This window comes from Canis lupus, chromosome 17 (genome assembly GCF_011100685.1).
Source record: "Canis lupus familiaris isolate Mischka breed German Shepherd chromosome 17, alternate assembly UU_Cfam_GSD_1.0, whole genome shotgun sequence".
Classification (NCBI taxonomy): Eukaryota; Metazoa; Chordata; class Mammalia; order Carnivora; family Canidae; genus Canis; species Canis lupus.
Window position 1 is genome coordinate 61099486 of NC_049238.1, and position 109899 is coordinate 61209384.

General features: G+C 41.4%; 2 protein-coding genes across 6 annotated transcripts; one reads left to right on the top strand and one right to left on the bottom strand.

The window, feature by feature from the left end:
- Positions 1 to 20150: 20150 nt before the first annotated feature.
- On the top strand, positions 20151 to 22544 carry PSMB4 (proteasome 20S subunit beta 4). The gene is made up of 7 exons (XM_038562251.1): positions 20151 to 20322; positions 20554 to 20760; positions 21042 to 21188; positions 21365 to 21446; positions 21811 to 21927; positions 22134 to 22222; positions 22424 to 22544. The coding sequence occupies exons 1-7, from the start codon at positions 20183 to 20185 to the stop codon at positions 22434 to 22436; spliced, it is 795 nt and encodes a 264-aa protein (XP_038418179.1). The 5' UTR covers positions 20151 to 20182; the 3' UTR covers positions 22437 to 22544.
- Positions 22545 to 25017: 2473 nt separating this feature from the next.
- POGZ (pogo transposable element derived with ZNF domain) lies at positions 25018 to 71170 on the bottom strand. Of its 5 annotated transcripts, XM_038562246.1 has the most exons (20): positions 70990 to 71170; positions 68579 to 68689; positions 54335 to 54459; positions 53195 to 53353; positions 46340 to 46515; positions 45263 to 45371; positions 42720 to 43010; positions 42421 to 42639; positions 39802 to 39908; positions 38577 to 38914; positions 38066 to 38220; positions 32279 to 32379; positions 31590 to 31736; positions 29056 to 29190; positions 28775 to 28947; positions 28478 to 28618; positions 27979 to 28035; positions 27668 to 27780; positions 27421 to 27445; positions 25018 to 27286 (listed from the first exon to the last, which is right to left on the bottom strand). In XM_038562246.1, the coding sequence occupies exons 3-20, from the start codon at positions 54456 to 54458 to the stop codon at positions 25615 to 25617; spliced, it is 4242 nt and encodes a 1413-aa protein (XP_038418174.1). In that variant the 5' UTR covers position 54459; positions 68579 to 68689; positions 70990 to 71170; the 3' UTR covers positions 25018 to 25614. The 5 variants fall into 5 exon arrangements, with proteins under 5 accessions (XP_038418174.1, XP_038418175.1, XP_038418173.1 ...); XM_038562247.1 differs by lacking the exon at positions 68579 to 68689 and having other exon boundaries at positions 42421 to 42612; XM_038562245.1 differs by lacking the exon at positions 68579 to 68689 and having other exon boundaries at positions 70990 to 71169.
- Between the last annotated feature and the right edge of the window lie 38729 nt (positions 71171 to 109899).

Below are 109899 nucleotides of genomic sequence, written 5' to 3' on the forward strand. Positions count from 1 at the left end.
CAGGGTGTGATCCTGGAGACCCTCGATCGAGTCCCACGTCAGGCTCCCTGCATGAAGCCTGCTTCTCCCTCTGCTTGTGTCTCTGCCTCTCTCTCCTCTCTGTGTATTCTCATGAATAAATAAATAAAATCTTAAAAAAAAATGAAATGGTTTTATGTTACGTGTATTTTTAAATTATTATTATTAATTTTTATTTATTTATGACAGTCACACACAGAGAGAGGGAGAGAGAGAGAGGCAGAGACACAGGCAGAGGGAGAAGCAGGCTCCATGCACCAGAAGCCCAACGTGGGATTCGATCCCGGGTCTCCAGGATCGTGCCCTGGGCCAAAGGCAGGCGCTAAACCGCTGCACCACCCAGGGATCCCACGTGTATTTTATTATAACAGGTATTTTATCATAATAAAATTTAAATATGGACTCCAATTTATACAATGAATACCACACAGAGAAAAAAAACCCTACTCTTACACACAACAGCACAGATGAATCTCAAAGGCACATGGCTGAACAAAAACCAAGCATAAGAGAGGACTGCATCATTTGTTTACTTGAAGTTCAAGAAGAGAGAGACAAATCTATGTTAATAGACATCAAGAGAGTGCTTTCCTCGTGGGGGAGGATTATTGACTTGGAAAGGGTATAAGGGAGGTTTATGGGAAAAGATTTATAATTTGATCTGAATAGTGGTTACATGGATATATACATATATACTTAAATTTTTTTATTTATTTTTTGACAGAGAGAGAGAGAGAGCACAAGCTGGGTGTAGCAGCAGAGGGGGAAGGAGAAGCAGACTCCCCACGAAGCAGGGAGACCTATACTGGGTTTGATCCCAGGACTCTAGGATCATGACCCCAGCCGAAGGCAGACGCTTAACCAAGCTGAGCCACCCAGGCACCCCTACATATATGAATTGAGTCCTGCATCTAGGATTATGTACTATATGTATGACATCCATACAGAAGTAATAAAGCTAGGCATCTTTTGATGCAGTCTATAGAAACAAAAACTTCACTATGTAACAATAAAAGTTTAAGAATTCATTGCAGCAGGAGCCTGGGTCCTGGGACTGAGTCCTGCATCCAGCTCCCTGCTCTGCCTGCTTCCCCCTCTCCTTCTGCCTGTCAGTCCCCCTGCTTGTGCAGTCTCTCTCTTTCTGTTAAGTACATAAATTAAATCTTTAAAAAAATTTATTGCAGCAATTTACAGGGTGCCTGGGTAGCTCAGTTGGTTAAGCGCCTGACTCTTGATTTCAGCTCAGGTCATGATCTCAGGGTTGTGGGATGGAAGCCTGCAGAAGGTTCCATGCTCAGCTCAGAGTTGGCTTGGGATTCTCTCTATCCTTCTCTCTCTGCCCCTCCCTCCTTGACCTTTACAGAAGGGCATACATTAAGGCTTGAGTGTGTGGGGAGTGAGGGTGGAGAAGAGTGCAGGTCCCGGCAAGAATAGAAGCTGGAAAAGGAGCAAATGAAAAAAATGGCTTTTTTCATGGGATCCTTTTGAGACAGGAAAACTAAAGGGATCCCATAAAAAAAAAAAAAAAAAAAAAAAAAAGCTGTTTTTTTCCCCCTTTGCTCCTTTTCCAGCTTCTATTCTCACTAGGACCCTTACCTCACTATACATGTGCCTTATAATGCAGATATCATATGTCCACCTGGTAAGGGACAAAGAGATAATATTATCTTCGGAGTCTTCCAGTACAATAGATAACATCTAAGGAATGACAGGGCGGGGTCATCATGAACATTCTCCAAGACTAATGACTCTAAACACCTTGACACCAAATCCCTGGCTTCAGGGATTGAGCGACTTATGAAGGACACCCGGCCTCTGACCACCCTGTTCTGACCAGTTACCAGATGCCTAAGAGGACACATACACCAAACTACAATAGCCAATATAAATTTCAGACCCCAAATAAGATGATAACCCTTCTCTTTTTTTTTTTTTCTGAGTCTTCTGGGTGCTCTGTCTGTATCTCTATTATATATATATATTTTATAAACTGCTTCCACTTCCTGCTGGTTCATGTTTGATTTCCGTTCTGCATGAAGCCAAGGATCCTCCTGGCTGGTTCTGTGGTACCTCTTCTGTGGGTCCTTGGACTCAGCCTGTCTGCATCACCTTCAGTTCCCCTGTCTCATAACCACCGCTGGCTCAAAGACCTGCGAGGTGTTACTTATTTGTGTGGGAGGGAGCAGAGGAAAACAACAGGGCATCAGACACACCTGAGAACAGACGATCCCAAAAGAGCCAGCAAGCATTAAATGGAAAACACAACAGGCTAATTTGAAAACAGGAGTTGAAACAGAGAAGGGCTATGCCCAACCCAATGGTGGAGAAGGCAAGGTCCCAGGTCTCAAGGGGCTGAAGTAGACTAGATTTCAGGAACTCTCCAACTGATCAGCAAAACTCCCTTCTAGGGCAGTGCTACACTTTGAGGAAAAACAGCTGGAAGCAGAGAAAAAATCAATCAGAACAGGGATAATAGAGGCAAAGAAGGAGAAGATCTAGATAAAAGTGAAGAGGAACCAAGCTAGGAAATCTTAGCATGCCGCCACGGTTTTTGAAGCATTCCACAAAAACAACAGCAGAGGGAGCTTGATGCAGTTAGAAAAGCTGTCCTGAACTGAGACTCCTAAAAGTTCAAGAAAATCAATGTTTCCGAAAGAAATGAGCAACAGAAAAGGCTCCAAGGCAAAACCCACACAGAGTTATTTCAAGAAAAAAGAGAATAGGGAGAATAACATCCCTACAGGAAAGGAAAGTATGCCAGACAGACATGCTCACAAACAGATAAACTCATTCACTATTTCAAAATGAGCTGAAAGATACTGAGGAAATGATAACAAGAAATAAAAGGACAACATAAGCCAGAATTTGAAGAAATGAAACTATGAGGTGATTAAACTCAGGAAAGAATTGGAAATAAAAGAAAAAAATCTCAGAGATGAAGGCTAGGAAGAATATAAGACTGAATAAATACAACAGATGATGTCTGAAGAGAAATAGGATGCCAAAAAAATTTTAGGTTGAAAATAAACGAAAAGATACTAAGGACTCAAGAGACAGTGACAAATGCTAAAGATAGGTAAAGAAGATAAGGAGCTCTAACACACAGATCATAGACCTAAAGAAGAAAATCAGAGCAGGGGAAGAAAATAAATACTAAAAGCTGTAAATCAAGAGAAGAAATATTTTAAAAACCCTACATATTGAAACAACACACTACATATAAAAGAACATTGACTCAGAATGACATAGGTATGGGGCGACTGGGTGGCTTAGTTGGTTAGGCATCTGCCTTCAGCTGGGGTTGTGATCCCAGGGTCCTGGGACGGAGCCCCCACTTTGGGGTCCCGGCTCTACGGGGAACCTGCTTCTCCCTCTCCCTCTGCCCCTCCTCACCCCACTTGCGCTCTCTTAAATACATAAATAAGATCTTTACTCTTTTTTAAGAGTTGGCTCCTTGCTCAGTGTGGACTCTTGCTCTGCTTGAGGACTCTTTCTCCCTCTTCCTCTGTTCCTTCCTTGGCTTGCATGCTCTCTTGCTTTCTTTCTAAAATAAAGAAATCTTCAAAAAAAAAAAATTACAAACCCTACATCACTATATATATATATTTTCCCCCCTCTTCCCAAATCCCTTCCTTTTGTAAACAATTTGGTCCAAAAGCCATTAGGTGGAGCCAAGCAAGGTAGGCATCTGTGTGAGGCAGAGATGGATGCACTGTAGCCCAGCATGAGATGTGAGGAAGATATCTAAGCAGAGAGGTGGCAGTGGCAGTGACCTGAGGTGGGCCATTGGAGCCACCATAGGCTAAAGAGAATATCATCATGAGGGGATGGTCTGATATAGGTTGTGGGAGCTAATGCAGGCTGAGGAGTGCATTGGCACAGGGTGGGACAGTGCAGCAGTAGCACATCGAGGAGTACTAAATTCTGGGCAGGAGGAGGAGAAGGATGCTGTGCACGAATGGAGATGGTGGCAGTGACAGGAGACTGGTCACACATAAGAGAACTGATTTTTAAAAATCATATAGTGAAGCTAATGGAAGCCAGGTTTCTCACTTTCAGAAAAGGGAGTTATAAATACAGAAAGAGAGAAAAATAGAATATACCTAGTGATGTTGGACTGGAATTGGAGATTTTGGTGTAAACTTGTAGTTTACAAAGATTTATTCATTCATTCATTCATTCATGAGAGACACACAGAGAGAGGCAGGCAGAGACATAGGCAGATGGAGAAGCAGGCTTCTCACAGGAAGACGGATGTGGGACTCGATCCCCAGGCCCTGGGATCACGCCCTGAGCCGAAGACAGATGCTCAACCACTGAGCCACCCAGGTGTCCCAACTTATAGTTTTTAATACGTATAGATAAGTAGAGGAATAAATGCTGATGTTAAGTGTATGTGCACAGCTCACTCCACTGAGGAGTTTTGTGAACAGCAACATCTCCATAGTAATGAGCTCATCTAGGGACCAAATCTTGGTTCCTAAATACAGCCTCCACCAAAAGAAATCAAGCCTCCTCAGAGAAATGACTGATTCCAGGGCTGGTGCAGAGAAACTGTAAGATGAACCTGGAACATCCTACTGTGCCAGAAAGGATGTGCTCAAATAATTATGAGGATATGTTAAAAGGACTAAGGAGTTGGCTTGGGAGGATTCTCATGGGCCAAATCTGGAATAATCTGAGCATCAAAATGAATAATGTTTAAATCCATGAGTTCAGGGGTGGCTGGATGGCTCAGTTGGTTGAGCGTTTGACTCTTGATTTCAGCCCAGGGCATGACCTCAGGGTGGTGAGATCAAGCCAGGGTCAGTGGGGAATCTGCTTGAGGTACTCTCCTTCTCTCTTTGCCCCTCCCCCTCTCAAATAAATACATCTTGTAAAAGAATACAAAAAAATACAAAAAATGTCACATTTAGATAATGATGGGGCAAAATCATCCTAAAAGTCATTAAAGAGAAAGAATCAAGCATGTATCCTTTCTTCCTTTCTTCTTTTAAAAAACCTCTTTTGGGGAACCCTGGGTGGCGCAGCGGTTTGGCGCCTGCCTTTGGCCCAGGGCGCGATCCTGGAGACCCAGGATCGAATCCCACGTCGGGCTCCCGGTGCATGGAGCCTGCTTCTCCCTCTGCCTCTCTCTCTCTCTCTCTCTCTGTGACTATCATAAAAAAAAAACAAAAAAACAAAAAAACAAAACAAAACCAAAAACAAACTCTTTTGTTTTGAACTCAATGTGGGGCTTGAACTCACCCAGTGTGGGGCTTGAATTCACGACCCTGATATTAGGAGTCATGTGCTCTACCAACTGAGCCAACCAGGCACCCCTTATCCTGCCTCTCTTATATATGCTTAACACTGAGTAACCGAAAAATAGATGAGGGGAAGTATCTCTTTATGGAAATATTCAAGCTAAGGAATGAAAATGAATCACAGATTTAGAATATTATTGTTTTGCAACACCAAGAGAATTTACTGAACAGAAGCAACTGCTAACATCACAATAAAGAGAGACAATCAGGCACAATGGGCCTTCAATGAAAGAACACACTAGCACCTATGGTCTCCCCAAAGACATCAAACCTGAGTCTGATCAGACCTCTGGACTGAGCTGCCAACATGCAGGAAATGCAGCAGGAGGAACTACACTATTAATATACAATCAGCAAAATCTAGACTGCAGGCTGAAGGGAGGGTACACAGTCAAACACCTGAGGTCTTCAACAAACTGTTAGGAAAAGAAAGGGATAGAAGAGGAAATCTATCGACTCAGTAATTCAAAATAGAAGATTGCTTCATCTCCTCCACAAGAGAAAGCAGTTCTCATTAGCTCAAGATGAGAGGGATTAAGGGAAAGGTTAGAAAACATTTTTTTTTAATGACTTACTTACTTACTTACTTACTTTATTTATTTATTTATTTACATTTGGCTCTACATCCAACAGGGGGCTTGAACTCATGACCTTGGGATCAAGAGTTGCATGCTCTAACCAACTGAGCCAGCCAGGTACCCTAGACAACAATTTGAGATGAACTGGGGTGGGGGGAGGGAGTCAGAGTGTTGACAGGACTGGGATATTCCAACTATGCTTGGGGAAAATTATTCACCTGTAATTAACAAAATCTTCTGCAAACTAATTCTAATCACCGTGTGAAATATGAATGCTCCTCCAACAACTAAATTTTTCTATTTGAAGAGCTTTATTTTCTATTGTCAGTGTAGGGAATTATCTTTAAGCCATTTTAATTCAGTTTGAAACTCAGCAGCTAAAAAAAAAAAAGAAAAAAAGAAACTCAGCAGCTGTTTTTTTTTTTAAGTAGACTCCACCCACAGAACTGCAAAACTGCTGTACAAGGAGAAAATAGCACATAGAATTCAAGGTTTTTTTCTCATGATTCTTTTATCTTTCAGTTTAAAATTTTCCTTTTCTTTTTTCTTTTCCTTTTCAACTAGTTTCTTATTTTATCAACTCTTTGTTTTTTTTTTATAATTTTTTTTTAATTTTTATTTATTTATTTATGATAGTCACAGAGAGAGAGAGAGGCGCAGAGACACAGGCAGAGGGAGAAGCAGGCTCCATGCACCGGGAGCCCGATGTGGGATTCGATCCCAGGTCTCCAGGATCGCGCCCTGGGCCAAAGGCAGGCGCCAAACCGCTGCGCCACCCAGGGATCCCCTCAACTCTTTGTTTTTAAGTCTATTTTTAACTCTCATTTTTACATTTACATTTTATAGATATAATTCTTCATTTCTGGCTTCCTATCAGTGTATTCAATTTTATCTTGATACAAATAAAATCGGTGTATATATATATAAATATATATTTTTTGCTTTCTTTACAATTTTAGGATTTTGGTGTATTCTTTTTTTTTTTTTTTAAAGATTTTATTTATTTATTCATGAGAGACACAGAGAGAGAGGCAGAGACACAGACAGAAAGAAAAGTAGGCTCCATGCAGGAAGCCAGATACAGGACTCTATCCTGGGACTCTGGGATCACGCCCTGAACCAAAGGCAGATGCTCAACCACTGAGCCACCCAGGCGTCCCAGATTTAGTATATTCTAACAAACAGACCAAAACAGACCCAGGACCAAGTGGATCACCCTGTTTTGTTCACTTGGAGATTATATTCTCTCCCTTCCACCCCTTTTTCTTTTCTCTTTTTCTTCTTTTTTTTGGTTTCTGAACTCTTTGGATTGTCTACTGTGTATTTCTCTTGTATCATGGTTGATATTTTTTATTTTGTTCTCTCATTCATCCAGTCTTTTTTGGGCAAAATGACTAGAAGGAGGAAATCACAACAAAAGAAAAAAACAGAGGTAGTACCATAGATCTAATTAATATGGATATAAATAAAAGGTCTGAGCTGGAATTCAGGGTTATGATTATGAAGTTACTAGCTGGAAAAAAAAGACAAATGGAAAAAAAAAACACCATAAAAACAAACCAAAAAAAGACAAATGGAAAAACAAACAAACAAACAAACACCATGAAGTTACTAGCTGGGCATTAAAGATACCAGAGAATCTTTTTGTGCAGAAATAAAATCTAATCAGGCCAAAATTAAAAATGCTTTAACTGAGAGGCAGTCTAGAACGGATGCTCTAACAGCCAGAGTGAATAAGGCAGAAGAGAGAATAAGTGACACAGAAGATAAGATGATGGAAAGGAAGGAAGCGGAGGAAAACATAGAAAAACAACTAATGGACCATGAGGGGAGGCTTTGAGAAATCAGTGCTACCATAAAGCAAAGCACTATTAGAATGATTGGGGTCCTCAAGGAAGAATAAAGAGAGAGAGAGAGAGAGAGAGGGAGAGAGAGAGAGGGAGAGAGAGGGAGAGAAGGTATCTTTGACCAAATCATAGCTGAGAATTTCCCTAATCTGGGGAAGGAAACAGGCATTCAAGTCCAAGAGGTAGAGAGAACCCCCCCCAAGTCAGTAAAAATAGATCAACATCCTGACGTATAAGAGTGAAGCTTGCAAATTTCAGAGATAAAGAAAATTCTAAAAGCAGCTCAAGGGCAGCCCCGGTGGCTCAGCGGTTTAGCGCCGCCTGCAGCCCAGCGTGTGATCCTGGAGACCCTGGATCGAGTCCCACGTCAGGCTCCCTGCATGAAGCCTGCTTCTCCCTCTGCCTGTGTCTCTGCCTCTCTCCTCTCTGTGTATTCTCATGAATAAATAAATAAAATCTTAAAAAATAAAATAAAAGCAGCTCAAGACAAGAGATTCTTAATCTACAGGTGTAGGAATGTTAGACTGGCAAAAGACCTATTCACGAGACCTGGCAGGCCAGAAAGGGCTGGCATGATATATTCAGGGTGCTAAATGAGAAAAACATGCAGCCAAGAATATTTTATCCAGCAAGGGTGTCATTCAGAATGGAAGAAGAGATAAAGAGCTTCCAAGATAAACAGAAACTAAAAGAATTTGTGATCATTAAATCAGTCCTGCAAGAAATATTAAAGAAGATCCTTTAAGCAAAGAGAGAGCCTAAAAGTAACAGAGACCAGAAACAGAGACAATCTACAGAAACAGAGACCTTATAGATAATACAACAGCACTAAATTCTTATCTTTCAAAGTAAATGGCCTAAATACTCCAATCAAAAGACACAGGGTATCAGATTGGATTAAAAAAAAACAAAACAACAACAACAACAAAAAACAAGACCTAACCAAATGCTATCTACAAGAGACTCATTTTAGACCTAAAGACACCTCCAGATTGAAAGTGAGGGGGTGGAGAACCATTTATCATGCCAATGGACATCAAAAGAAAGCTGAGATAGCAATCATCATATCAGACCAATTAGATTTTAAACCAAAGACTGTAGTATGGGATGAAGAGGAACACTGTATCATACTTAAAGTGTCTATCCAACAAGAAGATCTAACAATTATAAATATTTATGCTCCTAACTTGCAAGCAGCCAATTATATAAATCAAATTAATAACAAAATTAAAGAAACATATTGATAAGAATACAATAATAGTAGGGTACTTCAACACCCCACTCACAGCAATGGACAGATCATCTAAGCAGAAGATCAACAAGGAAATTTGGGCTTTGAATGACACAATGCACCAAAAGTACTTTGCAGAGATATACAGAGTATTCCATCCTAAAGTAACAGAATACACATTCTTCTCAAGTGCACATGGAACATTCTCAAGAATAGATCACATAACAAAAACGAGAGAGAGAGAGAGAATAGATCACATACTGGGTCACAAATCAGGTCTCAACCAGTATCAAAGATTGAAATTATTCAGACCACAATTTGAAATTTGAACTCAATCACAAGAGGAGATTTGGAAGGAAATCAAACACTTGTAGGTGAAAGAGCATCCTACTAAAGAATGAAAGAGTCAACCAAGAAATTAAAGAAGAATTTTTTTTTAAATTAATGGAAACAAATGAAAATGAAAACACAACTGTTGAAAACCTGTGTGAGGGATCCTTGGGTGGCGCAGCGGTTTGGCACCTGCCTTTGGCCCAGGGCGTGATCCTAGAGATCTGGGATCGAATCCCATGTCGGGCTCCCGGTGCATGGAGCCTGTTTCTCCCTCTGCTATGTCTCTGCCTCTCTCCCTCTCTCTCTCTCTGTGTGTGTGACTATCATAAATAAATAAAAATTAAAAAAAAAACCTGTGTGATACAGCAGAAGTGGTCCTAAGAAGGAAGCACATAGCAATACAAGTCTTTCAAAAAAAAAAGAGATAGAAGTCTCAAATACACAAACTAACCTTACACCTAAAGGACATGGAAAAAGAACATCAAATAAAGCCTAAACCAAGCAAGAACAGAGAAATAACAAAGATTAGAGAAGAAATCAATGAACTAGAAACCTAAAGAACAATAGAATAGATCAATGAAACTAAAAGCTGGTTCTTTGAAAGAATTAGTAAGCTTGATAAACCCCTAGCCAGACTTATCAAAAACAAAAGAGAAAGGTCCCAAATTAATAAAATCATGAATGAAAAAGGAGAGATCATGACCAATACCAAGGAAATACAAACAATTTTACAAACATATTGTGAGCAACTATATATCAACAAATTAGGCAATCTGGAAGAAAATGGATGCATTCCTGGAAACTACGAAAACTGAAACAGAAAGAAACAGAAAACCTGAACAGACCCATAACCAGCAAGGAAATTGAAGCAGTAATCAAAAATCTCCCAACAAACAAGAGTCCAGGGCCAGATGGCTTCCCAGGAGAATTCTACAAAACATTTAATGAACTAGTACCTATTCCTCTGAAGCTGTTTCAAAAAATAGGAAAGGAAGGGAAACTTCCAAACTCGTTCTATGAGGCCAGCATTACCTTGATCCCCAAAGCACACAATGACCCCATCAAAAAGGAGAATTACAGACCAATGTCCCTGATGAACATGGATGCCAAAATTCTCACCAAGATACTAGCTAATAAGATCTAACAGTACATTAAAAGGATTATTCACCATGACCAAGTTGGATTTATTTCTGGGCTGCAAGAGTAGATCAACATTTACAAATCAATCAATGTGATATATCACATTAATAAAAGAAAGGACAAGAACCATTATAATCCTCTGAATTGATGCAGAAAAAGCATTTCATATTTCACAGCATCCTTTCTTGATTAGAACTCTCCACAGTGTAGGGATGGAGGGAACATACCTCAGTATCATAAAAGCCATATACAAAAAGCCCACAGTGAATATCATTCTCAATGGGGAAAAACTGAGAGCTCTTCCCCTAAGGTCAGGAACACGACAGGGATGTCCACTCTCATCACTGTTGTTCAACATAGTACTAGAAGTCCTAGCCTCAGCAATCACACAACAAAAAGAAATAAAAGGCATTCAAATTGCAAAGAAATCAAACTCTCACTTCTCACAGATGACATGATATTTATGTGGAAAACCCAAAAGACTCCACCCCAAAACTGCTAGAATTCATAGAGCAATTTAGCAATGTGACAGGATATAAAATCAATGCACAGAAATCTGTTGCATTTCTATACATTAATGACAAGACAGAAGAAAAAGAAATTAAGGAATCGATCCCATTTACAGTAGCATCAAAAAACATAAGATCTAGAAATAAACCTAATTAAAGAGGTATAAGATCTGTACTCTAAAAATTCCAGAACACTTGTGAAAGAAATTGAGGAAGATACAAAGAAATGGAAAAACAGTCCATGCTCATGGATTGGAAGAATAAATATTGTTAAAATGTCTATGCTACCCAGAGCAATCTACACTTTCAATGTAATCCCTATCAAAATACCCCCAATATTTCTCCTAAAATTTGTATGGAACCAGAAAAGACCCAAAATAGTCAAAGGAATATTGAAAAAGAAAACCAGAGCCGGGGGCATCACAATGCCAGACTTCAAGCTCTATTACAAAGCTGTGATCATCAAGACAGTATGGTACTGGCACAAAAACAGACACATAGATCAGTGCAACAGAGTAGAGAACCCAGAAACAGACCCTCAACTCTATGGCCAACTAATCTTCAACAAAGCAGGAAAGAATATTCAATGGAAAAAGGACAATCTCTTCAATAAATTGTGCTAGGAAATTTGGACAGCCACATGTAGAAGAATCAAACTGGACCATTTTCTTACACCATACACAAAGATAAACTCAAAATAGAAGAAAGACCTAAATGTGAGACAGGAATCCATCATAATCCTAGAGGAGAACACAGACAACAACTTCTTTGGCCTCAGCTGCAGCAACTTCTGCTAGACTTGTCTCCAAAGGCAAGGGAAACAAAGGCAAAAATGAACCCCTGGGACTTCATCAAGAAAAAATCTTCTGCACAGCAAAAGAAACAGTTGACAAAACCAAAAGACAGCCTACAGAATGGGAGAGGATACTTGCAAATGACATTTCAGATAAAGGGCTAGTATCCAAGATCTATAAAGAACTTACCAAACTCAATACTCAAAAAACAAACAATTCAATCAAGAAATGGGCCAACACATGAACAGACATTTCTCCAAAGAAGATATACAAATAGCCAAGAGACGCAAAAAATGCTCCACACCATCTGGCATCAATACAAATCAAAACCACAATGCGGAGAAAAAAAAACAAACACAATGAGATACACCTCTCACCAGTCAGAATGGCTAAAATTCACAAGACAGGAAACAGCAAACGGAACTGAGGGTTTGGAGAAAGGGGAATCCTTTTACACCGTTGGTGGGAATGCAAACTGGTGCTGCAAGTCTGGAAAACAATATGGAGTTTCCTCAAAAAGTTGAAAATAGAGCTAACCCAGCAACTGCACTACTGGGTATTTACCCCAAAGATAAAAATGTAGTGATCTGAAGGGGCACTTGCACCCCAATGTTTATAGCAGCAATGTCCACAATAGCCAAACTGTGGAAAGAGCCCAGATGTCCATCAACAGATGAACACATGAAGATGTGGTATATATACAATGGAATATTACTCAGCTATCAGAAGAGATCAATACCCACCATTTACATTGATGTGAATAGAATTAGAGGGTATTATGCTGAGTGAAACACATCAACCAGAGAAGACAATTATATGGCTTCACTCATATGTGGAATATAAGAAACAGCACAGAGGTTCATAGGGGAAAGGAGGGGAAACTGAATGAGGAGAAAAACCATGCGAGACTCTTAACTCTAGGAAACAAACTGAGGGTTCTGGTGGGGATGTGGGTGGGGGATAGGGTAATTGGGTGATGGGCATTAAGGAGGGCACGTGACATGATAAATACTGATAAATAAAAATAGTTATTTTTTTAAAAGAGTTTATGTATGTATGTATGTATGTGAGACACAGAGAGGCAGAGACACAGGCAGAGGAAGAAGCAGGCTCCCTGCAGGGAGCCTGATGTGGGACTCGATCCCAGAACCCTGGATGACAATCTGAGCCAAAGGCAGACGCTCAATCACTGAGCCACTCAGGTTCCCCAACACTGGGTGTTATAAACAACCAGTGAATTATTGAACACTACATCTGAAGCTAATTATGTACTATATGTTAGCTAATTGAATTTAAAGAAAAGAAAATAAAGATAAATGTACACCCTAATCCCTGCAACCTGTAAGTGTTACCTTATTTGGAAAAGGGGTGTTTGCAAATGTCATTAAATGAAGGATCTTTTTTTTTAAGATTATTTATTTATTTATTCATGAGAGACACACACACAGAGAAAAGCAGAGACACAGGCTGAGGGAAAAAGCAGGCTCCATGCAGGAAGCCCAATGTGGGACTTGATCCCAGGACTCCAGGACCATGCTCTGAACCAAAGGCAGATGCTCAACAGCTGAGCCACTCAGGTGTCCCAAATGAAAGATTTTTAAATGAAGAGATTATAATGGATTATCTGGGTGGGTCCTAAATGCAATTATAAGTGTCCTTATAAGAGAAAGGCAAAGGGGGACGCAGCTGCAATAAAAAGCACCAAAGGTCTATGGAAGGAATGAGGGCTAGGTGAAGTAAAATTTGAGGCTAAAGCTTAACCAAGCAGAATGCCTCTACTTGTGGAAGATAAATCATCAGTATTTGGTGGTCGTTCAAAGCTGGAGTGACAAGCTGAAAACTTAGGTGGCAGGTTTATTCATGGAACATCTGCTGAACTCTTGGAATGTACAGGAGGCTAGAGAGCCTGACTACAAGCTACTAAAAAGGCAGACTGGGCAGCCCCGGTGGCACAGCGGTTTGGCGCCGCCTGCAGCCCAGGGTGTGATCCTGGAGACCTGGGATCGAGTCCCACATCGGGCTCCCTGCATGGAGCCTGCTTCTCCCTCTGCCTGTGTCTCTGCCTCTCTCTTTCTGTGTCTCTATGAGTACATAAAATAAAATAAATCTTAAAAAAAAATAAAAAAAATAAAAAGGCAGACTAAACCTCCCAGTCTAGTATCATTGGTTAGAAAACAAAGACCTGCTGAGGCAGAGGAAGGACAAGAACCTCAACTGGTCTCCTCCTCAAGATATCTGCCAGATTCTGAGCTGCATGGAGCAGAAGCCTGGAGAAATAGCTCAACCTTCTTCAGTATTTCAGGACTAAGTAGATGCATACCTGCCCAGTTTTCAATGCAAAGATTGTGAAGAACATGCCTGAATAATATAAGCAAACCAGACTGAAACAGCAACCCAACCCTGACACAGCCTAATCCCTGACTGGATTAAGGTGATCAGCCCTTCACTCTAACTGCCTGAAGGGAAAAAGGGAGAACTTTCTCTGGTAGAAAAGAACATGCTGTGGAGCCTCTAGAATTATTCATAATTTCTGAGAGACAATAAAAAAATATTCTATTTGCATAGAGAAAAGAAAATTACAAAATGAAATGAAAAAGATAACAGAAGAAAACCCACAGATGATCCAGATATTAGAGTCAGCACATAGGAATCTTGTAAAAATAAGTATGATTAACATGTTAAGAAAAAAGTGAAAATGATGGACATATAGATGAAAATATGGAGAATGTAGAGAATTGGCATCTATAAAAAAGTCAGAAGGACATTTTATTTTTTTAAAATATTTTATTTATTTATTCATGAGAGAGAGAGAGAGAGAGAGAGAGAGGCAAAGACACAGGCAGAGGGAGAAGCAGGCTCCATGCAGGGAGCCCAATGTGGGACTTGATCCTGGGACTCCAGGATCACGCCCTGAGCTGAAGGCAGCGCTAAACCACTGACCCACCCAGGCTGCCCATAGAAGGACGTTTTAGAACTGAATAAAAAGACAAAGTCTGAAATGAAGAATTCAATGTAAGAGTTTAACAGCACACAGGACACAGTAGAACATAGGATTAGAGAGTTGAGGGATCCCTGGGTGGCGCAGTGGTTTAGTGCCTGCCTTTGGCCCAGGGCGCGATCCTGGAGACCCGGGATCGAATCCCACGTCGGGCTCCTGGTGCATGGAGCCTGCTTCTCCCTCTGCCTATGTCTCTGCCTGTCTCTCTCTCTCTCTGTGACTATCATAAAAAAAAAAAAAAAGGATTAGAGAATTGGAAGACAGATCAATAGAAAATACCCAAGCTGAAGTGCAAATATCAAAAAGAATGGAAAACAAAAATTATGAAGCACGAGGACATGCTTAAGTATATACCATATTTGGAATCTAAGGAGAGAAAAGAGAATGTTGGGCAAAAGCAATATTCAAAGAGATAATGGCTTAAAATTTTCAAAAACTAATGAAAGATGTCAACCCACAGATTCAAGCTCAGCACACCCAGGAAGGATACAAATAAGTCATGCCTGAGGGGTGCCTGAGTGGCTCAATCTGTTGAGCATCTGCCTTCAGCTCAGGTCATGATCTTAGGGTCCTGGGATCAAACCCCGCACTGGACTCCCAGCTCAGTGGGAAGTCTGATTCTCCCTTTCCCACTTCCCTTTCCTGATGCTTCTGCTCACTGTCTCTCATGCTCTCTCTTTCTCAACTAAATAAATAAATACAATATTAAAAAAAATTAGAAAAAAAACATGCCTAGGTATATCCTCCTAAAACTGATGAAATCAAAGACACTTCTGAACATCTTAAAATGAGCCAGAAGGAAAAAAAAAAATACATTATCTTCAAAGAAACAACAGTATGACATACAGGTGACTTTCTAACACAAACAATAGAAGTCAGGTGACAATGAAATAACATCTTTTTTTTTTAAGATTTTATTTATTTATTCATGAGAGACAGAAAAAGAGAGAGAGAGACGCAGAAACAGGCAGAGGGAGAAGCAGGGTCCGTGCAGGGAGCCCAATGTGGGACTCGATCCTGGGACTCCAGGATCATGCCCTGAGCCAGTGGCAGATGCTTAACCACTGAGCCACCCAGAGGTCCCATGAAATAACATCTTTAAAATTACAAAAAGCCCACAAAAATCAATTAACCTAGATTTCTATATGAAAGAAAAAAATACCAACACAATAAAAATTTCAAAAATATACTTTTATCAAAACATTTTAGAAAGAATAAAGTTGGGAGTCTTACACTTCCTGATTTCAAATCTTACTATAAATCTACAGTAAACAAAACAGTGTGGTATTGTCATAAAGACAGACATATAGACTAATGGGATACAGCAGAGAACCCACTGATAAACCCTCACACATACGATCAGTGAATTCCATGAAGTATCAAGGCCATGACTGAGGAAAAGACAGTCTTTCCAACAAATGACGTTGGGAAAACTGGATATCCACATGCAAAAGAATGAAGTGGGACCCTTACATTATACCATATGCAAAATTTAACTCAAAATGAATAAAAGATCTATTGGGGCACTAGGCTGGCTCAGCTGATTGAGCATGTGACTCTTGATTTTGGGGGGTGTGAGTTTGAGCCCCACATTAGTTGTAGAGATTATTAAAAATAAACTCTTTAGGGACACCTGGGTGGCTCAGCAGTTGAGTGCCTCCCTTCAGCCCAGGGCATGATCCTGGAGTCCTGGGATCGAGTTGCCCATCAGACTCCCTGCATGGAGTCTGCTTCTCCCTCTGTCTGTGTCTCTGCCTCTCTATGTCTCTATGTCTCTCATGAATAAATAAATAAAATCTTAAAAAAAAAATAAAAATAATATAAAAATAAAATCTTTAAAAAATAGATAAGAAATCTCAATATGAATTAAAACTATGGGCACTTGGGTGGCTCAGTCAGTTAAGCATCCAACTCTTGATTTCGGCTCAGGTTATGATCTCAGGGTTGTGGGATGGAGTCCTGTGTCAGGCTCCGTACTCAGCAGGGAGTCTGCTTGAAATTCTCTCCCTCTCCTTGTTCCCCTTTCCCTGCTGTCTCTCTCTCCATCTCCTAAAATAAATAAATAAACATTTTAAGAAAAATATTAAAAAAAAAAAACAGTAGAAAGCTTCATGACATTGTATTTTTTTTTTAAGATTTTATTTATTTATTCATAGAGACACAGCTAGAGAGAGAGGCAGAGACACAGGCAGAGGGAGAAGCAGGCACCATGCAGAGAGCCCTACGTGGGACTCCCAGGTCTCCAGGATCATGCTCTGGGCTGCAGGCGGCGCTAAACCGCTGCGCCACCGGGGCTGCCCATGACATTGTATTTGGTAATATTTCCTGGATATGACATCAAAAGTATGGGCAACAAAAGATGAAATTGATAAATAGGGCTACATCAAAATTAAAAATTTCTGTGCATCAGAGGACACTTGTTGAAGGACAATCTCAGTTATTGCCTTTGTGAGACTTTTAGTTTGGTGGAAGAGAGTCTTTGGACAAATGTAACACATGCTGTAAGAGAGACACTGTAGAAATGAACTATTGAAGATGGAAAATCACAAAAATCCTCAGAGAAGACTCACAGAGTACTGCAGCCACAGACAAGCTGGATATGCTTTCTTTCTCTTCTTTCTGTTATACTCCCTGGGGCCAGGCCCTGAACAGGTCAGGAAATGATCCTTAACTCTTGGATTTGAAGGTTCAAATTCCATTGTCCTAAAAAGTAATGAAAATGTTGGTGGGGTGATGGTGGTTATTATTTTCCAATTTAGTCTAGTTTTATTTCTTTTCTGAGAATTTCAGGATATCCCCTATACCCAAGGATATCCCGACATGTTTCAAAACCATCCTGGGGATTGCTGACCTAAAAACTTTAACTTTGGGGATGCCTGGGTGGCTCAGCGGTTGAGCATCTGCCTTCGGCTCAGGGCATGATCCTGGATTCCTGAGATCAAGTCCCACATCGGTCTTCCTGCATGGAGCCTGCTTCTTCCTCAGCCTGTGTCTCTGCCTCTCTGTGTGTGTGTCTCTCATGAATAAATAAGTAAAATCTTTAAAAAAACAACAACTTTAACTTTGGTGGGAGCACAATGTTAATTAAATTCAAAGTAACAGCCAACCATAGAAAATTAGGCACATTTAAAAAAGATTTTCTGGGCAGCCCAGGTGGTCCAGTGGTTTAGCGCCACCTTCCACCCAGGGCATGATCCTGGAGTCCCAGGATTGAGTCCTAGCGCAGGCTCCCTGCATGGAGCCTGCTTCTCCCTCTGCTTGTGTCCCTGCCTCTCTCTCTGTGTCTCTCATGAATAAATAAATAAAATCTTTAAAAAAATAATAAAATAAAAAAGATTTTCCAAAGGGGAACACCTGATTCTTGATTTAGCCTTGGGTCATGATCTCAGGGTTGTGAGATCAAGTCCCGTGTCTTGGCTCCATGCTGGGCATGGAACTTGCTTAAAATTTTCTCCCTCTCTCTTCTCCTCTTCCTCCCTCTCTTAAAGGATTCCCTCCCCCCAAAATTATACCAGACTGCTTTAAAAAGAGAAGAAGGAAATTTCCTAATTTCACTTGTTTCAGTTTAATTTATGCCTTATTTATACCTCAAAGCAGAAGACATGCTGGCCACCTGTTGTTGAGTATTGCATCATCAATTGTTGGTTTCAGAGCCATTCTTCACTCAGGCTGGATGATTTTAGGTCCTTTCATTTTTTCTTCATTTAGACCTGCCTGACTTCTGGAACTGGTACAGGCCCTACAAGATCCTTATTCCGGGGACCTACAAATGAGTGAGACCAAGAACCAGCAAGCCAGGTGGTCACTTCTAAACAGGGACATAGTCAGTTAATTGCTGATTAATTGATCTGATCAAATTATGAGGGCTCTGGCAGCTACAAATGATAAGGTATTTCATGTAGTTTTCAAGGAATCCCAGTAAACCACCATCCCATTAAGTGCCTACTATTTGTCCAAGTAAAACTGAGTGGCCCAAGAGTCACCTGGAATAATGGGTTTGGGGAGAGGAGGTGGCTATTTATTAGAGAGGAAAGTATATTTGTCAAGATCAAAAGGTGATACAGGGGGATCCCTGGGTGGCTCAGCGGTTTAGTACCTGCCTTTGGCCCAGGGCACGATCCTGTAGTCCCGGGATCGAGTCCCGCGTCCCGCGTGGGGCTCCAGGCATGGAGCCTGCCTCGCCCTCTGCCTGTGACTCTGCCTCTCTCTCTCTCTCTATCATAAATAAAATCTTAAAAAAAAAAAAAAGGTGATACAAAGGGTGTCAGTTGGGTGCCTCTAACACAAGATCTTGAACCTTCCTTTTTCCAGGGTTTCATGACCTAGTAAAATATTTTTTTTACATAATTAAACCTTCATGCATTGCTTTGGTTCAAATTAACTCAGAATTTTATTTCATTTTTAAGGATTTATTTATTTGAAAGAAAGAGAGAGAGAGATCACAAGCAGGGGGAAGGGTAGAGGGAGGGAGAGCAGCAGACTCCCCCTGAGAAGAGAGCTCAGAGCCCAAGCGGGACTGGGTCTCAGCACGGTGAGATGAGCCAAAATCTAGAGTCCCAGACTCAACAGACTGAGCCCCACTTAAGGAATTTTAAAAACAAAATTTGATTTGGTTTCCCACTGAGTAAAAAATTTGAATTCAAGTTGTGCGGGGAGACGTGGCAAAGTAGTGGTTTCGGATTCACCAGTCTGATTGTAGACACTGCTTCCACCTCCGGATACAGAACCACACTGGGAAGGGACTCCTGGAATTTCGTTTCAAGCCCATGGTCCATGGAGTTTTTCCGCTGCTTAGGGGGGGTGGGGGCGGGGGCAAAAGCATTTGACTGTACGGAAACTTTCAGACATCTGTCCAATCCCATAGAGTGAGTGCTCCCCCAGGGTATGCACACCTGGATGAATCCTTTTCTTATTCTGCGCTTGAGGACTCAGATCTACCTTTACTTGCTGTGTGGCCAGGCAAGTCACTACGCCACAAGACTTACTTATAAAATGGGTCGGATAATGCCTTTTACAAGGCTGTTTTGGGGAGTACAGACGTAAGAGATCACAGCTGACTGCTAGTTTCTTGGGTGGGGGTGGGTGGGGGCTTTTGACCAAGATCCAAAGCAGAACACGAGAATTTCTGCCTCCTCAGTGTCTCGCCATACCTACCTCCCAACCAATCTCCCCTTCATTGAATTTGTGCGTTCAGAGCACTCTGATCTAGTTCAGGCTCCGATGCGACGAGGCGGTATGCCGCGACGTCAGGCAATTCCAGCTGTCTGGGGCTCTGCGGCTGCGGCGGACTTCGAGGATCGCACCGCCAGCCGTAACCTCATCAACATGGCTGCTGGGAACAGCTGGCCGGAAGAAGTTGTGGACCCCAAGGCTCACTTCCGCTTCCGTTGGCGCAAGCGCCGTCATTTCTTCAGCCACCGTGACTAAGATGGAAGCCTTTCTGGAGTCGCGGTCCAGAGTTTGGGCCGGTGGTCCCGCCCCGGGGCAGTTTTACCACATCCCGCCTAGTTCCGTCGCCTCCGTGGAGCCGGCGTTTTCTCCTTACGGGGGTCCGGTTACGCGCACGCAGTAAGTTCTTGGCGTCCGAGCTGCGCAGGAGGCGGGACGCTGAGGCCTGGTCGAGCCGGACGGTTCGGAGGCAGCCGGGGAAGGCGCCCCAAGGCCCGCGAACGGCGGGGACCACGGCGCGGAGTCCCGGAGAATGGAAGGGGAGATGGAAAATCAGACGCGGAACCACTGCGCGGAAGAGGGCTCAGGCCCTTCTCCCGTGCCTCCCCTCATCTCCCTCCCTCTGTCTAGGAACCCCATGGTGACCGGGACCTCGGTCTTGGGTGTCAAATTCGAGGGTGGAGTGGTGATTGCAGCAGACATGCTGGGCTCCTATGGCTCCTTGGCTCGTTTCCGCAACATCTCTCGCATTATGCGAGTCAACGACAGCACCATGCTGGGTGCTTCCGGAGACTATGCAGATTTCCAGTATTTGAAGCAAGTTCTCGGCCAGATGGTGTAAGTTATCTGGAGATTAGGGAGTAGATCCCAAGTGGGGAGAGGAATTCACTGTATTGTTTTTAAATATCCCCTTAGAAGTTCTGGGGTGGGGGAATTTGAGGCTGTAGCGGAGGACAGGAGAATTGCTGAGGGTGGAAGATGATAGTGTGTGCAGCACATAGTTTTTGGCGTTAGGCAGTGTAAAATGAGGAAGATTGTGGTAACTTCTTTGGGGTGAGGGTGGATGGAATTCCCGACTTCCATTCTCTCCTTTTTTCTCATGACTTACTCCTTTTAAGGATTGATGAGGAGCTGTTGGGAGATGGACACAGCTATAGCCCTAGAGCTATTCATTCATGGCTGACCAGAGCCATGTACAGCCGTCGCTCCAAGATGAACCCCCTGTGGAACACCATGGTCATTGGAGGCTACGCTGATGGAGAGAGGTTGACTTGAAATAACTTAATTTCCCCGACTATCTAACCTCTAGTGTCTATGTAGTGTCTTGTCTCTTCTCCCTAAGAGAATGTCACTTCTCAGACCCCATGGCCCCATCCTTCTGCTAAGATACCCAAGAAAACCTAAGATGAAATTAGTTCTTTGACCTGTTGTGTCCTGTTAGCTTCCTCGGTTATGTGGACATGCTTGGTGTAGCTTATGAAGCCCCTTCGCTGGCCACTGGTTATGGTGCATACTTGGCTCAGGTACGTGCGGGAGAGGTGTGGGGGAGGCAGTGGGGGCTCGTCTCCTTGGTTCTTCTCTTAAAATTCCAATGTGAAGATAGACTAAGATCCCTCCTGCTGGCAGATAGTTTTCTTTGTAGTCTGAAAGCTGTATGTGTTGGCACTTACATTCTGTTGATAAAGTGGTGTGTCAGATTCAGTAGACATGTGCAGAGAGAAATGCCCTACAATTTACCCTTCAGGTTGGTGTTAGCACAAGTAAGCAGAATTCATTCTGGTGAGGCAGTAGGCAGAATGTCATTTTATGCTGCTTTTTACTTTGTGAATTTGGGACAGATGGGTATTCAACCCCTGGTAATCTCCCGTGTTCTTCCCATTTCCCTAGCCTCTGCTGCGAGAAGTTCTGGAGAAGCAGCCAGTCCTGAGCCAGACTGAGGCCCGAGAGCTAGTGGAACGCTGCATGCGAGTGCTTTATTATCGAGATGCCCGCTCCTATAACCGGGTGAGGAAGGACATGAATAATAGAGGATAGGACTCTTAACTAGCGAGCTGTCCATAGTTTCAGTACCTGGGTCTTTGCTTTTGAAGAACAGATTGCAGAATTTCCTATTTTCAGATTAGGGGAAGATCCTCTCCTTGACCTTTGAGCAGGCCTCAGGGACTTTATGTGGGGTGGGCATGTTCATTGGGAGTTCTGCTTTCTTTCAGTTTCAAATTGCCACAGTCACCGAAAAAGGTGTTGAAATAGAGGGACCACTCTCTGCAGAGACCAACTGGGAGATTGCTCACATGATCAGGTGACTGAAATTAAAGTTACAGAAGGAAAAATAAGTGGTAGAACAGTTGGGAGGCCCCTTGGCTTGCACTAAGCTGCATTTTTCTGGAGGTCTTAAAAGGATTCTTTGGACGGAGAGGGTTTTGGTTGGAGGATAGAGTTGCTTTTGGGAATTAATTCCTCCCCCTCTGCTTCACAGTTTTTAAATGCTCTTTCTTTTTAGTGGTTTTGAATGAAATTCAGATGCATTATCCAGAATTGAAGTTGTGCCCTTCTTCTAACTTTGAACTTGGCTGGTTCAAAGGTCTACTTTTCTACTGTAAAATAAATTCTTTGAAATGCTTGCTGAGTGGTTTTATTGTCTGACTAGGTCATACCAAGAGTGCAGGTGTGAAGTACTGCCATGTGCCATCTCCCTCCCTGGTCAGATAACCCTGCTTTGGCTCTCGATTCTTCGAGCAAATACAGGATTCTCTGAATGACAGTACAGGAGGATCCACTACCATCTTCATTTGGGCCTATACTAAAATAACAGCTTTGTATAGATGCCAGGCCTAATCTTTGTGGGATAACAAAAGTACTTAACGTTTTTCTTAAACATTGCCACCCATGTGCTAGATTCTTACTGATTTTCTGGTATGTTGGCTGCAAATATTTTAGTTAAAACACCATTTCAAAGAGAGAAATGTAGCATCTAGTAAAGCTGCTCTGGGTAAAGTTATTCCCAAGCAGGACTGGCCTGACAGCTTTAATACCTCACCCATGTTACCTCCTCACCTTCAATAGAGGAAATACAAAGTAATTTCATTTAATTTAAATGTTTATTGTCCAAATCTATCAGAAGACCTCTTTAAAGTATTATGTGTTCATTTAAAAGTCCTTTTAGCCATAAATCAAATCATTTGGAGTGTTAGCCAAATTCTCCCAAAATGGTGTTAAACCTGAATTTAAAAAATGAACACCCAGGGCACTTGGGTGGCTCACTGGTTGAGCGTCTGCCTCCGGCTCAGGTTGTGATCCCTGGGTCCTGGAATCTGGTCCCATATCGAGCTCCTCGCAGGGAGCCTACTTCTCCCTCTACCTAGGTCTCTGCCTCTCTCTGTCTCCTGAATAAATCTTTTAAATAAATAAATGAACCCCCTAGGTGATTCTGATGCATATCCTCTCTCGAATGCTTTGAGAAACTAGCATAGGTAGCAAACTCAAACTTGCAGAAGTTCAATGAGGTGAGAGAGTGGAGGGGGAGACTGAAATATCCCTGCATTTTATCATCCCATGTTATAACAAACTAGTAAGTCAAAGGAAACTTAGTTTTCTATTTGTCTTCCACATACTCAGTCTCAACACAGAAAGTAGTCAATAAATACTTTATTGATTAAACTGAATTATAAAAAAAACAAAACAAAAAAAATTTCCTTCTACTACTAAGCCATGCAGGCAGAATCCACAAATGTAACTTCCTGGCCAAAACCCAGCTGATCCACTGTTGGTGTTATATAGTCTTAAAAAAACTACCCATCAAGAAAGTCACAGTATGCAGAGGCCAGGAACCCAGCTCTGCTGAGGCTGGGGCTGCTGTGGAGACTACCAAAGAGAAGGTTAGGTCATTGTAGATAGTTGACCATAGTTCTTGAACTTTCTCAAAGGCAAAGGGTTGACTTCGAAGTCCATTTTAATGTCAAAATGGCATCAGGCAAAAAGCTGGGGAAGAGAAGCCCAAGAGAAGATAGATCCTCAGTTCACTTTTCAGATGCCATGGGTTCACGAAGCTGGCCAAGCTGTTTATGGGCAGGATCACTCCAGTTCACTATATTATAGTGTGCTGGGAGTTAAAAAACCAAAAAATGGAGGTGAGGAGAAACAGGCGTAACAAGTGTCACACCTGTACCACCAGGCCCATCACATCTTGAGCATGTCCCAGTCTGTGAAAGCCTACTAAAATAGGATTACCTAGAAAAAAAAAAAAACCACATTGTTTATAAATCCATTTCCCCTCATTTTATTAAATGTCCCACTTATATACATTTTAAAGATGAACCATTTACAAGCCTGTGCAGGCTGCCTCCTTGGCTCCCAGGAGGGACATGTTGCTGAAAGCCTTGGGATGGAAGGTGTAGCTGTGGGAAAGCTGGCCTTGGGTTTTTGTTCCTTTTCTCTGTATGATACAGTACATTTCAGTTTATAACTGTGAGTACATACAGTTAAAAAAAATCCCTCATGCAAATTGTAGAAACATTTTCTTTCCTTGAAGCTGGCAGTGAAAAATAAAGATTCGTGTCTTTCTTTGTGCACACCCCTGTGTGTTTCTTCTTCAGGTCACATTCTTCTCTAAGCATTAAGAGGAATAAGGAAAGCCACAGAGTAAGCAGGATTTCAACAAGTGGTCTTATTTTTAAAGTTCAACACTTAACTTCTTGCACAATTAGCTCCTGGATGTAGGACATGTGATCTCTTGAACAGGCATGCTGTCCACTTAACATGATGAAGACCCATACACTGGCTTCCACCCTAACACTGTGTGATCACCTCAGTACCTCTTGCTTGCTAATGACACATGTATGATCCTTTGTCCAGAGTAATGGTGTGAGCATGGGAAAAGGGGCCAAAGATCCCAAGTGCAAAGAATACTCATTTTGTCATGTTTTTGTTGGAGGGAGGGTGGTGAGGAAAAACAAATCTAATTCATCATTCTGGATGAGAGGTGGTTTCATGCATTTTTTTAAAGCCACAATTTTATATCTCTAAGAGTTGCTGTAGAAACCAACATCTCTGGAGAGGGAAGGAAAGAAAGGAGAAGGAAGAGAGAGTTCAGTGGGATTTTTTTCCATTTTCGTTTTTATATAAAAGTGTTAAGACCACAATGAAAAAAGTTTTATCCATATATATAATAAACCAGTTTGTGAGCTACATATTTTTTTGTCTTTCCCATCTTCAGAAATGTTCTCACATTGACAATGGTTGAATAACATGCCCAAAGACACTGCCACACAGTAAAACAAAGAGAAAAACCCAGATGTACTATGATACAATTGAGGTAAAAGGGGAAACAAAAAAATTAACATTCGCCCACAAAGAATTTTTTTTCTTTTTCTTGATTTTGTCAGAAAAATACCAAACAGTGATTTAAATTAAAAAAAAAAAAAAAAAAAGTCACTAAAACCTGTTTTTAGCAGAAGTGAACGACCAATGGGCCAGCTCCTTGGCTCAGATGGGATCACTACTGGTATTCCTAATAATCCACAAATCCACAGGGAAACAGAAGTCAACATGGGGGGTGGGGTGGGGAGTGGTGGCATAAAATTAAAAAATATAAACGAAATACCCCACCTGGCATAACCCCTTTTCCCTAAATTCCTCTACCCCCCCCTTCACACTTTCCCACCCCCACTCTGCACCCACTCATGACCCCAACACTCAAATTTCCATCAGATCTAGGTCGGCTTCTTCAAAGCCATAAAAAGACTCGGTCTCACTTTCGCCCTCAAAGAGCTGATGAAGGCTTTCAGGCTCAATTGTCTCTTCAGGAGATGACCTGGGTCGGGGAGTGGAAGCTGAGGGTTCCTCAGACTGTTCCCCACTCAGCTTCAGTTGCTCCTCTAGGGATGCAATGAGCTCCTCCTGCATGTCAGCATTTCTTGTAGGCGAGTTAATGTTGCCATCAGGGCCAGGCAGAACGCTAGCCACGAGGAAGGACCGCTGTACCAGCTCTGGACAGTCCCCAATGACGCCCAGCACCTCAGCCAGCCAGACCAGCACCAGTTGAAGCAGGACATCGGAATCGCATGCAGTATCTGCCATTTCCCGGGCCTGCTCCTTCCACTTTTTGTGTAAGAAGTTCTTGACAGTTCGTTTGATGCATACATCTAACGGCTGGATTTTGGAGCTACAGCCTGCTGGGACCACTGCGGGCAAGGTGCTAGAGGCACTAAGCATAGCCAGCACCTCTTCCGACAAGTGAGTGCGGTGACAGTCCATCACAAGCATGCCTTTGCTACGCTGGCAAGCAGTGTGCTTCTGCCACACCCGAGCTGACCACAGCTCCATGATCTCATCATCACTGTAGCCACTCTCCTTTGCCTCTAGCAATATCGAGTCTGGCACATTAGCAGGTTGATCCATTTGTCCTCGGTAGAAAACCAGGGTGGGGAGGACAGCGCCGTCTGCCAGAATGGCCAGCACCACATCACACCAAGGTTCCCCTGTGCCCACTGTCTGCAGGGCATTCTCCTTCCGGTCATCACTGCTCAGCACCTCTGTATCTAGGAACAAGGAGATCTCATCAATGGCCACAATCATGGACAAGGGTAAGTCCTGGTTGTGAATCTGTCGTTGTACGAATTCAATGAAGAGTCCTGCATTCTCTGCCACATCCTTCGGTAGGGTATGGGCCACAGCTCGCCGGGCATGGGGAGTCAGGTGGTGCCGGAGCATGAAACGCACAGCCCACTCATATGAGATTTTAAACCCCCCCTCCAAAGAACGTCCTATTTTGGTGGCCTTCTGGAACAAGGTCTCCTCATTCACAGGTAGCTGCTGCTCTCGCTGAGTTAGCACCCACTCAGCCAGCTTCTCTTCTGCTTCTAAGCTCAGATATTTGCCCTCCAGATTCTCCCCCTGGGAGGCCTGGAAGCGCCGAAGCCAACGCCGGATCCGTCGTTGGGGATTTCGGAAGTGTTCGGCGGCCTGTTCTGTATTGCAGCACAGGGCAAACAGTACCACACGAAGCTTCTTCACAGACAGCTGCTCCTTCTTGCCAACCCCACTGCCATTACCGCCCCCTGTTGCCTGCTCAGGCTCCTGGATGACTGGGCTCCCTTCATCCTGGTCATCAACATTCAGACATTCAGCCCCCTCTGCAGCCAAGGGCAGAAGGGCTAAAGGCTGGGAGTGGGTTGGGGTTGGTGGCGGGGTTGCGGTTGACGCTGGTGACGGGAGTGCTTGGGTCATAGGAGTCAGAAGCTCTTCAGGCTCAGCTGAGGTGGCCCCCCCAGATTTCACAGTGGCAGTTTTATTAGAGGAGAAGGCAGGAGGAGGATATATATTCTTCAAGCTCCGGTCATGTACTCGGTCACGAGTATGGCCATGTCTAAAGGATTTAGCAAAGAGGAAAAGAAAGCTCAGTTAAACTAGGGAAATGAAATACTAATAGTAGCAGTGATAGTAATAAAAAGGATGAAACACATTGAAAATAGAAATTAAACCATGAAGTAAGTTTGTTACCTTGAGTGAGACATCCAAGTGAATCCTATGGGAAATGAGACAATAAAGAAATGTTAACTCAGAGAAGAAACAAGCCCCCCAGTCCTATATAAATGTCCAGTTGGAATGGTTAATCCCTTCCAATGTAGTGATGTCTATCTCAACAGTGAAGGAACTAGCGCAGGCAGAGATGCTCCTGACTCCTATGGTAAGACTTGTATCCTTATTTTTTTCTCTTGTCCCACTAACTCCCATCTCTACTACTTACCTCGTGGTAGGATGCTGCTGGATCTGTGAGAGGGGTTGAATACCAGATGCTTGGCCATGGCATCTCCCACAGAGGTAACAAAGGTACATGAAGTGCAAGCCAGCTTGATTCCACTAAGAAAAAGAATCCAAGAGTATATAAAACAAATACAACAGTCACAAGAGGGATAAGATCTGAAGCTTAACAACTTAAGAAAAAAGACTGTCCTTTCTCCTCTCTAATTAATTCACATATCCCCTGAAAGTTAATTAAAAGGATTTAATATAAGAACATTAAAAAAATCAAGAGACCATCAGTAAATTTTTCCTTACCTCACAGAATTTTTAAACAAAGCCAAATACTTAGGGCTCTTGCGTGGAACATGATTGCTGAGAAAGACAAAGAAAAAGTAGCATGAGTCAGGGGGTTCTGATCATTAAATGAGATCACCAGTCTTTGACAATATCCCAACAAAAGAGATGGCTCTTCAATCCATCCTCACCTCAACTCAAATCACTTTTCCTATCATATTAATATTCCCTTTTAGTATGCATATGAATCACCAGGAGAGTCATTAAGACACATTCAGCCTGAGTAGCCTGGGGGTGGAGAGCAGAGGCTGAAGTTCTAAGCTGGTCTTTAGGCCACACTCTAAGTAGCAAGGTCCTACAAAATTAGAACACAGGCCATCAGAGCCAAATGAACACGGGTTTGACTCTTACCCGGCTAGAAGAGATGGACAAACAGCTCTTAAGAGTTGAAGGAGGGAATGAAATGAGTTCTGGAGAATCTGTACTCTCAGACAGGATCACTGGTTTAACCATGACTTACTTGATCATGTGGTTGGCATAGGCTCGAGAGCAGCAGGTGCTATAGCGACACAGAGAGCAGTGAACATAGGTAGGGAAATGATTAGGGAAATCTGGGATTTCAAAGCTGCACTCCAGACACGTCTGCCGGCCCATGACACTCCTGTCAAGAAACAACAAAAAATTCTTGTTATTGCCCTGGGAGTGTTCAAATTGTGGGGGCTTCAGACAACAGATCCTGCTAAAGGCTACTAGATTACACTGGCTATAGGAACAGTTGTGTCCACCCAGCCCCCAACCTCCAAAAGGTGGCACTGACATTTTCCTAACAGCTCTCTTCTGAATGTTGCGCCGGACAGGGGGATAAAGGAAGACAGGCAGGGGGTCTGTTGAGGAGGTCAGTGGTGCTGCCTCCTGCAAGGTGCTGGGAGATGCATCATTGGAGGAAACAGGAACAGTTCGTGGCTGCCCTCGGGAAGCCCGGATTGTCACCTGCGAGCCAAGGGAAGGAACAATTTAGACACTACCCATTGTAAATCTCAGAGTACTGATATTCCTCCCCTCTTGGATTTATGAAAGAAATGTTGACAAGCCCTTCACCTTAGTGCCTGGTTTCAAACCTTCCAGCTGCTTGGGTTTACGGAAGGTTTTGTGGTGCTGAAGCTTGTGTTCAATTTTGTCCTTGGCAAAGAGAAACTGCAGCCGGCATTTGTTGCAGTGATAAACATTCCTCTTCTGAGGAGGGAAAAAGAAAGAGAATCCCTTAAAGGTTCCCAATGTATTTTTGTCCCTGATGAGATGGTAGATTAATGCTAACAATCACTCTTCCCCACCTTTCTATGGATAACTGAACAAGGAAGAAAAAAATACACAACACGACACCAAAACCTACCATTGAGAATCATCACCTCCCATGGTCCCAAAGAAAGGCAGACTCAGCCAGAATGACTAGGTCCTCCAACCATCTCTTCCTGACTTGGTTTAACAATGTGGATTAGTGGCTTCAACTTTATTTAGCCCTACTTTGTCTTTACAATGCAGACAGTGCTACCTACTTCTGGAGATTCTTTTCTCTTATTTTCTTTTTGAACACAGTAAAATGTATTATGTGATTTTTAAAAAATCATACTTTTTATTCCATACTCCTTCATGTTTTAAGTTTGCCTTCAATTCCAACCCTCCATCCCTTTGCACAGAAACAACTTGTTACCAGTTTCTTGGGTATTTTTTCATGGACAATCTATGCGCATAACCATATAACACACACACACACACACATCTCAAATCACCACCTCCTTGTTTGCCCTTTCTTTTTTTTCTCAACACGAATGACGGTATTTTTCTATCCCTTGCTATCTTTCCATTTAACACATCAATATATATGTAGATATGCACTTGTCCTTGTGAGACACATCTGAAGATTCCGACTGCCTACTACTGAAGTCCTTCAGAAACAGGAACCAGGCCTATGGTTTTCTTCCCAGGATATCAAGGCCCCATTACCTGAGTACAAGGGACAATTTCCATGCTGCTCTTTGGAAATACACATGTGGGGGATTATAGGCAGTCACCTCTGTGCAAATGAGTGTGTGAGCCCAAAGAGGGAGCTCACATATGAGAGTGCAGACATGGGCAAGTATCAAACACAGGTGTACCCAGCTGGTTCTCCATTTTGTGCCTTCCCTAAGTACCTTCACTCTCCACCTCTAGTGGCTCCTTTCTTGAAGGAATTTAAAACAAGACTCTATTTATTCCACTTTAAAAACAAAACACAAAAGCAACAACAAATTCTCTGATACCTCTTCCTCTGGATCTGCTATCCTCAGTCTTCCCCTTCTGAAACTTTTAAAAATAAGTTGTCCCCATTTTCTCACCTCTTCATTCATCCTGCTGAAATCTGACACTCACTCTGCTAACCAACCACATGGTTCCATCAATGCTGCTAAAGGCTGGCCTCTAAGTTTCTATGTTGCTGACATCTTCCTGCAACATTCTGATCACACCCTTTTCTTCAAAACTTTCCTCCCCTCAGCTTCCTTGACATCAAGTCTCTTCTGCTTTTCCTCCTAGGTCTACTATGGCTTTGTAGAGAGAGTCTTCAGAGGTTCATCTTATTCTCAATTGGGGGTGAGGGAACATGGCAACTTCTATGTTTAAAATCACCTGATTCATTTAATAATGATTCCTAAGTATGTATTCCACAACCCAGGCTTTTCTCCTAGGTTTCAGACCTATATATCCAACTATTTGTTTAGTAGACAACTACAGCTGCTGTCCACAGACATTGCTAACTCAGAATATCCAAACGCATAATCCCTACTTCCGCTGTCAACCTTAGCTTCTACAGTGTTTCTATCAGTACATAGTCTTACCATTCATTTTTTCCCAGAACAGAATTTTAAGCACTATTCCTAATTCCTTCCTCACTACCTTCACTGAATCCTTCACTAAATCATAAATACCACTTACTTTCTCAATATCTCTCAACTCTATCTTCTTCATTTCAAAGCCAATAGCTACTACTGTCCCTCACCTAAACCAAAAGAGCCTTTGGCGTGTCCCCCTAACTCTGGTCTTAATCTCTCCTTTCAATTCATTCTCCTAGTGCAGCCAGAGTACTCATAACTTAAACAAATTTGAACCTATCACTCAAGAACTTAAAAAAATTCCCTTTAATGCTTCCCGAATGACCTCCCTTTTCATGCCTTGCAAGATTCTCCACCACCTATTTCCTAACTTCCAACCTCCTCCTATACCCCACACTCCAAACACACTGAACTTCCTTTAATTCTTTGAACCTCCATACTTTCATTCTGTGCTTGGAGGACACTGTTCTTCCACTCCACTTCACTTCCTCATACTTCAGGTGGCTCCCAAAATAGGTACATGCTTTTCTATATCTTATACTTCCCCTAACACAATACTCTCCACGTTCTACTTTACCATTTGTCTTGTATTAACACTAAATTCCTGGCACCTAGCTTAGTGCACGGCACGTAACTGAAATTTGGGAAATTTTTGCAAATACACTTACTGTATCTTCCTACCAAAATTATCTGACTAGCTCAGCCCTGGCCCCAGCATCCACTAAATTAAAAAAAATGAGAATATGGGAATTGCTTGGTGCCTGGTACCTGGTGCCTCATGTAATGCTGCTGGAATGCATTGCCATTTTTGAAGACCTTCAGGCAATAAGGGCAGAGCAGATGCCGAGTATCCTCATGGATCATCCGAAAATGGACATCTACCTCAGAGTAGAGTGAGGAGCGATACTGACAAACCTGAGTCACATAAGAGGGAAAATAAGCTAAGAGTGAACAACTAAGGCCTTAAAAAAAAGAGGTAGTAACAGAAAATGTCAAAATAAGAGGAAAAAAATAAGTTTTCCTAAATGTATAGAAATCAAATTATTATTCTGACTCTGTAATGAAGGGCTGTTTGTGATACATTCAGCTGTGGGTTAAGATTAAAATGGCGGAAGGTCAAGAAAGTCTGAGAACAATCCACTTTGTGACTAAGAGGAGCAAAGCTTTCTTTGTCCATCTCTAGAGGGCAGTTCAGGAGACACACTCCTGTAGTACATGTGTATGTTCTCTGACTAGGTTCCCTGGCTGGGTACATGCACATGTTCCTTTAATGGTTTTCTCTGGCATAGAAAATCCTGAGAATGGACCCTATGTCTATTATTTCTTCTGGATCTCTGCAGTATTCCTAAAATTGAGTGAGAGTATACAGTAGGTATTCAGCAATGTGCATTAGTGGATTTTCTGTATTCAGCCTAAGAGCAAAATGGCTGAAGCTCCCTAGAGGAAAAAGGCAATACCTGGCAGACATAAGGCATCTCTCCAGGCTTATGAGTATCCTTCATATGCTGGAGAAATAGTGGCTCACTCTCAAACGCCCACTCACAGATCTTGCACTTGGCTGTAAGAAGAAAAATAATCAATAAATCCAACTGAAAATAAGACCAAAGTCCTGCTGACTCAATCTTGATTTTCCCTGACTTCTCTATTTTTACTTTCAATAGTCAGTACATCATTAAGTCTCTTCTTTCTTTAAAATGGATCTGTCGGGATCCCTGGGTGGCGCAGCGGTTTGGCGCCTGCCTTTGGCCCAGGGCGCGATCCTGGAGACCCGGGATCGAATCCCACGTCGGGCTCCCGGTGCATGGAGCCTGCTTCTCCCTCTGCCTGTGTCTCTGCACCTCTCTCTCTCTGTGACTATCATAAATAAATAAAAAAAAAAATTAAAAAAAAAAAAAAAAAAAAAAAAAATAAAATGGATCTGTCTTGGGGCACCTAGGTGGCTCAGTGGTTGAGCGTCTGCCTTTGGCTTAGGGCGTGGTCCCGGGGTCCTGGGATTGAGTCCCACATCGGGCTCCCTGCAGGGAGACTGCTTCTCCCCCCTTCTGTGTCTCATGAATAAATAAAATCTTTAAAAAATATATAAAGAAATAAAATAAAATGGATCTGTCTTAACATCTGTATTGCTGCTAACAGCAAACCTTACGCCTTGAGCTCAGCCTTCTTACTAAAGCTCCATTTCAGGTTTGAACCGTCTACAAGACATTTTAATTGGATATTCTACCACCAACTCTAACTTAATTTAGCCTCCTCCTGATTCCATTGTTTCCCTTCTCACTTCCCCACCCCCTCCTGCACTCAGGCACTATCTCCGAGTCTACACCCCTGTGTTCTGTCACTATTATTTCATAATGTATCTAGCAATGGTCATTTTGCCATTCTCACAGACAAAAACTTAGTAAAAGCCCACATGATTTCCTACTACTAATCAGCTGGCTTCCAATAATACCTCATGTCTCTACAATAAATAAACAGTGTCTATGCTTTACATACGATTGCCAAGTGAATTATTTTAAATTACTACACTGCTTCATTCCTCTGCTCAAGGATAAATAATGATCTTCTATGAATAATTCCACAAACATCTACTAAATGAGTACAAGAATTTGTCCTCAAAGGACTGACAATGGTGACAGAAGTTCTTGCCTTGTTATGAGTTGTTGAGGTAATTAAACTTTGAAACTGGTCATTTTGTCAAGCTTATAAAAGCTGTAATTCTGAGTAATAAAAATTTGAATTGCTAAATATATTTTGAATTAAACAGGCACAGTAAAAAAATAAATAAACAGGCACAGTAATTGTTTTTCTGTCACTGGGATTATTTTCAGGTTTTTGCAAGTATGGAAATTGTAAATTTAAAGCTTTGAGCATTTACTGGACCATGTCCAACCCGTTTCCCCACAAGAGTAAAGTTGAAATGATCCTTTAAAGTGTTAAACAAAAACCAGGGATTCTTGATCTGGGGTCCATGTTCGATGCCTCAGGGAACCTCAGTATCCCCTGAAATTATTTGCAAAAGAATAAAATCTTTATTTTCTGGGAAGAAGTTTCACAAGTTCTGTGTTTATCTCAAAGGGTTATGGGAACCCATTTAGAAGCACTGGCCAGAGATTCATTAGATGCTACAAAGATACAAGTAAATAAAAAATTTTGTCTCAAAGAATGAACAGAAGCTATAAGATATATAAGCTAAATGTTGAAAGAATAGGAGTTTCTCAGACAGAGGGACCAAGAGAACAGTAACAAAGGCACAGAGGTGTGGAAGTACATGACATGTTTGGGAAATAGTGTCAACTAAATGACAATATTTTCTTCTTCTGCCCCTTTGCCTCTTAATTCAATTTGTTTGTCATTTATTGTTTTCTTCTTTTTCTAGAACACCTTTTAAATATAGGTGCTTTCCAACCTTCTGTCCTAAACTTTCTTATTCTGAGTTCTTCCTGGCCAATCTCATTCAACCCTGAAGCTCTTCCTACAACCTATATATCAGCTCTCTTGGTACAGCTGTCATACAACATCAATAATGACAACACTTATTAAAGTAACTTCTAACACATAAACACCATGCTAAGATTTATATATATTATCTCATACCAAGAAAACCAGTGAGCTAGAAACCTAAGCCATCAGTGGATTTAAAACGTATCTAGTAACTATCCCCATCTATTCTAATTCCACACTGCAGCTGGTGTGGAAAAAAATTCAAGAGACGGGATTAACCGATTTTGCAAAGTGGCCACCATAACATGGTCCTTCCTAGCACGATTACCCTCATGTCTTTAACACCTAACACAGTCTTACTTTGAGAATAGGAGTGAACTACTACCGCTTCTGCTTTCTGTTCTCCAAATTATCAAAGAAAGGATAGGGGCACCTGACTGGCTCAGTCAGTTAAGCGTCCAACTCCTGATTTCATCTCAGCTCCAAGAATTGAGCTCTGAGTCAGGTGTCCCATTCAGTGGGGAGTCCGCTTGTCTCATCTCCCTCTGCCTCTCCCCCTGCTCATGCTTGCACCCTCTCTAAAATAAATCTGAAAGAAATGAAAGAAATGAAAGAAATGAAAGAAAGAAAGAAAGAAAGAAAGAAAGAAAGAAAGAAAGAAAGAAAGAAAGAAAGAAAAAGAGAGAGAAAGAGAAAGAAAGAAAATAGAAAAGAAAGAAAAGAAAAGAAGAAAGGAAGAAAATATACACCTTTCTAAGGCTCAGCCAACCTCATCACTCCATATATTCCAAGACTTTACCAAGCAATTAGTTCGCCCCTTTGATGAGTCATTTTCCACACAGGATCCTCCCCTGACATCTGACCATGGGTAAGAATCCTTCCCTCAAATCTACCCCTTCTTCAGCCTACTGCCCTTAAACAAGTGTGAAGAAAAACATAATGCTATTAAGAGTACACTATTACTGTAATCAAGTGTAATGATCCATTGATGTTTCAGGAAATTTGAAAATGGACTAGGTATTGGATGATATTAAGGATTTATGATTGCTGCTATTAGGTCTTGACAAAGATACTATGGATGTATACAGATAAAGGTCTTGATTTTTAAGAGATACATAATCATTTGAGGGTAAAATGTCATTATGTCTAATTTTAAAACACTTCAGAAAATAAAAGGAAACTTTTTTTCCCTTCAAAATTAAAAGGAAAGTAACGGGTCCAAAATATTAACATTAAAAAACAAGCTACTTTCATGAAGGATCTGCCATGGGTGCAGGAAAGAGGACTTATACAAAAATCTAAGAATAAAACTGATACATACTAAAGTATAGAAAAGTTATTTACCTTTGAGTTAGCATTTTCTCAGGTTTTTGATCAATATAAATTTTAAAAGTCATGATACTCAAAAATTAAAAGTCAGACATAACAGAGTGGTTAAGTGAAGAGAAAAAGATTGATTAGGTTCTGATTAGGTTTTTTTCCCTCATATGGAAAAACTTATCTTTTCTATGTACAGTCCGTATTTAAATGGAATTAACAAAAGCCTACACACCAGATTCTGCATAAAAAATGAGATGTAGGGATCCCTGGGTGGCGCAGCGGTTTAGCGCCTGCCTTTGGCCCAGGGCGCGATCCTGGAGACCCGGGATCGAATCCCATATCGGGCTCCCGGTGCATGGAGCCTGCTTCTCCCTCTGCCTATGTCTCCGCCTCTCTCTCTCTCTCTCTCTCTGTGTGACTATCATAAATAAATAAAAGTTAAAAAAAAAAAAAAGTTTTAAAAAAAATGAGATGTATTCACTGGGAGGTGTAGACTCTTCATCACTGACAGTGAAGACTTTGGGGCCCTAACAAAGACCAAGTTGGGTACTCTGCCATTAACTGCATAGTGGTTGATTCCAGTATCTATTCTCTTCTATTGCCAAATTAGTAGTCCAAAGTTGTACCATCTCATCAATTTTTAAATCTTGATTACAATAAATAAAATAAATAAATAAATAAATCTTGATTACGTGCTGAAATGATATTTTGGGTTTACTGAGTTAAATTAAATACACTATTAAAATTAATTTCACAGGGGCCTGGCTGGCTCAGTCGGTAAAGCATGCGACTCTTGATTGCAGAATTTTGAGTTCAAGCCCCACACTGGGTATAGAGCTTACTTAAAAACAAAATAACCCCCCAAACCCCAAATTAAATAAAGTTAAAAGAAAAAAAAGGAGGTTGTAAAAAAAAAAGTTAAAAAAATTAATTTCTTTAACTTTTTAAAAATGGCTATTAAAAAATAAAAATTGCATATGTAGCTTACTTACATTATATTTCTATTGACCAACATTAGCCTAAGCCACGAATGGCAGTTCCATTGTCCTTGCCAATATGACCAAGGCCAAGGAAATATAAAGGGAAAGCAATTCTGCTTTCCTGAAACAAATTCAGGAAAAGACATGGGAAGATGAGGTCTATTCCTTGTCTGCACTATTTAATGCCTGAATGTAAGGCCCAAGATTAACACAGCCACCTCACTACAAGCCAGAGACAAGAGAATTGCAGCAGAACACTCAAGTTTTGGGGTTGAAGTTTACTCCACCTCAAGTAGTCTCATTTAAATGATATAATGGATATCCTTACTGTTTAATTCATTTTTAGTCAAAGTTTTTAAAATGCAGCTTCCCATCACCTAAAAAGCTTTTCTTATTACTTTCATCTGTCTAAATCCTTCTTGTATTTAAAGACTCTAAAAGTTTACGACTTTTGGGGAAACCTAGCCTCAAAGATCTTTTCTCTTCTTTAAACTATTTCACCTATCATTGGTATTATACAATGCATAGGCTTATACTTATGTAATTTTTGTCTCTAAAACAACACCAGAAATCCCCTGAAGAACACAAGAGATATTCTAGGAAGACCAGGCTTAAATCCTCACAATGGCACCTCACTACCGTTATATGCTCTGAAGTAAATGATTTAATTTTTGTGAGCCTGTGTTCAGCCTACATTTCCTCAGCTGTTAGATGTACAGTCAAGGCAACACTCCATATCTCAGTTTACAGTTCAGTGAAAGCACTTTTTTTTTTTTTTAAAGATTTTATTTATTTATTCATGAGAGACACAGAGAGAATAGCAGGCTCCATGCAGGGAGCCTGATGTGGGACTCGATCCCAGGACTCCAGGATCATACCCTGGGCCGAAGGCAGACGCTCAACCACTGAGCCACCCAGGCATCCCTGAAAGCACTATCTTAATGGTAAAGTACTTTATGATGTTTATACTGTCATCTTTTGTCCTATGTAAAACCTATCAGGATACTAACTAAAGCAGAGGTCCAAATATAGATGGATCTTGGTTAAGGAATCCATTATATTACACTATATACATTACAACACGTTACAGTGGTCCTGAACCAAAGTTCCTAACAATTCTAGCCCTGAATTCAATTCAGGCTTGAAGAGAAGTCTAACTTATAAGAATAAAGGGTGAGTGAACTAAAGAATTGACCAGAAATGTGCAAAGAGGGGTGCCTGGGTGGCTCAGTGGTTGAGCGTTTGCCTTTGGCTCAGGTCATGATCCCAAGGTCCTGGGATCGAGTCCTGCATCGGGCTTCCCATGGGGAGCCTGCTTCTCCCTCTGCCTGTGTCTCTGCCTCTCTGTGTCTCTCATGAATAAATAAATAAGATCTTAAAAAAAAAATGTACAAAGAGCTTCCTCTATACTGATACCCATATATAAATGATGGATGGGCTCCTCCCCATGCCATTCAATGAACGAAGAGCAAAGTAAACCCCTAGAGTTTAAGTTCCCAAACTTACTCGTTGATTCATAAGGACTATGAACATTTTCCAAGTGGCACTGGAGCTGGAAGGGCGTGGAAAACTGGCGATAACAGTGTTGGCAGATAGTATGACCATCTACCTCACCGTTCTGCTGATCGAGTTCTACATGGTGCTTCATATGGTTCATGAATCTGTAGTACAGCACAAGGAGAAAGTACAGAATCAAAAAAACCAGTAGCCCTAGAATCCCAGAACATACATTGTGTGTCCCACCCCCTTGTTTGGGACAGTCCTTTTCTGAGCTCAGAAAAGGGTTTCTTAAAAGTAGGAGTTCTATGAAGGGATATACTACTTTCCCTTACTCCCCCCAAAGTTATCTCTTCTTATTAACCACAATACCTTCCTCCTTCTATAGTACTACTTATTGATTTAATGATAATCCTTAGCTAGACTAGATAAACAGGACTACTGCCCAAATAGAAAAACATATAAAAAATTTTTAGTTTTCTCTTGTCTAGGGTAACCTCTAAGGCTCTTCAACACTTACCGAATGTTGTTTTTTAGCCTTTTGGTACAATGTGGGCATCGGAAAGATGTGGCAACCTTAGGGAAGTTTGTGAGTTGGGCCACTTTGCCACCATCCCGTCCATAGTAGAAGTCATCTACTAGCATGATGAGTTTGGTCTGGACAGCATCACCCACATTTTCATTTGGCTCTGGTACTTTGGTAGGTGGTGACAGAGCAGGAATAGGTGTAGAAGACGGTGTGGAAGCAACAGGAACTGTTTTCTCAGGGGATGGGGGCTTTGCAGCTGATGGGATACTGGGTTCTGAATCCAGAGACTTTCCTTTCTTCTGGTATTCCACCATTTCTGGGCAACAGTACTATAAAGGAAGATCATTCTGGTTATCTGGGGGCTGGGATGTACCAACTCCCCAACCTCATGAACATCTCTCAGGTATGGTTTGGTCCTATGTATTCTCATCCAGGTTTCACCCTTTGGTTTTCTATAGTGTTTCCAGAATTCTGGCTTTTTCTATGGATATATATTTATAGCCATATGCCACTCCAAATCCCATACCTTATATTTCTTCCTCCTGCCTTAGATCCTTCAACCACTTAACTAGCATAACTTGCCTCTGAACTCCCTGGCAGGAAGAAATCCCAACTTTTGCGTCTGAACTAATAAAAAATGAAAAGGCTAGAAATGGGAAATGGTTAATGACTCTTGATTCACACAATGACACAATAAATAGAAAATAAATTGAGGAGTACCTAGGTGGCTCAGTCAGTTAAGCATCTGACTTCCACTCAGGTCATGATTTCAGGGTCCTAGGATCAAGCCCCATGTTGGACTCCCCACTCAGCGAGGAGTCTACTTGTCTCTCTCTCCCTCTGCCCCTACCCTACTCGTGCCCTATCTTACCCTCTCAAATAAATAAAATCTTAAAAAAAAGGAAAAAGAAAATAAACAGAGGTTACCTTCACTTGAGTTCTGATTATCTAGCAAACCTGTCCTGTGTAGTTTTAAAATCAACCACAACCAAGGAATTAAGGTCACATATGTTCCAATCTACTTGAGAGTCTCTAAATGTATCTTTCTACATTCCAAAGTATGAAACTCTTCTAAAACAGGCCAAAAGAGAGCATAACCCTTTAAGAAGCTTCTAAGTCATTTTAGAGCCCCTCCTTCACAACCTCCTAATTCTACAGGAGATATACAAGTAGTAGCCACTGAAGCTGGATCCCCATCACAACTGCTATCACTTACACACATGTGACCTCTCAAAGCTTCAGTAACACGGAACTGAGCATTACACCGAGGACATATTTTCCGTCCACCATCCTGGAGGTCAAACACTGGGATGGAAGACGTCACTGAAAGAAGTTAAGAAGCACTGATAAGACTAATGAGACGATACTGGAAACAGATTACTGGCCCTTTGAAGACAAGTTAAACACTCCCTGAAAGGCATATTAAGGTTGATACGCAAGTATGAGTGATCACTATGAGGACCACTCTTTTTACCATTCTTCTAACTCTAGGACAGGGGTCAGCTAATCACAGCTCATAGACAAAATCTAGCCAGATGCCAACTTTGGTTTGGCCCATGAGCTAGGAATGGATTTTACCTTTTGGTCATTATACAACTTTTTGTTTAATTGCAGGAACACATACATAAAATTTACCTCTTAACTATTTTCATATGTACAGTTAGGTACATTTGCATTATTGTACAAGCATTCTCCAGAACTCTTTTTATCTTATAAAACTGAAACTCTGTACCCATTAAACAATTCCCCCATTCCCTCCTCCTCTTAGTCCTGGCAACCCCCATTCTACTTTCCATTTCTGTAAATTTGATTCCTTTAAGTACCGCATATAAGTGTCAACACAGTATTTGTCCTCCTGTGACTGGCTTAGTTCAATACCTAGCAGAATGTTCTCAAAGTTCATGAATGTAGCAGCATGTCTCAGAATTTCCTTTCTTGAACAATAAGCTACTAATATATGAATCATATTTTGTTCATTTACTCATCAGTTGACACTCACTTGGACTGCTTCCACCTTTTGGCTATGGTGAATACTGCTGCTATGAACATGGGTGTACGAATATCTGCTTGAGTACCTGCTTTCAGTTCTTTTGGGCCATACTCCAGAAGTGGAATTCCTGAGTCAGATGGTAATTTTATATTTCACTTTTTGAGAGACCATAATACCAATTTACATTTCCACCAGCAACACACAAGAGTTCCAATATCTATACATCCTCACCAACACTTGCTATTTTGTTTTTTGGGTAAGAACCATCCTAATGGGTGTGAAGTGGTACCTCAACGTGGTTTTGATTTGCACTTCTCTAATCATTAGTGATGGTAAGATGGTAAGCATCTTTTCATGTGCTTAACAGCCATTTGCATAACCTCTTTGGAAAAAGGTTTGGAAAAAAAACTCCTTTGCCTAGTTTTTAATGGAGTTGTTTGCTTTTTTGTTGAGCTGTGCATATATTCTAGATGTAAAAATATTTGCAAATATTTTCTCCCATTTGCTGAGTTGCTTTTTCACTCTGTTCCTAGTGTCGTCTGATTGATACTGTATAAGTTTAAAATCTGATGTAGGGACGCCTGAGTGGCTCAGTGGTTGGGCACCTGCCTACGGCTCAGGGTGTGATCCCGGAGTCCCAGGATCAGTCCCACACTGGGCTCACTGCATGGAGCCTGCTTCTCCCTTCGCCTCTCTCTCTGTCTCTCATGAATAAATAAATAAAATCTTTTTTGAAAAATAAATAAAAATAGGGATCCCTGGGTGGCGCAGCGGTTTGGTGCCTGCCTTTGGCCCAGGGCACGATCCTGGAGACCCGGGATTGAATCCCACATCGGGCTCCCGGCATGGAGCCTGCTTCTCCCTCTGCCTGTCTTTCTCTCCCTCTCTCTGTGACTATCATAAATAAATAAATTAAATAAATAAATAAATAAATAAATAAATAAATAAATAAATAAATAAAAATCTGTTGTGGTCTCACTTATCTATTATTATTACATCTACTATCATATTTTTCTTTTGTTGCCCATGCTTTTGGTGTCAGATATAAGAAATCATTGCCAAATCCAATGTCATGAAGCTTTCCCCCTATGTTTTCTTCTTTTATAGTTTTAGCTCTTATGTTTAGGTCTTTGGTTCACTGAGTTAATTTTTACAGATGGTTTGGGTTCAACTTCATTGGATGTGGATGTCTACTTTTCCAATATCCTTTGTTAAATGTTTTCACATTTTAAAATAGTTGAAATGAAAGCAAAAGAAGATATTCTGACACATGAAAATTACATAAAATTAAGAGTCCGTAAAAAAAAAAAAAAAAAAAAAAAAAAGAGTCCGTAAACAGCTTTAGTGATCATGCTCATTTGTTTGTATACTGTCTGTGGCTGCTTTTGCATCACCATGGCAGAGCTGCGTAGTTGTGGCAGAGACCATATTTAGTGCATAAAGCCTAAAATACCATCTGGTCCTTTAAAGAAAATGTTTGCTGACCTCTGCTCTAGGCCATTGTAAACCCTTATGCTCATATCCTGTCTACACCTGAAAACCCTTCTACCAAATCCAACTTTAAAACCTTGTGCAAAAATCCACCTCCTCCATGAAACTTTTTTTTTTTTAAGTATCCCACACATCTCTGATCAACTGGTCCATTTCACTCAACTCCACAGCACAAGAAACAGAATTATTACACTTTTCACAGTGGCTATCCCCTTTTCTACACTAAACTTTCTTGTGAGAACAGACTGTGGCAACTATATTTTTTAAGTCTCTATTTCCAAGTATAAAGTTCTGATATAACAAGTACTTTGTCAGTGTTTCTAAATGGCTGGATGCTCTTTTAGATTACTGTACCTTTCATTGAAGACTCAGGTCCGCTGGTTCTCTGGGAGCCGTGGGCAGAGCTGTTGTTGGAAACCACCACTGGCCCAGGACTCTGGCCCAGGGAAGGGATGGTATTAAGGGTATTCACCAGTTTGGCTACTTCATTGCTATTTTCACCTGTAACCCCAGGTCGCTTCACAGTGACAAAGCTGGCAATGCTCACTGCAGGTGGAGAGGGGAAAGAGGGAGCTATGTTGGCCGAGTGATAATTATCTGTCCTCCACCCACTGCCCCACCCAGCACTGCCGTCTCCACTTCCCAGTGCTCACCTAGCTTGGGGTTGGGGGTCTGGCTGGACTGGCTGGGAGGCGGAGCAGCCAGCTGCCCCAGTGAGGTCGGCTGTGTGGCAGTGGGAGTAGTGGAGGTGCTGGGTGTGGACTTGGTCTGCTGGGACTGGGACTGCGGGACAGTGCTTCGAATGGTCAGAGTAGCTGGGATGACGGTGGTGAAGGTGTTAGTGGTGGGCCGCACAGGCATGGTGGAGCCTGGCCTCACTGGGGTCATCTGAGAGAACACCTGTGGGACTCCAACTGTCGGCTTAACGAACTGGGTACCTGGGGCTTCAGAAGAGAAACAAAGAAAAGTACCAAAGCTTGGTCAGTGAGCTCACCTCTAATACATTCTACCTGTCTTTACTGAAAATACTGCAATAAGAAAAGATTAGTTCCCCAAAGTGTTTGGTGGCCATCAGAAGTTAACGAGAATAGCACAGACTCTGATATCTAAGACAACATATATCCGAATTGATAAAAGCACTTATCCTAAGGAATGAGCCCTATTAAACTGAAGAAAGAAGATTCCTATCAACTCCTCCCCAAACACCTTACCATACTGCCTTTTCGATCCCAAGAATACAATCAGGAGTAGCTTGACCTCAATACTGGAAGGGCATGAATGAGTACAGAATAGGAGGCCAAAGGGCAGATGTGGTACTAAAAAAAAAGCAGCATTTCTTTTCTTAGGATACTAAAGTAGTCTTCCATCCTTTTAAGATGAACTCAAACATAAGACTGTCTATGCCATTCTACCAGGATGTCCCAGAGGTGAATCTCCTGGCTCAGTTGTAGACAATTTCACTGACAAATATAGAAATATCAGAACTAGGTAAGTCCATGAGACTGAAGGTCAAAAACATTGTGTGGGCTCTAAGAACAACAGCAATTTAGGAAGATAAGTTTATGGAGGTACCCTTAGAATAACTAAATTAAGATATTTTTTGGCCTGAATTGTAGTAAACTTACAGATACTAAGTAAAGAACTGTGGGGAGAAAATTACAAGATTTAAAAAAATAGGGATCCCTGAGTGGCGCAGCGGTTTGGCGCCTGCCTTTGGCCCAGGGCGTGATCCTCAAGACCCAGGATCGAATCCCACGTCGGGCTCCCGGTGCATGGAGCCTGCTTCTCCCTCTGCCTGTGTCTCTGCCTCTCTCTCTCTCTCTCTCTCTCTCTCTGTGACTATCATAAATAAATAAAAATTTAAAAAAAAAAATCATAAAAAAAAAAGATTTAAAAAAATAATTTTCAATTTAGTTTCTTAAAAAAAAAAAACAGGGATCCCTGGGTGGCGCAGCGGTTTGGCGCCTGCCTTTGGCCCAGGGCGCGATCCTGGAGACCCGGGATCGAATCCCACATCGGGCTCCCTGCATGGAGCCCGCTTCTCCCTCTGCCTGTGTCTCTGCCTCTCTCTCTCTCTCTCTCTGTGACTATCATGAATAAATAAATAAAATCTTTAAAAAAAAAAAAAAACTAACTAATCATTGGCAAATTTATCATCAAAGGGTAAGTCTTTTAATTTATATCCAAAATCTATGCTGTAAAATTAAAGAAAAATACATTTTTTGTATTTTTGAGCCATCGGGTAGCTCAGCGGTTTAGCCCCTGCCTTTGTCCAGGGCTGGATCCTAGAGTCCTGGGATCAAGTCCCACATCAGGCTCCCTGCATGGAGCCTGCTTCTCCCTCTGCCTCTCTCTCTCTCTCATGAATGAATAAATAAAATCTTTAAAATAAATAAATAAATAAAGCAAAATAAATTTTATAATCCCACAGTGTAAGTGAGCAGACATAAGAAATAAGGAATTTGGGAGTTTGCATTAATATTCCTTCAGGATAACAAACTTAATAGTGGACTAAAACACCAGAAGCATGGGATCCCTGGGTGGCGCAGCGGTTTGGCGCCTGCCTTTGGCCCAGGGCGCGATCCTGGAGACCCGGGATCGAATCCACATTGGGCTTCCGGTGCATGGAGCCTGCTTCTCCCTCTGCCTGTGTCTCTGCCTCTCTCTCTTTCTCTCTCTGTGACTATCATAAATAAATAAAAAAATTAAAAAAAAAAAAAAAAACAAAAAAAAACACCAGAAGCAGAAAAATGACTATATAAACCCTGTTTGAAGGGTGGTAAAAAGTTAAAAATAAATAAAACCACCACCCTGGCCAAAGGTTAGAAACAGTTTTTTTTTTAAATTGGGCTTAAAGGGATCCCTGGGTGGCGCAGCGGTTTGGCGCCTGCCTTTGGCCCAGGGCGCGATCCTGGAGACCCGGGATCGAATCCCACATCGGGCCCCCTGTGCATGGAGCCTGCTTCTCCCTCTGCCTATGTCTCTGCCTCTCTCTATTTCTCTCTCTGTGACTATCATAAATAAATAAAAATTTAAAAAAATAAATAAATAAATAAATTGGGCTTAAATCAATATGATTTTTACATTTTTAGATTTTTCTTAAACACACTTTTTAAATGGCCAAGAATATTTTGAGACATGAAAAACAAATCTTCTAGATGCCAGTTTATTTTGAATGGTAGACATTTTTCCTTACCTGGGACTAGTGTTATTGGTCTAACCGTTTGGCCTTGTTGTACGTTCAGCACAATCCCAACCTGATTCATTGCATTTTGTACAGGCCGGACATTTCTTACAGGAAATCCCTGCATTAAAAAGCAAAATGATCTTTAACATGGAGGTCAGTTAACACTAGCAGAGATTGCAATTAGAACTACATCCAAAAAAACTCACACTCTTACCTAGTGGTTCTTTTTTTAGAGATAGATTTCTCCATCTCAGTCATTTAAAAGCTCTAAGAATTTCGGCAAACTTTTGAGTGACAAAATATCAAAACTGAAGAATAAGCTTTAGTACATATGAACAAAAATGTAAACCTACTCCATCTTAAGAGAACCTCAGCTTAAAAAATACCTCATCCACAAACTGGCCCCAAACAGATAAAAGCATAGAAGGCGGGGGGGGGGGGGGGGGGTGGTGGTGGTGGTGGACACTAAGAGTATTCACTGGAATGATTCGACACAAAACAATTGTTAAGAAATTGTTCCCAAAGTCCACTTCAAAGGCCATAAACCTCTGGCAAATTTTTAGGAGAAGAGTTTTATAACTCAGGAAGCCACAGGCTGAGAAGCACTTGCCTTTATGTTCCATATTCAGCATTAGGCTTTCAACTTCCATTCACTTTACATGTCAAATAAGTCATCTTCCTCCTCCTCTTCCAAAGTTCTCCCCACACTTTACCAATTTCACACACAGATTTCAAGAGTCAACTAAATCATCCCATTTTAAGAAAAACAGCCCAAGCAAAGGGCAGAAAGTGTTAATGGCCAAATGTTAAGGCTTCCTAATTTAAGCTTTCCCACTAATTTCTGTCCAGATCTCAAATTACTTAATAGCCCTTTAAAGACAGGAAGAGGAAATTACCCAGCTGTGTTATGTTGGGCTTTCTATAAAAGTTGGTATCAAATTATATACAGCAAATAAGAAAGCCAGGTCAAAAGACAGGACTTAGAACCATTTCTAATGATGCTAATGACTCTAAGTTAGAGCCTCCAAAAGTTCACAGTATTTCTCTCCTTCCCTACCCAACCCCAGAATTCAGAGTCCTACTCACCTGTGTAGTGATGAATATTGGTTGTGATGCCACAGGAGAACTAGTCACATGATTGGCATTCTGCATGACCTGGACAGGCCTCAACACTGGTTGAGTAACCATTGTGCCCAAACCTGGGGTTGGATTCTGGGTTAGGATGAGCGGCTGTCCACCTTGTTGGACCAAAGAATTGCCGGCTGAAGGGTAAAAGGAAGAAAGAAAAAAAAATTAAGAGAAAACAAACCCCCATTTTATAAGAAACGTTATGGTTTCAGATAAGAAATGGTGTCTCAGATATAAAAATATCCAAGACTGTCACACTCACCTCAGCTTTATCGTCACCAAACTCACCAAAAATTTAAGCTTCACCCAAATTGACAACTAACAGAAAAACTGTAGATAGGGGAGGTTCACTAACATCTCCCCCATATATTAATCTTAATTAGCGATGTCTTAATGTAGTAAGGTTTTTATAGAACTACCATTTTGACTCTGACAATATTAATATATGGTTTGACATAATCTTTCCACGCCAAATTAGCAAAAAAAAGTAACATTTCTTTTTCCACATTTTAACTAGATAAAACTTATTTTGTCAGAATGTAATCTGTTAGCTAATCCACTTTAATCTTTTCAAAAGAGGCATATTCAATGACAAACATTAATTCAGCAAGTACACAGAATCTAAAGAATGGTACCTCTGCCTAGTGAGGCAAAGCTCAGAAATCCAACAGATTCTCTAAACTGCTGCTTTTTATAGGTATGGTAACATGGAGATTCACAGGCTATCTTTTCTCCTTTTTGATATCAGAACTGATAAAGAAAAGACTTGGTCAAAAACTAACCAATATCCAGTAAAAAATGGTATGACTTCAGAAGACAATGGCTCATTCATATATAAATATTAATAAATCGGCTATTGTTGAACCATTTTAGGTTCTTTTCATTGTGAGAAAAGTAATTTTATTTTATTTATTTATTTATTTTTAATTTACTTATGATAGTCAGAGAGAGAGAGAGAGAGAGAGAGGCAGAGACATAGGCAGAGGGAGAAGCAGGCTCCATGCACCGGAAGCCCGATGTGGGATTCGATCCCGGGTCTCCAGGATCGCGCCCTGGGCCAAAGGCAGGCGCCAAACCGCTGCGCCACCCAGGGATCCCGAGAAAAGTAATTTTATAAATGTTTTAAAGTCTATTTACATTTGGCTAAAAAAGTTAAAAATACCAAGTTTCCTAATCTACAGAGAATACTCTAAGACTAGACAGAAAACTTGAGCGTCAATATACTTAAATCAGAGATTCAAGTAAGATACTGCCTCAACTTTTTACTTCCAATAGCCAGAATGGGATGGGTTCCTATGAACTGTATGTCCTACTTTGACAGATGGAGTCACTGCAGTTAGCTACAAAGCTAGACCACTAGAGTCGGTATATAGGTGGCTATTAATGAGCCAACAATGGTTTGTCCCACTTTTTTATAGAAATTGAGTGCCCATCAGTGGACTAGACCTCAGTTAAGAGGCCAGCTGACCAGCTGACAGATAAAAAATTCCAAATTCAATCTATGCTAATTATACTGGCAATTTACTATGTTAAATGTTCTATTATGGAGAAGTTCAAATACACATAAAAATAGCACACCATAATGAAACCCCACATACCCATCATCCAGCTTCAACAATTATTAACTATGGCCAATTTTGTTTTTTTTCTGTACCACCCACCCACATTCTATGAATCTTTTAATAACCCCAATGAATTCTAATAATTCTAATAAAAATTTTAAAAAATTTTTATTTACTTATTCATGAGAGACACAGAGAGAGGCAGAGACACCAGGCAAAGGGAAAGGGAGAAGCAGGCTCCCCTCAGGAAGCCTGATGTGGGGCTCAATCCCTGAACTCCAGGATCACGCCCTGAGCCGTAGGCAGAGCTCAACTGCTGAGCCATCCAGGCGTCCCTCTAATAAATTATTTTAAATGATTTCTACATTCTTATTAAATCTTTCCTTAAAGAAATTCTGACAATTCATGGGTTTTACAAAGTTCTCTTTCCAGGGGATGAAAGAGGCTATTAAAATCCTTAGGCTTAAAAGCCTATAAAAGAATTAACCAACCAGTCCCAGACTCAAAGAGTGCACTCAAATAAACTAGGTACCACAGCCATAAACCGTGGCTCCCCATTAATGGTTCCCAATTAAATAAGGGGAAGAGATTCAGCAGTTTCTCTCACAATATGTTCTGTTTTACAAATCTGAAGGTCTTGATGTATTCTTTTACTCTGCCAGGTTTACTCACATAGCCTTAAAACCCAGAGATAAGAGGGCTAAATGGAGTCAAAATGAGCTGAACAGGAGTTGAAAAACATAACTTATCGAGTAAGAAGTCTATAACATTAAATTCATTCATAGCTCAGAATTAAGCAGTAGTTTGTTTTACTACATAATAATCAAAGCAAATGTATCATCAGTCAGAACTATATAAGTAATTTCTAAATGCTAGTAGATACTGAAGAACAACAAAAAGAATTGTAAAAGCATTCCAAAATTTTATTCCTAACACTTTCTTTAAAAAAGAGCTTTACTGAGGTATCATCTGCATACCATACACATTACTCATCTAAGGTATACAATTTGGAGGTTTTTAATATAGTCACAAGGTTTGTGCAACTATCAGTTCTATTTAATTCCAGAACATGTCCATCATTCCCAAGAAGAAATCTTACACCAAGTAGCAGTTATTCCCCATTCTCTTCTCCCCTAGCCCTGGCAACCAAAAATCTATTTTCTGTCACTAGAGATTTGCCTATTTTGGACATTTTATATAAGTGGAGTCATACTATATGTTGCCTTTGTGCCTGACTTTTAACACTATGTTTTCTTTTTTTTTTCTTTTTTTAATTTTTATTTATTTCTTCATGAGAGACACACAGAGAGAGAGAATGAGAGAGAGAGGCAGAGGGAGAAACAGGCTCCATGCAGGGAGCCCGACGTGGGACTTGATCCTGGGTCTCCAGGATCATGCCCTGGGCTGAAGGCGGCGCTAAACCGCTGAGCCACCCAGGCTACCCAACACTATGTTTTCAAGGTTATTAATATTATATCATATTATCAGTATTTCCTTCCTTTTTATGGGCTAATAATATTCCATCATGCAGTATCACCTTTTGTTTATCCATTCAATAGCTTAGGTTATATTATAGATTTCCATTTTGGGGCTATAATGAATAATGCTATGAACATTTGAGCAGGACATTTTGTGTGAACAGTTTCCATGTTTTAAGTATATAGCTAGGAGAACTGCTGCATCATGATAACTATGTTTTGAGAAACTGTCAAACTATTTTCTAAAGTAGCCACACCATTTTTACATTCTCACCAGCAATATATGAGAGTCCCAATTTCTCCACATTCTCATCAGCACTTATTATTTGTCCATCTTTTTGACTACAGCCATCCTAGTGGGTATGAAGTAGTACCTCATTGTGCTTATGATGTTCATTTCCTTAATGATTAATGATGTTTAGAATCTTTTCATGTGCTTACAGGCCATTTATTCTCTTTGGAGAAATGTCTCTGTAGATCTTTTGCCTATTTAAGAAACTAGATGGTCTTTTTGTTATTTTTTTTATAATTAATTTATTTATTTTAGAGAGGGAGAGAATCCTGAAGCAGACTCCCTGCTGAACACGGAGTCTGATGCTCAAACCCAGGACTGAGATCATGATGTGAACTGATACCAAGAGTTGGCCACTTAACTGACTGTACCACCCATATGCCCTGAAGATGAAACATTTTATTAATTTTTTTATTTTTATTTTTTTTAAAGATTTATTTATTTATTCATGAGAGACACTGAGAGCAAGAGGCAGAGACACAGGCAGAGGGAGAAGCAGGCTCCATGCAGGGAGCCCGATGTGGGACTTGATCCTGGAAGTCCGGGATCACCATCTGAGCCACCCAGGTGTCCCCAGATGAAACATTTTAAATTCACTCTATTCTGAAGTCTCGGGATCCCTGGGTGGTGCAGCGGTTTAGCTCCTGCCTTTGGCCCAGGGCGCGATCCTGGAGACCCGGGATCGAATCCCACGTCGGGCTCCCGGTGCATGGAGCCTGCTTCTCCCTCTCCCTGTGTCTCTGCCTCTCTCTCTCTCTCTCTCTCTCTCTATCATAAATAAATAAAAATTTACAAAAAAAAAAAAATTTATTCTGAAGTCTCATCCTTAAACCTATATTGGTATTTCAAGAATATAAGATAAAAAAATGTTATAGAATTGTCTGTTTTGTGCAAAAAGGGAGGTGGCTTGACAAATTGGATCTATTAATGCATGCTTATCTATGCATAAAAATTTTTTGGAAGGATACACATGACACATGTAACTGCCATTATCAGTCTATACTCATTTTTTTTTCCATTAGCATGGGTTAACATTTTGAATACTAGAAGTATCTGACATAAATAAAATCAATTTATATATGTGTATTTTTTAAAACTTTGTATACAGCTCTAGGTGGGCTCAGAAATCAAGGGTCCATTCAAGGAACCAAGAAGACTAGGTCATGTCAGCATGTCTTGGAATATCCCAGGATCAAAGAAAAATTTAGCTATATGGTTGCTAACAGCACTCTGACAGATTCTTTTAAAAGAAATACACAGGGGTTCCTGGGTGGCTCAGTCCGTGAAGTGCCTGACTTCACCTCAGGTCATGGTCTCTGGGTCCTTGGATCATTCCCCATATCAGGCATCAGGCTCCTCACTTTAGCAGGGAGTCTGCTTGTCCCTCTCTCCTCTTCCTTTGCCCCTCCCCTTGCTCATGTTCTCTATCTCTCTCAAATAAATACAATCTTAAAATATATATATATATAAGAAAGCATTATAATACAGCACAAAGGATATAAACTTTGAAATCTAGACAATTCAAATCCAGTTTAGTCACTTACCAACTATTTGACCTTAAGCACATTATTTAGACTCTAAGACTTGGTTTCCACATCTGTAAAATGAGAGAATCCTCTGGATAGTGGTTCCTCATCTTTATATATATATATGGGCCCCTATTTATAAGTTTAAAAAAAAAATCTAAGGATGTTTCATGTGATAAAAATCATTATTGTCAGTAACCAAAAACTGAAATAATACCTACAGAAATTAGATTTAAGTTCAATAGTACGTGAGGTCAGTAGCAATATGGGGAAACAGCTATTGGTGGGCATTTACTCAGAACAATCTATTAAGACAATTTGACACTGTCTATCCAATTTTAAATGTCTGACCTAAACAATCTCATTTTCTATTGAAGATATGCTTACACAGTGGGCACAGATGTAATGCCTGAGCATGTTCACCAAACACTGTAATCACAAAAAATAGGGACTATAAGAAATATCTAACAATAGAGGAGTAAACGGTTACAGCCAAAAATAAGACCACCATATGCACTTCTAATAGAAATATAAACTGATGTAATATTTCTAGATTGTCAACCCAGGAAAAATATCAAAATCCTAAAAACTGTGATGACCTTTGATCCAGCAATTTAAAATTTATAAATATATTCTTAGAACTAAGTATGTGACAAAAGATACAGAAATGCTCACAACAGATCTTTAAAGTAGCAGCATAGATATAAAGCAGCCTTTATACCTATTGTTAATAACAGTTAACCAAACAACAAGAAATACAGTTGACCCTGAACAACTCAGGTTTTAACTGCACAGGTCCACCTGTACATGGATCTTTTTTCAATAAACATAGTACAGTACTGTGTTATTTCACTTTTCATGATTTTCTAAATAATATTTTTCTATAGCTGACTTTATTGTAAGAATACAGTATAATACACATTACATCTAAAATATGCGCTAATCAACTGTTATCAACAGAAGTCTATCTGTAGTTAAGTTTCTGGGGAGTCAAGTCATATGTAGATTTTCAAATGTGCAGCTAGTTAGCACCCCTGACCCTCATGCTGTTGAAGGGTCAACTGTGCAGTTATTCATCAACAATGTTACAGACATACATTTGTTAAACTGAGAACATATTCATTACATATTAAGGGGAAAAAGGAGACAGAGTAGTATAGAGTCTGTATGATCCATTTTTGTAAAAAAGTATATCATTATTTATAGCATGCAGAAGTATATCAAAGTACATATATATACAAAATAAAAGTTACCAATAGTTATCTCCAGGTAGCAAGATTACAATTAAATTTTTTCCTTCCTTTTTATTAGTTTACTTTTTCTATAATACACATTATTCTCATTAATAAAGCTATTTTATTTTTAAAAAATAATTAAAAGTCCTTTGCAGCAATGCAATGATTCTACAAAGTGCTTATTCCAGTGATGAATCTCAGACCGAACTTGCCAATAAATAGAAACCAATACTGTATAGCTTCTCTGGTCAATAAATACACTAAAAACACTACTCTTTCACCATTTCCTTCAAATAGACAACAACCCTATCCTATTTTCCATACCCAGGAACCAATAACCAAATGAATCTGCCAGAAAAAATTCAGAACAAAGCTGCCCTGGGAGAATTCTTAGCAAACTAATAGGGCTCTTCTACTTAAAAAAAAATAACAATCAAACAAACAAAACCCCAGATCTCTTTAATAGTTAGGAATTTGGGGTTTACATTGTCTCTCCTACTGCTACCCTGGGACTTGAAACACCAGAATCAATTCAGCACTGACTCAGAAGGAACAGCACCGCTCCTGAACCACTTCTATATCACAGAATCATTACTAAATTCACTCCAACTAGTAGAACCACATCAGCACCTAAAACTAAACCAGTACACCTGTTCCTAAGACCTCTTTAATTCTCTCACCCTCTGGCCCAGGAAGAGTTTCCCAGATAATCCCACTTACCATTGTTGTTGGCAATTAGTGTGACAAGAGTCTTCTTTGTACTGTCGCTGTTCTGTGCCCCGCTGCTACTAACGGTGGTGGATGTAGAGAGGTGCCCAGCAACAGAAGCATGGGCAGCGATGGGCACTGGAGCCGAGACTGGCTGCTGGCTCACAGAAACTGTGGGGAAGGGGAGGCACAGTCACTCGGAGACAGGGACAGATGACACTAAAGGATACTGTTCTAATCCCTTTTCATCTTGTTGTGGGGGTCTCTATAACCAAAAAGTTTCCTGCTTTCTTTGCAAATACAACTGTGCATCTGATTTCTCCTCCTACTTGTCCCTCACTCCACCAATTAGACACAATAACTCCTTCATCTCACATTGCCTGGTTAATTTAGATCACAAGCTCACTGAACCAGTATTTTAAGGTTTTGCTTATAAAACACAAGCAAACCTCTAGGACTCAGAGGTTTATTATCACCACTATTGGTATTCATAACCATGCATACATAGTAAGATGTCCACAAGATCCTGAAACTGTGTCCTGTTTCAGCCTAAACCAATGCCATCTTCAGGTCTCAAGGCAGGGAAGATAAAAATGAGAGCAACGGATACAATTTAGGGGGGGAAAGAACTAACACCCAACTTTCTGAATTCAGGACAATCTAGAATTTGACCTTGCAACATCACCTTTTTGAAAGAGCAGCTAACAAGCCTAAGTTTGTAAACTTTCCATGAAGGCAGACACAAAGCAAATTCTGCTCACTAACAAAGGAAATCAAGGTCAAGTAAAACAAACAAAGAAGAAAAAAATTACTATGGGATCCTGTTTTTGACTGGGTACATAAATAAACACTGATACACACCACTACTTTGCATTTTCATTCATTCCTTATTTGGTAAGAGGATTGCTAAATATTTGATAAGCATTGGTTAATTCAATTCAACTCTCAAGGTTTTAAATGAATTAACTATAGTGTTTCTAGCTTCATGTAGGCATTTTTACAGACTAGAGCACTGGAAAAAAAAAAAGCACCAGTGCCACAATGAGGCATCCCTGGATTCTTAAAGTCCTTCCCACACCTCACACTTTAACAAAAACGCCATTCAATTGAACCAAATTTAAGTAATAATCTAAGATCAAGAGTTTTTGTTACCTGTAGTAGTTTTATCCACTGAATTATAATCTTCAACGACAGAATCCTCAATGACATCACTGATTTTCTGCCATGGCTCCAGCTCCTCCTCCTCACATTCCATAAAGAGGTCGGTGTCCGCCATGCTATAAGGAAAAAAGACAAAATTAAGATACTGACCTCAGAATAAGAGAAATATTTTATACAAAACATGGAATCATATTCTTGAATTTATCAGTTAACCCATCCCTTGTACTCCCTCTACCATTTCCCCTAACCTCCCCTTCCCAACATTTAGAAGGATCCAAAATTATTTTTATTCTTGGAAAAAAAAAAAACTATTATGAAAAAGCCCACAGCAAATTATTCCATAATTAGTAGGAGTATAAAAGTTCAATCTGTAACACCTAGGGCTGTGATTAGGGTGAGGCAGATCATGCAAGAGCAGGGTCTTCAATTAAAATGTATGTTTTGGGGTTCCTGATCTCAGGGGTTGTAAGTTTGAGTCCCGTTCTGGGTATAGAGATGACTTAGAAAGAAAATCTTTAAGAAGGAAGGAAGGAAGGAAGGAAGGAAGGAAGGAAGGAAGGAAGGAAGGAAGGAAGGAAGGAAGGAAGGAAGGAAGGAAGGAGGGAGGGAGGGAGGGAGGGAGGGAGGGAAGGAAGGAAGGAAGGAAGGAAGGAAGGAAGGAAGGAAGGAAGGAAGGAAGGAAGGAAGGAAGGGTCACAGTCTAGTCACAGTTTATAAACTTAAGCTTGTTAGCTGCTCTTTTGAAAAGGTAATGCTGCAATCAAATTCTGGATTGCCCTGAATTCAGAAAGTGGGTGGTAGTTCTTTTCCCCTCTAAATTGTAAACTTTTACCTCACCATGATTTTGGAGTCAGCCTTTAATTTGAAAGCACTTGCCTAAACTATTTGCTTCTTATAAATATAAAGCCCACAGCTTTGCAACACAAAGAGATATTGCTTGCTATTCTGTCCCTCCAGTACTAGTAGACTAAAGGTCAATTTCTTTCTTGTTTTGTTTTGTTTTTTTTTTTAATTCATCAGAGACACACAAAGAGGCAGAGACACAGGCAGAGGGAGAAGCAGGCTCCTCCCAAGGAGCCCAATGTGGGACTCAATCCTGGGACTGGTAACACGCCCTGAGCCAAAGGCAGACATTCAACCACTGAGCCACTCAGGTGTTCCTAAAGGTCAATTTCTTTGTCTTGGAATTGTAGAAGCATTACTGCTCAATGTTCATATAATTATTTATTTATTCATGAGAGAGAGAGAGAGGGAAAGGGAGAGGCAGAGGCAGAGACATAGGCAGGGGGAGAAGCAGGCTCCCTGAATGGAGCCCAATGCAGGACCAATCCCAGATCCCCGGATCACGCTCTGCACTAAAGGAAGAAGCTCAACCACTGAGCCACCCAGGCATCCTGCTCAATGTTCAAACAAAGCCTTTAATGCAAAGTTTCTCACAGTGCCCTTAGTATCTCAGAACTTTTTTTTTTTACCAAACTCCTAAGCCAAAAACAAAACCACCAACCTAAAACTAAAGAGTCTAAGTATAAGTAGCTGGATCCAACTTGACAGGATTTGTTCTGAAGATGCCCAACAGATGGCGTTGTTCCCTTGAAAATTTAAACTATCTGGTCAATGCCCTGGGTGAGTTAGCTATAGCCAAGTGCCCAGTTTCAATAGGTAAATTGCCTAACTTGATTTTAACTGGTTTCTAATATTCTATTTTAATTATTTCTGTCTTCCCAGACCAAAATCACAAAGGGGAGAAGGTATGAAGAAGGAAAAAAAACATGTAAGGTATCAACTTAAATTTTTTAGTTTCAGACTTAACTTCTATATGTAAGATCATGCTAGCCAGAAACTGAATTAAAAAGCCAAATCCATATCACAGGCATTCCTTGAGCAAAGACTGCACAACACAAACATGTGTATTTTCAGTCTAGTTTCACTGAATAAGGTAATATTTTAAATTCAATTTGCCAACATATAATACACACTTTCTTTTTTAAGATTTTTTTTGAGAAAGCGAACGAGCCCATACACACACACACACACACACACACACACACACACACACACACACGAGCAGGGGACAGGGAAGGGGCAGAAGGCGAGGGAGAAGCAGGCTCCCCGTTGAGCAGGGAGCCCCATAGGGTCCTGTCCAGGGACTCTGGGATCATGACCTGAGCAGAAAGCAGGTGCTTAACCACTTAACCAACTGAGCCACCTAGGGGCCCCAACAACTTTTTTTTTTTTTAACTATTTGGTTTTATACCAGTTCTTTGCTGCGTAACTTTCTCAGAGCCCATAGCCAACAGATAACTAATGCATAAATATTAAACACCCAGCAGAAGGAATAGAACTGTGGATGTTAACTTCTACAGATGGTTCTCAAGCACCTTCTTTCAACTCTGACCAGCTGCAAGCAAACTCCCCATATATATATGCTGCACAATCTGTGGAGAACTTTCCTTCAGATTAAGTAGAGCTATCTGAATGCAAATTGTGGTTTTCAATGTCATGCCTGTGGATATTTTAATAGCATATCCAAACGGCTGGTCTTTTACCTCAACTATTTCCATATAATATTTTAAGAGACTGAGTGAACATTTTATTTTGTGAAGCAATGAATTGTAATAAGAACAATCAAAGCTTCAGGAAGCCCGGATGGCTCTGCCATTGAGCATCTGCCTTTGGCTCAGGTCCTGATCCCAGGATCTGGAATCAAGTCCCGCATCGGGCTTCTTGTGGGAAGCCTTCTTCTCCCTCTGCCTATGTCTCTGCCTCTCACTCTGTGTATGTAATAAATAAATCAATAAAATCTTAAAAAAAAAAAAAAAAAAAAAGAGGGCAGCCCTGGTGGCGCAGCGGTTTAGTGCCGCCTGCAGCCCGGGGTGTGATCCTGGAGACCTGGGATCGAGTCCCACGTCGGGCTCCTTGCGTGGAGCCTGCTTCTCCCTCTGCTTGTGTCTCTGCCTGTGTGTGTGTGTGTGTGTGTCTCTCATGAATAAATAAATAAAATCTTAAAAAAAAAAAAAAGAATAATCAGTTTCTTCCACTTGATCACAAAGTTAAACTATGCTAAATCCTATTTAAAAAGATATTCTAAGAAACAGAGTGGCAAGGGTAGATCTGAGAAGATGGCTAAGGAAAATGTTTGTGGCCTAACTACTTTTTATCAAGTGAGAGAGAAAAAGAACTCCCCAGGTATATGCTGTGGCAAGACAAACAATGTAAATTAAAAGATTCAAAATGGTGCTAACAGCATACTTCACCTACTTATATCCAGCATCTCACTGAAAACAAGTTTTTCAAATAGTCTTCAATTCTGACCTAAATTCTTATCTCTGAGCGTGATCATTCATTTTAGCATCTATAGTTTAGGATAAAAAAAAAAAAAAAAAAAAAAAAAAAACTATGTTGAAAAGATGGGACATACCACAATAGATACCAACCTAAATTAAATACTTCACAAACTTGAAAAATGCAAATTTAGCACCCTTCTTGCAGTTTCCCAGTTATGAAAAAGAAATCTTCATTAATATGATGAAATGCTATATTTAATCTATCTACCAAGATGCTCACAAAGAAACACCATCATTTTCTGTGGTCTTTCAAGTGATCTATGGCATATAGCCACCTTTCAACTATTTTTTATCAAAGATAGGAATTACTAAATATGCAGTACTACAATATATGGATCTCCCTAAACTATCATTCTACTAATGTTTAACCTCTTTCCATACCAAACCTTTAACTTAACTTCTCACAAAGAGAAAAAAACAAAAAACAAAACCTGGATGTTTTCCCATATCTTCTCTACTATTTTGCTGTTAAGGTGTATTCAGTCAGACTTACCAAACAAGTTGGAATTCAATTCTTACTCAATTTAGGGGCATTTTCATTTCTTCTAAATAACTACCAGGTAAAAATGTAAATTTCAGAAAATAAAGGCCAGCACGCAGTGAACACAGTGCCACATATCAAGAGGAAAACTTGGGATGGACAGCAAATTTGGGAAATCATACTATAACCAAGTAAAGGCGCAAACTTTCATCATATTACAAGTATGAATCTTTGAATCAAGACTGTCATGATTCTTTTCTATTTTAAAAATGATATAAATTCTACTTAAATACAAAAGTAGAGATGTATCCATCACCCAGCTTCAAAAATATTCAATCCAAAATTGTTCTTGTTTTATCTATGCTCCCTCTCCTTCATATTATTTTGAAGCTAATCCCTATTATATTCATAAATGTTTTGGTATGTAGCTCTAAAAGATAAAGACCTGAAAGATTATATAACAAAACCAAAAATAACATTAAATGCCTAAAAACTGGTAGTCCCTTAATATCAATATTGAATTCAAATTCTCTCAAAAACCACACTTAAGTTTGTTTAATTCAAACAATCCTAATTCACAATCCAAATCATATATTATGATTATTTGATGTTTCTTAAGTCTCCTTTAATTTATAGGTCTTCATCTTTTTTCCCCTCTCCTGCAATTTATTTATTGAAGAACCAGCTCACCTCTTGTAGTTTCTACAACCTAGATATTGTTGACCACATATCCATAGCATTTACTATAATGCCTCTGTCTCCTGGATATCCTGAAACTGACAGTTGGATCTACTGGCATGATTAAATACAGGTTGAACTTTTTTCCCCAAAAACTACTCACAAAGATGGGGTTTTCTTCCACCAAGAGGCAACGCTCAATGTTGGATCTAGTCATTCTTTAAAAAAAAGAAAGGTTTTATTTATCTGATAGAGCAAGAGAGAGCGTGCATGCACATGCCCAAAGAGGAAGAGTGGCAGGTGGAGGGAGAAGCAGGTTCTCCACAGAGTAGAGAGCCTGATGCGGAGCTGGAACCCAGGACTCCCGGGATCATGACCTGAGCTGAAGGCAGATGCTTAACCAACTGACCCACCCAGGTGCCCCTGAATCTAGTCATTTTAAATCATTCCTTCTTCACTTATGAAGTGAAACAAAAAGCAGGGGTGCCTGGGTCACTCAGTGGGTTGTGTCTGACTCTCGATTTCAGCTCAGGTCATAATCACAGGGTCGTGGGATCCAGCCCCAGGTCTGTACTCAGCAGGGAGTCAGCTTAAGATTCTCTATCATATATCTCCTTCTGTCATCTGCGCCCCGCCCCCCCGCCATAACACTCTCTAAAAATAAAATAAATCTTTAAACTGAATTAAAAACAAAACAAAAAGCAAGGGTGCCTGGCTGGCTCAATCAGTGGAGCATGCAACCCTTGGTTTGAGGTCCTGAGTTCAAGCCCCATGCTGGACGCAGAGATTACTTTTTTAAAAATTTAAAAAACAATAATCCAAAACATATCTTATTATTTGATTACCCAGTGGTGGGTATTCCTTCTATCTTGATTCCTTCTATCTCATTAGCTTCTTTCCCTTTTTCAAAAGAATTCATAGCATTTCAAAGTGACCAATAAACTTGTTAAACTATCATTATGATATCATATTTTCTTTTTTGAGAGAGGAGAAAGGAGGGGCAGAGGGGGAAGGGGAGAGAGAATCTTAAGCAGGGCTCAATCTCAAAACCCTCATATCATGACTTGAGCCAAAATCAAGAGCTGGATGCTTTACCAACTGAACCACCCAGGCACCCTTATGTAATATAATTTATGTGTTTTGAACCACTGCAGTTATTTTTACTTATACTCAAAAGTGTCCTATTTTGCCAGTGTAACTTCTTCAGTTAGCTCCCAAGTCCTTCTGACACAACCTTTAGTAGTATCTGATAAAATCCTTGCTATGATAGACAAGATGTTCTAGGCTCTTCTCATACATTTCCTGCCCCAGACCTAGAATCATCCATTTCTCTAAAGAGTCTGATTCCTTTTGGTGGGGAATGGTATTCCAAAACCAGTCTAGATGCTAGGGACCTTTCTGCTCATTTTATTTTTTATTTTTTTTTTTTCTGCTCATTTTAAATATAAAACTATCTCCTTATCAATCAAATGATTATTAGCCAGATATCCTCAATGTCACTCCTATGATACATGGAAGAAAAATTCCACATCTACAAAGAATATTTGTCTTAGGGCACCTGGGTTGCTCAGTGGTTGAGTGTCTGCCTTTGGCTCAGGTCGTGACCTTGGGGTCCTGGGGTTGAGTCCCACATTGGGCTCCTCCTGGGGAGCCTGCTTCTCCCTCTGCCTATGTCTCTGCCTCTGTTTCTCATGAATGAATAAATAAAATCTTAAAAATATATATTTGTCTTAGAAACTTAAAATTCTACTTTCTCGGGACGCCTGGGTGGCTCAGCAGTTGAGTGTCTGCCTTTGGCTCAGGGCAGGATCGCCGGATCCAGGATCGAGCCCCGCATCAGTCTCCCTGTGAGGAGAGCCTGCTTCTCCCTCTGCCTGTCTCTGCCTCTTTTCTCTCTGTGTCTCTCATGAATAAATAAATCTTAAAAAAAAAATTCTACTTTGTCCTGAAATTAAGATTTCTCATTCTTGTAACTTATGCTATTGAGCAAAAACTTTCCTATTACTTCCACTATTCCCCTATCCCAAATTCCTTTCCTTTCCCCTAAGAAGCAGCCTGGGTCATTTTCCCGATTGGCAGAATTTACATATACAGTTGATCCTTGAATAACGTAAGTTTGAACTGTGCAAGTCCACTTGTACAGATTTTTTTTTCAATAAATATACTGGATTCGTGACAATTTTAAAAAAACTTGAAGAACTATAGAGCCTAGAAATTTTGAAAAAATAAGAAAAAGTTAGCTCTATCATGAATACATAAAATATGTTGATATTAGTTTATTTTACCATTTACTACCATAAAATATACACAAACCTATTATAAAAGGTCAAATTTATCAAAATTTACACACTTAGCGACTATACGGTGCCTACGGTGCCATTTGCAGTTGAGGGAATGTAAACAAAGATGCAGTATTAAACAACTGCTTAAAATTAACTGTAGTATATACTGTACTACTGCAATAATTTTGTAGCCACTTCCTATTGCTATTGCAGGGAGATCAAGAGTATCCCAGTGCTCCCTTAAAACACCTCTTGAGCAGTTTGTCTCCCCAGTAAATTGTGTATCACAGTAAAAAGTAATCTCTCCCAATTCTCACTATTAGCAGTTACGTTTTTGGAGAGTCAAAAGTTATATGGAGATTTTTAACTGGGGGGGAGGGGTGTCAGGTTGTTGATATTCCTAACATTCCCCCACACACTGTTCAAGGATCAACTGTAGTTAAAAAATTCTAAGGATGGGGCACCTGGGTGGCACGAATGCTTAACAGTATCTTGGTTTCAACTAGATTGTGATCTCATGAGATTGGGCCCTAAATCTGGCTCTGCGCTCCATGTGGAGTCTGCCTGGGATTCTCTCTCTCTCTGCCTCTACCTCTCCTGCTCATCTCTCTTTCAAATAAATAAAATCTTTAATAAAAAAAAAAAAATTTTAAGGGGGGGGCCTCGGTGGCTCAGTTGGTTAAACATCTGCCTTTGGCTCTGGTCATGATCCCAGGGTCCTGGGATAGAGCCCCACACAGGCTCCCTGCTGGGCAAGGAGTCTGCTCCTGCGTCTCTCTCTGCCCCTCCCCCTGCTTGTGCCCTCTTTCTTAATCACTCCCTCTCTCTCAAATAAATAAATAAAAATTTTAAAAATGACTATTAAAAATTTTAAGGACAAAGGTTAACAAAGAGGATGCATTTAGCTTAACCCCTTTAAATAACTGTTTTTGAAAGATCCTCTTTTCTTGAATGTTAAGATAAACATAGATCACTCACAGATAGCAAATAGCAATCTCTCAACTATTCCTAACAAAAACTATCCATACCATATAAGCTTATAGAGCTAATAAATAATAAATAAATAATAAAATAAAAATAAAAATAAAAAACTGGAGAGTTGGGGGAGGGTGATTAAAGCAAAAGGCCTACTTTGACTTATAAATGAAGAGATCATTTCTCCCTTCAATAAAATTTCCAACAGAGCTAAAATATTTCATCATATCCCACTATTCTCCAACACATACCAGGCACAGCCCAAGCTGTGCAGCCTATCTGCAGAAGACATTTGGGTTCAACAGCTGTACACAGGTTACATAAAGGGAAACCAAATCAGAGGACATTATATTAAGGAATCTTCACACATGCTAGTGGATTTTATCCAACCCAGTGATACTCAAAAAATGGGAATCTGCCCCTTAGAAGACATTTGGAAATGTCTAGAGACAGTTTTGGTAGCCCTAACTACGAGTGGGGGTTGGGGATGGGTGCTACTGACATTTATCTAGTGGGTAGTGGCCAGGAGTGCTCTTAAGCCTCCTATAATGCACAGGTCAGCTAGGAATTTATCTGTTCTAAAACATCACTAGTGCCAAGATTGAGAGAATGTGATCAAACTGAATCCATGCTCTGAAGGGGAAAAATTTTAAAACCATCACTCACATTCTATGCATAAGCAACTGCCATTTCTTTATAAAATATTTATATTAAAAAAAAATAAATAAAAAAAAAAAATAAATAATAAAATATTTATATTCTCAAAAACAAAGATGAGTAGAACAATTTTCCAATGAATTGTTCAGATAGTTACATTTTACAAAGTAAAAACATTTTTATAAAGATCTATATGCATCTGGTTTGTTTCACCTTATAATCATCTACCTGTGAAACTTGATTTTATCTTCATATTTACCTAACTTCTGTACCATTCTTCTTTTCGCCCAAGTATCTAATTTCTCTTCATAAAACAGGAGCATCATGATGTCAATTCTCTGAGATTATGGTTATTATCAGTATTGCTTGTAACCATATGTTGTTAGTATTGACTGCTGAATAATTTTGGTGAAAAGAATTTCCCAATTTCTAAATTTAATCTCCATTTCTAAAAAAAAAAAAATTTTTTTAAGATTTATTTGGGGAGGAGGAGAGAGAGATTCTCAAGCAGACTCCCTGCCCAGCACAGAGCCCCATGTAGCACTGGATCCCAGGACTGAGATCATGACCCGAGCTGAAACCAAGAGTCAGATGTTCAACCAAGCTGCCCAGGTGCCCTAAAATTTCTGGTTTTGACCCCATCACAATCCCTCTGTGTGTTGCTTCTGCTAAGTATGTCAACCCTTCTTGCCTGTCCAACTTCCAAATCATTTTCTCAGAGGGCAGTGAACCAAAATGATATGAAGCAAAACTTTTTCTGCGTTTTCTCAGTCTTGTTATGTTTGAACTTTAAGTTATAGACGTAGCCTGGTATATCAAAAAACAAAGGTTATGACAGTACTTAAGTTTAAACAGAAAGATGTTGTGGCACCTGAGTGGCTCAGTCAGATAAGCTCAGGATCCCAGGGTCTTGGAATCAAGCCTCACATCAGGCTCCCTGCTCAGCAGGGATCCTGTTTGTCCCTCTCCCTCTCCCCTCCACTCCTGCAAGCTTTCCCTCAATTAAATAAACTTTTAATAAACAAATAATTAAATAGAAAAATATTAGCCAATAATCCAAACTCTGCCTGTCATCAACTGGTGTGTGGTATATTCTTTTGTAAACAACAAACAAGCCTTAATAATAATGTTTAACCTTAATCCAATCAAGCTTAACTTGCAGTTTGCAGGAAACAGCAAAAAAGGAATAAGTAGCACTATAAGGAAATAACGAGATAAATTCAGAAGGTGGGACATTCTATAAAGAATTAATCAGACAGGTGCAAAATGCAGAAGCATTCTATAAAACTAGTAACATATTCTTTAAAACTGTAACAGACACACACACACACAGAGACCAAACTAAATTAAAAGAAACTGAAGAGACGTAACAAATATAACATGTGAACCTTTATTGGATTTTGGTTCATATAAAAGCTATGACATTTTGGGAACAACCTGGACATGTGAATATATGATTAGATACCAGATGACACTTGGGAATTACTTTTTATAATTTAAAATTTTAATCTTTTTATTTTTTAAATTTCAATTCCAGGATAGTTCACATATCCTGTCAGTTTCAGGTATACAACATAGTAATTCAACAATTTCATACATTATTCAGTGCTCAAGGTTAAGTGTACTCTCAATCCCCTTCACTTATTTCACTGATTCCCACCACCACCAGCTAGGAATTACTTTTTAAATTTTCTTAAAAAGAACAGTTACATTAGAGTTATATAGGAGAACATATTTATTCTTAGCAAATGCATGAAATATTTAGTGGAAGCATCATGACTGACTTTCAAGTGATTCAGCAAACATATGCGTATTTTGATGCTTTCTTCATAGACATTAGTACACTTAACGTTTTGTCTAGGTAATGGGTTCATTGTCAGTATTTCTTGTGTTCTTTCACTTTTACAAGCATGCAATTTTCTTAATAAAAAGTTGAGAGATCTTTTTTTCAAATAGACTCTGAGAGAGTTACTTATCTTTTAAGATTTTATCCATTTATTCATGAGAGACATAGACAGAAAGGCAGAGACATAGGCAGAGGGAGAAGCAGGCTCCCTGTGGGAAGCCTGATGCGGGATTCCATCCCAGGATCCAGGATCACAAACCAAGCCAAAGGCAGAGGTCCAACCACTGAGCCACTCAGGTGCCCCAAAAGTTGAGAAGATCAGATGAATAAGGTCTGAGGATCTAATGTAAAACATGGTGACTATGATTGATAACACTATCATATACTTGAAATTTGCTCAAAGTAGAACTAAAATGTTCTCACACAAAAAATTAAATGTGAGGTGATGTGTTCATTAACTACATGGAGGGAATCCTTTCACAATGTACATGAAATCACCATAATGTACGCTTTAAATATCTTACATTTTATTTGTCAGTTATACGTTAATAAAGCTGAAATTTTTAAAAAGAGAAAAAAGTGGTAAAACCTACCTATTCATATTTTGCTTGTGATATTTGCATTACCATATTCTGCCATTATCTTTTTGTCACTTACTAAAACTGGTAGCCTCACTGATTGAATTTTCTGTTAATTTGTTCTTATTTCCAGGAGCAATTTTCATATAGACTGTATACACACACTTCTTAAGATGTACATGATAACTAAATAATGTTAGAAGACATGAGTCTAATAAGATGGATTATATAGGATTTCAAGGAGGTACTCTAAGAGGAGATGAACTTTGCCATCTTCCATTAATCCAATCCATTATTTGACATCTTGGTAACCTATCTGGTTTCTGTATTTTATAGTAGTAATTATACTGACAACACAATTTTTGTGTACTTGGTAGGCTTTGCTCAACACTGCGACTCACACAGGTCTATCAGAATTCCCATAGCCTTTTAAGTCTTTGGCATTCATCTTTCCATCCATAATACTGGTATGCCAGATACACCTTCCTAGAGAAGTGAGTTGTATCTTAAGTGCTGGCAAATATCGTGGTCTATACTTAGGTCCTAGCTAGTCAGTAAAAGTCTACATATTGAAAAGCAATATATAAAGAGAATCTTTACAAACAACCTGTTATTTAAAAGCAACAGAAAGAATCCAGCAGATACACCTGTCAGTCTACATTTGAGATACTTAATGGCAGCAAATGTTTACCTATCCTCATTTCAAATAGTAATAGAAAACATGTTTTCTACCAAAACTCTCCAGATTTAGCTCTTGAAGCTTTGAATTTCTTTAATTTGGTCCTTTCATAGACATAAAGTAAATACCAGGAATGAAGAATTCAGAATTTAACATTTTTAATCCACTAGTACACAACCCGCCCATAAATCAAGATTAAAAAAAAATTGGAACATGAAAAGTATTTTAGAAAACAAAGAAAACATTTAAGAATACACTCTTATTCCAACATGAAAAATAAACAATCCTCAAAACCACTGGCATTTGATTTCAAGTTAATTCTATTTTGACTTAAAAAAAAAAAAAAAAAAAAACCACCTGTAAGAAGCTTTTATTTTCCCAGTCTTTTCGTGACCTATTTTGTCCCTTACAGAATATAACAGTTGTAAAATCTACATATAATATTCACAACCTGTTCTTAAATAGTGTTAATAATCTAATACTCCCAAATGCAAAATATTTTCATGTTACCAGAGAGCAAATCTATCAAGAAGCACCTGGATACAAGTTATGTGCTCTTTACTAAAAACCATTAAAATAAAAAGTAAGTTCCCTATTTTTAAACAGTTAAATATTCAGGATTCTCTTTCCAAAGAAAAGCTTTTCTTTACTAACAGTTGTTATGTTACCTAAATTCTAAATCTATTCCATCTATTTCATTTTTTTGCTGAATACCAGTAATATGTTAGCCTATGTTTCCCTTTTCTCCTCCTGACTTACACGTAAAAATGGGTTTCTGTGGATATGGGTTTAATATTACAAACCAGAATGCCTAAGAATCAAAATCTTATTATACTGATATGACAAAGGCACGAATTAGCTCTAGGGTTTGTAATTTAAATCAGCAATCCTCACCCTCAACAAAAAGACATATACGTACAATAAAGACTGAAACATTACCTGGAATGTATTTTATTTTACCGTGATACTGCCAGACATTATTATATAATTTACACTCATCATCTTAATGAATTCTCACAGTTGTATGTAATAAGTACTACATTTTACAAATGAGATTTAAAAGGATGTTTAAAGAGATTCAGTAACTTTTTTTTTTTTTATTGGTGTTCAATTTACTAACATACAGAATAACCCCCAGTGCCCGTCACCCATTCACTCCCACCCCCCGCCCTCCTCCCCTTCCAACACCCCTAGTTCGTTTCCCAGAGTTAGCAGTCTTTACGTTCTGTCTCCCTTTCTGATATTTCCCACACATTTCTTCCCCCTTCCCTTATATTCCCTTTCACTATTATTTATATTCCCCAAATGAATGAGAACATATAATGTTTGTCCTTCTCCGACTGGCTTACTTCACTCAGCGAGATTCAGTAACTTGACCAAGGTTATAGTTAGTTAAGAACTGTAATCCAGAGCCAAGATTCAAATCAACCTTTTTCTCTAGAATTCTTCCCCAAGCCACTGCCTCTTCCATTATTAACTTCAACTAACATTTTGTAAATTCTTCAGAGGTTCCTAAATGGAAGCAGATTAGGATGATCTCAAAAGTAGACGCATAGGACACACCAAGTCATTCCCAAATTTTTTGGTCTTTTTTTTTTTTTTTTTTTTTTTTTTTTTTTATTTTTTAATTTTTATTTATTTATGATAGTCACAGAGAGAGAGAGAGAGGCAGAGACACAGGCAGAGGGAGAAGCAGGCTCCATGCACCGGGAGCCCGACGTGGGATTCGATCCCGGGTCTCCAGGATCGCGCCCTGGGCCAAAGGCAGGCGCCAAACCGCTGCGCCACCCAGGGATCCCTTTTTTTTTTTTTTTTTTTATTTTTTAATTTTTATTTATTCAAATTTTTTGGTCTTGAGAACCCTTTACATTCTTAAAATTACTGAGGAACTCAGAGAGTTTTTATTTATATGGATTACATCTTTTGATATTTACCATATTAGACACTAAAACAAAAGTATTTATCAAGAGATCCCTGGGTGGCGCAGCAGTTTGGCGCCTGCCTTTGGCCCAGGGTGCGATCCTGGAGACCCGGGATCGAATCCCATGTCGGGCTCCCGGTGCATGGAGCCTGCTTCTCCCTCTGCCTGTGTCTCTGCCTCTCTCTCTCTCTCTCTCTGTGTGACTATCATAAATAAATTTTAAAAAAAAAAGTATTTATCAATACAATTAACAATGAGGCATCAAGCTGACATAAATAACACTTTCAATTAAAAATTACTATTTTTCCCAAAAAGAGTAACCTTTTTTTTTTTTTTTTTACATTTTTGCCTAAATTTAAGGTCTAGCTTAATAGAAAGCAGCTGGATTCTCATAGTGTTTATGCATTCAGTCTGTTGCTGTAGACTATCTGGCCTCACAGCAGGAAAAAGGAAAAGTATTCAAAAACCTTTTCAGACAGCTGTGTATATTGACACAATACTAAAACTCGACAAATGGTAGTTTCTTTTTTTTTTTTTAAGGTTTTTTTATTTATTCATGGGAGACACAGAGAGAGGTAGAGACATAGAGGGAGAAGCAAGCTCCTCACAGGGATCTCGATGTGGGACTCGATCCTTAAACTGGGATCATGCCCTGAGCCAAAGGCAGATGCTCAACCACTGAGCCACCCAGGCGTCCCCAAATGGTAGTTTCTTAAAGAAGAGTTGCATCTTGGAATCTGAATCCCTATCAATGAACTTTTCATATTTTATTACATTAAAATCCACTAGTGTACCTTGCATTCTGAAAGGATATTTACTTATGATGATTGTGAAATATCAGCATTGGTTGCTTGGAAAATATAGATTTACTGCGATGCCCATCCTCCAAATGTTGACATATTTCACTACAAATATAAATATAGAAAATATTTAAACTGTTAAACCTGAGATGTCAACTTTTGACAAATTCTAATTTTCACTCTCAAATTTTTATCATTGGTAACAAATACTGTCAATTGTTTCCTCAAAATAACATGCTCGCCTCGTTGTCAAGAAAATATAAGCGCAACCTTAAAGTGTGAAAAACTGTAGTTTGTCAGTTCTTTCAAGTGAAAATGCTGTTCCATGAAACAAGCAGCTCATAACTCAATCTCACAAGCGCTTTTCCTTATGAGAAGGACCGTACCTCCTTAGTCAGCAAAGTACTTTATGCATCCTTCCTATTCGATCAAAGATTCTTAAAACTTAAAAAAACCATGTACCCAAGGGTTGAGATTTAACAAAAATCATTTCTACTGTTTCATCAAGGCCATTTTCACACGGTGTTTCGTGTAACTGCCTTGCTTTGTGCTAACGGACCACCAGTTTTACTCAGCTTTGCTTTTTGGACCATCAGTGCAAATGTCACTGGAAGAAAGATAAATAGTGTCTTAGTATTTTCTACTTTGAAAATAGTTATGACCTCTCAGGTCCCCTGGAAGGCTCTGAATGATCCCCAGAGGTCAGTGGGTCACCTTTTCCAAGATTATATCACTGGTTCAAGGTTGGGGTGGAAACGAACAAAATCCTGTTCATCCCAAGAGTCTTCATCTTCTTAGTTCCTTTAGTTTGAGATACATCACCAACGTGACCGGTGTGTCATAACCGTAGTATAAGGGGAAGGAAATCAAGGACGTAATTTGCCATGAAATTGTTTTAAGATTGTATTTTGAGCACTTTTACGCTAAATCAACAGTTCTTTATGTGGCGGTTAAAATTTAGAGAAGATAGCACCACACACACCCTCCCCTTCCCACCTGAAAAGACTTGAGGACGAAGCCCCTAACACAGCACTTTCAGCAACCTCCAAGGTACTTTTTAGCTATCCCGAACTTAAAGATCTAGAGAACGAGTTCGAATTCAGAGTCCAACTCCCGGTCCCAAGAACAACACATCATGGTCTGGAAATTCAATGTTGTTCACCAAGGAGCAGCCCTCTCTGCCCCGCTCTTTCCCCTCCAACTAGATGGGGAAACTCCTTTGAAAGTAAAACTCCATTTCTGCAGGGTTTTGAACTGCAGTGGGAGGTGTCTAGAATGTAGAAGGCTGAGCTACAACCCGCAACAAGGTGGTGGTTCTGAGATGGTAAAATTGTCTTCCCGTGTGCATCTCAGAGAGGAGATGGGGCCAACTGACTTCCAAGCCTCTTCCCATCTCTTTTTCTGGGCTAAAGAAGGCCCAAGACAAGTGAGCTGAGCTATGTCCACAGTTAGGAACAGCGTGGAGGAATCCCGCGTCTGGCGGGAGAGGAAAACAGGGTCAGTGGCAGAAAGGAGGGGAGGCAGGTGGATCAACGACATCAGTCCTCCCCAGGAGGTGCTGAGAATCTAGACAAAATAGTCCCCGGGAGGAACATGGCGCCCACCGCGGCAGGATATAATCAGCCGAAAGAAAGGTTTTCCGCCCCATTCCATTTTACAAATCACGGCGCCAACGCAGAGAAATTTTAGGGCCAAGGGAGGAGACTTGGTAAACTAACTGCAGCGCACTACGGCTTGGGAGGTACTAGTGGACCGAGCGGCGATTACGTAACACAAGGGAGCGGCACAGCGACCCCTCATTTTCCTCCTCGCGCCCGAACAGCGCCCCAGTCCTAGGGAGGCGGGAGGGCGCGGCGGGAGAAGCGAGCGCTCCCCCCGGGACGTCACCTCGGCGCGGCCTCGCCCCCCGCCCGCCGACTCGCAGCCGCCCGCCCCCTCCCCCTCCCCCTCCCCCTCCCCGCGGGCCACCGCCCGCCGCCCGCCCACTCCTCCGAGACGCCTCGCGCCCGGCGTGCGTGTGGACGTCGGTGTGTGCGGGGCCGTGGGGCGCGAGTGCGCGCGCGCGCGCCGCGGAGGACGCCGGGGGGCGGGGGCGGGCGGCAGGCAGGCAGGCAGGCAGGCAGGGTCCGCCCGGCCCAGACCGTCGCGCGGCTCCCGAGCTCCCGCGGCTCCGGGGGCGCACGCGCTCGCGAGCCGCGCCCCATGCCCGCCGCCGCCGCCCGGGCCGCGCTGCACTCGCGGGGAGCAGGGGCGCGCGCCACCGGGCCCCTGCCCCCACCCCCCGCGCCCCCGCCCCATCCCCCTCTCATTGTCTCGCCTCCGAGCGCCTCGCCGAGCGAAAAGATAACGGAACCCCCGGGAGAAGGGGGTGGGGAGAAAGAAGGCTCGCCCGCTCGCTTACTCACCTCCCGTGGTCGTCGCCGCCGGTAGTCTGACCCGAGGAAGGCGCCGTCGCCTTAAAGGGACCTCGCACCCGGCGCCGGGAGAAGGGGGTGGGAGCAGGGGAGGGGACGGGGGCTTGGGGAGACGGCTGAGAGGGAACCGTGGAGAGCGCGTCTCCCCGCGGGGGAAAGGAAACCTCCCTCGGGTTCCAGTGACTTGGGGTGGATTTTTTTCCCGAGGGGGGCGGGGGGGCCCCGAGGGAGGGGGTGGGGGGGCCAAGGAATGCGGCTCCGTGTACGGGAGCTGGCGCGGGGGAGAGAGACGCCGACTCCCCCCACCGACCCTCTCGCTCCGCGGAGGGATACGTCTCGTCACTTCCGCCCTCCCCCTCTCGTGGCCTCGCAATTGGCTGCGGCGTGGGACACGTCATGGGCTCATCCTAACCCCTGCCCGGGCTTCTTTTCCAGTCAAGTTTGTCTGGACCTGCAAATAAATAAATAAATAAATAAATAAATAAATAAAAAACATTTAAGAAAAATGAAATAAGAATAATTAGCTTCAGAAGCAACAGCTAAATCTTGATGAGGAAAATGGAATTTCCAAGGAAAATAGTGCCCAATTCACTTGCCTGGACTTTCCAAAGAAATTTTGGGCACCTCCTCACTTTCCACTCAAGTCTTGTACCTAACCAAGAGGAGAACCTCATGCCACAGGCCAGGTGGTGAGACCCAATGGCACCAACAACTGTCCTTGGAACAAAGGCAGCAGAATGGCACATACTCTTCATCAGGAGGCATTTGGCCAAGTAGCCTTGTGGCAGTAGTCTTAAGTGAAGAACTTTTAAAAGCTATTTTTACTCTGAACCCTACTGGATTCTGGAAATAAATCACATATATTGCTTATCAAAGTGACTCATGTATGGAAACTGCTTTGAAGCCGTTTGTCAATAGACTCGGCACAAATCCTCAATTCTAAGAAACCATAGATTCTACATCTGTGCTTTTTGCTCCGATCAAGGCTGAGGGGGATTGGCTCAAAGAAAGGAGTCTATTCAAGACCAGCCACCTGTAATTTTTCCCCGAACAAGAAGTACCTCTTTTCCAGGTATCTAAGAAATTTAGTCCTTTTTTTACTTTCAGAGATGATAATATTGTAAAATTTTCCTTGGATATGTGAGTATGTTGTTGCTCTCTAAGCAATACACAAATATTTACTCCAAGCCAATGTAGATCAAAGTACTTTGTGCAAGATTGGGGAGAATCAGAACCATATTTATTCATTTTTTTATATATGTGCACTTTATTCAACCACCAGACTGAAAATAGGCGATGGAATTAGGCATTACAAATTGCTCCCTCATGCACCTGTGTGTACACAATGCCGTCCATTTTCATTCCACTTCATCTCATTTCATACTAAGTACATGTGAATGATCTCAAAGTGTCATTTTTAGCAAGAACTTTATTATTTGGATTGAAAAAAAAATCACCAATCCTTCCAAAAATACTTCTGAAGCCTTTCCAGACCTGATCTAGAAAAGCCTAAGATGGGATTATGGAATCAATCACCAGAAGACAAATTCTACAAGAAGCTCAAATCCTATTTTATACTTTCCTACTATAATTATAATTCATTATAAAGTTATTTGCCTCTGAAATATTCTTGTTGAAATGTATTTTCCCATGCTGAAAGTGCCAACTTATGCTCTCTGCCAATGAGGTCTAGTCCAGCAGACTGTACCATGCACTGTTGACCAATAACCATTAGCATACCATACTGAAAATGCATCATGCATCCATTCACTTTTTTAACACATTTTTATTGAGTACTTTGCAATATGCAGGTGCGGGTCTAGGTGCCTCAGGTCGTGTACTAGGTGAGTACAACAAAAAAGAAAGCAAAATTCCTGAACTCATGAAACTTGTACTCTAGTGGGGAGAGACATGAAATATCTACATAAACAAATTGTTCCAATATCTATTCTTGGATAACAAATGGCCCCAAAACTTAGTGGCCTAGAACAACAACAGTTGGGGATCCCTGGATAGCTCAGTGGTTTAAGCGCCTGCCTTCGGCCCAGGGCTTGATCCTGAAGTACCGGGATCAAGTCCTGGGATCGAGTCCCACATCGGGCTCTCTGCATAGAGCCTGCTTCTTCCTCTGCCTATGTCTGTGTGTGTGTGTGTGTGTGTGTGTGTGTGTGTGTGTGTCTTATGAATAAATAAATAAATTCTTAAAACATTTTTCAAAAAAAAAAGTATAGGGACACCTGGGTGGCTCAGCGGTTAAGCATCTACCATTGGCTCAGGGCGTGATCCTGGAGTCCTGGGATCGAGTCCTACATCAGGCTCCCTGCATGAAGCCTGCTTCTCCCTCTGCCTATGTCTCTGCCTCTGTGTGTGTGTGTGTCTTATGAATAAATAAAATCTAAAAAAAAAAATAGGTTTAAATTTTTAAAAAGAACAATTTTATTATAATTTCTTATGGTTCTGGGAGGTGATTAGGCTAAACTAAGCAGTTTTCACTTGAAGTCTCATGCAGTGGCTGGGGCTGAAATCTTCTCAAAAGCCTCTTCAAATAGCTGGAAGTTGGTGATGGCTGTTGGCCAGAACAGCTGGCTGTTGGCCTCTCCATGTAGCCTGAGCTTCCTTATATTATCGTGGGTGAATTCCAAGATTGAGTCCTCAAGAGGACCAGGCAGAGATTGTATGGTTTTTGTGACCTAGCCTCAAAGGTCACAAAGCATCATTTCCACCACACTTACAGGCTGCCCTCGATTTGAGGCCAGTGGGAAACATCTCTCAAAGGAATAGTAGAAATACCACATTGTAAGAAGCATCTGTGGCATAGGGAATCTTGTGGCCGTCTCGGAAAATATAATCTACCACACTTCATATAAGTAAGTATATTGTAGGTGATAATGGGATAGGTGCTATGGGTGGGGAAAAGGGCAGGAGAGAAGGAATTGGAAGTGTGGTACAGAGGTGTGGATGGGAAAGTTGTTATTTTATGCGGGGTAGTTGGAGAAGCCTTCATTATTAAGGTGACATTTGAACGCAGACCTGAGGAAAGTGAAGCCAGTTTCAGGTTTTACTCTTAGTGAAATGAAATCATTGGAGGATTTTGAGGAGTGACATGACCTGACTAACTTTAAAGGAATTCCCTGACTGCTTTTACAGAATAGCTTGTAGGGGCAAGGAGTATATGCAGGAAGATGATTTAGGAGCCTATTGCAATAATCCAGGTGAGAGATGATGGTGGCCTGGACCGGGTGGGAACTGTGTAGCTACAACTTCAACTGAGTGAGTTCTGTAGTGTGCGGTTTGGTTCTCTGTGACCTATGTCTCTAATTTCATTTGTGCCCTGGAATATAGTTTTGGGTTTTTTTTTTTTTTAAGACTTATTTATTTATTTGAGGGAGAAAGGGCAGTGGGGAAGAATCCTGCAGTGGGGCCTCCCCCTACTCCACTGAGCATGGAGCCTCACTTGACTCCGTGCTTGATCCCTGGACCCTGAGATCATGACCTGAGGTGAAATCAAGAGTCAGCTGATCAAAGGTCTGAGCAACCCAGGAGTCCTGCTGGGAGACAGTTTTGGCTAATAATGGCTAACAAAATGTGTGAGTGATGGTGCCCTGCCTGCCACAAAGAAATAAAGGAAGAACATTGTGCTGAATGTTAAAATGGAAGTCTTTTGGGTACTGGAGGCTCCTTTGAGGAAAGAGTTTAGGAAACAAGGGTAAGAATCAACAATCAGAGAATGAGTAAGCTCTTTGACATCATTAAAGAAGTCCTAACTATGCCAACAGCCAGGAATACTGATCAACTGTTGAATGACTAATTGTTGTAAGAAATCAATAGTATAGGGGCGCCTGGGTGGCTCGGTCAGTTAAACGTCTGCTTTCATGATTCCAGGGTCCTGGGATCAAGTTCCACATTGGGCTCCCTGCTCCACGGAGAGTCTGCTTCTCCCTCTCCTCCCCGTTCATGCTCTCTCTCTTAAATAAATAAAATCGGGGATCCCTGGGTGGTTCTGCTGTTTAGTGCCTGCCTTCAGCCCAGGGCATGATTCTGGAGACCTGGGATTGAGTCCCACATCAGGCTCCCTGCATGGAGCCTGCTTCTCCTTCTGCCTGTGTCTCTGCCTCTCTCTCTCTCTCTCTGTGTCTCTCATGAATAAATAAATAAAATATTTAAAAATAAAATAAAATCCCCAAAAAAGAAAAAAATCAGTAGTAGAAACATTTTATAACTTTAAAGGGTATGAAGAGAACTCCACCACCTTGCAACACTAGAGCAAATCTCTGAAAGAATTCTACAGTTAGTGCTCCCATTTCCAGAAATATATTCCCTATGCTAAAGAGGGAATGCCCATGTTAATTTGGACAGTGTTAGAACATTTTGCTGTCCTCAGCTAACACACACATTTCTAGAGTGAATAGAACCCATAGCTGTGGTCTCTTATATTTGACCCATCTTGATAATGATGGGAAACCAAAGCAGCAGTGCAAATAACCTGGATTGAAACCTTAGAATTCCATTTGCACTTGCCTCTACAACATATTAGGGAGGGGTCTGAAAGCCAATCCAGTTTGATATATTGAGGAACCCTAACACTGCTGCTAAAACTACCCCAGTCTTCGATAGCCAACTTAGAAAAATTGAATCCTCTCCTTATGGGTTTCTAAGAAAGAAGGTCAAAAGTTAACGGAAGTCCAAAGTTGGGCATTTCACAGTTAGGTAGCCAGAGACTGCTTCTTTTCTACAGTTTATGGAAACACTTAATTTGCTTCCTTGGCTTATGGTTTCTGCCACGAGTTGAAAATTGAAACCACCTGTAGCTTGGAGAGTGTCAAGGCAGAGAAACAAATGATTTCAACATGTCTTCAAAAGCAGTGATCCATGGGTGCCCCTCTGCCATTGTTTTGCTAATATCTAGACCCAATCACCAATGCTCAGATTCAGTGTGAAGCTAACCTGTACTTGTCAGAGTGGGGAGTAGAGAAGATTATGAGGTCAGTCCCAACAGAAAACAGCTTCGTGGGAACAATGCCAGGTTTCTTTAAAATGAATATCATCCTCTCTGCAACATACACTCAGGGTGGTCCAAATCAGGAACTCAAAAGAAGCTACTCGTTTAGGAAGACACAAGAGCTAGAAAAACAATGGAGAAATTTTCATCATCCGAGCATCTCCCAGCCCCAAAAGATTAACAGCTGATTGTACTGAACCTGGGAGGCAAAAGAAGTCCACATGTATGGGTGGGAATATAAACATAACTTGATGGGATAAGAATGAGTAACTTGATGGGGAAATCATCATGACACAAAGGGCAAGTGATCTATGTTTGACTGGTGGCAAATAAAAAATGGGGAACCCAGAGGCTGCTGCTAGGTTTTATTTAAAAATATTTTTGCTGCGATGCCTGGGTGGCTCAGGGGTTGAGCACCTGCCTTCAGCCCAGGGCATGATCCTGGAGTCCCAGGATCAAGTCTCACATCGAGCATCCTGCGAGGAGTCTGCTTCTCCCTATGCCTGTGTCTCTGCCTCTCTCTGTGTGTGTCGCTAATGAATAAATAATACAATCTTTAAAAATAAATAAATAAAGCTTATTTTAAAAAACAAAAATAAAAATATTATTTGCTACTTCCTTAAGTTTAGAGGAGCTGAGGGTTTTCCTAGTGGCTCAGAAAATCCTCACAAGGTGAGAAATAACTGGAGGAAGTTTTCAGACTGGGTTTCTAAGATGAACGTTGCTCATCAGTTTCAGTAAAAAGCAGTTGAAGGTCTCTGTCTTCCAGATATATTTTGCGAGAAATGTATGAGCAGCAACTTCATCAGTCAAGACTTCTCTGTGAGTTGCTGTATGATTTCATGGAAAGTAATAATTTAGTTAAACTTTGAATTTAATTAATATTATTTAAGAGACACCCAGAAGCAAAGCTACATTTGTTTCATCTGGGTTGTTGCTACGGAGTTGAGCAGGTATGATTATCAAATAATTAAATTGATTCCATAAAGCTTCATGGAAAAATTAATTGGATTGCTTTATAGACACATTCGTTATGTGGCTTTTTCACTATAATAGATTGCAAAGTAAAATTTAATTAAAATTTCCTTTTTTCTCTAGGATACATTCTTTTCTAATTTAGCAGTGTTTGTATTTTATTATAGTCATGAATAATTTCCAGAACACGACTCAGACATTAAACAACTTGATTCATTCTTTTGAAAGACAAGAGGAATAATATCATTGTTTCACAGACGAAGAGACTCACATAGCCTCCAGAATCTAGTATTAAATGTTTCTGGTGTAGATAAGTGATCACATCCTTGGGGTTTCTTCTTGTTGTCAAATATGTACAGTAGGAGTTAGAGGTAGTAAGGGCCGTCTCCTAAGACAGCCAGAGATTCATTTTTAATGTCTTTTGTATTGCCTGAGACAAAGATAGTAAGACCTGAAAATGTGAAAGTGCCAAGATTCACAAATTTAAAATAATTTTATAGGAGGAAAATGGTTTAGCCTTCATTCATCCAGGAAATAGTTCTCATTTTTACATTTGTGTGTAAATGCATTGGTGTGCAAGTCCTTGTGAATCATGTGAGTTTCTCCTTTCCTATGCACTCTGCTTCCTGGGAGCCTCTGGTCTCTGCTTCTCCTATTCAGAGATTTTTTTTTTTTTAGAGATTTTATTTATTTATTCATGAGAAACAGAGAGAGAGGCAGAGACATAGGCAGAGGGAGAAGCAGGTTCCTGATGAGGAGGAGCCCAATGCAGGACTTGATCCCAGGATCTGGGATCATACCGTGAGCCAAAGGCAGATACTCAACCACTGAGCCACTCAAGCGTCCCCTATTCAGAGATCTTATTCCTAATCTAGGAAAATGGATCTTAACCTTTTCTGCATCATGAACCTTTTGAAAATCTCTATGTGAGATACGGATTATCTCCCTCGGAAAAATGCACATTGGTACATGTATGTAAAATTTTGAAATACTTTCAGTCTTGAAACCCATTTGTGTGCTTCTATATGAACCCCAGAGAAAGAATCTCAGGCTCTGGGTTCATTGGATAAGATCCTTCACTCCCTGTCTTTCCAGAGAAGTGATATATTTCTCAGTAATCATATGAACATGTGTGCTTCTACTCACTCTGACAAGGGGCTTGTTATTACTATCATTATTAAGCATTTATTATTATTATTGTCTTTATTTGTTTTTCCTTTATCTTTGCCCAAGACATTCTTCATATCTGGGAAAGCCCAGGAACCTCAAAGACTTGGAAGCTGACCAGATGGTCTAGCTACCTCAGCCAGTTGACTTAATACCACTAGAACTGAGGAGGTTATCCCCAGTTCTCCAAGTGTACAAATACACTGGCCCTCCTGGGATGCCTGGCCCTACCTCACCTGATTCATTGGCTGTGGCTCATTGAATATTCATGTGCTCTCTACATTTCCTAGCTCCCCTTGCAGCTGTATTAGGTAGGGCCTCAACGTTGAGTCCTGGCACATGGGAAAAGAAGTGTAAGTGATGGGTTACTCTTGGTGCAGGGCACTTAAAGGTTGGTGTGGCTCCTCTCTTCCCATTTGGTGAGATGGTAGAACAAGATGAAAGCAGCTTAGATCCCTGAGTAACCCCAGAGAGGAGAGCTGAAGGAAGTCATGAGTTGCCTAATATACCCTGGACTTCACCAGAATGACAAGAAACCTTTATTGTGCTAAGCCACTGAGATTCCAGGATAAATGTGTTAATTCAGCACACCCTGATTACACTGATAATACACTGGTATAAGACTGGATTTAAAAAAAAGAAATTGCCCCAGAACACTTTTATGGCTAAGAATGGGAGTCAATATGGTTAACTTATAGAACTTGACATTATTATTATTATTAGAGACATGTTAGATTAGAGATATGTTATTAGATACATGGATTATTAGAGATATTACTGGTTATTAATATTAGAGGTATATAAGATGCCTAGGATGATACTTGGCTTATATAACTCCATAAGCAGTGACTTTTATTGTTAGTTCTTAAGATATCCTATATCATAATGTAAGTATTTGATGGGACATGATAAAATTTGATTACATTCATGGATAACAGTCTCCTATTCTGATTCTTTCCCAGATTTCTCACCTTAAAGTATCTCTTCAAAATAGTTTGGGTCTTGGGCAGAAGTATCTTTTATAAAATTGCTAGAAGGAATAATTTCCAGGAAATCAGTAGTTTATTATCTTTAATCATCCAAATGCTTAGTAAAAGCCTATTATTTCTTCCATATATTAATGAACAAAACAGCATAGAAAGTAACAATATTACCAAGTACAATTTTGTGTGGTCCAGACATTTACAGAATAGAATATATAAAACAATGCTAACTGTGTGAGACAGACAGTATATGGAAAGAGAAAAGAAAGCTCTCTGCAGGCTCAATTCTTCAGAGAAAACTTCTTGAAATGAGTGGGGCTCAGATCTTGTCTTGAAGCATGGGTAGAATACGAAAAAATAGGAAAAGGAAGAAGGCAGTCCAAGTGGACAACAGAATGAGCAAGGTATTGATCAAACCCATAATAGTCAAATAAAATATTAGGTTGATTAGTCAAAATCTCTGGAGGTTTTTTTGCAGGCAAAAAAAAGCAATCCAACATTGGCAATTTTCTGTGTTCAAATTAATAAAAGTGGCATTTTGGAGTGGTAGAAGTTTCAACTGTATTAGTAATGTTTTCCTTTTTAAAAAGATTTTATTTATTTATTGAGAGAGAGGGAGAGAAAGAGAGAGAGAGCATGAGGAGGGGGAGGAGCAGATGAGGAAGGAGAGAGACAGAAAATCTCTCAAGCAGACTCACATTGGGTGTGGGGGCCATGCACAGGGCTCCATCTCCGGACCCTGAGCTGAGATATGACTTGAGCTGAAACCAAGAGTCAGATGTTCAACTGACTAAGCCTCCCAGACGCCCCAGTAATGTTTTCTTTTTTACACTGAGTGGTAATTACATAAGATCCTTATATTATTTCTTTTTTTTTTAAGATTTATTTATTTATTCATGAGACAGAGAGAGAGAGAGAGAGAGAGAGAGAGAAAGGCAGAGACACAGGCAGAGGGACAAGCAGGCTCCTTGCCGATGTGGGACTCTGATCCCGGATCCCAGGATCACGACCTGAGCCGAAGGCAGTGCCCCAAACGCTGAGCTATCCAGGCATCCCAAGATCCTTATATTACTTCTTATTTCTTGTGGTTATTAAATATTTTACAATTATCTCATTAAAATAACCAAAAGAAAAATAAAATAACTTAAAGAAGAGCAAAAAAGAAAGTTAAGTCTTATCAAATAAATTAAGGAATCCCATTAGGTAGCACTCATTCTCTTTAGGAAAATAACCCTTGGTTTTCTCAGTATTCTCAGACCTTCTCTTTTTTCCCCAGTTTTCCCCCAAATGGTTTAGGGGGCAAGCACAGCTTATGTAATTGTATGACAAAGGAGAGAATCCAAGAGACCCCTAAGTGCAATGTTCTTTGTTGTGGCCTTTGGGGCACCATCCCTTCCTCACCTGGCCACTGCCTGTCCTGCTGGTAATTGCAAGTGCAAGATAAGATTCCAGACCATGCGGATATAACTTGTGATCTGGCCTCCCTTTGGTTGCTCAGGCTTCATGGCTGTCTCTCAGCCTCCCCTCAGCTCTCTGGCTGTACAGATTCTACAAACTACAGTCTGTCTCTGAGGCCCATTAACTGTGGCCCTGCTTGGTGGAGGCAGGTGATTCACTCTGTAGGCTTCACTATTGTGTCACCTTGCTCTAGCTTGCTAAGATCATCCCTCCGACCAGTTCCTCAGCCAGATACCATGGCTCTTACTGACAGCATCACAGAAAAGCCAGACCTCAGGGCCTTTGGTCTGAGTACACTTTTACCTGATGTGCTATACCAGAGGAAGATGCAGAGCATCCTCTCAGGGGCTCAGATGGGAGCAAGTCCCAGCTGTTCCTACCAATCACATGATGCATCTCATGATCTCTAGACAGAAGTCTGGAAAGGAGAAATCGGGACATCTGACAGTTTTTCCTTTCCCCCTTATTCTCTCTCCTACTCTTTCATCCCATTATTCCGCAGGACCAACAACCATAGGCTTCCTGTCTTTCCTCCAGTCTGTCTCCATCTACTCCTGAACAGCAAACATCACAGCCTGGCAGTCATACCCTTTGGGAGAACTTCCTGAGTTAAGCTGGTATCTTCAAGGAGTCAAATAGACCTTTTTTTTTTTTTTTTTTTAATCTTGAAAGGAATTTAGGAAGTAGGAAGTCTTCTTTCAAGCCACTAACCTGGCCTAGAAATTACTTGTCTTGCTATAAAATTCTATTTTGAATGTCAGAGCTGAATCTTTCAGTATCCTCCCCACTTCCTTCTCTAACAAGTCCTTATCTTCTCAAGCAGATGGATGCCAAGGGCCAACTAAGGATAAAGTCATTTATTCATAAAGGAACAAGGAGAGCACATTGATTTTTAAAATATTACTTTTCTAATTGTACTAAAATTCTCCACATCCCCTGTTCCTTCCTTCATAGATCTCTGACAATTGCCTCATGACAGGTCAAATTCTGTGATTTATTGCCAAAGGGTGATACTCAAAATGTTGAACAATCAGCTGAATAGCATCCCTGACCCATGATAAACATATAGAGGAAATAGAACCAGTTAAGTAAGTTCCCAGTGTTTGCTCTTCCTCTCTCACAAGGCACATCTGTGTATAGCTTCGAGAATGTTTTACCCAGGAGCTCTTCTTCCTCAGCCCGTGTTTGGAGTGACTGCCTCCTGCCTGGTAGGCAAGATCTGTGGAGTGTGCCTGGTGCACATCAGATGCTGGTTAACAAGGCATGATTTTAAGGAACATAAACTATCTCATTGATGTCACAACTGCCTTTTAGGCAGGAGGTCTTCCGGGGTAAATGTTCAGGCCCAGTACTCTGGGAGTTGGTGAAAAGAAGTGAAAGGAGAGTCTGGCTGTAGTTGAGGAATCATGCCAAGCACTAACTAGCTCCTCACTTAACCTTGTCTAAGCTTTGTGTCTTCAACTGTGAAACAGGATTAAAGAGAATTCACTGACCTAATGCATGTAAAATGCTTAGCACAGCAAAGTGTTGAGTCAATGTCAGCTATTAATGTAACCATGAGTAATGTTTATTATTATAATAATTTTATTGTTGTTGTTACTGGACCAGTGCCCCTTTATTGACTATGAGGAGTATTTCCCTGACTTCAGCACCCTTAGCCACACGTACCTGTGGGATTTCTGATACAAATATTGAACTGAATATGACATGAATGAATGATGAATGAATAAAGCATGTGTATGCCAAGCAACAGGGTAGTGAAGAGAAAATTCAGTCACAGACCACACCCCTGGTTAGCACAAGAGAGATCTTTCCCTATACTGAGAAGGACCAAAGTCAAATTCAAGTACTACAGGCTTTTTTTTTTTTTTAAGATTTTATTAATTTATTCATGAGAGAGGCAGAGACATAGACAGAGACTCAACCACTGAGGCACGCAGGTGCCCCACTCCAGGCTTTCATATTAACTATACAGGATATAAAACTTTAAAAATAATCAGTAAGGGGAAAAAAGAAAAAATATATTTTAAATAAATATAAATTAAAATAAACCAAAAAAAAAAGGAGTATTTGATTACATAATATCCCAGAAACCCAAGCTTTCTAGGACTGCCCTGGAGACAGGGTCTTCAGACACATTTGGAATGTGGTGGTAAGCCTGGGTCACGGAAGAGAAGAGGCACTGTAGAAAGGGGGTAGCTTGGCAGAATTGCCTTCATATTTTAAGTTACAGCTTTCTTTACTGAAGTAATAGTTTTAAGGAAATAAATCATTCACAAATCATTAATAGCAGATGCCGAGATGGGAAGATGATAAGCAAGAAAGATAATTAAAGCCTGTGTTCTTTGAAATGAAATAAGTATGGAGGCTAAATTGGATGACTTTTCAAACCTTTTCAATCTCATCATCCTAAAATAATTCTACTGTCTAGTGCAGAGGTTTTCAAACATTTTTTGACATCAAGCCCCTAAGAAATTATTCTGCATTTCGACCTGGTACAGGCAAACACACATAGTTATCCTCTCACAATACAGCTGTCATGAAAGAATATCGATCCTTACTGAGTAATACTTTTATTTTATTTTTTTAAAGATTTTGTTTATTTATTCATGAGAGACACAGGCAGACAGAGAGAGGCAGAGACATAGGCAGAGGGAGCCTGACGTGGGACACGATCCGGGGTCCCCAGGATCACACCCTGGGCCAAAGGCGGCGCTAAACCGCTGGGCCACCTGGGCTGCCCCTAATACTTATATTTTAATTGTGGGTCTTTGCTTCCCTCCCTCAATTTGTCAAACTGATTTGCCACTGGATTTTCCCCTTCCTCCCTCCCTCCTGTCATGCTTTCTCCCTCCATCATTTCTTGTCAAACTGATTTGCCACTCGCAGTTGAAAAAATATAGGTGTAGCGGGGTTTCCTAATCGTTAAATACTTCCGTAGGGTGTTTACTGTCCAGGATGCGGTAGAATTCAGCAAGCTGCCCCGAAGGACAGCTTCCAGGTTCGGATTTCGTCTCTAGCATGGAAGAAGTCATTCCCAGGGGACCTCGTTTTCCCTACAGGACAGACAGGAGCATCAACAGAAGTGCAAGGTCGAGGACAAGAAACATTTGTCTAGTGGAGTGTATCTTATGTTTGTTTTTTTTTTTTTTTTTTAATTTATTTATGATAGGCACACAGTGAGAGAGAGAGAGAGAGGCAGAGACACAGGCAGAGGGAGAAGCAGGCTCCATGCACCGGGAGCCCGACGTGGGATTCAATCCTGGGTCTCCAGGATCGCGCCCTGGGCCAAAGGCAGGCGCCAAACCGCTGCGCCACCCAGGGATCCCAATATCTTATGTTTTTATATTAACTTAAAAAAAAGAAAGTCTCCATGTCCAGTATTTAGCGCCACCGTGCACCTCTAACAGCTAACCCGACACACAACTCGATTCACTTCCAGGCGCGGGAAACTCCCCCCCGGGAGCCGGGATCCCGCGCTGCAGCCGACGCTCCGGCCCTTCCTCGGCCTCGGGTGAACTTTTTCCTGCAGCTTGGTGGAAGGTTACCTCGGAAGAAAATAGTCCCCACCGTCTAGAAACTTTTCAGGGGTAAAGAGGGCGTCGGACGTGGGAGCGAGCGGGCTGCTCCGACAGGAGCCGCAGGCCCTGGACCGCCAGCGGGGCGGGGCGACGCGCAGGCGGGGGCGGGGCCGGGGCCGGGGCCGGGGCCGGAGCCCGCGGACGAGGCGGGGGAGCCGGCGCGGAGGGGAGGAGGAAGCCTGAAGTCCCGGACCGGGCAGCCTCTGTTGAGCGTCCGCCGCCCGGGAGGGGGCGCTGGCGGGCGGGGAACGGGGGATGGTGCCGAGGTCTCCGCCCCCCGCCCCCGCCCCGTTTTCGGCCCCCCCACGCCTCCCGCGGGGAAGGTGTAGTCCCGGGTCGCCTAGACCCGCCTCTTCTTAATGATCATTTCTGTTCGTCGTCGTCCTCTCCGGGCCTCAGCCTGCAAGAAGGGAGCCATGTTGAGAGTGCAGAAAACGAAGTGACCTGGAGGAAAACGTGATTTAAAAAATAGTGGGGGATCCCTGGGTGGCGCAGCGGTTTGGCGCCTGCCTTTGGCCCGGGGCGCGATCCTGGAGACCCGGGATCGAATCCCACGTCGGGCTCCCGGTGCATGGAGCCTGCTTCTCCCTCTGCCTGTGTCTCTGCCTCTCTCTCTCTCTCTGTGTGACTATCATAAATAAATTTTTAAAAAATTAAAAAATAGTGTTTCCTACTTCCTTTTTCTCCCTCAAACGACTGTAGATGTAAGTCACACGTGGAAAGCCCCCAAGGTCAGGCTTTCCAAGGCTGTATCCCGCCTTCACCTGACACTTAGAATAAGATTTTGGTGCAATGATGAGGATCCCTGGGTGGCTCAGCGGTTGAGCGTCTGCCTTCGGCCCAGGGCGCGATGCTGGGGTCCCCGGATCGAGTCCCGCGTCGGGCTCCCCGCGTGGAGCCTGCTTCTCCCTCTGCCTGTGTCTCTCTCTGTCTCTCATAAATAAATAAATAAAATCTTAAAAAAGAAAGAAAAAATAGCATTTATACGTGCTTGGGTAGCTCAGTTGATTAAGCTTTGCTTAATCATGGATTAAGGATCCATGATCCATGATAAGGATCATGAGATCAAGTCCTGTGAGGGCTCCATGCTAGGCAGGGAGTCTGCAGGAGATTCTCTCTCTCCCTCTCCCCCGGCCCCTCCCTGTACTCAGGGCACTATCTGTCCCTCTCCCTCCCATTCAAATAAATAGATCTTAAAAAAAAATAGCATTTAGAATTTCACATGTATATGGTCTATACCTTGCTATATATAATAAATCTTTATGAAATGTAAATTCCTAAAACATAGGGGCTCTGTTTTATTCTTCGGTGAAATGGAGTTAATCTCCTTGTGTTATGCATTTTAAAGGGTCTAGATGTAATAGGGCTTCATTAAATGTCAGCTATTCATATTGTTTATCTTGATATCCTCCAAAGTGCTTTGCATGTGGTAATAAGTATTGGTTGGGGTCGCCTGGGTGGCTCTGCAGTTGGGTGCCTGCCTCCGGCTCAGGGCATGATCCTGGAGTCCCAGGATCGAGTCCCACATCAGGCTCCCTGCATGGAGACTGCTTCTCCCTCTGCCTATGTCTCTGCCTCTCTCTCTCTCTCTCTCATGAATAAATGAAATCTTAAAAAAAAAAAAAAAGTACTGGTTGAATGAATTAACATGCCATGTCCCATACTATACAAAGGAAAAATACCAGGATGGGAGCCCTCTAGCACAGTGACTTCATTTCATCACTGAAGCTTGGTATGAAGGTATCCATCCTGCAATCCTTTTACCAGATGCAGGGTCTCTTAACCTTGGAATGTGGAGCACTTCAAATTTTCAGGGAGAAATAAGCAGGCCTAATTAACTAGCAGAACCTAACCTCTTGTCAGGATGGAACTTAAGAAATTTGTTTAAATATGGAAAAGCTAAGCTCACTTGACACAGATTGTGGGGTGGGGTGTGTGTGTGTGCTATGTATTATTCAAGTTATGTCAAAATCGATTAGTGGACCCTGGTTTCCATTATAACATCACTCATTAGCGGAGTGATGGCTGGGAGCTCTGCAAGTCACATGATTTAATGAAGGAATTGACTGGATTTTCTTTGTGTTTCTGCCCTTAGCCATATTCAGTTTTTTGTATATTTGGAAAAGGTGAAAACAGAACGTGGAGATCCAGTTACTTTAATGCTGTCAGACTGTTAAGTGGTAGAAACTTTTTGAAGAGATTTACTGAGCTGTTGAATTAGTTGAAAGACTTTAGTGAATTAATTTAAAAGGTTCTGAGAGATAAAACATGTCAGACCCCTACTGGCTTATAAAATTGTTCTTTCCTATTGATGTGACATGACAGCTGAGCACAGTTCATGTCCAGCTGCAGGGGAATAAAATAAGGATAGTGCTGATGTGTTCAGAGACATGCTAGTGCTCAGCTCCATCTGGCCATGACAATGGAGTCACCTGGGCCCCATGCTCATTTTCTTCTGCTCAAGCACCTGAGCTCATTAGAACCAAAGTCAAGGTGCTAGACTGTTTGGTGAAATGAAGTCAGGACTACAGAAGAGCTTTACAGATATTGATGAGTAGGTGTTATGTTTCATGTTTTAGTTGTTAACTTTTGGAATGCACACCCGGAGCTAGCCCTCAGTGGTCAAGCCAGATCTGTGCCACTGTTTCCAGAGTGACTGAACTGAAAGCAGACTATGTCTGCAAGGAGACAAATATCCCTGGAATGTTCGAGACAAGTAGATGAATTGCAGAATATTCTAAAATTTTTGACCAGTGTTTGGTCCCAGCTGGTATAGAAAGTACATTCTTTTTCAGACAACAATGAAGTCAGCACTGTCAAAAATGTCAGCCAATATTGAAGCTGCAAGCCATCATCATTAATATATACCTGTACTCAGAAATTGAATATGCTGTGGTTAAATATAACATATTCATCCAACACATATTTATTAAGTGCTAGACTTTGGAGATGCCTCAGTTCTTATAGTCTAAACAGTGCTGTTCAATAGGAATATAATTTGAACCACCTATGTAATTTAAAATTTTCTAGTAGCCACTTTAAGAAAATTAAAAGAAACCAATAAAATTAATATAATTTTTTTAAAAAGATTTTATTTATTGGGATGCCTGGGTGGCTCAGTGGTTGAGCCTCTGCCTTTGGCTCAGGGTGTAATCCTGGAATCCCTGGATTGGGAGAGAGACAGATAGAGAGAGGCAGAGACACAGGCAGAGAGGAGAAGCAGGCTCCCTGTGGGGAGCTGGACGTGGGACCCGAGCCCAGAATCCTGGGATCACGGCCTGAGCCAAAGGCAGAGACTCAACCACTGAGCCACCCAGGGGTCCATGATTTAATTTTTTAAAGATTTTATTTATTTATTTATTCATGAAAGGCACAAAGAGCGAGGCAGAGACATAGGCAGAGGGAGAAGCAGGCTCCCCACAGGAAGCCCAGTGAGGGACTCGATCCCAGGACCCTGGGATCACAAGCTGAGCCAAAGGCAGATGCTTAGCCAATGAGCCACCCAGGCATTCCAATAAATTTAATTTTAATACTATATTTATTTCACCAAATATGTCTAAAATGTCATTTTGGTATGTGACTGATACAGGAATTATTATTATTATTTAAAGAATATATTTATTTGAGAGAGAGAGCACAAGCAGGGAGAAGGGCAGAGAGAGAGGGAGAAGCAGGCTCCCCACTGAGTAAGGAGCCCAATGCAGGGCTCCATCTCAGGACCCCAGGACCCTAACTAGAGCCCAAGGCAGATGCTTAACCAACTGAGCCACCCAGGTACCCCAAAATTACTATTTTTTAATAACTAATTATTTGGGGAGCACTTAGGTGGCTCAGTTAAGCTTAGAATCTCTTTTTTTTTCTTTTGAGAGCGAGTGTGTGTACAAGCAGGGGGAGTAACAGAGGGAGAGGGAGAAGCAGGCTCTCTGCTGAACAGGAGACCAATGTGGGGCTTGACTCCAAGACCCCAGGATCATGACCTGAGCCGAAGGCAGACACTCAACTGACTGAGCTACCCAGGCACCTCAAGCCTTGACTCCTGATTGGACTCAGGTCAGGATCTTCGGGTCATAAGATCCAGCCCCATGCTGGGTATGGAAACTGCTTGGATTCTCTCTCTCCCTCTCCATCTTCACCCCTCTCTCTAAAAAAAAAATAAATAAACAAAAATAAAATTAAAAACATTTTTTTTTAGTAATCTCTACATCCAATGTGAGGCTTGAACTGACACCCCATGACCTATTTAGAAATTATTAATTAAATAATTCTTTGGAATCCAGTTTTTCTAATTTGGTATTTTACACTTTGAGCACATCTCACATTATATTTGCCATGTTTCAGCTACTCAAAGCCACACATCACCAGCGGTTACCATATGGGGCACCCCAGGTCTAGAGGGAAATACAGATGAATAAACAGGTGATTTCAGTGAAATGTAGCAAAAGCTATGATAAGACAAGTATAAGGTACAGTGAACATATACAAAGGGCTTAGTCCCTTCAGTTCATCCCGAATCTCATAATTCTCTGTGCAGCTCTGCATTTTTCCTGTAGCTGTTCTTAAGCCAAGCCAGCATCTCTCTTTCCCAGACTTGCACAGCAGCCTCCAAAATTGTCTACCTGCATCCACCCATGTGCTTCTCTGTGGCTAGAATGACCTTTAATTTTTTAAAAAAATTTTTAAATAAATTTTATTTTATTTATTCATGAGAGACACACACAGAGAGAGGCAGAGACACAGGCAGAGGGAGAAGCAGGCTGCATGCAGGGAGCCTGACCTGGGACTTGACCCTGGCTCTCCAGGATAAGGCCCTGGGCTGAAGGCGGCGCTAAACTGCTGAACCACCCAGGCTGCCCTTTTAAAACATTTTTTTAAAAAGATTTTATTTATTTATTCATGAGAGACATAGAGAGGCAAGGGGGAAGCAGGCTCCATGCAGGAAGCCCGATGTGGGACTCAATCCCAGGACCCCCGGAACATGCCCTGAGCTGAAGGCAGATGCTCAACTGCTGAGCCACCCAGGCATCCCTAGGGTGACCTTTTAAACATGTGCATGTGATCATGTCACTCCACTGCTTAAAACCTTAAATACATGAAAGCCCGGTGAACGACTGTTAAATGATGGGCATAAAGCACCTAGAACACAAGTTCTGCTCACTAAGTTCAGTTCTCCCTACTTCTCCCTTTCACTCATTCTGCCTCATTCTTCCCTCTCTGGTTCCTTCTCCCATCTGCCTCTCAGCCCCAGCCCCTCTTCCTCTTTTTATCATCCAACTGTCTCTTATCAGCTGATTTTTTTTTCTTTCTTGCCTTCTATTTTTTCTCCCTTCTTTATTTTCCTTCTTCCTTCCATCCTCCCTTCCTCTCTTTCTTTCTGTAGGCTCAATGCCCAACATGGTGCTTAATTTCCACCCTGAGATCAACAGTCGTCTGCTCTACAGATTGAACCAGCCAGCCACCCCTCTTCCTCCTGCTTTAGTAGAATTTAAATAGAATTTAAATTTTTTCTTTTTTTAATTTATGATAGTCACAGAGAGAGAGAGAGAGAGAGAGAGAGAGGCAGAGACACAGGCAGAGGGAGAAGCAGGCTCCATGCACCGAGAGCCCGATGTGGGATTCGATCCCGGGTCTCCAGGATCGCGCCCTGGGCCAAAGGCAGGCGCTAACCCGCTGCGCCACCCAGGGATCCCAATAGAATTTAAATTTAAATGGGGTTAAAATTTTGTGCTATGTTATTTACTTCTGTGGTTCAAGTTCTTCACTTAAAAATCAGAAGAGCTTGACCCTGGGTCAGGATTAAATTCAAGTGCTTTTTTTCCCCCCAAAATAGTCTTCAGTTCTTTTTGTAGATTAGAGACTTCTTTAGAAAAATACATATTAGGGGCACCTGGGTGGCTCAGTAGGTTAAATGTCTGCCTTCAGCTCAGGCTGTGATCTCAGGGTCCTGGGATAGAGCCCCATGTTAAGCCCCACCTTGGCTTCCTTCTTGGAAGGAAGTCTGCTTCTCCCTTTCCCTCTCTCTCTTCTCCTCACCACTTGAGTTCTCGTTTTCTCTCTCTCAAATAAATAAATAAATAAATAAATAAATAAATAAATAAAATCTTAAAAAGAAATAAAAATACATATCACCTTCTCCTTCTGGGAAGAAAACAATCCCCTTTAACATTTTGTAGAAGAGAAAATAGTGTAGCTACTTAAAACAGGATCATCTAGTGATTTGAAACAAGTCAGAAGAATCCAGGCACTTGCCCCCACAGTACCTTTTTTTTTTTTTTAAGGTTTTATTTATTTTATTCAGAGAGAGAAAGAGAGAGCACAAGCAGGGGGAGCTGCAGGCAGAGCAAGAGGGAGAAGCAGGCTTCCCGCTGAGCAGGGAGCCCAACATGGGGCTCCATCCCAGGATCCCAGTATCAGGACCTGAGCCAAAGGCAGATACTTAACTGACTGAACTATCCAGGTGCCCCAACAATACCTCTTTTAGGTAGATTGCTGCTGACTCTTGGCCTTAGAGCAGTGAGGCAAATTAATTATGCAGTGTTGGGAGGATCCCTGGGTGGCTCAGTGGTTTAGCCCCTGCCTTCAGCCCAGGGCATGATCCTGGAGTCCTGGGATCGAGTCCCACATTGGGCTCGCTGCCTGCTTTTCCTTCTGCCTGTGTCTCTGCCTCTCTCTCATGAATAAATAAATAAAATCTTTAAAGAATAATAATAATTCAGTGTCTGTAAAAGTCAATAAATAAATGAAATCCCCAATTAATTAAACCTTCAGGGTACTGAGAGCTTGCAGTAGTTTCCTTAACTTTGCACACTTTCTTTTTTTTTTTTAATAGATTTTTTTTTTTTTTTTTTTTTATTCAGAGAGAGAGAGGCAGAGACACAGGCGGAGGGAAAAGCAGGGACCATGCAGACAACCCTATGTGGGACTCGACCCCAGGTCTCTAGGATCACGCCCTGGGCTGCAGGTGGCGCTAAACCGCTGAGCCACCCGGACTGCCCAACTTTGCACCCTTTCTTTGGAGGACTAGATCCCTTGTTTGGAGGAACAGCCAACCGAAGCGTATGGGCTGCTTCCTTTTACTTCTGAGAAAGTGGATTTATGTCTCCAATATAGAGAACTCTGCCAGGTGCCATCACTTTTTCTATCTCCAGTGAGAGCAAGAAGAAATCATGTAATTACAGAAGGAAGAAAGGAAGTTATAATTCAAGAAAGACTTCCTGCTGCCAAGCCATAGTAGACACCAACACAAAACAAACGAGGGAGGATCTCATCCTAGAAAAGATGTTTCTGTACAGGAAAAACAAACAAAAAACAAACAAACAAACAAACAAACAAACAAAAAAACCAACCAACCCTGAAAGGCTTGGGCATTCAGATTCAGAATCCACAAACATTTGTTGAATAAATACTATACATAGGGTGCATCTTTCTACTATTTAATATTTGAGCCTAAGAGAAACTCTTCAACTTTTTCCCAAATGGAATTCTATGCTGGAATGATATCCTGCAGAATAAGGAGCAACGACAGGAATACTTTAGTATTCATTATGTGTCAGCCACACTCAAATTTTAAAAACCCCAAACTAAAGCACCTGACTGGCTCTGTTGGTAGAACATGAGACTCTTGACTTTCGGTTTGTGAGTTTGAGCTCCATGTTGTGGGGTAGACTGTACTTAAAATAAAATTTAAGGGCAGCCAGAGTGGGTCAGTGGTTTAGCACTGCTGCCTTCAGCCCAGGGTGTGATCCTGGAGACCCTGGATCGAGTACCACATTGGGCTCCCTGCATGGAACCTGCTTCTCCTTCTGCCTGTGTCTCTGCCTCTGTGTCTCTCAAGAATAAATAAAATCTTTGAAATAAAAAAAAAAAAAAAGTGAACTTTGCTATGTTACTCTTCCATGATTCCCCATCATTTACAGACTTGAGTTAGACTTTTGTCATAAAAATCCCGTAAGGTCATTCACATTCCAGGCTCTTCCTACCTGTTGGGCCTCATCTCAGGGCCAGATGGATTAACTAAATTCAGCCTTTTGCACTTGTGTTCCTCGTCGAGTCTTCCTAAAAGAACCAACATCCATCTCTCCCTCTTGTGGCCACAAGACTCACTCTGAGCTTTGGCAAGGAGTGAGGAGGAAGCTGGAGCAGAGGGCTAAAGTCAGCAGAGGGCTTGGCTTATCCCAGAGGGCTTAGCTTATCCCATCTGTGGTAGGAAACTGGGGTATTCGAGAAGAAGGAAGGTTGTTAGCAAGTTCAAGGGAACCAAACTTAGCTTAATTTCTAAGTCCCAAGTCCATCCCCAGAGCTAGGTGTGTCAGCCTCTCATAAAAATGAGGTCCAGAAAACTCTAGGAGGTTGATAAGACTTTCCTAAGTATGATAAGGGCCTCTCAAGAGAAGAAATGGGAACATAGTCCCCTCCCTCAAGGAACTTGTGATGGAATACATCCATTGGAGCAATCATCAGGCAATATTATATATGGTTAAGAGCATGACTCTAGAGTCAGACTGTCTGGATGTGAATGCTGGCTCTGCTACTTACTGTGTGACCTTGGGTAATTTATTTAACTTCTCTAAGTTTCAGTTTCTATACTTTAAATAGGAGTGATAATGCTACCTACCTCATAAGATCATCATGAAGATTAAATGAGGTAATTTTTAAAAGTAATTAGAATAGAATCAGGTATATAATAAGTGCTTCAGTGCTTTTTAAATAAATAAACATATGTAATTAGAGATTTCTAGATAACATATAATAACACTCATTGTGTGGCTTAGCTCCAAGAGAATTCAGAATTTGGGTGCCTGAGTGGCTCAGTTGGCTAAGCTTTTGACTTTTTTTTTTTTTTTTAAGATTGTATGTATTTATTCATGAGAGACATGCAGAGAGAGGCAGAGTCATAGGCAGAGGGAGAAGGAGCTTGATGCAGGACTCGATCCCAGGATCTCAGGATCCCAACTTGAGCCAAAGGCAGACACTCAACCACAGAGCCACCCAGGTGCCCCAGCTTCTGACTTTTGATTTCAGCTAAGGTCTTAATCTTGGTCATGAGATCAAGCCCTGCGTTGGGCTCCATGCTGGGTGTGGAACCTACTTAAAAACAAAACAAGAGGGATGCTCAGTCAGTTAAGCATGTCCTGTGGGCTCCCGTCATGATCCCAGAGTCCTGGAATGGAGTCCCACATGGGGATCCCTGCTCCGTGGGGAGCCTGCTTCTCCCTCTCCCTCTGCCACTCCCCCTGCTTATGCTCTCTCTCTCTTTCTCTGTCAAATAAATAAATAAAAATTCTTTTAAAAAAGATACCTTATTTAATATGTTTTTTTTTAATTTTTATTTATTTATGATAGTCACACAGAGAGAGAGAGAGAGGGGCACAGACACAGGCAGAGGGAGAAGCAGGCTCCATGCACCGGGAGCCCGGACGTGGGATTCGATCCAGGGTCTCCAGGATCACGCCCTGGGCCAAAGGCAGTCGCCAAACTGCTGCACCACCCAGGGATCCCCTAATATGTATTATTGATTCATTAACATTGAGCTCATGACCAAGAGCACTATGATTCATGCCTGAAGGGAGCTTATCTAATATAAGCTCTATAAGACACACTGAAGTTTTCTTGGGCTTGGGAATGCTAGATAGCCCTTCAGCATAACAGTTGGGGGCTATTTTATGTTTATTTTTTTTAAAGATTTTATTTATTTATTTGAGAGAGAGACAGAGAGAGTAGAAAGAGAGGACAAGCGGGGATGGGGATGAGGAGAGGGGTAGAGGGAGAGGGAGTAGACTCCCTGATAAGCAGGAAGCCAAACACACAAGGGGCTCCATCCCAGGACTCTGGGATCATGACCTGAGCTGAAGGCATATACTTAACCGACTGAGCCATCAAGATGCCCCAGTTGGGGGCCACATTAAACAGTGAAATCACCAACAAAACCAAAAAAAAAAAAAAAAAAAAAAAGTGAAAAACATGACACTGCAAAGGCCAAGAATAGGACACTTGCTTTGTTGGACCTCATCTGAGAACTAACCTGTCCTGTGACTCAAATTGTTTGCTGCTCTGTACATGTTTATGGATGACCATGAAAAGATTATGAGTATTGATTGGGGGCTACTAGTAACTTTTAGCAAGTAAGCAAATTGACAAATATAGAACCCACAAATAATGAGGGTGAACTGTGTTTAGAGAGAGGACTGGCTTCATGGCCATATGACCTGTGCAGTCACACAGAGCTGCATCCAGTTTGCATAGGTATAGCTACATATATAAACACAAACACTTCAGCATATCTTGACATTACTGTTAGACACTATATCCACAGTAGCATTGCTGCTAAGCCAAAGGATATTTGTATTTCAAATAATGATCATTATTGCCTTGTCGCTCTCCAAAAAGTTTGTACTGATTTTCACTCCTAGGAAGGATATTTGAGGACTATATTTTCTCACAGCTTGCCAACTCTGTACATTTCCAAACTTTAAAACATTTGCCAATCTGATCGTTGTTGTTTTATTTATTTATTTTTCATTGTTGTTTTAATTTGCATTTATGTAATCATGTGTAAAGTTGAACCTGTTTATGTATTAGTCGTTTTTCCTTTACTCTGTTGTAAATTGCCTGTTGCTATCCTTTGTTCTAATGCTAGAGGTTGTTTGCCTTCAATATTAACTAGCCCTTTGCTTATTATATGAGTTATAACTATATTATCTCTGACTTATGAGTCTTTTGATTTTATTTGCAGCTTTTGGGGGGAACTTTTTTAAAGCTTTTATTTATTTATTTTAGAGAGAGCATAAACATGAGCTGGGGGAGAAGCAGACTCCTCACTGAGCAGAGAACCTGATGTGGGGCTTGATCCCAGGACCCTGAGATCATGACATGAGCTGAAGGCAGATGCTTAACTGACTGAGTCACTCAGGTGCCCCTCGGGGGGTACTTCTTAATCCCCTTCACCTATTTCTCCTGGCAACCATCAGTTTTTCTCTGTATTTATGAACTTCTTTATGTTTTATTTTGTTTGTTCACTTGGGTTTTATCTTTTAAGATTTTATTTTTAAGTAATCTCTATACCCAGTGTGGGGCTCGAACTCATGTTCCACTGACTGGGCCAGCCAGGTACCACCATTTGTTTTGTTTTTCAGATTCTACAAATAAGTGAAATCATGATATTCATCTTTTTCCAGCTGAGTTCTTTCTTTTTTTAAAAATTTTTTTAAAAGTTTTATTTTTAAGTAATCTGTACACCCAATGTGGGGCTCAAACTTACAACCCCAAGATCAAGAGTCACATGCTCCACTGACTGGGCCAGCCAGGTTCCCCTCTGTCTGACTTCTTTCACTCAGCATAATACCCTCTAGGTCCCTTCATGTTACCCCAAATGGCAAGATCTCAACCCTTTTTGTGGCTGCATAGTATTCCACTGCAGGCATATACCACATCTTTCTTATTCATTCACCTCTAAATGGACGCATAGGTTGAGAACCTTGTCAATGAGAGATATTTAAATTTTTAGTTGACAGTTTTGATGTAGAGAAGCTGGGAGAGGAAGACATCAAGGTAACATAGTGTCTTTCCCAGGCTCTTCCAGTGGGACCCTCTGAGTGGTAGGTTCCTCGCCTACCCATAAGCCTATAAGCTTAGGGAGAAAAAGTTTCAAAATCAAGAACTTAGGGATGCCTGGGTGGCTCAGTGGTTGAGTACCTAGCTTTGACCCAGGGCATGATCTTGGGGTCCTGGGATCAGGTCCTGCATCGAGCTTCCTGTGTGAAGCCTGCTTCTCTCTCTGCTTCTTCCTCTGCCTCTCTCTCTGTGTCTCTTATGAATAAATAAATAAAATATATTTTAAAAACTAAGAATTTATTAGTTTACTGTTTTTATTTTATTTATTATTATTATTATTTTAAATAAACTCTACCCCCAATGTGGGGCTTGAACTCATGACCCTGAGATCAAGAAGCACATGCTCTACTGACTGAGCCAGCCAGGCACTCCTACTTTTAATTTTTTAATAAACAATATATGAATTGTTTCAGATTTATAGAAAAGTTACAAAAAAACATAAGAGTAAGTGTTCTCATATACTCTACGCCCAGTTTTCCCTACTATTAAACATCTTATATTAGTATGGTCCATTTATCACCATCAGTGAGCCAACAGTGCTACATTATTATTACTAAATCTCATGCTTTACTCAGATTTCCTTAGTGTGTAGTCTCATATTCTGTTTCAGTTCCAGGACACCATTTAATATTTATTCATAATGTCTACTTAGGCTCCTCTTGGCTGTGACAGTTGTTTCCTGCTTTCTATCATTGTCATCCCACATCAATTCATGGCTAATGGGAGCAAAACCCTCTTGGAGCCAGCTATGCCCAAGATACAGAATTAGCAAAAAGCTGACTCTAGATCCTGATCTCTGCTCTCCGTCTTGCCTCCAACCCCCTTACCCTGAGGCTCTCAGCCATTCCCACCTCCCCATACATTCAGTCCAGCACCCCATTCATTCCTCCTTTGCCTTCTGACTTCAACACACTGAAGGTAAGTCTTCCTTTGAAGTAAAAGGCTGGTTTCTAGCCTTCTTTGCAAGAGGTTGGGGTCACCCCCACATATTCGCATAAGTTTGCTTTATTCGTTTGTGTGTTTTGTTTTGTTTTGTTTTTATCCCCTTAATCAGGGTAGCTAGCTGGTTTTCTTGGTAGCTAGTTTGTAGTAAGGTTCTAAGCAAGGAGTCTCTTCTTCAGATACTGGAGACACAGAGACAGGGAAGCAGAAAAGAGGAGGTGGTGGACTGGAGAAGTTAATGACCCTGGTTGGTACGTGTCCGAAGACTTGTGAGATGCACAAGTGCAGAAGTCCTAAAGCAAGTTAGCTTTTGCACACTGACAAGAGGTCAGCATTTACAGCAGAGATGCGGAGATGGGAGAGTGAGCTTCCTTTGAGGGTGGCAGTAGAAAGCATGAGGATGAGGGAGGAGAGTGGAGAGCAGAGGAGAAAGCCTGGTCCACAATTAGGGGACTGGGACGGAGGGCTTGTGATGGAGACAGGGGAGGGACTGGAGCAGTGGTGTGGACACCCATGGAGGAGAGAGCAAGGAAGACTAGGAAGCAGAGGAAGGAGACGGTGGAATGGCCTTAATTTTCTCAGCAGACAGTAAACATCCAGTAGACATCCAGTAGAAGGAGCTCTGAAAAGAAGTCTTCAGTTTCTGAGCTCAACTGTAGAGGGAGGACAAGGGGACTTGGAGCCATGGGGTATAAAGTGATGCAGGCAGTGGCGAATAGAAAGGAAAGAGATAGGGCAGCAGCCACAAGTTGCAAAAAGAAGGGTAAATGGTTCTCCTCTCCATCTTTGAGGGCAGAAGGAAAGTATTTCGAGAGTGAATAAATGAAGACAATAGAGGGGAAAAGGGAAATTGGTGGAAGGCAGGTTCTACTTAGATCCTTGTTGTTTCCCTGCCTCACTGGGATGTAAGCTCACAAAGGCAAGGATTTCTGTCTGTTTTGACTTCTGCAATATTGCCAAGAGCCTGGAACAGTGCCTGACAACTGGTGGGTCTTCAAAAAACATTGCTGAAGAACAGGGGAGAATGGGAATTATTAAGTCTGGACACTGGAAAGAGACACTGGCTTAAGAACGAAGCATAAATGAACACATGTATCTCTTCCTCTGAGACCACAGGGAAGATTGAGCTGGGGATAGATAAGGAACTCATGCCTGAAGCCCTGGGCTGGCAGACATGGTACCAAATGAGGACGGATTGCAGGCTTGTCAGGGAACTGAGGGCAAAAATCTCCCCTGCTTCCATCCAGGGCAACCAAGAGCTGGCCTAGGACACCAGCTGGGCTCTTTTCCCAGCCCTGTGCATTCCTGCTGAGTCCTGTGCACAATGAAGAAAGCAAACTGACAGTGCAGTGACATGATTTTGGTTAATGAACCACTGGTCACCTGCCAAGTGAATGGGAAGTTGTTTTTTTTCTGTCCACTTTTGTAGAAAAAGTTTTTTAATGAATGATTCATCTTGTCTCATTACCCAGAGTACAAATTTGTGACCTGTTAACAAGAGATTAAAACCCAGGGAGGGGGGCACCTGGGTGACTCAGTCAGTTAAGCATCTGCCTTTGGCTTAGGTCATGATCCGGCGGGGGGGGGGGGGGGGGGGGGGGGGGGGGGGTTGTCGGGGAGGGAGTCGTGGGATTGAGACCTGCATTGGGCTCCCTGCTCAGCGGGGAGTCTACTTCTCTTTCTCTCTCCCTCTGCCCCTCCCCACTGTTCATTCTCTCTCTCAAATAAATAAAATCCTTTTTTAAAAGATTTTATTTATTTATTTATTCATGAGAGACACAGAGGGAGAGAGAGGCAGAGACACAGGCAGAGGGAGAAGCAAAGAGCCCGATGCAGGACTCCAGGATCATGCCCTGGGGCCAAAGGCAGGTGCTAAACCGCTGAGCCACCCAGGATCCCCCTCAAATAAATAAAATCTTTAAAAATAACCCCCAAAAAACAAGGAGAATATATTCACCCCCATCTCCTCACCTCCAATTTCTGGTGGATGGACATGTTCATTACCTTGATTGTAGCAAGGATTTCATGGGTACAGATATAGATGCAAAAAAAAAAAAAACCAGATATAGATGCAGGTATATATATATAAATACCTGTCTAGGGCAGCCTGGGTGGCTCAGCGGTTTAGTGCCGCCTTCGGACCAAGGCGTGATCCTGGAGACCCAAGATCAAGTCCCACATGGGGCTCCCTGCATGGAGCCTGCTTCTCCCTCTGCCTGTGTCTGTGCCTCTCTCTGTGTCTCTCATGAATAAATAAATAAAATCTTTAAAATAAATAAATAAATAAATAAATAAATAAATAAATACCTGCCTATATATCTCAAAACTATCAAATTGTACATTTACATTTATGCAGTATACTATATGTCAATTATACCCCAATAAAGCTATTTAGAAAAAGGAAAACAAAATCTCATATAAAATTTTTTTATAATTACAGAGTTAGGGTATTTAATTTGTGCATGCTTACTTCCATATATCTATACAAAGAGTGTCATTGTAGGAATCCCAGAGCCACACACCAGGATAAACCAACCACTTTCTGGGGTTGTGGGTTGTGGGTGGGGGTAAAGAACTGAAGAGGAGAAAGTCTTCCATTAGCTGGGGTGAGAATGTTGTGTTCTTTTTGTAATTCCTTACTTAGCTGGCTGACTCTCTCCTTGAGATCATGCTCTCCTTGTCCCCATCAATATACAGAAAACCCTCCCTTTTACAACCTAAAGAGAAAGATGTTTTTTTTCCTTAGGGGTGTCAGTTGCTCTGCCATTCTGCTGGTCCCAGGGTCTCATGTCCTAGTCCTCCTGTGGTGAACAGAACTTGAGAGATACCAGTACAGTTCACTGAATGGATGTATCAATGACCCAGTCTCCCTGTCCCCAGGACTCAGTGATAAATGACACTCTTGCTGAGGCCCATCTAATTTAAACTTTTCTAAAAAGGTTTTGGAAATTATGTCCACAGGAATCAAATTTAAGTGGCTAAGGATTTAAATTGCTCCAAACTGGGAGTGCCTGGGTGGCTCAGTCAGTTAGGTGTCTGACTTAGGCTTAGGTCAGGATCCTGGAATCAGCAGGGAGTCTTCTCTCCTTCTCCCTCTGCCCCTCCCCCTGCTTGTGTGTGCGCATGCACGCAAGCTCTCAAATAAATAAAATCTTTTTTTAAAAAATAAAAAAAATGTATTATTACCAATTGGTCTCTGCCATTGCATTGCACTCTTAGGGCTTTTATGCCAGACAATATGCAGAAAACAGTGCTGGGTGTTGTTCTTAATCCCAAAGAGGCAGGATTGGATCTTGGTCTTGACTTTGAGATTCAGAAAGGTTGAAGACTAGAATTCCTGAGGCAGAGGTGACAATCAATATTTGTGAGTTGGAACTAGTCTGCTTAACAGAGTGCATTCATCAGTAGGGAGGGTAAAAGTCAACTCACTTCTTGAGCTAACAGACCCCCAATTTTTTTTTTTAAGATTTTAAAAAGATTTTAAGATTTTTTATTTATCCATGAGAGACACACAGAGAGAAGCAGAGACATAGGCAGAAGGAGAAGCAGGCTCCCTGCAGGGAGCCTGATCCCAGGACCCCCTGGGATCACGTCCTGAGCCAAGAGCAGATGCTCAACCATTGGGCCATCCAAGAGTCTCTAAAAGGCCCCAAATTTACTAAAAATCTCCAAAGGATTTCAGGGGGACCACGGAGGCAAAGGTGCCAGTAATTGCTATCTAATCCTTCAGGCTTTGGCTAGACAGCCATCTCTTCAGAGAGACTTCTCCAACTACTCATCATACCTAGTCAGCATCATGATGCCCTCTGAAAATGTTCTTTTTTTTTTTTTTAAGATTTTATTTATTCATGAGAGACAGAGAGAGAGAAGCAGAGACACAGGCAGAGGGAGAAGCAGGCTCCCTGCAGGGAGCCTGATGTGGGACTCGATCCCGAGTCTCCAGGATCACACCCCGGGGCTGAAGGCAGGCACTAAACCGCTGCGCCACTGGGGCTGCCCTGAAAATGTTCTTCATAGCACATTTCAGTATCTGTTTATCAACTAATTTACCTGTTTAGTTTCTGTCTCCCCCGACACAGGAGCAGGAATGTCACCCAAAGGTGACCACATCCTTATCCTAGGAACTCCTAAATATGTTACTTCACATAGCATAAGCAACTTTGCAGATGTGATTAAGTTAGGGATAGGGACCCAAAGGTGGGAAAGTATTCTGGTCCAAAGGGGCTCCATGTAATCACAAGTTTTCTTCTAAGGTGGAAGAAGGAGAATTACTGTCAGTGAAGGAGATGTGACAACACAAGAAGCAGTCAGAAAGTGGGAGAGAGACTTGAATATGTTTCGTTGCTGGCTTTGAAGATGGACAAAGGGGTGCCTGAGTGGCTCAGCTGGTTAAGTGTCTGCCTTTGGCTCAGGTCGTGATCCCAGGGATCAAATCCTGTATAGAGCTCCCGTTCTGTAGGGAGCCTGCTTTTCTCTCTTCCTCCCTCCTTCTCTCTCTGTCTTTTGTGAGTAAATAAATAATATCTTAAAAAACAAAGAAGATGGAGGAAGGGGCCATGAGCTAAGGAATGCAAGCAGCTTCTAGAAGCTGGAAAAGACAAGGGCATAGATTCTCTCTGAGAGCCTCTAGAAGGAATGCAGCCCTGCCAACAACTTGATTTTAGGATTCCTGATCTCCAGGACTGTAAGATGATAAATTTATATTGTTTAAAGCCACTAAATTTATAGTAATTGGTTACAGCAGCCATAGGAAATTAATACATAGTATCTGATGCATAAATGTATGTTTATTGATCAACTTCCTTATATCTGGACTCCAGCCTATAATAAAAATAATACTGGGGCACTTGGTTGGTTCAGTTGAGGGGCACATTTGATTCTTGATCTGGGGGTTGTGACTTCTAGCCCCATGTTGGGTGTAGAGATTACTTAAAATAAAACCTTTTCTATGTCTTCTTCCAGATTTCATCTACATAAATACACATTTAAAAAATCTTTGTGGGGTGCCTAGGTGGGTCAGTAGGCTAGCACCTAACTTTTGATTTTAGCTCAGGTCATCATCTCAGGGTTGTGAGATCAAACTCTGCATTGGGCTCTTAGCTGGGCATAGAGCCTGCTTAAGATTCTCTCTCTCTCCCTCTTCCTCTGCTCTGCTGCCACCTTAAATCCAATCAATCAATCAATCAATCTTTGTGACTGTAATGTGTGTGTATCTGTACACACATATATACATAGTTTTCATTTTTCTATTTAACATTATTGCCTGGATGTGTTAGTTTGGGTCCTTTGGGAAAAGAGATGCTGAGACAAAATTAGGAATTAAGGAGTTTGGGGCACCTGGGTGGCTCAGTGGTTGAGCATCTATCTTTGGCTCAGGTTGAGATCCCAGGGTCGTGGGATTGAGTTCCATGTTGGGCTCCCTGCAGGGAGCTTGCTTCTCCCTCTGCCTGTGTCTCTCATGAATAAATAAAATATTTTTTAAAAAAGGAATATAAGGAATTTATTAAGGGTCACACCTGTGAAAGAGGGTGGATGCAGGACGGGGCAAAGGAGAGCCTCCAGTCACCATGCCCAGGGCAGAGGCCTGGGGCAAACACTGCCAGTACAGGAGTCCCATGTTGAGCAGAAATGGACAGATCCTAATGCCCAATCATGCTCCATCATTGGCTGGGGTTGCTAGGAAAGAGGGTGCTCTCAACTTGAATGTAATAGTGAATCCTGAAGGTGCTATAGCTGGAAGGGGGGAGATGGCTGTACTTCTGACAGCTGAACAAAAAGTTCTTTGCTATTCTCTCTCTCTCTCTCTCTTTTAAAGATTTCATTTATTTATTTTGAGAGAAAGAGAGCATGTGTGTGCTCGCCAGTTGAGGGGGTGGTTGGGGAGAGTGAGAGACAGAATCTTCAAGCAGACTCCCCACTGAGCATAGAGCCCCACATGGGTCTCAATCCCACAATACTGAGATCTTGACCTGAGCTGAAATCAAGAGTTAGATGCTCAACTGACTGAGCCACCTGGGCGTGCCTCCTCCACTTTTTTGTTTTAAGATTTCACTTATTTATTTTGAAAGAGAGAGAGAAAGAAAGTACTATCTTGAAGGGAATCCAACTGGGCACCTCCATGGCCTACTGCCCACCCCTGTGTCCTGTGGCTTCACTTCTCCCTACAAATTGGCTAAGTGTCTGTGGGCCTCTCTTCCTAAGGAGGAAAGCACAGGGCAGTTAATGGGATAAACCACTGTCCTTGTTGCTGCCATTAGTCGCAGGGCTGCAACCAGTACTCATTGTTTCTTTCCTCACTGCTGTACATCCTCCCTTGCCTGCAGCCATGGGTTCTACTGTTCCCAGTGGCATTCCCAGTGCTGTGGCTCAAGCCCTGATTCTGGAGATGTCTGAGGTCCCTTGGCAGGTCAAGGTTGCTGTGCTTTTTCATTCATGGTCACAACTAGACAAGGGAGGATCAAGAGGTGCCCAGATAGATCACCACAACACTTTTTTACTGGGATGCCGTTAAGTTACTGGACCTTCATCCTGCTCCTAGCTTTGTCAGAGCCATCCTATCTCTTCCCTGATCAGGGTCAGTTATCTCTGACACCACAGTAAGTTTCTGCCTGCTGCTCCCTGTACATATATAAGAGGCCCAGAGTGCCCAATGTGGCAGCCGTAGTGTGTAATTTAATGTGGTCCTTGTGGAAAGAGCACACCTCTTTGTGGACTAGAGATTCTAATCCTGCAGAGCCCAGGGTTCCAGGTACAGGGAACACAAAGTCCACTAGGAGGTCACTGAGAGTGATGGTAAGTGGATGCTTTGGTCTAAATGTTTGTGTCCCTCCAAAATTCATAGACTGAACTCTAAAGCCCAATGTAATGGTGTTAGGCGGTGGGGACTTTGGGAGGTATTTAGGTCATGAGGGCAAAGCCTTCAAGACTGTGATTAATGACCTTATAACAAGAAGACCAAGTTAAATCCCCTCTTCCGTCTGCCATGTGAGAACACAGTGAAAAGATAGCCTTTTATGTGCCAGGAAGTCCTTACCAAACACCAAACTTGCTGGCCTCATGATCCTGGACCTCCCAATCTCTAGAACTATGAGAAATAAATGCTTATTGTTTATAAGTCACTCAGTTGGTAGTATTTTGTTATAGTAGCATGAGCTGAGTAAGACAGTGGGGCTACTCCTTTCCTGCTCCAGAGGTAGATATCTTTTGGGTCAACCTGGTTCATGGTCCAGAGCAGTGTTTCTAGAGTAGAATGTGTTGCCTTCACAATGTGAAGAGGCCTCCTAAGTGCTGAGATTCCTTGTCATAAGAGATGTAAGATGTAGCAATTTGTCTTTTACTTCGGAGGGGATGTCCTGGCATGTTCTTAAACACTGGACTCCTAAAAACTTCTCTGGTTTTGACATCATAGGCCCCAGAATCTTTGTAGGGATTATCTTTCACACTCTGGAGCATATGTGTCCCCACATAAAGTTACTGAAGCTTAGAGTAGGCAAGCTACTCTTGCTGCTCCTGACTGATCAGCATGACGTCATTAATAGATCACAGAGATTTTCTGTAGGATGTTCCAACAACAGTCCAGACTATTTCTGACTAGATGGGCTGAATCCATTGTAAACTGGACTTTAGTCAGAATTCTACTTATTACCCAGCCCTCATAAACTCCACCCAATAGGGGGCTGAGACAATGCTTCGGGTCTCCAGATATCAGAATCAACCCAGATCATGTGTCCAAGAGTCCAACAGTTCTCAAAATGCCTGACCTGTTCTCTCCTCTGTTTATAGTCACCTGAGCAAACCATCATAAATCTCTTTTTGGAAAGACTGGAGAATTACTAATAGTATATACTCACCGTGGTATTCCCAGTCTTGGAAACCTAGCCACCTCTTTAACCAATGCATTTTGGGTTTGAAAATGGACTCCGGTTGGGGAACTAGATGAGATCAGGATTTTTTTTACTGGGACTTCCATCCTTAGGTTCCCGATTATCTATTTTTTGCTTTCTTCCAATGACATATATTCAGTAATGCCCATACCTTGACTTCCCATCTATTTTGCCCCTTGGGATGCCATGTTCTATTAACCATCTCCACAACTCTGTGTCAGGCTCCCTGGGCTGTCACTATGACCTTGCCAATCATTAGGATAATTGTAACCCTGGGCTTCTGGCAGTTAAGTTTAAGTGCTGCCACTTGGTCTCTATTGCTATTGCTTTGGGACTCCTTTATCTCTGTTGCTGTATAAGAGCCAAGCTGTGACAACATCTCCTTTTTTTTTTTTTTTTAATTTTTTTTTTTATTTATGACAGTCACACAGAGAGAGAGAGAGAGAGGCAGAGACACAGGCAGAGGGAGAAGCAGGCTCCATGCACCGGGAGCCCGACGTGGGATTCGATCCTGGGTCTCCAGGATCGCGCCCTGGGCCAAAGGCAGGCGCCAAACCGCTGCGCCACCCAGGGATCCCTGTGACAACATCTCCTCATATTAACTCTGGTTTGCAGAAGAAAGCCACACTGAACTTCATAGTGATGCTGGTACTGCCCTCACCAGCACATGCCTTTTTTTTTTTCCATGTTTATTTTTTTTAATAATAAATTTATTTTTTATTGGTGTTCAATTTGCCAACATACAGAATAACACCCAGTGCTCATCCCGTCAAGTGCCCCCCTCAGTGCCCGTCACCCATTCACCCTCACCCCCCACCCTCCTCCCCTTACATCACCCCTAGTTCATTTCCCAGAGTTAGGAGTCTTTATCTTCTGTCTCCCTTTCTGATATTTCCCACACACTTCTTCTCCCTTCCCTTATATTCCCCTTCACTATTATTTATATTCCCCAAATGAATGAGAACATATAATGTTTGTCCTTCTCTGATTGACTTATTTCACTCAGCATAATACCCTCCAGTTCCATCCATGTTGAAGCAAATGGTGGGTATTTGTCATTTCTAATGGCTGAGTAATATTCCATTGTATACATAAACCACATCTTCTTTATCCATTCATCTTTCGATGGACACCGAGGCTCCTTCCACAGTTTGGCTATCGTGGCCATTGCTGCTATAAACATCGGGGTGCAGGTGTCCCGGCGTTTCATTGCATCTGTATCTTTGGGGTAAATCCCCAACAGTCACCAGCACATTCCTGATGGCCTTAGTAAATGAGTTCCTCTAGATGCTCCATAGAACATTCTCTGGTAGAGCTTCTGGTCTCTTATAATTGATTCTAGCACATGCCCACTTCTTTGAGCTATGTAATCCTTTCTTCTCCCAAATGCCATGGTGATCCAGGCAGATTAACTTCACCCAGCAAAGGTTCCTCTATGTTTCCAGGATGCACTGGGGTAGATCCTTACCAGGAAGTTAAATTCTCTCCCAAGAGTGCAGACCCCCGGTGAGTAAACTGTCCCTTATCCAGTCTTGTATTTCAGCTTCTTGATTAAGCACCAACCCCATAGACACTCCTCAAATCATACCAGTACATACTGGCTAGTTCTTATGAATACAGAAGTTCTTAGGCAGCACATGCAGTTCTAGGGGTATAGTCCCTTTCTTCCCTCATCGGGACCAGCATGTTCAGCATGCTGGACTATGCTGTAACTTAACCTTAAATAAGGTCTTGGCAGTCAGGAGACGTCAGGGCAGATTCTGGCAGGAGAGAGGTCCCTTGTAGTGTCTTTTCACATGGAGGGAGCACTTGATCTTAACATGGAGATGCGGGCTCCTTCTTAAGGCTCTAAGGGTCCAGAGGAGTGAGAGCCCAAATTGGGTGGGTAGGGGGGCACCACTTAGATACCTTCATTCTATGTGATTTGGAGACCCTACTCTTCCGCCATCTTGCTCCTCCCCCTCTATATCGATACCTTCATTCTATGTACCAGAGTCCCAGGTCTTCCCAACCAGGGCCCTGACCTTGATTACAGATCTGCCTCCTGGAACTCTGTTAAATCCTGAGTTTGGTCCTCAGCCTTTTTTTTTTTTTTTTTTTTTTTTGTACTCTCTAGCTGCTATAGATAAGACCTCTTTGTAACCCATCAAAGAGGCTGTCTGGCCTTCACAGTTAATTTTCAATGTTTGGTAACTGCTCTCAGCTTTTATCTCTTGGCAGGGCTCAATGCAACTCAGTAACAGCCAGCCAATTCCATTGTCTCTGTATTCACTTCTACTCCTCTGCCTACCCCATATGCCTGAATTGTTACACCACAGAAACATTTTCTCACTTCACCATCAGTGAGAACAACTGGGCCACCATCTTGTGTCAGATTATCTATAGCCCACATACTATCTGGGAAGGGTTCTTATTGCCAGCTAGGCAGTGAATAATGCAGTTCCCCAACTTATCTGATTGGTTTTTCAGACCACTCCTGGAAACAACTTGAGTCAACTCAGGTGGTCTGGGAAGCAGATGCTGAGGCAAAACTAGGAGTGCAAGAGGTTCAGGGATATTAATGCCTGTGAATGGAAAAGGTTGTGAGGAAGCAGGAAAGGGTACAGAAAGCTTTCAGAGAGGATTCAGATCTGATACTCCTATGAGGAAAGGATGTAGGAAGCAAAATTGGGCAAGGAGAACTTCAAGCCATGATGCAGATCCTTCCAAGCTCGAGTCAACCAAATGGAAAGTTCCAGAGCCAAGAGTGTCTGATAGATAAGTCCAATAGTGAGCAGAAATGGCCAAGCCTTAATCCCCATATCATGCCTAGTTATCAACTAGGGGCTGCCCTGGGGAGAGTGGGGCCTTATCTCTGATACTGGTAGTTGATGACAGACTCTTTGTCAAAGGAAAATCTGAGCCATAGGATCTCCATGGCTCCTACTCCAGGTATTTTGTCTCTGATTTCAGTGCTATGTCCATATATCATCTTCCCTTTCTCTGCATTTGAGATACACATAAAAAAAAAAAATCACATAAAAAATCTCAGCAAATCCGGCAATTGCTGGGACCCTGCTGAAACCTCTTGCCACAGTGGACTGGGAGAGGATTTGGGGCTTCAGGAAAGTGTGTACAGGTTTAAGCTGCCAAGCTTCTCTGCCTCCTTCACTGCTGAGAAAAGGAAAGCAGGATGGGAGGGTGGAATCAGCTGTTGTTTGGGTGTGTGGAGGCAAGCTGGCGCTCTCCTCAGGACAGCGCCTTGACAACTCAGAAAGAAAAATTATGCAGAATGAATCTGTTCCTTTTCATTTCACTTGGAATTGGAAATATGTAGCCTTTTTGCTCTTTTTCTTTTCTTTTCTTTTCTTTTCTTTTCTCTTTTTTTAAGGATTTTATTTATTTATTTATTTATGAGAGACAGAGAGACAGAGACACAGGCAGAGGGAGAAGCAGGCTCCACCCAGAGCCAAAGGCAGACGCTAAACCGCTGAGCCACCCAGGCATCCCTTTTTTTTTTTTTCTTTTAAATGATACTTTTATTTTGAACGTCTACTGGAGACTTTGGACATACTGGAATTTGGTTGCTCAGAGCTTTAGAGGTGGGGCAGCTAGGAGGACAAATGGGTGAGTGTAGGACTACAGGAGAAGCTTGGAGATTAGGCTCTCCCTTGTTAGGGAGTGACTGATTAGACTGAAAAGGTTGCTTGGAATTCTTTGTCCCAAACGGTTACCCTGTTAAAAATCAGATATGGTTATACATCCTCATGTTCCCAGCCCATGATAAGGGAGGAGCTGGAAGACAGAATATGACTCTTTTTCCCCCAAGAAGCTCAAAGGAAACAATGTAATTATATAATCTGGGATCATTTTCTTAATTTTTCAGACAAAGCTCCTTCCCAGAGATTTTAGGAGACTTGACTAATATTGTGGATTTCCCAGAAGTAAAATCAGAATACAGATCTCTGACTCCTGACTCAGTGCTCAGCCTCAATGATGTCCACTTATAAAATCTCTGTGGAAAGAGTGGATGGAACAGAGAAATGAAATATCTTTGGGGAACTCTTGGAGATCCTTAACCCAAAGGCTAGAAGAGTATATCAAGTGAGTACATAAAGTGACCCTTTCTTATTATCTTCCCTAACAACACCCATAATAGAAATCTTACTCAACCAGGAAAAGCTCCAAGTGTTAGTATAATTGCATGTTATTATTGCTCTTGAAGAGCAAAATACTTGTAAACAAAACTCCAGAAAGAAATGATGAGAAGTGTGCTAAGGGACATCAGGTGAGTGGTCCCTTTCTCTCCCTTTGCCACCACTCCAGTGTAGGGCTTGCCACCTCAACCAAGCCTTGCCATTGCATTTATCATATTGACCTGGATTAACCCTCTTAAGTACTGTTCACCTTCTTGCTCAAAAAACTTCAACATTTTCCATTACAAATAAAGCCCACATTCCTTACCCTTATTTTTAAGACTTACCAGAATGTACCTCTCTAGTCTTATTTCTCACTATGTCCCAGTCTCTTTGATTAGCCTGTAGGGGCTCCTCTCAATTCCCACAACAAACATTATGCTTTCTTACCCCAGGGCCTTTGTGCAATATCTGGCTCTCATTCCTCCTCCCCCTTCACCTACCTGTTTTCTCAACAATCAGATTAGATACCATCTCTTTTAGTTGAAAGGGAGGCTTTCCTGGTAGTATTTCATTTGAACCGTTTACTTGGCACTTATTGTATGCTTCTGCAGGTTTGTAGATAATTCCAATAGCTCCAAAACTGGTTTACAAAATCTTCAGTCCTCAGAATAACCCTTCTTTTTGGTAGGTTGTGCAAGGTGGTGAACCAAAGTGATCCGACTCAACTTCAACTCCCCATTCCTTACCTGGTCTTCCAATTTAAGCTCCAGAACAGAGACTTCACCTTTCCCTGTAGGTTCAGGTTTGGACTGCTTGCTCACACACTCTCTCCCCTTTATTTCTTGCATCTTGCTCACTCTTTTGGCCTATTCTCAAAATATAGCCAAGTCTGTCCTCCCTAAAAACAAAATTAAACAAACATAAAACTTCCCCTTTTAGCCTGTTTATCTTTAAGTCAAGATACCTTTTCCCCTTCTCTTTTCTTGATATGCTTCTGTTGTTAAAGTCTGAGCTGAGGGTCTGCCCTCTGGTGAGATTTATATCTGGAAGATCAGTGATACATTCAAAATGTTAAATTCCCATTTCTTCTCCTACTTCAACAGCTCTCTTCCATGGACTTTTCCACCTATCTCGGAATTCTCCATCACTGACTTTTGTGTTTTCCCCATTTATCCCCTACTTCTCAAG

Bases quoted from the DNA above. Each gene is read 5' to 3' on its own strand.
- PSMB4 (XM_038562251.1), top strand. From the start codon at position 20,183: ATGGAAGCCTTTCTGGAGTCGCGGTCCAGAGTTTGGGCCGGTGGTCCC. The intron at 20,323-20,553 runs GTAAGTTCTTGG...CCCTCTGTCTAG, and splicing joins GGTCCGGTTACGCGCACGCA to GAACCCCATGGTGACCGGGA. The intron at 21,189-21,364 runs GTTGACTTGAAA...GTGTCCTGTTAG, and splicing joins GGCTACGCTGATGGAGAGAG to CTTCCTCGGTTATGTGGACA.
- POGZ (XM_038562246.1), bottom strand. From the start codon at position 54,458: ATGGCGGACACCGACCTCTTTATGGAATGTGAGGAGGAGGAGCTGGAG. The intron at 43,011-45,262 runs GTAAGGAAAAAT...TCTCTTCTGAAG, and splicing joins ACCAATAACACTAGTCCCAG to CCCCAGGTACCCAGTTCGTT. The intron at 28,619-28,774 runs GTCAGTGCCACC...GTTTCTTGACAG, and splicing joins AAGAGAGCTGTTAGGAAAAT to GAGTGTCATGGGCCGGCAGA.